This window comes from Osmerus mordax, chromosome 9, assembly GCF_038355195.1.
Source record: "Osmerus mordax isolate fOsmMor3 chromosome 9, fOsmMor3.pri, whole genome shotgun sequence".
In the NCBI taxonomy this organism is placed as follows: Eukaryota; Metazoa; Chordata; class Actinopteri; order Osmeriformes; family Osmeridae; genus Osmerus; species Osmerus mordax.
This window is the reverse complement of record NC_090058.1, coordinates 7,302,066-7,446,244: the sequence shown is the minus strand read 5'-3', so window position 1 is coordinate 7,446,244 and position 144,179 is coordinate 7,302,066. Positions and strand designations below refer to the sequence as shown.

The 144,179-nt window shown below is 46.5% G+C and overlaps 2 protein-coding genes across 6 annotated transcripts; one reads left to right on the top strand and one right to left on the bottom strand.

Moving 5' to 3' along the window:
* Window positions 1–52,663: 52,663 nt before the first annotated feature.
* Window positions 52,664–139,803, top strand: ralgapa2 (Ral GTPase activating protein catalytic subunit alpha 2). Of its 5 annotated transcripts, none has more exons than XM_067242520.1 (41): window positions 52,664–52,817; window positions 68,277–68,387; window positions 69,898–69,947; window positions 78,965–79,022; window positions 80,431–80,474; window positions 80,688–80,868; window positions 81,057–81,172; window positions 81,421–81,559; window positions 82,410–82,612; window positions 82,862–83,122; window positions 83,464–83,646; window positions 83,881–84,021; window positions 84,238–84,386; window positions 84,565–84,676; window positions 85,075–85,312; window positions 85,490–85,678; window positions 88,821–88,943; window positions 89,243–89,328; window positions 89,702–89,792; window positions 89,955–90,137; window positions 90,968–91,150; window positions 91,668–91,861; window positions 91,966–92,064; window positions 92,295–92,450; window positions 97,464–97,592; window positions 98,008–98,142; window positions 98,284–98,342; window positions 98,812–98,920; window positions 100,314–100,424; window positions 100,593–100,661; window positions 100,966–101,103; window positions 103,614–103,797; window positions 105,824–106,658; window positions 107,203–107,274; window positions 108,181–108,304; window positions 108,442–108,597; window positions 111,829–111,987; window positions 113,333–113,460; window positions 131,565–131,689; window positions 134,837–134,877; window positions 136,929–137,063. In XM_067242520.1, the coding sequence occupies exons 1-40, from the start codon at window positions 52,712–52,714 to the stop codon at window positions 134,839–134,841; spliced, it is 5,934 nt and encodes a 1,977-aa protein (XP_067098621.1). In that variant the 5' UTR covers window positions 52,664–52,711; the 3' UTR covers window positions 134,842–134,877; window positions 136,929–137,063. The 5 variants fall into 5 exon arrangements, with proteins under 5 accessions (XP_067098621.1, XP_067098622.1, XP_067098620.1 ...); XM_067242521.1 differs by lacking the exon at window positions 136,929–137,063 and adding an exon at window positions 135,351–136,922; XM_067242519.1 differs by lacking the exon at window positions 134,837–134,877 and having other exon boundaries at window positions 83,884–84,021; window positions 136,929–139,803.
* Window positions 139,804–142,018: 2,215 nt separating this feature from the next.
* On the bottom strand, window positions 142,019–143,437 carry insm1b (insulinoma-associated 1b). Its single transcript, XM_067243770.1, has one exon. It carries the CDS (start codon window positions 143,435–143,437, stop codon window positions 142,019–142,021), a length of 1,419 nt encoding a protein of 472 aa, XP_067099871.1.
* Window positions 143,438–144,179: the final 742 nt, after the last annotated feature.

Here is a 144,179-nt window from a genome sequence, read left to right as displayed (position 1 = left end):
CAGGGAAGGCCATGTCCGCCTTTATCTGATCGTGTGTGCTTCCGTCAATCAATAGCTATTGATTGAGCTACACAAACCGGGCTCTTAGAAAAAGTCTAAGAAGTCAACCTTATTAGTTTTCATATATTTTACGCAATCTAGAAGTTATGAGTCAAACAAGATGTGTACTTGTGTTTGGATTATGCTGCAATAAGTGAGTGATCTTGACCTCACTCAATAGTCTGACCTAAGCATTCACACAGCTCAGATAAAGGGACATACATTTGTTTCAGTTGTACAAATTAAAACCGATTTGCAGTGATGAATCGACACAAAAAGGTAAATTGCCTGCTGCGCGGTGATTTGAATAGGCCACTTTATTTGTGTGTGCATCTGTAATGTTCTTGTGACAATTTTCATTCAAGCTGGCAAAGTTGTGCGCTCACCCTTGGCTTTTATTTACATGGTAGTATGTCTGCTGCTTGCCGGGAGAGCATAGCCCACAGTAGATAAGTCCTTTCAGCCTCGCACAATTGGTTGCCTCGGCAGCGTTTTGTTGCTGTACCTACCTCTTTCTTCTCCACATTCCAAATATCTGTGGTTCGAACCTGGTGGCCTTGATGGGACAAGGTTCTATGGAATCAATCGTCCGCTTACCTCAGAAGATTTGATCTTGCTTTAATGTTGGCCTTGTTTGGTTGTCCTTTTGAGACATAAACCTCATGCGACAGGCATCTGAGATCCAAGTTTCTTTTCAATGCCATCTCTTGTGTAATGCTGGAAGTGAGAGATGCCTCCCTGGAATGGGAAATACAGCAAAAGAGACCCAGAGACATAGCAAACAGAGGCATCTTGCACACATTTATATCTCTAAGTTTTTTAATTATCAAATGAATAAAAAAATATGAATGCACTTGAGATGTGCAGTACAATAGCAGAAGGTTATTTCATCTGGTTCTTTAATACATTTAGAATATATTATCAATTCTTACTTAATTTTGTAGTATTTTCATTACATAGTTAACCAGGCTTTACAACAATGCAGATATAATTTGCCATACTATGTGGGAAATGTATGCTGCAATGCCAACAAGGCATATATTATTTTAACAATATTGAAACTAATCAAATAAATTCTTCAAACAAAGGATATGTAAAAGAAATACTGCATATTGCACAGTTTTTTTTAAAGGTGTTTCCCTTGAATTTGAAAGATACACCTGTCAAAATGAGTTTGTCTCATTCAAGACAGGAACTGCTGTTAGCTAAACAGACAGCAAGTTGCATCATGCATATATGCAAAGTGCCCAAAAGTGTTGTACAATCTCCATCTTTCTCTCTCACTCTCTCAGTAAAACAGCAACATCTGCTTTCAGTTTTTATAGCTGACAACATATGTCCCTTCTTTGGCGACAAAACTGGCCATGGCTCTCACGCGGGTCCTTTTCCCTAGTCCAAACATACATCTTTAGATACCTGTCAGCCTTTATTGTGCTGTCCTCTGTCGACACAGATAAGGGAAGTTAAAGTTTAATGAAATGCAGCCTGGCTACAGAGGCCCGCCTTTCATAATTTGTCACAGGCCGGGAGCTAGGAGCTCACTGCTATGTAAACACGGCCTCCGTGTTCACAGCCATTAGTTCTAAATGACGGCACATGGACGGTGCAGCAGAAATGTCACTCCGACCACCATTTCTCTGTTGCTCCTACACCACACACGCTGCAATCTGGCATCAACGGACAAAGAACACACGCAGAATAATGCAGAAACATTAATAACCGTTAACTGTCAAATAGAAAAATTTAAGAGTGAATGTGGCTCGATTTATTTCACTATCCATTTATCCATCCATCCATTTATCTCAATACAAAATGTATTTATACTTCTACTGTTAATAACCGTGACTGTTAAGATGTGGTGCACATAAATACCCCTCACAGATTTAGGGGAGATAAGTACGAGAGCTTCTGGGCTCAAGTCTCAGTCTGTTTGCAGAGGGTAAAGGTAAACTTCAGCCCACAGCTCGGGCCTGGGGTGGAACTTGGAAGACCCACCCCACTTGCTCTCTCAAGCACAAGATCCAGAGGACTGCTTATTTCATGACCACCCTGCTGTAACCTTGATGGGCAGATGAGTTCTGGGGTTCAAGGAGAAACAGTGATCAAGGAGTAGTTTATCAACATACAACATTTCTCTATATCTAGAGAAATGTAGATATAGTGTATCTACTAGTTTCTGATATAGGTTGTAATGTTTTTTCCCCAAGACTAATCATAAAAGCAAATCTTGTAATATTGTATACATTTTAAATGGTTATTAAATATATATCAGAAATACAAACAATTAAGACACATTTTGATCTTGATTGCTCTTTACAGGTTTGTTCTGCACTAGAATAAACTCTGGGAAGCAGCTTGTTGGAGCACTTCAATTTTGAGCTCCATTTTAGCCAAGTCTGCAGTCTGGCTGAGAGTAGGAGTCTGCACACCCAACACACACACATACATACTGCAGCAGTTGATGTCTTAATACAGCGGAAATCTAATTTTCCTGATCCTCTGACACTTATCCTTTAGGTAAGCGTAAGGCCTCCCGCCTGTCCCCATGGCCCCAGTGCCAACAAAACTGCACTGGCTGCTTTTCAAAACAGTACAATTGTTAGTCAAATTGTGGTTCTGAAAGATGTTCCTCTTTTTAGAATAATTTAAAAATAGAAATAAAGGCTAAGCGTATTCTTTTAGCTTTCACATAGAAATAGAAAATAACATTTGAAGTAAAACACACATGCTCACAGTCAGGAAATAGACACACTGACAAAGAAATTGAAGACACACACTCAAATAAAGAAGCACGTGCACACATACTGTGCCATCTGTGTGTGTGTGTGTGCACATGTTCATGCAAGCATGCTTGTGAGAGTGTATGTGCTTGCACACAGTGTGGTCTGTGTGTGTGTCAGTGTGGCGGTGGCTGTGTGTGCTGGCCCCGGCTATAATCAGTAGCTCTGTGACAGGAGGGGGGGGGGGGTGGCTGGCGGGAGGGACAGAGGGACAGGAGTGATAACAGATTGAGAGACTCTGATAAACTCTCCTCTAATGGCTCTGCCTGTCCCTCTCCCTTTTTTTCTACAGCACCTATTTAGTGGAGTCTTTCACTGGTGGGGGATTAGCAACCTGGATAAGGAGAGGTAAACACTGGCAGCTTCTCTGAGCAAGCAACAGAGAAAGGAAGGCAGAGGGAGATAGAGAGAAAGAGGGTAGGCAAGAGGAGAGGAGGAGTAAGTAGAGAGATGAGGAGAAAGAGGGAGAGTGAGGATAGTAGACAGAGAGGAAATTCAAGGAGTGGCACTTACAATGCCCATCCAGCCCTTTTCCCTCTACTATTTCTAGCCACTTTCTCCTTTTTCTATGTTATTTTGGGATTTCTATCCCTTGCCATTGGTGGGTATATATAACTGTTTACCGGATATGTGCTCTGTGTGGTGTGAGTCAATGATGGGTTCAAGTGGCAGGTTGCAGGTGGTGTCAAACACAGCCTAATTCTGTGTGGTTAAAGGCTAGACGTGACACACCCAGGACAGTGTAAACATGGATTAGGTTGACGTCTCAATCACAGTGTGGCAGGCTGACAGACAGTCATGCAGGCAGGCTGACTGGTCTGACAGTGACAGCTGCATAGGAAATAGTGGATGGGGTTCACAGGGGAGTTTGAAGAAGTATTTCAGGCTTCAGACACATACTCAAATAAATACATGAATGAATTTTTTAAGCAAGCAATGGGTCAAGTTTTGATTCCAACATACAGGAACTGATGAATACTAGCACAATTATTATGTTCTTAGTATTCAAAGATGCTACAGTGCTATGCAGTGAATGTGTTACATTAGTTTGTTGCAGACAAACAGTACAGATACAAGGGATACCATGAATAACGATACACTCGCAGCAATTATTTTGAGCAGCATCTTTGTCAAGCCCCTCTCTACTTGTGCAACCAAGACAATGTCATTGCGCTGAGGGCCGGCAAGCAGCTTCACTCAGCCGAACGCTGCTGTGTCAAGTGCTGCAAACAATATGCACTCACTAGAAGCACTGCTCGACTCCTAAGGCGACATGCTCCAGTGACTGTGCCAGTACAACTATTTTTATTTATTTATAAAAGCCATGTTATTGACCATTCAGTTGACATCACTTCTTACAAGTTGACATCTCAGAACACCTCAGTTCGAGGACAAACTATATGAGCAGTAAATAAGGTCCGCCTATGGTTCTTAGGAAGTGTTTCACTATCAAAGCGAAAAACTGTAATTCTATGAGAAAACTTGAGGCTGAACTAATCCAACAAATAAAGATGAAATTTAGATTCAGACTTTAACCAGATTTAAAATCTGGTCTCATAGCACACCAGGAGGCTTGGAACACACTAGCATAATGACTGTAAAGCAACCATGAAGAAGGAAATACTACGCTAGCTCTGGAACAGCTGAGCCTGCTAGAGTAAGAACACCACAGCTTGTGTGTGCTGACAAAACATGTAGAATCATTTCTTAACCAGTAAATTAGTTTGACTAGAAATGCCAAACTGTAGTAATTAGCTTTAGGGGAAGTTATGTGAAAGCGTATATAAGTAGGCTACCTGCACAATTAACACAACTATCCAGAACAATGCAGTTTTGTACTTGAATTAATCTACAGTACTATCATACCCATATACTGAACAAAGAGAAGGCTGGTTATTGGAATAACTAACTAGGGAGCTAGCTAAACATGTCACTAACAATGTCCAAATTCCCAATCTGTCTCTATTAATTAAACCATTTAATCATCCACTGGTCTAATTGCGTAATTAAATCACTGCCTCCTGGGTGCTACTGATGTTTGGTTGGCAATCTGGTGCAAAAATACTACTCTCTAATAATGTGGAATGGTTGATGTTGCTAATGGGTTGGCTAAGGCCAAAAGCTTTCCTTTCCAAGGACGTCTACACAGTACACTTTAACAAACTATAATTGGATTTATACAGTGAAATATACAGTAACAACATAAAACCTACAAATAATAGTAGGCGACTTTATACCACTGAAATAAATAGGTGGTAGAATTATATAAAAATATTGCATTTGTCAAATTTGTGTATTGTATAGAGCCTAGGCTATTACTAAGAGACAGCTACTGTTGTTTAAGCCTCATCTTTGACTCTCTATTCTAATGTGTGACCATGTAAAGTGTAATTTTGAAGAATAATACATAATTCTTCAGAGTTATAGAAGTGGTATAAGCCTGACCAGCAAGTGCACTTCATCTTAATCAATTTGAGACTGTTCTTCTTTGGTTCAGATTGCAAATGCAATTGGGTGAATGCTATTGCTACTTGTAACATTGCAGATAATCAATTTGAAGTTGTGGTGCAGCTAAAAATATAAAGAATGCAGTCTGTAGTGATGAACATATACCCTGTGAAAAACACTTCAGTTTATACAAGGTCTGTTCTATCAGTTTTTTTCATCAAAAACCCTCCAACACAGAAACTAAAATTATTGCACCATGGAAAGATCTTCCACATTTTGAAATGTGAACAAACCACAGTGTATACTGCAAGGGATTGATACCAAGCTGTGAGTATCAATTAACTGATTATATTATATGAGAAAGATTATATAAGAACTGATAAGCCATAAGTAAGTTAGTATGAAAACCCTTGGAAACACAGGATTTATATTAACATAGAGACATTCTATTGTTTTCCACAACATACTGGCTAAGCTCATCCTAACATCACTGAGCTGTAACCAACCCCTTCAATTTAGCCCAATTTTAGTCAGCCGACATGAGTATGGCCAGCAACAACACCTTGTGTGTTGGCATGGTAGGCATGTGTCTGTCTGCCTCAGCACGAGACGGCCGCTCCAGCCAAGTGTTTAAATTCCTGAAGAGCCTCCAGAAGAAATTAGTATGTAATGACCACACTCCGCAAGAAGAAAGGCCCATTATGGCTCCCACTGACTGTACTTGGCTTTCATTTGCAAGCTAAATGGATGCGCGAGAAGGTGAGAGTTCACTAGCCATTCAAGTATTTGGCTTTAACAGGCTCCAGCACTCTTGCTTTAATTCAAGCAGAAGGACAAGTATGAATAATCTCTCTGGATAAGACTCATCAAAACCAACAGTGGCACAGTCGCTTGGTGTGTGGGTTTCTCTCCAGCACCACTGCTTCCATCAACATCCCTTTTCCTCAAAATGGCTGCTGAGATTTAATGACCAAATACAATTTAAATCATGCCTTATAATTTGTTATTAGCGGGCATTTGTCACAGCAATCGTATTTCGGTGTGCTATTGCGTACTGCATTATTTTGATTCAAATTGTTCTAATTTCATGTTTGTTTGTGAAGGTTACAAAAAAGAGTGGGGGAGAAATCAAATAGCTCAAATCAGCATAAAAACAGAACACAAGTGTGCAGTGATTTCACATCCATACTGAACCCTGGCAATGTTGACAGGTTTTGGAGGTTTAGGATTTGATGTCCTTGTGCAGAGACAAAGAGACCACACCCAGATGACATTGTGTGGCCAATTTGTAAAGCACTGCGGTTGGGGAGAAATTTCTCTTTGTGGGCTCGTAATAACCAAGGAGTGAATGGTTTATTTAGATACACGAGGGTGCATGGCCAAAACTGCTAATACGAGGCCCCAAGGGTGTTCATTTCATGTAATATATGCACAGGCTAATTTATTACACTGTGACTAATTTCCATTTCTTGTGCTGGGAGATGCCTCGCTAATTATGGGATGTTTTTTTTTCTTTTAACCATTTTTTCCCGATTTCATAATTACGTTTCTGCATTCAGGAGAAGCGTCATTGCAAATGAGATGGGCCTCGCCATTTGGCATTCATGGACCCCCACAACTCAGGTGAACCCATACCCCAGACAGAGCACAGAGCCCCCCTATCTCTGCCCCCACCCCCCACCTACTCTACCCCCCCCCCCACCCTTATCCTACCCCCCCCCCCTCCCACATTCTCAAAATAACACCCACCCTCCCAATCACAGAGGTTTGGATCTTTGATCCGTCACAGGCCTGACTCTCCCTGTCCGCTCAGAAAAATCAGATAGGCCGGCGTGTAATTAGACTTGGGACTTTAATTAGGAAAAGTTAACTGTCACATGAAAGCTGTCACATCTGTGATACGTACTGCTGGTTCAGTGCCTAGCTCCCAGGGGGTCTGCATCAAAAGGCCCTTCCCTGCTGAGCTGGCCCACTCTAGCATGTTCTCATGCGCCAAATCAGACCCTCGGAGTGGCTGCCGACGTGAGGGGATGGAAAACAGAGGCACAAACATGAGTTAACTGCAAAAGAGAGAAGAGAAAGGAGAAGAAGGACACGAGGGAGGGAGGCAGAGAGAGAGAGACCTGTGAGCCGCTCTGCTGCTTTCTTCTCTCTCGTTAAACGGAGAACGCCTGCGCAGACACAAAGGGATCTGAGAGAAAACAATGTTGCTTAACAAGACATCATTGGGTCATCATTAGCAATTTGTTGTTGGCATAATTTCCCCCCTGCCCTTGCATACTAGGTGCCCAGGGATGTTGTGAAAGATGCCAGGGCACTTTTGTGCGCCTTCATTTGGCTATTTATTTACTTGGCTTGTGTTACAAAAGAGATATCCCCCACCTAGAGCGAAAGCCAAGATAACACTGTTATGGCTCTGTATCACAGCCCTATTAATAAAAAAGGGCTGTCTTTAATTGACTCCCCTAGCTCATCCTCTGTCCCAGAGTTGATGTCCTGATCTAACACACCCAGTAAGGAGCCTACACACCATTATCTGAAGCTGAGTAAACTCAGTTAATTGCAGAAACTTTGATTAAAGCTTCTGGCAAACTTGTAGTGTCTGTCGTAACTTCTCAGGGCCTTGTTATGGCTACATGCTCTTTCTTTATGCTTCCGTGTCGAGTTGTAAGCTGCTAAAGGAAGAGTTATTCTGCATTTTGATGGCACCTTACAGAGGGGGCTGTGTTTCCCCCTCTTTCTCACACTCCCTCTCTTTAGTATAGAAAATGCAACAGCTGCCTGCTGTTGTATAGTTGTGTTACATATGCTGAAACGGCAAGACGGATATCAACGCCATTAATCAAAGAGTGCAGAGGAAAAAGGCCTTATAATTCTGTTGTGTTTCCTGTTTACCCATCCTCACAGATGGTACTGACAGTGTTCTATGGACGAGGCTTCACACTCTCCGCATGCTCCATCACCGAGGCTTTCTGAGACCTCTTTTGTGACGATACAGACATTGAGCTCTCCTTTACGGTCAACAGACACATACATCCATCAGCATAGATGGATGGGCCTGTTCCTCACTACAATGATGCAATGTGGAAAAACTACCGTCAGTCGATCTGAACAAGTTGATTGTTAGGAGCTGAACATTGAGTGATTGTCACAATCATAATAAGGGCCATGAAGCACATATGACTTTACTGTCTTGAACAGATTTTCCCTGTTTCTTCCAGAACTCTAGATCACACTTTGTGTTGTATATATATATATATAATTTTCTTTTCATATATTTTTCCAAGTGAATATTCTGTCAAACTACTTATATCTGACCTTGGTCACTACTGCTAGCCTCCACCTGGGTAGATCGTAATGACTAATCCAATCGACACTTCTTCCCATTTATTCCTTTACCTTGAAATGTAAGCCAGAGCATCACTGTCTTTAATGTATTCTCCTCTTAGCATAGCTGGAATTTGCATGAATTTGTTAGGGCTTAACAAAGCAAGCCTGAGTCCCAGTCCTTCATTGTGAGTATGTTAAATGTACAGACATGCACACCACCAGCGTGTGGACACTGACATTGAGCGCTACTGCAGCGAGGCCAAATTGGAAGATTGTGAAATCGATTTCCACATTGTATTTCACACTCTTTCATCAGGGCCGGCCCTCGTCGCTGGAATGCTTGTGATTTCAAAAGCACTTAACATACGCCAGCCCCTTTGTTCAAGAAGCAAACTACTTCTGAGGACACATCGATGCAAATAAAACCAACTAGCGAAGTGGGGAGGCAAACTCGAGCTGAAGAACAACCAAATTATCTGTAGTTAATACGTCTTCATTACAATTTTCTTCTGCCAAACACCAAAGACCCTCTGCACTAATGATGTTCCCCTGTAATAAAGGAGCAGTTGCTGCTGTCATTTTGAATATGAAACAGGAAAACAGATTATTGCAGAGATTTCCTACACACCCCGCTGTGAACAGCCGAATGATACTTAAAATATAATGATGTTCTTAACCACACTCATTAACCAAACTGCGTTGCGCCGGAGAAAACAATACTTTCTCCCAGCAAAGCCAAACAGATTTCAAATTAGAGCATAATGCAGACAGGCAATCAGTTTGGGGAGGATGTTGAAGATGGAGACAAAGACGTGAGTATGGTGATATGGGTTTTTTCTCATGGACAAGGACAAGTGCAGGCTGCATTCAAAACTTAGCTTGAGCTTTTGGTTTGGTTTGTTAAGCAGCTTAACCAATTAACATAGTGTTGTTTCTTTGTTTTTATCCATATATAGATCATCCAGATAAAAAAATAACACATCATCCTCAACTCAAATTCAGTTTTTTGCATACATTCACGTGTGTAACTTGCTGTAACAGCTGTGCTTCAAACCCAATGTTTTTCATATGCCTTGATCTTTATGCCAGATATATGGTTTGATACAGAATATGAGACAACATGCTGGATATGCTAATACAATGGAAATACAGAGAAAAGTAGTCTTTCTCCATAATATATGGCCTATGCCTATTCTGGACTGGAATCCTTAACATGACAAGTAGCGACACTGTCGAATTGTTGTGTTCCAGCAAAGCCTAAACGATTATTTGTCACACAGACATAAATAACATAGGGTTGATTGTTCTGTCCAAGTTAATCTGAAGGTTTGGGAAGCAGTCATTTATCTAATGACAGAGTTTCTATGACAACAATCGATGCCTCGAGCAAGCAGAGAAGAAAACAGATGCTACTGAAAAGGCCAAACATTTACTCTATTTCTGTTCGAGGCATTCACTGAACACAAGAAACATTCAGTCAGGCATTGTCAGACATCCCGGACTATCAACTGTCAAGCTTTGCATTGATTAATATTGAGGATATTTACTCAGGTTCAAAATCAACATTTTCAAAGCCTTCCATGATTTAAGGCTCTAAATATGTTCAATTGTGGTTTGGTTCCTTTGGAACTAATGGGATCAGCTATCCATTCAGGTGGTCTTCTACAAGAATGTTTTCCTTCTCATTCATCAAATTCAAATTAATTGATTTTAGTTCCTCTTCTAAAATGAACTCCTCAATGCCAGAACACAAAATGGATTGTTTTATACAGATGGGTGGGGTCGGATAATGGGAAAGTCACAGCAATGGGTTGTGGAATTTGTTTACGTAACAGTAATATTTCAGTACTCAACTTTAAATAGAAAAGTCACCGTACTTGTGGGACCCTCAAAAACATGAAGTTAAACGCTGCAACTCTCTCTCTCTCTCTCTTTGCTTCTTGCTGCAACACGAAGGTCAATTTTATTATTGCTGTGTGCTCTCAGTACCACGGAACAATGGCTCAGTGGGAAAGGAGAGAGGACACTGAAGCTTCCCTTCTAAAATGGCCTTGGAAGACTATGCCATTAAAAAGTCACATTTGATATTAATTCCTCTCCCCCATATGAGTCTCCACCTAAGTCTTATCACTTGTCCCCAAGGAAAATTAATGGCAGCTAGAGAAAGAATGTCTGCTTGTTTCTGTAATGTGTTCTTCCCTGATAACTGCATGCACTAGCTATGGATGGGATGCTAAATACTGTTAACAATGTAAATATGTTGTATGTTTTGTTGGATTATTTTCTATCCTTATAATAAGGATTTTTGTGGGAAGTACAATGTAGAATACTGGATGACAGATTGATGGGTTGCTGTCAAAAAAAACCCCTGCATGATTTGTTTGGTGGTTGTGTGTTTTAAGAAACTAGTGCAGTCTGTGCATGTGACTGATTGCTAGTTCTAGTTGTAAACAGACAGAATTTGCTTTATCTTGTACATTTCCCTATTACTAGTCAAATAACAATTATGTTAGCTAAATAACCTTGTCAGTTAGATACTACCAGTTTGTATAGGCTACTGTACAAACAGTTAGTCATGTGAGTAGCTAGCTAGCTAATGTTAGCTGCTGAAAGCATATTGTTTTGTAACTCCCATGTGGTGATGGATAAATTATAACCCACAAAAGCAGATTTTTTTTTTGACAAAGTAAAGCCTGTGTTGCCCAGTTAGTTTCTTGTGAAATCCGTTCCGTATGAGTCTTAGATTCCTGGATTAATAGTGAAATAGCTGTTGTTTAAGGACATTATACACACATTTAGCTGTAAAGCAGGCTATATCTCAATTCAAATGAAAATAATTATCAAAAATTCTGTTCATGTCTTGTTTAGCTTTTTTTCTAAATGAGAAAAGTGAGAAGTGACACATTGCTATATCAGGGTCTGATTCAGCCAGCATCCAGGAATCCTGATAGCCTGACAGGAATGTTTCAACTAGGCTACGTGCTAAGAAAGGCAGAGGGAGGGGAAAAGACACAGGGTAGAACCTTGAAAAATATCATTCCTAACATTAAAATGGACCCCATTGTCATTACGGACAGAGAGATTAAATTCACCTCATCAGACGTGAGTATGACAGGTGCCTCAATAGGCCGATGCCAAGCGGCGAGCCAAGAAGATTAGTAGGGCACTGATATCATTATTTCCGCCTATCAGGGATGCAGCAGGGAGGCAATTGTAATTTCTAGGCTTATTAGTCCACACTCGGAGGAGAAAAACCCTGTGATAAAGCTGCCTCTGACAGGCGGACATTCCAGCACCAAGTGCTGTCACCGTGACACTTACCAAATGCCAGCGTGCCTCTGTCCCTGTAATCCTGCGTAATAGAGGTTAACACACAATACAAAGAGGTCCTCATCAATGATCACAACAATCCACACATTTGCATTTTTAAGTTATAAGCTGTTAAAACGAGAAAAATTGGGGAGGCGGATAGTTTTGAAGATGGTGGAGGAGAGTGGGTGAGGGTGAGAGACAAAGATGCTGCTCATGCGTCATAAGGTGTATACATACTACACAAATGCACACACACACTTAACTATCAACAGAAACGCACATACGCACATTCACAGATATTCATAAACCAGTGTGTTTTGAAATTTCTATAGAGAGAAGGCGGATGCTCCCGTCTGTGCATGGCAGACAGCTGTCCCTCTGTCAGGCCAGCCTGTGCCAGCATTGCCCCCCTGAGAGAGCCCTGTTCTCAGCACACTAAGCCCAGAAGTGTTTGTCAAGCCTAATAAATATTGCACAGCGCTTCTTCTTAATCTCATTAATGTTTGTGCATGTCTGTTGGTCGATCTCGATGTAAACAACGGATGAGAAATAAGCCCTTTAAAAAGACGCCTGTTATCGACGCCCATCCCTCCTCTTGTATGTAAAAGTCTGCAAGGAAGACTTTAAGCCACTGAGGTGCAGACTAGAAGGAAAAACTAAAGCTCATAGGCAATACTATCTGAGCCCTAAACACCTGAGTTTCCTTTCTGGTCAGACGGATTTGATTAGTAAACCATGCATGGTAAAAGCCTGGGTAGCTATTGCAGTATGTGTCCTGTGTAGGCCAAATTAAGATATCTCAGGCTTTATTTGGCAATGTGTCATCTTAATTATGTCTCATTTGTAGACCAAACAGAAGCTTATCGTCACACTTTCTCTGACAGTTTAATAATCTCCTACCTTGGGCCAGCGGAAGCGTGACTATGACAATAATATGATTTGGTGTGTTTTGGTTTGTTATGGTTTAACAGTTTTATGTGCAGGCCTACTGATAACTATCGGATTATTAGGGGGGTACATATTTGCAATTTTTTCATCCTCAAAGGAAAACATTGGTAAGATTGAGTATATTACCATGATGGCGTTAATCAGGCTCCCTAGGGACCCATGGTGGATTAGGGTTCTGTATGTAGCAGCTGACATTTCTGTTTCATGTCACATTTTCTTTTTGTGCTGAAACACTATCAGAATAACATCAAGAAAACAAGACTGTGGAAAGCATGAAGTATTTAAGTGAGACACCATAATTTGTAAATGCCTTATCTGGTGTTAATATCAATATGAACCGTTTTACTGTTCACTCAGAAAAGTGAAATGTTCCTAAAAAACAATATCAATATGAATTTGAGGATGCTTTGAGTCAGCAATTGAAAGAGCTGCTAAATGCTTACAAATTGGACGTCTATCATGTATTTCATTGTAATAAATTCAAAATGTCATCCACACAGAAACTAAACTGTGGTTGCAGTAAATGTATAAAAGAAAATACTTTATTATCCGTAACTTCCCAGGAAGGACTTGGTCCCTTGCACTCTCTATAGACATGGCTCAACTGCTCCAGCAACACTTAACACCTGGCAGAGACCCACACATAATGTCATATTAAAGGGGAACAAAAAAAATCACAATGCAAATGAAAGCGGGAGTAGGACCCACTCAGTATGCAGATTTCCTGTCAAGTACACTTTCTGACCCCCTGAATGCTGTTCTTGCCGGAACTCTGTACTTCTTTAAATCACCGATGATCTCTTGTCATGAGCTCCTATATGCCTGTCTGGTTGTTCCTGTGATACGCTGTTCTGTCTCTGTGGGACACAAAAATTCTCAATTCCTCGCCTATTATTACAAGAGTTTGTCCGTGAACTGAGGAGAATGCATCTCCTACCTCTTTTTGTACACTGTATTAATGGAAATGGTGATAAATACCTAGTGGCCGTGAAGCACTTGTTTTGTGGGGGCTGTTGTGCGGCACACAACAGCACAAGAGAGATAATTATGGGGAGGATGCGCTGGGTTGACGAGCAGGATGGGCACTATACTTATTTGCCTCTCATTCTTTCCATTGTATGAAGATATTACTTCTGGGACGGAACATTATTGTTGTGTGTATGTTTCTGTGTGTGTGTCTGTGTGTGTGTGTACGTGGGTTGGTGTCTTTGTGTGTGTGTATCTGTTTCGTGGATGGAGCAAAGTACAATGTTCTAGCAGGAGGGAGCCACTGAATGCATCTGCTCTGTTAGTGCAAACAGATAAGTGCTTATCATATTCTTATAGCCAGGAGGTCATATCCAATATAGCCTGTCAATTCCTTCAGCATACTTCCCTGAGTTGAATTTGCAATCTTAAACAGTAGGGGAGGTCCCTGCTATTGTGCACTCAGTGAAGCCTGGATACAGTATTCTCTCTGGCCTACCTTTTCTCTCTTTCTCTATCTCAGTCTCTCTCTTTCCCTCTCACTCAATCTCTTTGTCACTCTCTCTCCTTAACTATCTTTCTATCTTTCTCTCTCTTTCAATGTGACAAGCACACACTATTCTGGGAACAATTTGTCTTGCTAAATGGGGTCATGTGTTACATGTTAGATATCTGATATTAGATAGCCATTATTATATGTACTATGTACTGGTGTAGTAGTAGTACGTGGCCAGTATTACCCCATAACACCACCATTATTGTAACATGTATCCTCAATGTTCCTCTTTCCTACCCAACAAAAATAATCAAAGTTGTGGCAACCTAAACCAGACAATAATATTATTCAGGACACCAAATATTAATGGTATAATACAGATGTTCTGTAAAATGACATTTTGTTATCGATATGAATCAATTTTTATAGTTTATTGGGTGTGCTTTGCCTTCGGCAAGGGCGCAACCTTTGCTCTCTCACATATATATTATTATTGGGTGTGCTTTGCCTTCGGCAAGGGCACAACCTTTGTTCTCTCACATATATATTATTATTTTTATTTCTTTTTGCCCCCCTAAAACTCAGTCAATATTTGGCCTACATACACAACCTAGGTGTCAAAAGTTTCGTCTTGGTAGCCATTGAGTTGCTTCTATTGGGATTTACGTTCCGTTGCATGGTTTAGGCTCAAGTTAAGTTTTTGTGGCGAAAAGTGAAGCTAACGGTGGCTAATTTGCTAGCCACAGTCACTGACGTTACTAACGTCACTTCGTCACTAACGTCACTACGTCACTAACATCACGAAAACACGCGTGACTACCTTTGGCAGAACATTCGTTTCGCATCTGTTAACTTGGGGGATAGCTAGGCTAACTATAGCTTTACTGCAAGGCAGCTTCTCCACACAGGGCTGTATCGCATTTTGCATTGTTACTGACAATGATCGCTACCAGCGAGCTTTTTATGAATGAGCGATTTTCCACTAAATAAATGTCAAGCTTATTTACGTTTTGGGGGGCATATTTTCAGTTAGCAGATGGTACTGTTTGAATCGCGATTCCATCTTCTACCTGCCGGTAACGTCGTAGAACAATCTTCAAAGGGGCTAATGAATGAATGCAATATGAGTAGCTAGGATAAATGCCTGAAAATATCACGAGAAGGGAAAACTTAAATGGACGTTTAAGTCATAGAGATTAGGTCAATTTTTACACCGGTCTGCTAAATGTATTCGTTTTGATTCAGCTATGAGGCTGCCTCTTGCAGGGGAAATGAGAAGATATCGTATTTCATTCTACACTTAACTCGTATTTTGAGTTGTAGGCTAAATGAGCAGCAAAAAAAAGATGCTTTTAAATCTATGTAATCTTTATAAATAATAAGTAGGCCCTATGCATTTTTATATAAAATATACAGAAATATCAGTTGTAAAAATGTCATAAAAAAACGGACCCCTGTGCAACCGACGCAAGCAAGCACACCCTACAATTTCCCCAGAAATTGTACCCTCTCTAATTTTTATTGTATTATATATATATTTTTTCTAACAGCATTTTCAGGCCAGGTTACAATTTCATGTGTATTTCTTTAAACTGATCAATAAAATGAAAGGTTCCTTCCTGGCATGGCATCTTTATCACAAAGACATTTCATCATCACAGAGCAATAGAATGAGCTGTTATCTAATTAGCCCTTAGCTAATACCCTCGTCAAACAGAACTTTACACAAGGATAACATTAGTCACACCCACTGATCTTCTTCCCCCCCCCTCTCTCCCCCTCCCTCTCCCTCTCTTTCTCTCACTCTGTCACCATCTTTACTCTCTCTCACTCTTTTTTTTCCGCAGCACCTCAGTGGACATTTGTGAATTTGTTTTAGGTCAATGATTATGATGTGAACTCATTATTGGAAAGGTCAGGTCCATACATAAATGTATTACAGGCTGGTGTGAGTGTGTAAGTGTGTAAGTGTGTGTGTTTGTGTGTGTGTGTGTGTGTGTGTGTGTGTGTGTATGTAAGGGACTTTCTGGGCTTAGAGGAGGATCTCAGGGTGCTTAGAGGGCCCAGCCCTGGGAAGAGAGATGGCTAGACCTCACAGGAGGTTCACAGGACCCTAACCGTCAATCAAACCAGCAAACCAATCACCTCCCAAGGATTGCTGATTATGCGCATACTTCCCAGGCTGCAATGGGAATACTCCACAGGGAGTGGGAGGTGGAAGGGGAGGGGAAAGCAGTGTTTTATGTGGTGGGGTATCTAAATAATGATGTTAAAGCCATGACCGAGGGAGCCTGCTATTCCCTCTGGAGTTGGGCTTGGTGGCCTGTGCGGTGTGGTGTTAGCTGGGTCTCGACGCACTAACGACCCATGTCAAAGTACACCCTGCAGTGGCATAATGATATATCACACTTCATCACATGGAAGCCACAGCCACAATTATAATCATATATGGGGCTCCGCTGCTCTATTGACACTGACTCAGTCTTAAGGGACTAAGGGGGCGGGCTGGTGTTGGACTGGGCAGTGTGGAAGGAATGGGGACAAGGCGGAAGGAGACGTCAGAGCACACAAGACCTCCATGAGGGATGGATGGCCACACCTAGTGAGGAAACTGTGTATCAATGTTCCTACACAGAGCTTCATTCTTGGCAGGGGATATTGTCCATTCACACCCTTGGCCCTTAAAGAGTCATATCCTGCCCTGTTTGGCTAAAGAACACTTTCAGTCTGTATGGGCCCTGTCACTCCCCTCTCATTGGTCACAATGGGGACTTTAAGCTGCCATGCTAGCTGTGTAAAAGCAGAGCACTCAGAGGGGGCTGGAGAGAGGACCACCAGCACACTCAGCCCCAGCAGCCCATGATGGTCCCCAAACAAAAGCGCATTGAGATTCACCCCACACCACCACCCCCACCCCTGTTGTATCGTGACCTCTAGGTACCAACACCCACAAGGCACTGGGCCTACTTCCTGCATCTCCCTTTGCTGTACTTTTTATTACCCCGCTCTGGGTAACAACACATCCTTTACTCGACGAGATGGATGTTAGCAGAATGAGTTAACCTTGCACCATTGAGTTATTGGTGGTCAAAGTCTTTGAGCCCATTTCTGGACAATGGGGTGTTTTGTTCTTAGTTTTTCTGCATGTAATTTTTGCTGTCATTTTTTTTTTTCCTTGATCCCAATATCGTTTCCTGAAACGAATGAGCACTACTGTCAAGGACTGTGATTCAACATCCAAATTCAACACAGTACACACACTTACACACAAACACACATCTACACAGTACTGCACCATGTCTGTCCTGAGAGTATCTCTCCTTGCACCAACCCCAAATTCAGCTGCATCTCTGCAGCATCCCCAACGTAACCCCTACCTTCACCCCAGCCCTCGTCTCTACATTCAGCTCCCCTACCATGCCCCAGCCTCTGCCAGAACCCAGCCCAGACTGCTGCAGATTTAGCCTTTGTTGGTTGGCGTTAATAGGATTAAAATGGGTTACTAGCTCTATCACAGAGAGCTCCAAACCATCCCTAAAAGTAAGTATCTCATGGGGGTTTGGGGGTATTGTGGCTCTATCTTTCCCTCCCTCACGGCCTCGCTGGTTGGGGCCAAACCCCAGGCCCAACAAGGGGGGGGGGGGGGGGGGGGGTGCGGGGGTCGGTCTCCAGGAAAATCCCAGGATTATGTCAGCACTCATTACAATGTACACAAAGGCCATAGGATCAGTGGGAGCACAAACGGAGCAGTTAAGTCAAATAGGGTGGGCCAGAGGATTGTGGGTTCCAACCCCAGCAATGATTAGCCTTTGTGCTCCTCGACTCCCCACATTCAGACCAGCACGGCTGGGTTAAGGATATGCTGAGCGGAGAGTCAATGTTGCAATGAACCAATGTTGTGCAGTTGGTCCTCTGCATACATAGACTGGTAGGGTCATGTTAGCTTTCCTATCTTCACTTGAATTTAGTGGCCATGAATTGTAATTATACTTGGATAAAAGTATTCAACACAGATTTGTATTCAACATCAGCATACACTGTCAGAGACATTGATATAGTGTTAAAAGCCCTTATGGACTATAACACAGTCAAATCTAATCTGAACAGGCAGAGTGGACACACTTAGTACCCTCCATACTGTCCCCCGCCTCACACACATGATTAGACAGTAGATGACAACTGTGACAGGATCTATTGTGATAATGTCCGAGGTCACTCCGCACTCGAAAATCGGTGATAATGACCATATCCAATGAAGTTGTGTCCATTAGTCCCAGTGAAGTGTTAGGCGCTACATTCACACAACCCTGAGACTGGCGCCTCAGCACAAGCACTCCTCATTTACATACCGCTTAAACAAAAGCAAATCAAAACACAGAGATGGGATTAATATTCCGCCCGTCATTAGGATGGCACAGATGCACCCTGGGAGGAGCGCGTGTGTGACCACTACAGTGTGACCCTCCAAGGCTGGCAACATGAGGGGCCAGCCGCTGATTGATGTTTGTGTTCATTTCAATAGGTACTCAGTGCTACACCCCCCCCCCCCTTTTTCTCCACACACACACACACACACTTGTACACTCTGATACACGCAAACAGATTTCATACACAGACACACACCTCTTCACACTGTGTGAAGCACTGCCCTATGTCCTCATTGGTGTTAAGCAATGCAAAACGGCCACGGACGCTATTCAGCACTAGTGCTACTGCATGCTAAACAGGGATAATGTTCCAGCAGCGTAGCTTCTACCATGTTGACAACTCTGCCAAGACATACCTAGAAGACCATGCAATTGCTGTGGCAACTAGGAAGAAACATGGATTTCATTTTGTTGACAAGCAACCAGAGGCATAAAATAACATTATTTTCATGCACCTCACTTTCAATTCATATCATGAAAACAGATGTTGCCCAGTATATCATATTCAAACATCCTAAATTATTGTAGTGGAAGAAACTACATTTCAACCTATTGTTTCTGATTCAGCAACGGATATAATATTATAAAACAGTAGGCCTATGTGTCGATTCATTGGCTTCTCTTCCTGTTAAAGTAGCTTCTCAAAAATAATTTCATGAGGACTTTTAAGAATATGATTTTCCCCCTGAAATATTTCTGTTTATTTATTTATCCAGATTATATCATAAAATCATGAAATTACTATAAAATTGCTTTCGAGAATGCATATACTATATATGTTTCTTCACCCTTCCTTTCCTCTCCTGTCAGCGTATTCATAAATGTTGCTAGAGAATTTCTTATTTTAGCAATCCCCTAGATAGGCAGTCCCCATTTCCATAGCTTTAAATAATGTCAATCTGGGCAGACCCTGGATTGAAGCCCCTGAGCCGGAAGGCACTATTTCTCCTTTTCCTACAGTCTGATAATTTTCGGAGCTATTGGCAACTTGGGAATTTCTCAGCCTTATCACGGGGGCTCAGCAAAGTTCACTGCCTCTAATCGCAGCCCGGGATCACTCATTCAAGGATTGCACCATCATTTTTTTTTTGCCTCAGCAGTGACAGCTGTCTGCCTGGGCATTAGCAATGCAGATGAGCCAGCCTAATAGGTTAATGCGGAACACACGAAAATTAGGTTTAATCCCCCAGCGAAATAATCTAACATTTTCAAATTCCTTGATGTGGGAAAAGAGACATTGCCTGCGACTCAATTAGGTGCAATGCAGATCAAAGTAAATGTACCTAGAGCATGTGTCTTGTGTGTGTGTGTGTGTGTGTGTTTATGTGTGTGGGCGTGCGTGCATGTGTGTGTGTCTGCGTGTGTGTGTGACATTGAGGAACGTGGCAATGTGCCTTTCCCCCTGTAATGCCGCAGGCGAACCCAGGGTAGCAATAACATCAACCTGACAGGACCTCTGTCTGCCTATTTATTCCCTTTACTTACCCCACTGGTCACATAACATCAACAAACACACACACAAACGAGCACATACATATACAGACACACACATACATTCACACATTCACACAGACACACACACACAGTCACTCTAACACGTTCCCATTTGAAAATGAATAGAGACAGCAGTGAAACCTGCAGAGAGCTGATAACTAAGACAGTGTGAGCGGCCTCAGTGGCACAGTGGTAGTTTGCTGCAGCCTAATTGGAGCTAAGTAGCAGACGCATGTGGGAGCAAATATATGGGCCGATTCATATGCATGTGGTCAGATTTGTACCCATCTCTTATTCAAATATAAATTGAATGGGGACTGCTTGAATCCAGTCCAAATGTGGCCGCTAATGTTACATTCTGTCCTGCATCGTGTGCCATGATTACTATTAATAATCCCCTGCCATGTGTATGTTGGAGACTGTACAGTGCCCTGGTTTGTTTGTGTGTGCGTGTCTGTGTGTGCTTGTGTGTATCATTAATGACCATGCTGGGTCTGGGTGCAGCTGGTCATTATGGGTCTATGGGTGGTTGCTGTGCTACTCTTCTCCTCACTGTCTTCCTGTCTGTTATTCTCTAATATGTCACTCTGACCACCGCCACTTTGTTAGAGGACAAAAACATTTCCTCCTCATGGCTTCCCACAGAGGAGTATGTGAGAGAGGAGGTCGAGCTTCCTTTCTCCGAGCAGGTAGCGCAGTAATGAAAGACACACTTTAAACCTCGACGAATTGGCAATCGAGATAGGAGTGAAGACTTCAAAAACAAGCACTGTTTGGGGACAGGCGACGATGAACGCACCAATTACTCCCAGTCAAGCCCCCCCCCATTTCCTTCCCTTCCGTACCCCCCCCCCCCCCCCCATACACACACAAAATGAAATCAATGAAGACACAAACGGAACAATCAGCTGCAGTTAGGTATCAACGCTAGAGTGGAATATGCAAAAATGGCAATTAAATGCGTTAGCATACGCACACTTTTTCATGATATCGGAGCATCTGTGGCATTACTGGCGGCTCTCTTTATCCAAAATGAAGGCAGGGAAATGAATACGCAATCTACCACTGTGTTTTCGTCATTAGCAGTCTCGGTCTCCTGCTCCAGCTCCTGCTTCACATCGGCTGCCTTGGAGCTGCCTGAGTGGGGAGGGAGAGGAACATTTGTGTGCCCTCGCTTGCCAAATTAATTCTTGTCTTGACATCTTAATTCTCAGTTCTTGTGTGTGGTCAAATCAGCCTACTATAGAAAAGCAATCAAGCAATTATTCCCAAATTATATTTGCCCAACACACACTGATTGGTTATTCTTTTCTTATTGGGTAAGCTCATTAATTCTGAGCAGCTTGCTTGTTATGCCTCTACCATTACTCCTTTCCCCTCTCTTCCTCCCCTCTCTTCTTCCCCTCTTCTCTCTCTTCTTCATGCACACTCACTCCGCCAGCTCTCTCTCTCTCTCTCATTCTCTCACTCGCTCTCTCCTCTGCCCTCTCTCTTTTTTCTCTCGCCCCCTCCTCTATTCTTTTTTCTCTCCCCCCTTCTCTACCTTCTTCTTTTCTCTCACTCGTCACAGGCCCAGCCTATCTGTCAGCACCAGCCCTGCCCATGTTTTGAGATGACACACACTACAAAAGCCCCCATGATCTATAGCATTGTCTAGTCCGCCAATTACTATTCACATCTCTGATTAACTTTGATGTGAAACCTAATGAGATAAGGCCGGTTATCAAGGCAGTCGCTGATAGTGCTCTCATTTGTTCCTGCGCCAGGCACCCGGCAAGTGACAAAAACTAATGAGGAGGAGTCTGCCAGTAAGCTCTGGGTTTAAGGGAGGAGAGAGAATGGTAGATCTACGGTTCACCAACCCCTGTCTGGAAAAAGGCCGGTATAGGCTTCAGCAGCACGGAGACACTCCACATAACAGCACATATGCTGGCTGTAAAAAAAAAATCAACCAAGTTTGGTGGAGATAAGGAGGTATATGTCTCTCTCTTTCTCTTTGTCTCTCTTTTATTTAATCTCTCTCTTTCTCACTCTTACTATTTATCTCTCTTCCCGCAGTGTCTCTCTCCTCTCTTGACAGCTCCTCCCAGGGTTTAATGGTGATACTAATAACTGGGGTTGTTTTGGTGTGGATGCTATAGAGACGCCCTTTTCCTTGTCTAGGGACATTAAATCCTTTATGCAGTACATCTGGCTGTGGTGGAAAACCTACAGCTACACGGCAGAGCCAGGAGAGAACATCTGCCTACCACTAGGTCCTAGTCACCCGACTGGATGGGTGGATACTAGATGGGTTCTATATGGAAGGTATGAACCAGTCTCATTAAGCTATTGTTTCAACATTTTAGGTTTCTATGTGCTTGTATTTAAATTTGAACAAATAATTTAGCAAAATGTTACAGTCAATCAAAAATAACATTATTATAATATCTTTTTTAAATGGTGTCACAAATCTTGCATTTGTTTAACAATAAATATACAGGATATGTTGTGTAGTATATCTACATAGTCTCTAAATAGTTTCCACAAAATGTGTTTCTGTGCTTTCAACAATAAAATGTACATAAAACAAGAAAATATTACTCAAAAGCAAAACACAAAAAATTTAACAATTAATTATCCTGCACTGGTTATGTTCCCAGAGTAGTGGAAAGAGTGTGCCTTTTGATTTGAAGTATAAAAGTAAATAATATTTGTACATCTAACACATACTCGAAGTGAATGAGCAGCCAGTGAATGTGTTTCTATGAGCGAGTGGAGAGCTCTACAGACTTTAAAGCCCAAGCCCAATTAAGCCTTGCCTCATCCGGGGAGAGGAGCTGAAAGCTGAATACATAAGATAATGCTGCTGCGTAAAGAGGCCGACTAGTGCAGTGTAGAACTAGAGTGGACTGAAACATCTTGATAAAGAAGGGGGAAAGTGACAGACTGTAGTGGGAGAAGGGAAAAATAACTTCCTTTGGGCCAAAATCCTTTGAAACCGGTAAACCAAGCATAGCTATTCATATTCGGCACAATTAATAGTGTCCCTTTCTTGTTCTGACGGCACATCGCATATGGGGAGTGGGGACGTAAGGGAAGATTATGTATTTCCGTCTTCAAATTGTAACCATACTGAGGACAAAGCAGTGCCCTCCAACTCCCCAGGATAGGAGTCGCTGGCATAAAGAGATACTGACTGGCTACATCACAATCTCTTTCAAGGACACAATTTACAAATACTAATCACAATCTGCAGATGTTGCCCACTGATACACAGGCTGTTTTATTTAGTTTAAATCATGTCTGTGTCCACTGGAAAATGGTGTGAAATCTAAAACAAAGGAGCTACGCTCATTCTTTGGAGGCACTGTAGGCATAATATGCAGAGTTTGAGACAAGCCCAGCTCTATCTTTATGAAGGTCTGGCTATAGAAGTTAATCTGTGCACACACACAGACACACACAAGCGCACACACACACACACACACACACACACTGTCCCTCTCCATTTTTACTCAGGCTCTTTTAGAGTACCTCAGATGTGTCATCAGACGCTGGTTTCCATCTGAACTTGAGGGAAAAAAAGAAATACTTGACAGAAAGGTACATGAAGAGAGGGCTCTCTGGATTTCTGTCATTCTTTACAGTGCTGCTTAAAAAATGAAAAGTGAGGAGCAAGGAGAGGCCAGGTAAAGCAACGGCTCCGGTTTTTACAGGTTTGATTGTTTATTTATTACCTTTCCTCTTTTTTTATTTTTTGAGTGAAATTGAGGCAGCCTCAAGGTTACAACGAGGGTCTTCAATCCTTGATCTAAACTGCATGGAACAGCCAAACAGACACGAACTGTGTAACTTTATTTGGTGATTGGGTCTTTTTGAAACAGCTCATATTGTTAGCTTGGCTTTATTTATTGAATGAGGAGGAAAGGAAAGAAGAAATACACTTTTTATCTAGATTTTAACATTTAAAATATCACTTCTAAATTATTCAAAGCATTTCTTTAAATTGACTAGTTGGAAATATGACTAATTGCTACATTTCAATTACAATATTACTTTAAATACATTAAGTTAATTTTGTTGATTTGTTTCAACTGTTATGGTTACGGTTTATTGAATTTCCACAAATACCCAACACTGTTTTGCATGTGATCAGAACACCCATTTATCTCCTAATGAGCACACTTCTATCTTTCCATAGGGGATCCTTTAAATACCCAATAAATCAAGCAGGTACAGACCATAGCACCACATTAACAGGGTAACCTATGTAAGTGACTGTGATCAATACACCCCCCTCTCTCCGCTGATTGATTACTTTAGTTTGGGGGGATAATCACACATCTACACTCCTCTGCATATGATCAGTCCTCCTGATGACTGCCACTTTGACACACAGGAATCCATTTAGGCTTCACACTCTCTATTACTTCCCTAAGCACCAACATCAGCGTTTCATTAAAGTAGCAAATCCCACAAAGGAAAGGACCACGGCTCGTTTGTTATTCGAACATAGGAAATAAATATTCTATAGAGGTTTGCTATATTTCATGTTGGCTTGGAAAGGCTGTTTCTCACTTTCTTTGAAGATGTTTCTGTCCGTTTCCTGAGCTCCTGTTGGCTCCTTTCTCTCTTTGTTGACTCTGTCCTGCTTCTATCCAACAAACGATCCTCGTGGCTCATACAATGCCCAGTTCTGTTTGAAACAATCAGGGCTCGTGCCCCCTCTCCAGCGTGCCAGGCCAATCAGAGCAGGCCAAAGACAACCAGGCCTGTGCAGCTGTCCTCCTCTCTCACAACAGAATGAATCACTTCCGGGGCCAGAGGAGGGCTAGGGAGTTCGGAACACCTTAAACGAGCCATTGTTCCTCCCTTGGAAAAATCGAAAGGATCACACAGCACTCAATTGTGGGCAAACAAAAAAGTGTTTTTGGCCCCCGTTCTTTGCACTGGCTGCAAGCAGGCCAACCTTGGTTGTGGTCTTATGGGGGAGGGGGGGGGGGGGGGTGGAGGGGGGGGGCAGAGGGGAGAAGAGGCCCACCCTGGTGGAAAAAGGGGGGAATGGCTTCCAGCCTGGGTTTTACCCAATCAGGGAGGGAGGTCTGGGTGAGACAGACTTCCTGGTTATCTGTCTGGCCGCCAAAAGCACTCGACATGCCACAGCAGTCAGACAGGGGTCTGAAAGCGGGTTCCCATTTTAATATTCAGTGCGCCAATTCATTAACATTCTATTCTGGCCCACAAAGGCGACTGAAGAAGCTTCAACCCCCGATTCTCTGATCAAGGTCAGTAACTAGGAAAATAAAATATGCATTCTAGCCCAACACATTAGGCACACAATAGCATGTCTCTCGCTCTTGGTGTATTCACCAAAGAAACAAAAAAAAATTCCCTCCTTGATGATGAATGCATTCATCATGTTCTCAATGGGACCACTTGGAGGACAAGAAAAGACTTTTAAAGTAAAATAATTATTTTGATCTTATAGTATTAAAGCCAATTTACTCTTAAGGACAACTGTTTTGTATAGTGCTTCTGCTGCCATGAAGGGGCCTCTGTAAATTGTGGAATTGTTAAAGGACAAGCCTCTTTCTACAGACCAACAGAAAGGGGTGTGTTCTTATATGTACTTGTTTGTGTGAGTGTACTATACTGAATGTGTGTGCCTGTATGTGTGTGTGTGTGTGTGTGTTTGAGGGGGGTGGAGGGGGAAGGACACACAAGCATTTGCAGTTCACCCCTATAGCTGTCTGGTTTACATGGCAACCAAGCCATGAAAAGTTCCCCAAAAGCCTCCCTTACAATGTACGTCTCATGGACACACACACAGACCAGGGAATAAATCCATTGGACAGGTCGATTATGTGACTGGGTCCCTGTAGACAAAGGGTGAGCATGTTGCTAACACGTCCCTTGTCTGCACCATATAGCCCTCTGTGGGCAGGCACAAAGCCTAATTAAAATACATTCACAGCCAGCAGCTCTGGTGGGTGGGAATGATGCTCCATCAAGATGTCGTTACAACAAGCCCGTCTCCACCCACTAGCATGTTTTTCCCTGCCACTGTCTCCACCTCCTAGACCCCTACCCCCCAGCCCTTTCCTCGAAGAGCACAATAGACGTGTCCTTTATTGCCTGTGTAACCTACCAGCTCCGGGGTCAGTCCCTAATCCGTGGGGAGTTCTCACATTGTGTTTTGGGGAACCAGGGTCAAACTGTTTGAAACAAGGGGGTTTAGTTAAACATCTATTAGCAGCGCCTGGTGACGTGTTGTGTGGTTGATTTATGTGGAGGCTGTTGTGCTCAGCTGGGGAGATACTCCCATATGCTTACCGTATGGGCCTGTATACTGATGGAACCTTATGGCACTGTGAAGAAAAAGCCAACAGCATATGCAAGACCGTTTAGTCTATAAATAAACATCAATTTCCTGGTAACCTTCACAACCATTCAGACCTTGTTGGAGAAAGAAAAAATGAATTGTTTCTGTTTTCCGTGAACAGAAAGGACAGTATTAGAAGGCATCTTACATGCTGAAAGTCCTCTTGGCCACCGAGAGGCGCTATGCTCTCCAACGCTTAGATGAAGAAAATGAAAAAAAATGAAACTAAAGGTTTGAAAGAGTAACATGTGTTGTGTAGGATTGTGTGCAGGCTGCCTGTTAGCAGAGCTGACATTCAAAGAGAGAGGAACGGTGGACAACAATCCCACAACCCCCTGCCAAGAGAAGACATTTTTTGTGGGGGGCGAGGGCTTTGATATGGCTCTTGTGATCCTTGTTAGTGTATCTTTGAGGAGGTGCACACACACATACACATTCACACATATACACAGAAACACACACACACATTCACACAGACACATTGCCCTGTGCAGCACTGGTAAAACACGGGTAAAATATGTTGTTTTTCACATATTGCTAAATCTCTTGTTTTTTTCCCTTTAATTATTCAACAACAAACTAAACTGTGTGAAAATTATGCTACTATTCACAGGTTACATCACTAACAAATTCCACTGACAGCATGATACACACCAAACAAGTTATGCAGTATAACTCCCTAAAACCCACACCAAACAACCTGTGAATTATCACAAGAAATGCCCTTATTTTTCTGCCTGCCTCACAAAACTGTCTCATCTACATAACAGAGGAATTAGACTGACAGCCACGGCAGGCCTATGAATCCTTAGCAGCCTCTCACAAACAGAGGTAAACAAGCTCCACTAATTACAGTAGTACTATACAGTCATTTCAACAGCACGGACAGGCAACGCTACCCTCGCCTATTACTTCACTCCCAGTACCAAATGCTTAAGATAATGACCAGTTACTAATTGGTGCTTATACCTTATATCAGTTTGTGCAGAATATAATTGCAGCTATTATGGTTATAAATAATCCTTGAAATTAGCATCTTTTAGCCCCCCCAAAAAAAGCCTTAATAGGTGTATGGAGGATTTTACGGAGGGAGGTCTCGGTGTCGATACTCTGTCGGTTGATTTGTCATTAGCTGGAGGGTTCGGGGCAGAGGGAATGCCTTTCATATCCTAGAGCTGTTTCAAGGCATCTTCTGTGTTCAGCATTAATGGAGGTGCTAATGTAAAGTGCCAGTGTGTATGTGTCCGTTTGTGTGTTATTCGTGTTTGTGACTGTGTCTTTGCATGTGTAGGCGCACATTATATATACTATATACTGCAAAGATATGCATTTGTGTGTGTGTAATTGCCTGTGAGCGAGTGTGTGTGTGTGAGGGTGTGAGTGGGTAAGGACAGGAGATGATGATGAGAGGGGTTAGAAAGGGTGTGTGTGTGTGTGTGTGTGTAAGGGAGGTGGTAGTATATAATATGCAGATCACGCTTCCTAGGGCTTCAGCAGTGCGTCTTTTGTGTTGGCTCTTCCGTCAGCTGTTGACTTCCTAAGTGTCCCAGACAGCCGTGTGTCTGTCTGCGCCTCTGTCCACTGGCTTGTCCTGCTCACATTTCTGAAGTCCGCTGACTGCTAATGGCCGTGTCCAGACAAAGAGCCCACTCTGTGGCCACTCTGCAGGCCTGGGCCGGGCGCCAGGAAGAACCAAGGGATGGGGGCCCCAGGAGGGGGGAGCTCCCAGAGCTGGCTGTGGGAAGAGGGAGGGCCGAAGCTGGGGAGAGCACCCGGCACTGTGTACCTCTCTGTACCCATGTCACGCTTGTGTGACAACCACTCCTCTGTGCTTGTTTGAACTGTCCCTCCCAATTAGCGCTAATTAGTGACTCTATAAGGATGAGCAAACATAATGTATCCAACCGCCCCCCCCATGCAACACATACCCCCATACCCCCATGTGCACACACACATGCTGTACACAACACACCAACCCCTACAACTACACACACACACACGCTTACCAGCCCATGAAAATCCCAGGAGCACAACCTCACTAATAGAGCCAGAAAACCAAACGCATCTTCTTCCGAGCAAACAAGTGCTGGTAAAGAGGCAAATTAATGACAAGTCATTTGAAGGGTTTGCCTGAGAATGATTTTACTCCCTCGTCTTGCCACTGAAGGATTGATTAGACCACCGCTCGATCAAAGTGCCTGAATCAATAGAGAGGCAAGGAGCAGAGCAGGCCGGCCACAGCCCAATTTATTCACCACCCTGTTCTCATATCTCAGAGAGAGAGAGAGAGAGAGAGAGAGAGAGAGAGAGAGAGACTCCTATTCTGTCAGGTGGAAATCGGAAGACCGAAAGAAAGAGGGCTAATGATGACTACTGGGAGACAGGTGAAGCTAGGTTAATGCTTAATGTATTTCTGTTGGTTTTGACCCTGTTGTCAATCACTTTGCTACTCTGCGTACCAAAGACAGGACTTTGTCATGTGACGAGTATAACATTTTACACAGTATAGGGAGCAAAGAGCTACTCAGCATGTGTTACAAAAAGAAGACGTTGGTTTTTGGTACATTATGCAAAGTTCTTCAGACACTCAAAACATTGTTCTGCGAAAGACAAGTAAAGAACTCTGGAACATTGTCCTCTTATATTTTGGGAAAGCAGCGACGGGTAGAATTAGTCACACTCCATTGCCCTCATCTTGTTTATTGTTTTTTGCTTGTTTTTGTCATGCAGAAAAGCATAGAGGAGGTATTAAAGACAGAGTTCACTCCTTATTTCAAAATGTGGCGCCTAAGATTAGAGAGCTTGCCAAAATGCTGTGGCAACACTTAATTGATTTTCCTTTTTGGTCTGTTTACCTCAAGCTATTGTAGCCCTGCTAGCGGCCGGCCACTAGCTTGCGGTAGCTAGCGACTGCAGCAGCTCGCGGCAGCCCTGGCCCCTCTGACGCCAACACAGGCCTGCCAAGTGCCTCATTTGTATTCCCAGCAGTGGCATTTGCCAGCCTGAGCGTTGCCGTGGTGATGCTGCCCACACAAGTGATGATAAATGGTGCTTTCAGGCTCTTTCTCTCTCCCATGGAGCAGAGCAGGGAGCTGAGGAGTCCCTGGCCGGGCCCCAGGCCCCCTGACTGGGACTGAGGATGAGGCTCTAGGACAGACTTCATCCTTCGGCAGGGTGCCGGGCACACATGTCTGGCTGGCTCCAAAGGGAGTTGGGTGGAAGGGGAGTAGTGTGTGCGTGAGAGTAAGAGTGCGAGAGTAAAAGAGAAAAAATACTGTTTATTTTATCATTTGATCTGTGCGATTTATATTGAGTTTATATTATCAAGGGCTTGTACTGACCGTAACATATGTATTTGTTGTTGCCAATAATTCAGTTTAACATCACAGACAATATATATAGTTCTTTTTTACAGCGAATAATATCAGTGATTATGTCTTTCACAAATAAAATGTTTACTACAATAACATTCTGGAAAAAGAAATGAAAACACAATGTTTGGTGTCACGAGAGACTCATTTCTTTAGTATGGTTATGTTTCTGTGCATTCTATCTACAGTAGTAGAAATAAATCACCCAAATATGGATGGTTTATTCTCCTTCTTTGTTTTTGTCAACATTGTAGGTGTCACCCAGAGGTGTGAGAGATCTTAGGAATCAGATGAGACCAACCTGAAGGTTAAGATAGCAGGTTCATTAGCCTTCCCCTGGGCCCACATGTATAGAAAAAGGGTGGGGGTGGGGGTTGGGGGGAAGGGGTTCGGGGGTTGGGGGGGAGGGAGTATCTTCCCCACACTGGAAATCCTTCTGATCCTAGTCAAACACAGAACACTGCATTATTCTCACATTAGAGTGCACAGCTACGCTGGGCATTAAAAGCCTGGCTCAGTAGAGATGTCAGTCTTAAAGGGAATGGGTACACAGACAATATTCTCTCCAAGGAGAACAAGCTCTTTATTAGCTGGATACTGTACAAGTATTTGGCAGCCCAAAGAAATGGCCATTATTTATATGGGGATCTGGGGTTTGTTTACTGATACATGTCTGCGTATGTTTGTGCTGTGTGTGCGATCATTCAATGCTATCATTATTTTTTCACAACTCACCTACCTCCAAAATACTTTACAACCTGACAAGAAATGTGGTCAACCCTGAGATTATTCCTTTGAAAATGACATTCTCAGTAGATGAGAGAGAACTCTGAAGCTGTTGGAACAATAGCAGTGAAGCCAATATTTATTTCTATGACACATACTGGTGCATTGTGCGCTGCTCAAGGCTCTAGCCTTATAGTGGAATAAATGGCAGAGTTGGAGTAATCTCACAGTGTCACAGCTGAATGCACATCCACAAGTAAATATGCTTCCCTTACGATTTATTCATAGCAGACAATTTGCAAAAGCCAATTATAAAATCTCAAGTAATTATGAAGCAAGAGAGAGGCGCACTCACAACCCCTCTACAATATTCATGCAAAACCAAACAAGAAAACCTCTTATCATTTGTTTTATTGGAGAGGGAGGGGGCAAAATAATCCAAACCATGAGAGAATCATTTGTAATAACAGTCTCCCTGACAGCCGAACCCAACTCCAACACCAACCCAACCCTGAACTCAACCCTCTTTCTGCATTCCGAACTTGAGGATCATGGCCCCTTTAAAAGATGATCTGACCTCACAAATCAAGCCTGATTACCCTTCACTAGGACACTGAGAAGCGACCGACTTCAAACAGTCCAGAGACAATCGACGTGGGTTCTGAATCTCAGCCCTGCCCACCCCCCCCACCCCCCCCCTGCCCACCCCCCACCCCTCCAAGGACCCCCCTTCCTCTCCCGGTCTTGACTAGAGCTGGTGCCCCAGTCATGGGGGGCCATGACTATTAAAAGATAAATGTATTTCTCTTCTGATCCATTATTCATGATGGAGTAAGTGGGGGAGTCGGAGGGTGGGGGGTGGGGGGAGTCAGAGGCTTATAGCGCAGCAGTGGATCCCTTTTTCAGCCCTGCCTGAGATAGAACAGCCCAGACACACACACACACACACACACACACACTACTAACCGCACTCGACCAACACCTGGTGGAGGGAGGGAGGAGAGAAGAGAGAGGGAATGGGTGACAGCTGTGGGTAGGGACAGAGAGGGGCAGAGGTAGAGAAGGATAGAGAAAGAGAGAGAGATAGTGTTTTCTACATTTGGTACAATTGCAAATAATCCCAGTCATTGTTTATGTTGTCACATGGACGCTGTAATCTACATACAAATACCTTTCTTTCTATTTGCCTTTCTCTTCATCTCTCTCTTCTCCATTTCTATCTCTCTGTCACACACACACACACAAACACACACACACTGACCCACACACAGACCAGCCAGACCAGCCCTGAAGAGAAGTTCAGGCCGTGCGACTGCATAACCTCTCAGCCACTGATTGAGTGAAGGGTTTCAGCAAACATTTTATAGAAACACAGGACTGGGGGAGCAAATGGAAAACAGTTTTTTTTTTTTTTACTCAAAACAAATTATATAAGGGGACCTATGTCTTTGTGCTCAGTGATTTGGAGTTCAGTCATAGGCCAGATCAGTCCAATCAGAGTGTCCTGAATGACAAGCAGCTTGCCTCCCATGCTGCTGGACAGTCTGGTAAAATTACCTATCTGGTATACAATGGACAAGAATTAGGGGTATTTTACAGCAATACTGGTCTGAAATCAAATGTAGGCCTATATTTAAAAAAAGAATAAAGGTATTTTATTTTTTGATAACATAAATATAGAAAAGATATACAAATATTGTATTTATATAAATACATTTATGAATACATCTAATGTTATAATACATATAACTATGTAAAGGCATTTCACATTAACAAAAAAATATGACATCCATTTTTATCAGTATAATATAACAGTACAGGAGGTGATGGAAATGTGAGGTTAACATTTACAGGGTGTTACAGTACCTTATTTGAGATTCAAAGTATTATTTCCGCACAGATTAGCCGTTTGTTAATTCTGCTTCATGAATGCACAAGAATGAAACTGATACGCTGTTTTTGTCCAAAAAAACATTTATCTCACATGGCTTATGATCAGAGAAAGTACCTGTTCGTGGTCTAATCAAATGCTTCCCAAATTGTCTCATAATTGCATATAATTGAACACATACTGTGCAATTTTGATGTTTCATGCCAATACCTATTTACTGCGACTGTTAAAATGATGCTCCCATTATGCTGGTTGAAACCAGACAAACATGCCATCTACTTCCATTCATTCTCCTACAATGGCAAATTCCCGTAATTGTATTTCACAAGGACTAATAAAAAAGATACAACATTTTCCCTTGAGAGCAGGAAAAACAACCCCAAAGGAATTCAATGACATTTTAAAATACCACAAACCAAGAAAGCATGAATGTATAAAAAAATTCTGCCTTATTATTATATCTGAAACCTTTCAGACAGAATTTTCAAAGCCATAGCATGCCAGTGTAGCAGTCTCGTCCATTAAAGAGTTCTTCTTTCTTGGCAGAAGTGTTCACCATGCCCTATATAAAAAAAATCTGCGATACCTAAGTTAGTAAGGAGATAGTAAGAGTCTGGGAGGAGGACGGTCTTGTATCTGGAGGACACCAGGGTGAGGTATGAAAATGGGAAGTGGTGAAGTGTGTGGGTGTGTGTGTGTGTGGTATCTCAGTGTTTGTGTGTGGTTGTTTATATGGGTGAGTATCCATGTTTCCCCACTTTAAGCATCCTGGGCTCAAATGAAACAGAAGAGACAAAAGGCCTCATATTTGTGCTTGCATGTCAAGGATTACTTGTTCCATTGAATGTGTCTCCCATTATCTGCTTATCACTCTCCCTGCTCTTTACACTCTTCCTTGTCTCTGCTCAATGGCTTCCTCTCACTGTCTCCCCCATCACAAACATAGCCTTTCTCTCCCTCTATCTTTTAACACTTGCAAATCTGAAAAGGCCCGGCCTGGTCCAGGCCACCTGGAAGCAGCAATGGAGCTTTCTCCCAGGCCTGGCTCCCTGCCAGTGGCCAGCTGTAGCATTGTGGGCGCCTCCATCTCAGTTAATTCCATGCATCGCAATTGTTGCCAGTTCTGTTTACAACCAGCTCCTGCTCCTCCTGGGACCCTCTCCGATTGTCCCGGGCCTCCCTTGTTTAATACTGTTTTGCAAGTTATTAAGCCCTGGAAGTCCATTAATCACAGTTCACGGGCCGTGTAAGCCCACACAGCGCCGCAGGGGGAGGGGGATGGAGAGACACACTCGCCGCCCTGAATGGGCTTAGACGGTGGTCCATTCAGGTCCCTAACGAGATCATTACCGCTAACTAAATACAAACCTGACCCCGCGACCTGCTGGGAAATTACGTAGGAGCAGCCCCCCTTCCCCTAACCCCCCCCCCCCCCCTACATACACACACACACACACCCCTCCTCTTTCTCTCACCGGTGCAAGACATTCATATCCCCCATGTGGCTTCCCACCTCCAAACCCCGAGCCAGAACCCCTTCTTCTTCACAACGCCACACCCACCACCTCACACTCACACACTTCTCCTGCCCATTTTCTTGCACGGCTGCACCACAAATGTTGACCCACCCCCAAAGTATCCTTCTATCCACCCCCCTTCACCCTGACCTACCCTACCCCCCAACCCCAGACCCACCACCCCCCCCAACCCTTTACATTCTCACTTTCTTGCCAATGGACAGAGAAACTAAACCTGTCATCAAAAGAGGCCTAATCAGTGCTGTGATTGTGGTAAACCAAGCCTGACAGACATTTCACTGAGGCCTCAATGGCCACATCAGTGCCACGTCCCTGGGCCAACCCTCCTCTCTTTCACCAGCCGGCCCTCGGCCAATGGGCTGCGGCGAACACCCGGGGGCTTTTCAGATTACTTGACACACTGTGTCCACTTTCCACGGAGACCACCTGGTAAGCTCATTTTAATACAAAACCCAGTTCAGCCCTTCCCTCTCTTTTTTCCTCTTCTCTAAGTCTGCCTCCCAAGCCAAGTTACCACCGTGAATTCTGTCTAATCCATTGACCCCCGTAGAACATTCCTGGTTTTACACTCCTCGGAAGAGGCTGGATTTGGGCGGATTACATGTTTCTAGTTCTGTTTGGAGACACCTGCAACTGGGAACGCCGGAGAGGGGACAATGAGGTCCGTCCACAGTGGTCGGTTGGTTGGTTGATCAGTTGGATGGATGGATGGTGGTGGGAGTCTCTAAACCTCTCCCCCCAACCTTTCACTGTGCTCTCCCACTTCATGGACAGTGAGAGAAATATCATTCACTTACTCTGTACGTGCAACTTTGCCATAGTCCAGGAAGGGGTAGGGTGTCCTTGGAACCAATGGAAGATCTGCTGTGTTGTGACTGGGGTGTGTGTGTGTGTGTGGGGGGGGGGGGTTGCGGGTTTAGAAGAATGGCAGGGGCTGTGGGTTTGTGTGTCCAGCGTTGACTTCCAGTGCCCCCCCCCCCCTCCCCCTTCTAGGCTTGAGCAAAGATGTTGTCACTTTCAGCATCTCAAGTGTCTCCACTTCAGAAGCCCGGAGTTAAGTTAGGGGGTTGCTTGAGGGAAAGAGGGGGGCTCTTTCCCTCAAGCAACCCCCTAACTTAACTCATTGGTGTAGGGTCAGAAGAGGGGGGTGGAGTAATCTGGGAAGAGCTCCACGATAAACAAACACAAGTCTTTCACACCAGTCACCTGGCGACCATAACTCTTTCCCATTTCATCATTCACCCCAACTTCCTGTCCTCCCTCTCTCTTCTCCTTCCACACTTTCTCTCCCTCTCCCACACTCCATGTTCCTCAAGGACTCTCAAAGTGAATGCTTCATTCTGATGGCTTGTTGAATTGCCTTCACTAACTTGATATATTCCATCTCACTTCCTTTTCAGTTATATGTACAAGGAGGCTTAATTGTTTCTTTTTACCCTGAATATCATGCTTAATACCAAAGTATGTTTAAGCTTTGCCTGCTAGGTAGATATGCATATTTTAAATTAGGGGTAATATCTCCTCTAATCCATGATAAGATCTCAATTGTTCCGTGATTGTGAAAATGAGATACAGCTCCACTGAGGACTGAATGGAATATAAATCTTAATTTACCTGGATATTATCTTCCTGTGAAACAAAATGACTTTGCTTGATAACTCAGAACGCCAGCATATTCTTATAATTAACTCTTACAAATTGTCACTGAAGACATGGTTTCAAAACACAAATTCTGTGTCTGTTGATAACAAGGTTATGCGCCCGCCGTATATACTTCGTCTGAAATGTAAGCACACACACAAGACACACACACAAAACATTATCCACTCCCTTCTCCGGATAGCCACAGTAACATAATAGCAACCGAATTATGAAACCCCCCACACACCAGAATAGTGGAGTGTCTACCCATGGATGTGTTGATTGTTTCTCAACACTGACCAATTGTAATCTCATAATGATGATCTCTGGCTTGACAAGTGATTTTAACCTGCCTGTGGGCCTCCCCCGCACCATGTCATGGAGCACAGATCAGCCGCCCGAGGTAAACAAAAACATTAGGAGAGCGTTCCCTTTTTAAGAGCATGCTAATTACAGTCATTCCCATCTGAAGTACTTTTTCCCGCAATTTGCTCTGATCACCAAACCTCCAATCCCCCTCTCTCGCAAACAAACTCTCACACAACAAAGAGATTAAGCAAATTATAAAACACACACACTATCGAAACTCGCTAGGGGCACTGTGTCTGAAGTATGCTTTAAATAGTATCATGCTACTGCCTCCAGTGCAGTGGGAGGCTGAGCGCTGTCTCTCCTCAGTGGAGAGGAGTCATGAGAGTGACTGGTGTTTTGATCAAAACAAATATCTGATTAACATTACAATGGCAGAGTGGATACAGGAGTACAGTTTGGAGAGAAACTGGAAAGTACAGCAGAGGTTTAAAATGCTGTCTCTGTGTTTCTCTTCAACAAAACTCGTCAAAGAGTCCCTGTGAATACATGACATCACATTTATTTAGCAAAAGCTTTTATTCTAAGTGATGTACAATAATACATACAAGTTACATAATAGTGCATCAAGAAAGTACAGCAGAAAATTGAGGATCAGAATTGTATAGCTGTACAGTATATCAGTAGTCAGAGTCAAGGAACAATCTGAACTCATAACTCATAACATCTTGAGTACAGTAGCCAGCTAATTACAGTACTACATGGTGAACAACAAAACACAATTCTACAGCACAAACAGAAGCACACAGATACAGCGTGCACATAGAAACACACGCACGCACACACACATGCAAACACACACACACCTTCTGTGGCCTGCACACTCCATTTTACCTCGTCAAAAGAATACTCTTCTCTGTGTCCAGAGCAGGTGAGACATGGTTTATGTATGTCTCATTTGAAAGGAGGCCAGCAGGTGGAAATGAAACAATGCAACGGTGGAATCCTGATACCCCAACACATTTACCTCACTATACAGGGGTTGAGGTAACATCTCATGTTGAACTCATGACCCCTCCTTCCCTTACTTGAATGCACCCTCTCACCTTTGCCCACTGGGACACAGTGGGGCAACCCAATCCACTGGGAGCAGAGAGGGGGGAGGAGGCAAGAGTTTGGAGGAGACGGCAATCAGAGCAACACGAAGCTCAGCGCCTCTCCAGGTGAGTGTATCTCTCTGTTCAAAGAGGAAATGAAGCGGAAATGATGGAGTGTTTGTTTTCTGACATTTTTTTCCCCCTCTCCCCCGATCTCATCAGGGCTGAGGCTTGCAGACGTCAAGTGTTCATTTAGCACTCCCACAGAGCAGGCGGTTGTCAACAGTGAGCCGAGAGAAGGGAGGTGAGCTCTTGCAGAAAATGACCCTTATGGTCTGATTGTCTTTTGGCCCCCAGACTGGCACTGAGAGGAAAAACAAAGACAGAGAGAGAGAGAGAGAGAGAGAGAGAGAGAGAGAGAGAGAGAGAGAGAGAGAGAGAGAGAGAGAGAGAGAGAGAGAGAGAGAGAGAGAGAGAGAGAGAGAGAGAGAGAGAGAGAGAGAGAGAGAGAGAGAGAAATAAAGAAAAAGAGAGAGAGAGGGAGAGAAAGAAAGAAAGACAGATGTGGCTGAGAGCTAATGCACCTCCTGGCAATTAAAGAGGCTTACCGTACTGCATGCACATAGTGCAAACACACATACTCATGCAAACAAACACACACAAGAGCATGGGCACACACACACAAAGAGGCTCGAAAAAAGGCTAAAGAAGTTACACACTTGGTGAACAGTGTCCAAATTCAAGTGATGAAAGGAAACACATACTCACATACAGACTGTTGTCTGATTCTGACCTCCGAAATGCTGTACAACTTCTGACCCTTGATCTACTACTGTACTTTCCACAAGCACTAGTTGTCCTTCGCTTTGGATAAAAGTGTCTGCTGAAACGGATAAAATGTATGAAAAGGAACCCACAAACACTCAGAGACTCTCAGAAGGAAAGGCACATCCCTCTTGAATTGACTTCCTATGTGTGTGTGTGTGTGTGTCTCTCTCTCACCCACACACACACACATACACACACAATCAATCTTAACTATCACACTTAGTTACCTGTGCCCAAATCCCAGAGGACGCCCTGCCCCCACCTTTCAGCCCCGGTGCTTAATTGGACTGAGCTAAGATAGTTCAACCCCTTTATTCTGTGAAACTTAAACAAAAAGACAGGGCTCTCAAAAGATTACAGCAGTGCATTAACCACAGAATGAACCATGAAATTGCTTTTTCCCCTCCCGCAGTGTTCAAGCTCTATCGTGGTCACTGCCAGTCATGGGGAATGTGCACGGACATTAGTGTTACATCACTGACACATAACAAAAACAACCCATTGAGGCGGGGCCTCAATGGGTTAGGCCACAAATGCATGTCAGCTGACCAGCTTAGACCACTAACAGATGACATGCAGGTGTTGAAAGTCCAATGCTTGCACCAACTTTGGACAAGCTGTAGATAATGTGTGTAGTCTTACACTGGTGTAGAATTAGGGTCGTCGGTAGAGACCAGGACATCAAATTAATTCCAATAAAAGAGGGCTTTGAAGATTGTGACGGGTAGAATGTAAGGTTAATGCCACAATTATTTCAATACTAGAAATAAATAATATACTTTTGCAGTTTCCATCGTTTCTCTGATTCATTTTTAAATTAATTTTCTTTTCTTACTGAATCCAATTCAATCACTTGAGGTCATCTGTCTGTGTTATGCAAATCTGAGCACCAGAGATTGAACCCATCTGAATACTTGGTTCAAAATATGAACCAGGTATTCAGGAGAGAAATGGGGTGGGCAGGCATGGGGAAAAAAGGAAAAGGAATTTTAACATGGCTCCTTTTTTTTGCCAATCGCAGAGCATCAAGGCTGCTTTTTCAATTGTTACTCTTACTTTTTTGTTCTCTCTTTTTCACAATGCTCATCAGTGAATAGGCAGAAGGGAAGCTCTTTTTCTGTGGCCTGTCTCTCCAGAGAGTCAGCCATGGTAACACAAGTAGAGGGATCAGGGATCATGCTTTCCCGTCATGGATGTTGGGGAGAGAAAGCAACACTGCAAGATAAAACTGATAAAGAGATTAGAGGGTTCAGTTTGTCCTTCCTGACAGCCTGGGGACCACCCTTGATACTCTACTTTATGTAACCCCTTTTACACAGCCTGTTCAAGTTGGGGAAAGTTGCACCCTTATGCCGCCTCGCAGCTCTGTACAAAAGGTACCAACACGGAGGGGTGGGTGGGGGGGGTCATTGCAATGTTGCAGTATTTCTGATTAAAAAAGGGCGTGTGTGTGTTTAAGTGCGTTTGTGTGTAAGTGTGTGTTTGTGCTGGCGTGTGCATGTGTGTGTTATAAGGGAGTATAAAGCCTGGGACCACCCCACTAATAATCACAAACTACTATTCATCATGATGAAAATAGCTCCTTATTGCTCAATCACTGTCTATTGTGATCTGGTAATCCAGGTCTACAAATATCGACAGCAGAGAGATGATAACACCCTTAATCTGTGCTCATTTACCACAACAAAACGAATCAGATGGGTGATCTTGATCTTTCTTGTTTCATTTTGATGGTAGCATATCAACAACAAAAACCCACAAACACAGACTTTACTTGATATATAAAATGATTACAGCCTTTATAAAAACTGCAATCTGCTTCTTTGTAACATACACCGAGCCCTGACAAATGACAGGCAGCACAGCCACTACAGGCTACTGGAAAAGACCAGTGCCGGCTGCATGTCTCGCTACGTAATGCTGTTTTATTTCTTCTCGGGGGCTAAAAGATTGTGATTGACAGGCATTCCCTGAGCCTGGGGACGGCTTTGGTCCAGTGTCTGGGAGGCATGCGTAAGGCTATTATCCAAGCCTGTCCCTGGGAATAAGTCCAGGCAGGCCCCGGGCCCCAGCGGGGAGCTAATAGACTGGGCCAGAGAAGGCCCCCTGAAGCTGGGGGCCATTGTGTCAGGGTCTTGTCTACTTCACACACATTAGGAATCACAAGCCACAATTTCACACTGCAGTAGGGGGTGGGGGCAGCAGGGCCAGGCCCCGGCCCTCATGGGGCCCTGGTGTAGAAGGTGTTGACAGTTACAAGCAGGGTAGCAAGTGTGCAGCGCTGAGGGCAAAGTTGACAACCAGTCTAGTTAACAATCCTATCATGGATTAAATGAAGATTCCAAGCATCATGACTTACACTGAAGCTCCTTGGTATCACACAAATCAACAATAATAAAACAATGTCACATTATTGACAATGAGGATTCTATTTGAATCTGGATGGAGAGAGTTTTGATGGCTACATTTTGATTTAATGTAATATTGTAAAACTTGATCAAATCAGAAAAGATCAGAAAACCTGCTTTTGGATGCAGAAAAGGTGAGGTGTTTCCCAAACAAGCTTGATCAACAGCAAAATCTACTGGGTTGTCCATGACTAAACAAGTGAGTATGCATTTTTCAGGAGGGGATAAATCTGTTGTCAAACAAGCAGGGTCCTGTAGGAGTGATTTTTTTCCATATGCCACTTCAGGTTGAAGACGTGTCCACTGTCATTTTCCTCCAGTACTTCAATGTAATTCTTTTTTTCTCTCCCATCCATTTTTCTCTGCGACTGCAGAATGAGGCAGTCTGAATTGTGTGTTATTACCCAGCTGGAGACAATATCATTACCACATATTTGCTGTCAAGTGTCTGCAAAGAACGGTGCAGTCTTGGGGCTGGGTGATCTAACAAGCTCACACAGGGAACCTGGATTACCCACTTCTGACTGGGGGAAGTCAAATGCTACCAGCTAGAGAGAAGGAAAGGAACAAAAGACAGATCTCTCTCTCTCCTCCCCCCTCGATCTCTCCTACCCACTTTCTCTGTACTTCTCTCTATTTCCTCCTTTCTCTCCTGCTCGCTTTTTATCTCTCTCTCATTTCTGTGAAAAAGGATGAGGTCATTCCACCATCGCCTAAACACTAGGACACAGCACTACACTTCTCTTGTACTTCAATGGAAATCACTCAAGGGCTGAACGGTAGAAGATTGTAGGACATGGAGACCATATAGATGACGTCAAGCACTTCATACTCATGTGAAGGAGAACAAATATATATACACGGTTAAATTGTTGAAGAAATTGTACCTCAAAGTCTTACTGCAACTGCTATCAGGAATGTTGTTTGGAGACAGAAGATAGATTTGGTTACCCAACATACATGCACAGTTTTAGACAATCTCAATAACTATGGCACTGCAAACAAAACTTTTCCTGACAGTGAACAAAACACAAGTTTATAGTTTTACCTTTTACCAGACTTTGAATTGACAGGGGTCTCATATTTAGATTGTGTTTTTAGAAACCACATGGAATATACAAATTCTGTGTGAAAATAACTTCAGGACAATTTTGCAATTTTTCATACATAACTTCACACTTTGTAAAAGTGCCTTTTACATAAAATAAATGGAATTGCTATAATTTCCATTTGTGGACAGCATACATCATATATAAACAAATAGTTTATGCATACAGAGTGAGCAGTTTCATTGCAGGGAAAAAACAGAAGACATGGACCCAGGTAATTGAGCAGCAAATGGAGAGAACATTCTAGACTTCCTTCCTTTGTCATCTTCAGCCGTTTATGCAGCTGCAATAGAAACCGTTGATTGCACTTCTGAATATTTCCTCAAGCTTAAAGCGAACCAAACCCCATTGCATAAGATGATACAGCGACAATACATGAGCCACAATACAGAGTGGGTTAGACTCCATACAGGAACCCATCATTAAACATCTCAAAGGAACAATCCAGAAAACAATATCAAGGCCAAACAAAGGAAGTCCTTTAAGAGATTCTTCTTCCTCTGTTCTGAAGATGAATACAAAGACACTTATTTAAGCTTCGCTGTGGTTGTGCATCCTTGAAACATACAGTACACCTCCGGTGTTGAGCCAGGAGGAGGCCCTTTACAGACCCAAGAGTTCTTGATTTGTCAGAACAATAGGGTGCACAGCTCTTGAGAGAGCCATTCATATTAATGAATTAGACATCTATCATGGAAATTATGAGTACAGGACCGTACTGTCATCCTTCAGAAAGGAGGGTGCATCTGGGGAGATTAGCTTATAAAGTGTTTATTAAAATCAAATCATGTGGGATGTATCTGAGCACAAATAAACAAGGAGACTCTTGGAATAAATGACCAGGTGTCAGAGATTCTCTGTACAACTGCACACAATACTATTCCTTTATAAAATGTGTTGACAATGAAAATGACTGTTTAATAAAGAATAAAAAGCACAATGTAATATTATGGACGCCTACTGTATAGCTTAGCTTCAACACAGATATGTACAATAATGAAACGGCAAAGTACTGTATCAGATCATATTCCTATTCTACATCTAAACCCTACAAACAGAGAACACTCAAAGACATTAGCAGATATGCTGATATGAAGAGGTTTTTGAAATCGTTGCCACCTAATTAACCTAATTCTGTTAGGATTGGAGGTAGATAACATGACAAATTACCGTTTTCTTTTCAAAACGATACATTAAATGGAAAGTGCTACAAATTGAATTCCATTTCCCGTACTTTTTTTTGGTAATTCAAGATGAACCGATTATCCGCATTTATATTCACTATCTTGTCACATCCTGAAATTATTGGAGAGGATATGATTCTCTGAACAATGGCATGAGAAGACTCACTGTGGACGCTATCCAGGGTTTGTGACAAAGGGACTGCAGCAGTGCAGTGTGGGATAGATAGCCAGCCAGGAAGGAGGCAGACAGGAAGCCAACAGAATGAGTGCTTGTATCTTGGATTTTGATGTCCCACAGTGGGGTTAAGAGTCCACCAGTTAACCATAGAACCCATGCCCACCGGTGCAAGGACCCATTCACACCATCGTTACCATTTCATTATTGTTTATCGGGGCCATTTAGGAAAGGGGAGGGATACAGTCCTGAGCCAATGGTGATGAGGAACTCCAGGGCTCAGTGTTTTGGACTGGTTAAATGCACCATTAAGCCTTTTAAAATGAGCTCCACCCGTCAAGACCGGAAAACAAACGTGGCTTTCTAGCCATCAATGGGCACCACTTAGCAGAAACAATGTCTGTCGAGGCCCACCAGTTTCCTCATCAATGAACAGCAAAGATGAATGAGCCCCGGGGCTGACAGCTTTGTTTTGACTTCGATACCCACAAAGCCCTGCTCAATATCATCCTGGGCTGCTCCTCTGTGCTTTCCCAAACAGGTGCTACCGAGCCCTCAATGCACCATTTGAGGGGACATGAGGAGGGGTGGTGGTGGTGGCGGGGGTTGGGGTTGAGGTGGGGGCTGTCTGCATCCGCCTTAATCCATCACACTATAAAACACTTTGAAAAACAAACATTTGTTTGGGCAAAGTCAAAGCCCCTGGAGCCTAGGAGGATCGTCCGTCTGTCTGGGACTGCTTTCTACTCTTTCTTACAGGGCCTTTTGTCAGAGCTCGGCCCCTTTCCCTGCTCAGTGCAAAAATACATTAAATGAGGCCCAAGAGGATCTGACTCTCAGCCAATTCCCAGATGAGGAACATACAGTAACAACAGCCAATAGTCTCGATAATCGGAACACCAGTGCCTGAAGAAGGGAGAGAGAGAGAGAGAGAGAGAGAGAGAGAGAGAGGCGGCAAAAACATGAAGTCATTTTGAGAATTAGATAAAGAAATATAGAGAGAAATAGAAAAATAGTCCAACAAGACGTTTGAGGGGCATAAAAAGACAATATTAATATAACCGAAACAGGCTCAAACCTAATTATCATTCGAGAATATTATTGAGATAGGGGGCATTAGAGAGGTTAATTTCCTAAACACTTTCCGTAGCAAGTAACTGTGCGGGCAAAGCAGTGATAGGGCCCCTACTACTCTACAAGAGATTAGAAGGCTTCCACTCAGGGATAGAAAGGCATTCAGCTTGGATATAGAGAGGGAGAGAGAGAGAGAGCTAGAGCATTTTAATCTAGGAGTCGAGGAGATAAGATGCAATGGCAGATCAATATGTGCTCTATGGTGGCAGGTCCCTGAGACCTTGTCTCTCTGTATGCTGAGTGTCATCACGGACGAGGAAGACTCCACCTTACCCGGCCCTGTGGGTTCATCTCTCTTTCCATACTGCCACTATCTGCATTGCAGTCTTTCACCTCGAGGCATGCACATACATGCATTCACACTTATACCCCCCCCCCCCCACACACACACACACACACATCAAAATTACACATTAACCTTATACAGACACACACACACCGGAAAAAAATAAAAATCACAGAGGAATTATCTAAATTGGATCCTCTGAAAATGTTCTAAGATAAATCTCCAGGAAACTCCAGTGTAAAATCTCACATCCATCCCCAGCTCAGGGGGAGGTGAGACAAGAATGATAACATATTCATAGGGGTGATTAGATTAAAAAAATCAAAATAATTTTTGATTATGGGAGATGCATAGTAATGGTATTTGCACTTAGTCATGGCTGTGCAACTGACACTAGGCTGTCAGGTCTAGATAATTTATCCAGTTCAGTATCTTTGCAAAGACATTCCATCAATTCAACATTATCAGCTGAACGGTCTAAGACAAATGTCTATTAAAAACACAAAACATATGAATCCCAGCAATTGGGCATTCTAACAGTGTGAAAAGTGAGCCACCTTGACCTCTATTAGTTTACAGTCAGATAAATTATTGCAAAATGTGTTTTAAGGAGACACAAGAGACATTTTCCCTTACACCCACTCATAGACACTGAGTGGGTTATGGCTTTTCCTTTTTGAACAGGATGTCTTTGCAACCCACATGTCTGTTTGTATCCCTTGTGTCCTTCACATTTCATCAGCTCTGACGCTTTGGACCTGGCTGTGTCTTCACAAAATCAAATAATTAGAAGGAAAAACATGATATATTGTTTCGGTTTTCATTCCGGGCAACAGTTCAGACAGAGAGAAGGCCCTGGGCCAACTAATCTCTGATGAATTCTTCATAAAGGACTGTGAAATAGACCAGTGAATATATACACATATATACACATGCAGTACCTGGGAGTGTGTGTGTATCTAAGAGTGTGTGTGCATGTGAATGAACGTGTTTGAGTGCAAGAGTCTGTGTGTGTATGTGCCAGTGATTGTCTGTGTGTGTGTATATCTGTGTGATTTAGTGTGTGTGTGTGTGTGTGTGTGTGTGTGTGTGTATAGAGCACAGGGGGTGGGGAGTGACAGCAGAGCTCGCCGAGGAGGACTAGCAATCACTCTATTCAGCATCTGCTGCCAAACAGCTCATATTGTCAGTTCCCAGTTAAAAGAAACCTTGAGCAGCTTCAAAGATCTTTTCAAAGCCTTAATCCTAATAGGTCGTGGTTTGTTCTGTCACATCAAAAGGGGAGGGAGGTGGAGGGAGGGAGGTGGAGGGAGTAATGCGTCGGGGGCTGGCAGAGATTCTTAAGGGTGGAAGATTGGCAGAGGATTTGCGGAGCAGGGAGGACTGAAATCTGAAATATCGCTCTGCAGAATGCCTGCTGTAATAGATATGAAATAGGTCTTCTCAACAGCATGAAAGGCTGACATTTCCAGAAAGTTTGTCATGAGAAGCCCCTTTATTCCTGCCCGTCTATCTGTGTTTGTACTGCCACCTTGTCCAAAGCAGAAATTCGCAAGTGTCACTCTCACCGGCTAGAGCAGGATTGGACATTTACAAAAAATGTGAAAAATTTGAATTTTCTGAAAGAGTCAATTGAGTCAGGGCCATTTTTTTTAATACTTGCTTTTGGCGTTGCACTCATGTTAGGAATCCACATTCAGTACCTGTTTCCTTAAATGCTTCACAACCACCATTAACATGACATCTGGATACCAATATCTTACCAGGCTTCTTCACCACTTAATTTTGCATTGTAAAAATAAATACTTATACCTTACTTTTACTTTCCTTTTATATATTGTCAGAAGTACTCATATTGTTCAAATTACCCTGCCTGCTGTATGTTTGATTATTTGTAAGTGAGACAAATGGAAAGAAAAGCACCACAATATCTTAAATTGAAACTACGACTCATTAATATAAACTCCAAATGAAACATGTAGAAGCATATAGTGGGCGGGAGGCATGCGTAGGTGGAGGATGAGTGTCGCTCACAAGTGTCACTTGTGTGCTTACTCCTCACCTCGCTGACCCTTTATCAGGGGTTGGGGTGTCTCTCATGCATTTCACCTGATAGAATCAGGGGGACAAAGACACTGGGCCCATGTCCCAACACGGCCACAAGTGCTCTGCTAATTAGCTGCTCATGGGAAAGCAGCCATTGATTTTCCTGTCTGTGCATCCATCCCCAAAAAGAAACACGGCTGTTTGTCTTTGCAATGAAGCACCGTCGTGCCACAGATAACAGCGATAAAACAGGTTTCTTTCGACAGGGATGTCAAACAGCAGACAAACAAACAGGCTACATGCCCAGTTACCCCCGTGGGAACAGACATATCAAGTCTCTAATTGTCTGGCATTTTTAAGAAATAGATTCTTTAAATGTAGGAGAGTAGTAAGTAGTAAACAAAATTCACTACATTTAACAACTTGTCAAACACCGATATAAATAGGCTACTGTACGGAGGCTGCTTAGGGCAGTGAAGGCTAATGGTTGATGTTTGTGCACAGGCTTGAAGCTGGTTATTTCACACCCCTGTGGATAGAAACAGTCCACAGAAGCTCAGTAAACTCACACAAGAGGAGAATTCAACTAATGATCCCTCAATTCGATCTGTACACACACAAATGTACACACACACATTAACACTTTACATATCCGACTCCGACAACCTTTGCAAGTAAATATCAGTTATACAACTATGATTTGTCTGAGATACACCAAATGATTACAATACTGCTTTATACAACATAATACACTCAGCCCTAACATGTATTAATAAAAAAAAGCTTTTCCCTACTGCAAAAACACACAGAGTGGATGAACGCCATACAGAGAATAACATCCAATAATCATATTTGGGATGCAACAAAAAGTAGACCATCCTATTTACACAATATTCAATTGCTATTTGGAAACAGGAATGTTTTAGTGTCATTTCAGAAAGAGTGCCAAGCACATGCTGTTCCGTCTCACCGTGTGGGCCGTGCTGGGTGGCAGAGGGCACTTGGCTACTGTAAACATGGCCATTCACTCTGCCAATGAACCAATCAGAGAGATGGAGAGGTTCCATGCTGCTGTGGTGGGGTCATGCTAGGGTTGGTGGGTCAGCTGGGGAGGTGGGATGGCTTAGAATGGTGATGGGCTCTCCCGTAGTTTAGATGGCACAGACGAAGAGGAGGAATGTGGACCAACTGCCCAGGGACCAAGTTTAAGGCTGTAAGTGCAGTTAAACATCCATGATCAGGTAAAGGGTGACCAACAACCCCTGTTAGACTGTTATTAGGCTAAATGTCTGCATTCTCACCTGCAAAGTACTTCTGAAGACTGGACACCTACTGTTATTATGCATAAAGCCTATTTTTTTACACATCTTTTTACAAGACATGATAGTCTGCATTGTGATGGATACAGTGATACTGTGTTACCATGATGGTCAGGGTCTGATGAAATAATTTTGGAAGGAGCATTGCCAAACCAAAGGAGCTCTTGGATCCAGTGACTGACACTTACAGGAGCATGTTTCATTATCAGATAGTTTTTCAGTTGCTAGAAGTGAAAGCCATTTGTCAGATAAATGCCCATCTTTAAGATACGGTATGAGGCCATAGATTGAATGATGAGTCTTTAACTGCTGTTGTGGAATGAATGTTCTTCTGTCACTACACACTGTGTATACATGTGTACATGAATAAAGGCCCTATTTTACCATCTTAACTGATGAACTGTTTGATGGAAGCTTTTGTGTGAGGACCTTGAAAGATGAGAGATTGTCATTCAGGATGGAATTTTACATCTAAACAAATCCAATTAAAGCATGGTCATTTCAATTAAAGTCTCTGTCTCACAACCATGGTGTCAGAGCACAAGTGAAATTTGAATCAGATTGTTGTGGAAAACAGTCTTTCAGTACATGGATAATGCATTTAAGACAGAGAGTCCTGCCTTGCAAAAAGTAAGGACGATTATTAATTTCACACAAGATTATATCGGTAGATACAAGATACTGTCAGCGTACAGTTTTAATTAAGTGTTGGCTATGTTTCTGTGAGTATGTAATGTAGAACTGTGCCTTATAAAGCTCTTAGTTTAATTACTCCAGAGTGTACCTTATTAACCTTGCTGAATCATGTGCTCAAAAGTATGCATTACACACACTAGAGACATTACTGCTACCCAGATACCGCGTTTCACGATAATAGTTCAATTGTAATCACATACAGTACAACATTGAGGGTAGTGCAACTAAATTGTAACATTGAAAAACGCACTTCACTGTATTTTCTCCAGTTTTGGACTCCTTAAGTTACATGACCTATGATCATACACACGAATTGTAAATGCGAAAATATTTATCGTTGTGTTTGACACTATTGTAAATGTGTGAATGCTTCTGCAAATTTAAGTTAGGAGAAAGCGTCAATCGCCCAGATAGATAACCTTGGCACCTGGGCGCACTATGACGACCCCTGGTGGGGTGACGGTCTCTTCAACGTGATTAATCTGAATCACGCTATTACTATTGGCGCATCCCACTGTAAACTGGTGAAACAAAATATGGTGATACTCAGGAGTCGTGACAAGCTCTAAAAAGTTGGATTCACGCAATCAACTTAATCTATTTTAAATGTATCAACACACCAACCTTTACCGATTGGCTGATTATGGGGTATACAATACTCAATTAGGCTACTATAAATTTCAGCTTCAATATTTTATTAAGAGGCCAAGTTGTCGTATAATCTTTTTATGCGTAAAGAGGTTTTCAATAATTAAATGAGCACCCAAAAAGAGCACCCAACACAGAGATGATTGTGCTCCTTGTTCGTGGACACGTCAAGTTTAATTGAAAGCAGTTGTGTGGGTGGTCTCGCTCGGCAAGAATGTCCTTAAAGAATGTCTATATGGCAAACCCCTTTACACCTTTCGGTTTAATCTTTCCCATCATGAAGTTTTTAAATGGTAAAGTAGGTTGAGCTATGAATTTCAAGAATGTCATAAATGTAGGCCTAGGCTGTTTCTATTCAAAAGGACTGTGTAGATTAATAATTGTGCCACCGACCTTCTCAACACTTTAATGTGGATTAATGGGATACATTGGCTTGTAATGGCACTTACTTGTACAGAAAAGGAAATCCATAACCATACAAGGAGAAAAGTCAAGCATTTCCAAGCTCTTTATAAGAACAATTTAGAGCAGACAAGTACCTTTCAAACCTTGGATTGGATTCAGTCGTCTGTCCATGAGATGAGTAGAGTATGTGTGGGGCTGCAGTGCCACCCTCAGGTCAGAATGTTACCTGCACTTCAATTAATTTTGCTGACAAGGATGGCCTCGAATCAATGTCATGCTTCTGAAAGTCATTTTAACTATGAATCAAGACAAGATTCTGGTCTTTCTTATTAACATATTTGTATATTAAAATGCATTAACCAATGCCTATTTTTATGATCTAATGTAGCATGAAGCTATACCAATAAACTTATAGAGCTTATTGGTATCTAGCGCTATTATCACCGTTTTTTTCTAAATCAGTCAGAAATCTGGCTCAAGTAGCAGCTGTGAACTGTAAGTAAATCACTCTCAGTCATTATTGTTAAGGTATTGTAGATGCTATCCCACAGGCAAGGATAGAAGATGAGCAATAACCTGCACTTCAAGAACACTGGAAGATTGCCAAGAAAGCATGGTAATCACGATTAATTAGAAAGGCTTTTGACAAATGTGTGTATGTAGGTGTGTTTGTGTGTACGTGTCACTGTGTGTGTGGGCATGTTTTCCTGCTTGCTTACTTTATTCAATTATCCGTTCCAAACAACCCGTTTTGTAATCAACATCTGTTGTGACAGATGACCTCTACTTTTCTCAGAATGGCCCACTTCAAATAATGAGTGTCATACCCAACTGTTAGGCTGATTTCACTCCTCCAGTTTGACCTCAACACTTGCTGACTGTTGTTTGCTCTGTTGTCATTACTGGCTGAACAAGATGAAACCTTAAGAGACCGTCTCAAATACATCTCAAATACATTTTCTGTTTGCTAGGAAGTGATCCTCAATGGCTGTGCCATAGGGGAACAAAGACTAGTAGCCGACATAGCCGACAACTGAATGTCAGCCAATACAATTGGTTTACAATGATCCTTTTAAGGTACACTCTGTACTCTACAGATAAAGTAGATCAGGTATGTGCAAAATGTTATGGTGTTTTGGTGATAGTAGTTTGAGCAAAATATATTACATGGCAGCTTATACTATACAATGCACATGAACAAAAACTGAAATAAAAAAAATGTGCAATGAGTAAGGGCTATTAAATCACCCTGGATTGATACTATATAAAAATGTGGCCTAACATTTTGACAGCTGCTTTGACAGCTATGTGATTTTTCACTGCTGTGCTACATCACTATACAAATAAATCATGTGTTTTCAGTGTGATAAGACATTTTTATGCCTGCACTCTCGTGTTCTTAAGAAAGACATGTGACTACATTCCTTCTTTGACATTCCCCAATTTCCTCTTTGATTTACTGTAATAACATACTTCCTTAGGTTCTGCTGAGTTTCACTGAGATTTTTATTTTCTGTAAAAGTGTTTTGGTCTAAATATCTTTACAGTTTTGAAATGCAAATCCGCTTAGATCGTGGTGTGTATGTGTGTGTGTGTTTGTGAACTTTTCTTCTCTTTGGCAAGGTTTTTTTCAGCAATAGGGATTACTCATGCCTCCAATTGACAAACATTTGTGTTTTAGGCGCCCCCTCATGGTGATTAAGGTAGTGTTACTTGTCCAATCTCAATTTGATTTACAGTATATGCACACTTAATATACAAAATATCAGTTTGCAACAACACTACCTGTATTACAAACTTTAAGATCATCAGTAACTGGACTCTGGTACTTTGATCTTTCTTCTGCAAGAGACCTGTCCTCCATAAAACAATGTTTCTTCACAGGTCAGTAAAAGTATTCTATTGACAAACTGAACGAATAGCAGGGCTGTAGAATGTCTGAGAAAGCTATGTTTATGTGCCATTCATGCTTTACTCAAAACACATCTCCAATGAAGACCATCTCCATTTTTTATTGTACAGATTCTGCAAAATGTGTGAGAAAATAACCCAGGAATTAGCCTATTCATATTTAATATGAGTTTGTTGGTTTAGGATCTAATCTGTATATTTATTAAAACATATATTTGTGTATTCATGTGTAATAACTCAAGAAATCTGTGTGTGTGTGTCTCAAAGCAATTTGATTTAAAATTAAATCTCAAATTCAGCTGTAACTAACGCAATGAGATGTACCAGATTAACCAAATCAAATAACACATTTTAATCCAATGGGATAATCTCTTGAAGAAATGTGCCAAAATAGGTGAGTCGTTTTCAAACAGTACCGTTTATTAGCACATGGTGTCACTTGGGGGTTACATAAATGTCGAACACTTTAGGTTCCTTTTTTCTTGATTTGTACTTGCTTTGGACCACTTTGAAATTGATCAATCATTTTTAGGAAACGAATGAAACATCTACAATTATTCAGCATAGCTACCATAAAGTTGGAGCTGGGCTAAATTTAGATACACATTTAGTCATTATAAAGATTATTAGAAAAATGTATATGAACAACACATTTCCAATTGCTACAATTGTGGCAGAAGGTGGATGAGTCTACTTATCCACTAAGATATAGGCTATATTATTGTCAATATTATTGTCACTTGTGATATTATTGCTCTCATTCATACTGATCCAATTGATGCACAGTCCCACAATAAATCCATGTTTGTCCTGTTTCCAACCAGTGAGTGATTTGAGATGGTGAGTAGTAACTACATGATGTTGCAACAGACACAACATTGAATGAAGGAAGGAAATAACTGTATCCTACATACACATTGCCAGCCACACTATTCTGAAACAAAATGATTGACATTACGGTTAATACATTACCCTAGGTTTGAATACCAGTGAATGCCTACAGAATAATCGGGCCGGTAAATTGCTCTTTTTATATATTTCCACAAAGTAAAAGGTTTTGTTTATTGCTTTTGACCCCGGTAACACCATTTTGGTTTTATATTCAATATCAGTATTGCTGTTCTATACCGCGGAATTAATAGTCATACCTAATCCGAACCGGCATTCCAGACCCGGCTGCATGGTAAGCCAAAACGTGTTTACCCAACCTCACGAGCTGGGCTTCCGTGTTTACACACCCACGAAGGAGGAGGAGACTAGATTCAACGTATGTTTACCGAGCAAGCATAGAGCGGTTGTGAGAAAGTGACAGTGTAACATAGAAGGCTCACTGTATGGTAAAGAAGGGGTAATTTTCATCTTCCAAGATTGCGTTTTACAGCGGAATGTTCACTCGAAGGGGCCATGGCGACGTCAAGAAATCTACACAGAAAGTTCTGGACCCAAAGAAGGATGTACTGACCCGACTAAAACACCTTCGGTCACTATTAGGTGAGTGAAATGTCACCGAGCTTTGATGCCGCACCGAGAAGCTGTTAGCCAGCTAGTTAGCTCTAGCTAGCTCGCTCTCGAGTCTCGTCTCAATAAGAGCATTGCTGGTGCTCATATCTTCCAGTTCTACCTCTGAAATAGCTACCAGGCTTGCTGTCAGCCGTTCATGTTGGTGACCAAATGCATACATTAACGTAACATTTTGTTTACATTGTATATTTAGATATCTATCCGTAATTTAAGGAAAATCCATCCTTTTTGGGTCTCGGCGCTCTTCAGCACCAGTGTTTCGATTGGACGATATGCTTAGATCGCTTGCTAGCTAGTAGTAGTCGGCTAAACGCTAGCTAGCTACACAGACTGACTAGCCTGCCAGGGATAAAATTGATCCAGGACAGCGAGTTACATGGCATTTATTTAGCAGGATATCCACTTTGTGCCAGCTAACAAAGCGTCTGAATTTCCTGTGAGATGCTGATTGCATGCTTAGTTAATTGTCTGCATTACCTGCCACATTAGCATGCAACTGCTCCTGTCATTAGGAACACCAAATAAAAGGAAGCTAACGTTCATCGAGCAGTAAGTGCAATTTAGTTCAGTTGCTTCAGAAGCAATTGTTATTAAAGGATTATATCCTTCCCTAATGTTCTACTTAACAGAATACAATGTGTACCTTACAGATAACCTCCTGGATGTAGTGTATTCAGGCAAATAATGAGAGGAGAAAAAGGCTATAATACGAACCGTATTGATATGGAAGTGGGATGACGAACTCTGCTTTGGACCGCATTGCCAACTTCTTTCAAGTGAAAATGGGAGAATCAATCTGTCAAACGTGTGTTTTAAGTTCTCTAATGGTACCCTCTCTTAACTTTTATTTGTGATTGTTAAGTAGCTAATGGAAATGGTTTCTTGGCAAATAAGTAATAATTTATGACTCATAAATCTTGTTTCTCTCAAAGAAAATGTGCTTCTCCATTCATTTTCTGTTAACATAGATCTGCAATGGATGGAAGCATGCAAGTACCAGTCATTAACATTTTTCAACGCTATCATTACAGTATCATGGACCCTCTAGGTAGCTCTTGGCAAAGTTGTGTAGAACAAAGATTATGAGTAACTTCAGCCTCCACTTGCTGCATACTGGCCTACAGAACACTGTAGGGACAACTCTGGTATAAGCTCCTGTTGTGATCCTTTATTGAACTACTGTCAGGAAAGAGAACAAGAATCATTGTACAAGCTGTTTTAACAGTCCATGTATATTCTGTTACACATTTAAATTCATATGGCAGTAGACTTGCCTAGCTTGGTGCTATTACAAATTCAATGTCAAGAAGACTAGTGCAATCAAGACAGAGGTTGAAGTTGAGCTTGGCCAGTGTACTTTTTTTCTTGTCCTCATGTGTGGTTAAAGATAAGGTTGCCCTGTTTGTCCAGTTGTCTGATGATTGGGCCATTACACTGCTATCCCCCCCAGCTACCTAACCTCCTCCTACAGTGTTTTCAATAAACTAAGGATTTCCTCCTGTTGCTGTCTGGTTCCTGTGTGGAAAGACGTTGCAATGAGTGATGGGGTTCTGGACAGCAGGGGCACCAGGGATTGCGTTGGCCCTCTCTTATTGCTAACTGTTGTTTGGGTGGTCATAAATCATATCCATATCGTTTGTGCCCCATTGACAAAAGGACAGAGACTGCTATGAGACACAGAAATGTCAGAGTTATATAAACATGTCACCTATTGTCCTTCGCATTTAAAAATGTATGATCTATTAAATCTGTTTAGACTTATCTTAGCACAATATCAATAAGCATTAGGTTAAGACTGTCTTAAGTTCTAACCTACTTGAAAGGGCAAACTGCAGTCCAGGCTATTTTCAGAATAGCTTGTCTCTCTGTTGTTGCTTTTTCTGCTCAGTGAGCAGAACTGTGGGCTAGAGTGTGAGAGCTGCTGCATGTTAATTTGCTGGTCATGCCTGGCTAGACTTGGCTGAGTTTGTTAATTACAGGAGCCTGGCTGTACCACCTGATCACACACCTCTCTCTCTCTCTCTCTCTCTCTCTCTCTCTGTCTCTCTCTCTCTCTCTCTCTCTCTCTCTCTCTCTCTCTCTCTCTCTCTCTCTCTGTCTCTCTCTCTTCTCTTGGTTAATGCATGGTCCCTGTAATGCACACTCATCTGTTGGCCTTGGGCTCCTGACTCGAGCAAACACAATAATGTTCCCTTTGCTGGGAAAATGTAGCCTTTTTTATTTTTGCATTCTCTGGATAAATAACTGCAATTATGAAAGCTAAGTCTACTATCTAGAGGAAAAATAACCCCTCAATCGTTGTCGTGTTTTACGTATGACTTACGTATGAGTTTAAGAGAGCCATCACTTTGATAGCATGTAGGTAGGACTGATCTGTCTTTAAACAAGCTCCTGCACAAACAACAAAGGTACACTGAAAAAAGGCTTGCTTAGACTGAGACACTTCAAAGACAAATGATCCAAGTCTAATACTGTATATGAAGTTGTCAGACTTTCTGCTTTAAGAAACTGAGTGTAAAGTTCTTAGATCTTGTAAACAAGTTTGACTGACCCAAAGCTGCAGGTGGCCTGCATGGGAACAATGGAAAACAAATACCAGTGTTTTTGGTGATAAGTCAGGTGTGTGCAGTCAGGTGTGCTTTCCACGGTGGGGGGTGTAGCAATATGTGTGTGGTTGTGTGTGTGTACAAGGGAGATAGCCAGAGTAGAGGGCAAGTGGGTGTTAGAGGTTGAGTAAGTGGGCAACTTCATCCTCTTCTCTATCTCTATGGGTTTTTTGTGAATGACAAAGGGACCTGGGTCATACTGGAGGGTTGCTGTTGCAAGGAGAAATCACAAGCTGAAGCAGCTCTGTGGAAACAATGACTTCCACATCAGAAACCCACTCAAGGATTTTGTTTTCCTGGCTGAGTCCAGCTGAGATCTCTTGACATCTGCCCTCCCCCCACCTCCCCATTTTTTCAAAACTTCAACCTCTTATCTTTTATCCAGAAGTTCACTTTCTATCAACACTTGTCCAAACTCTCTTTATCATACTGAATGTCAGCTTATCACTGGGGATGGTATGTTACACGCTGCTTTGAGGCTCAGGAGGGAATTTCGCTCCTTCACACTTCTTTAATAGGCAGCCGAGCCATTACAGTTGCTTCAAGAAAAGTTGAAGCAATTTTCGGGAAATATAATGTAGGCTACTAGGTAGTTCAGTCCTTCCATGGTTAGTCTTTCTCTTTCAACTTGTCAGTACGAAGGCCAGTTCATCAGGAAACTGAGCCATTCTACATTTCCATATAATTTCCATGCAGGCCTATGTCTAGTGGTTTGCTTTTTTGACGCATATGATTGTTAAGGTGTATGGGGCGCACTCAGATTCTACTGTAAACAGAGCTTTCAAAAGACTCTCTGTTTTGGTAACAGAAAGCCTAGCCCCAGGGCACTTGGTTGTATCTAAATGAAGGCTTATGTTTTCTCAGGACAAGCTTTTTGTAAGCCTTGAGTAAGGTAAGTCCTATAATTGGATATTTACAGCAATTAAATAATGCTCAATTTAAGAATGCTTTCTGAACAAGTAGCCTTGTTTGGTAAATGGATGGGTTATGTTGTGGTTGGTCTAATATTTAGGTCTGCACCATGGCCTGTTGGCTGGATGTTTGCGTGGAATGCATAGTGTTCCTGAAGGCATGAAAGCTGGAGTTCCTGTCACTCCACAGTAAAGGATGGGTCAGGATTATGATTCGCTTCGACATCAGTGATATTGGAAACCAGATAGCCTAACCAATGAAAGCAATTGATGAAAAGCAATCCCATGGTTGTTCTGTCTCATGCAGGAAACCATTGGGCTCAGTTATTTAGAAAATCATAAAGCCTATCTTCTCCCCTAGTGCTCTGCTTTTAACTAGCATACTTCCTGTCATATGTTTCTTTTATGGTGCTTGAAGAACTGGATTTGCTTCAAGAAACTGAAACATTTACAATCAATGATAATCATCATTGTGTTTCTTCCCTCATGTGTCTGCGCAGGTAGGTCTCTGTCATATCAAGACCTTCGCCCACTGGTGGCCAGGGAACTGTGAGCTGTCAAACAGGTTATGTAGCTGGGGGGAAAAGCAGTGTAGCGGCCCAATCATCAGCAAACTGGACAAACAGGGCAACTTCATCTTTAACCACACACAAGGACAAGAAAAAAAGAGTATAGTGGCTAAGCTCAACTACAACCTCTGACTTGATTGCACTAGGTCGTTAGCAGGTTTATCAGCCTACTAGAGCTGCCCATTAAGATCTAAACTTATCATTACATTTCCATCACCCTGGTATGGTGATTCTTGGCTTCTTGTCGTTATTTACTGTTCTGTATCTAAACCTACATTCTAAACCAAATCTTCATGTTTAAGCTATACCAGCAGTACAAACGCAAAGAAAAACATGTTTTTAATATAGCAATAGACTATATGATTATTACTAATAGGCCTAATTCAATTGTTGGGAAGCTGTCTCAGGGTCACTGTAGTCCTCTCCTATTCCTGCCATTGATGCAGCATGGGTGTGACTTCCCCAGAGCCAGTGGCAGTGCCAAGATAAGCATCTGTCAGTGTAAAGGAACAGTGTTCCATGATATCCAAACTATTAGCATTACAAACAATAACCATGATAAAACTTAGCAGATAGCTAGCACTCAGCCCCTCCCTGTTAGCTTACATTCACAGATCCCCCTCGCTCAGCATTAGGATGATTCTTCTCTGCAAGAAGACTAGGTCAGTGTGTCTGAAATCATTCAATGAAGTACAGTAGAAATAAACAATGTTGTCAACAGGTTTTTTTTCAAAGCAGCAACTGATCCCCATCAGTTTACTGTTGTAACCCATTCCTGTAAACTACAATACTTCAATCAATAGTGACATATGGTTGTATCAATCCACATCGTATTTGTGGCATGAAGGGCAGGCAGGCTGGAAACTGATCAAAGCACGTTGTAGTCTAGAGGCAACATTTAAGACCATTTGCAAGTTTCCCCTTTGTGTACCTTGCAGTACACATCAGGCCTTTTAAATCATGTATGACCAGTGTCAGGAACGTTTCTGGAAACATCAAGAAAGGAGGCTTCCCTCTGATGGGCTGGAGCCTGGGAGGGAATCACGACACGTCACTCACTCCATCTCTCTTCAGCAAGACAAAACCATTAACGCAATACGCATAAAATCTTGACGAGGAATACACTGTCAAGTTCTGAGCCAAGAAAGTGGGTGAGCCAATAAAGTGTTGAAATGTGTTAAGACTCGACAGGTGTTTGAGAAGTAGCCAAGACAAAACTCACTCCTGACCTTTCTTGTGTGAATATCTCTCCAGGCGAAAGGCTAGTTCAGTTGAGTGGAGAGACAGTTGAATGTTTCAGTGGCAGGGCTCAACATTAAAAAATTTTCAAACCGGGCCATCGGGCCATCGTTATCGTCGAGCCCTGAGTGGCCTTTGATATATCTTCAGGATGAATCCTCAGGATATGTCACACATTGTTAGTCAAGTCTGGTCGAAATTCAAGGTTATTTTATCAAAAGTATTTTTGATAAAAGTCGCATTTATGTCAGCTTTCATTGATACCCAGACTTAGACGTGTAGGTCTACATAGTCTTGATCAGAATTCAACCCTAAAAACAAAACGCAGAACGCAGAAGTTGCGAAGCAACTTCTGCGTTCAAGCCTAAGCTGACAAGAAACAACATTGCACATTTCCAAGTGTGTTCTGGGTATAATGGACAATATTTAGGCTATTGTGTAACTTGCACAGTGCATGGCTGTCATCAGAACAAGTTGGTCAGGTCAGACTGGTTATTTATGAGGCAAGGTCAAATTATAGCCTACATCATATCCCATGAGTGTCCATGTAGATTTATTATTGTTCCTAGATCTGCTCGATTTCTCACCACCTTTGGTAATGTTACACATCATTAGGAATCCTTCTAGCATGACTGATAATTACATCGAATCAAACACAACTGATAAAGTCTGAATAAATCAAACCAGGCTACCTGCTAATTACCTAATGAGTCTTGCACCAGCTTCATTGTCGTCACTCTGTACACCTCTTGGGTTTTTGTGCGTCTCCACCTGTGTGGTAATGGCAATGGATGAAAGGCTGGTCTCAGTTGGGGCTAGCTAGTGCTATGCTCGCAGCTTGACATCCGTGCTTAATTACTGGAGGTATTTGAGGGCGACCTTAGGATGAAGAGTGGCAGTCTGCAGTTTATTGGCTTCCCAGCGCTAAGCTGCTAAGATTAGCTGCTGCCTGATTTTAGAGACAGAAGTCAGGCCACAGTCATGGCTACTGTGGGTGGCACATCCATGTCACACTTGGCCTGAAAAAGTATGATTGTCAATAGGACCTTCTTTTGCTGTGTAGGTTGAGTATGCCCAACACAGTCAAGGCTTTTTTGTTGACAAAATAACCAGCCTTGCCAGTGGCTATACTTAGTAGTAGTTGAGCTAAATACCAACAAAGCTCAAAGCTTGTTGTCGTATACAACAAATCTACATTCACCTTCTCTAAACAAAGCCTTACAAATATAAGGCTTACTTATAACATAATAAATAACCCTGAATGGGTGTGTGATTTACACCACATAGTAGCATGACATTCCCTGCAGTCTCCACACATTGTGGCTTTGTGAGTGTTACGTGCCTGCTAACAGTTCAGTGGAAGCGTGCTGTTATTTACAACAAGATGAGTAGACCCAAGTCATGTTATTGTGAGTTACAGCCTGCGTTAGACCTCTGTTCACTCACATGCAGAGAAACACAACTCAGACCCATAGCTTTAACCTGACAAGCTCTTCATCACACACTGGTTCACTGCAAAGAGAAGATGATGCATGGGCTGGGGGATGCTATCGATGTTCTCTACCTTTGGCTGTCTGTGTTACGGTCTTAAATCATCCGCGCAGTCAGCGAAGACGATCCCTTCCATCCAGAGCGACGAAAGGCAGTTAAACTGCAGCACTGCAGGTGGAGGGCTTTATCAACTCAACTGCCAATTCATCAGGGGACTCTATTAACCTGCCGATGATAGGAGCTCAGTGGACTGGCGTTAACCTCACGATAAGGGACAGTCATTTGGCCCAGTGTGTCTGGAATGATGACAACTATGGCAGCTGTTAAGTTGTGGGTGTCCCTTCGTTGTCTCCTCTATTGGTAGTGGTGATGTGCTGCTGAGACTCTGTATGAAGGGCCTGAGCATGAGGTAAGAACTACTACAGAGGGAGTCAGATGGCTGAGTGGTTAGGGAGTCTGGCTATTAATCAGAAGGTTGCCGGTTCGATTCCCGGCTAAGCTGAATGACGTGTCCTTGGGCAAGGCACTTCACCCTACTTGCGTCAGGGGGAGTGTCCCTGTACATACGGTCATTTAGCAGACGCTCTTATCCAGAGCGTCTGCTAAATGACTAAATGTTAATGTTCACCCGATGCAGCAGGAATCAACAGATTTATTAGTAAATCTCAAAAGAATCACCCATTTGAATGACACAACATTTCTCCAGGGGAGTGAAATGGCATCATGTGACCGGAAGCAGCCCAGTCCCTCCCCTCCCCCTCCTTGCCTGCAGTTGGTTGCCATGGATTGATCATTAACCTTCTGTCAGCATGGTCAGAAGTCCTCTCTCCTCTACATGAGCTGTGGAGAGCTGACTGGCTGGATCTGCAACAGCAACTGTTTTAAATCCGCTGTTTTTTCTCTGGTTCTTGGTACTCTGTTTTGAAATAGCTCGGCAGGCATCAGTGGCAAGATTAGGATTGATGAGCAGTTTGCAAACCCCAGGTGGTTGGCATCAGAGGAAGCGGAAAAGTGGTCCTAGTGTGCAGCAAACTCCCTGTGCTAGGCAATTGCAAAAAACTCAGTGTTCACACAGTGCTCTCTCTCTCTCTCTCTTGCTCTCTCTCTCCCTTTCGCACAGCCTACACACACGCACACAAATACACAGGCAGTCCCAAGGTGCCTTTAACTGAGAGAAAGTGACGGCGGCCCAATTGAACAGTCCTGGCTACCTGCCTCCCTCAACTTTCACTTTCATCTCCATTTGGCCTCGGGCCTAGAAAACACAGTAAACAAAATGTGCAGCGTCTTCCAAAAAAAGTTGTCAGAACTGATATTATCTGTCTCCATCCCTTATTACCAGTACCACGGTGTGGGAGCATTAGGGTGAAGTTACCTTGCATTCGTCCTGACAGCCTACACAAAAACTGCCTCCCACTGCAACTCTTTACCTCAGTTAACTTGCCCAAAGGGCCTTATTAAAAACGTCCGTGTGAAAGATTTACTTTGAGGATTTTACATTGCATGAGTTGTGTCAAATCCAACCATCACACACAGCTCCCTGTTTGAATCGCATTTACTCATTGTATGTCCATTTGATTTGTGTGGTACTTGTGTTGAGTAGTTATCCTGACTGAAATGAGTGTGTTGACAAAGATTTACCATTGTTTTCGTCAAATAAATAAACAATGGATATGCGTCTTCTGTGCCAAACAGTATCTCTCTTTCTGTTAACATTACTTTGCTACACATCTGCAGAACCACTGTTAGCTAGTCAGCTAGCCTGGAGCTAATGCTAATGCTAACAAGAGTCTGATGAAAGGCCTGATTAGACTGCCCTCATGCATGAGCATAACTGACATGGCACATAATTACTGACTAGCCCTACCCGGTGTGAAGGTGGCAGACATTTAGCTTAGTTCCCCCAGGGTATAAAGGCCGCTTGACACACTTTTGTACAGTAAATAGGACAAGTTCCTGACAAAACAAAGTGAAGTGTGCCAGGTCAGGAACTGTGACAGCCCGTTGATCTGGACGTTTGGTTTTGACTGTGCAAATATGCCATAGGCTTTAGATGCCTGGAGGGTGTCCTTCACCCATTCAACATGGTGAACAAACCTAAGACACACACACACACACCATGGCAGAACACTGCTTGCTAAGCAAACTCAGTTTAGCACAAGGCCAATTCATTTGACAAAACAAGCAGCTTGGTAACAGCTAGCTAGCCTAGCCTGAACAAGGCGTCCATTCCGTTTTTCATTCAGCGGATTAGGCTATGGTTGATTCAGGCCAAAAGGCACATAGTCACATTTCTTGCCGGTTGTCTATATTAGTGGTAGTCAAAAGGAAGCACATGTTAATTCCATGACTCCAGAGGTCACACAGACGTAGAGGGGTCGGCCAAGCTGACGTGATGTCAGCTGACACAACGAGACCTCCGTGTCAGCCTGGAAGGGAGGTCGAAGAATCACCCCACAAAGAATTATCCCGTCTGACGTTTTTAGGAGATTGTTTTCCTACGTTATCCCAGAAAGAGAAATATGGTGGGAATGAAAGGCAGCTCCAAGGATCTGTCTTGAGATGATGTTGTTATGAACACGCTGTGTTTTCCTTTCCCGACAAGCTCGCCCTGAATATTTCATATGGCCATCAGCTCTGTCTGGCTGCTGGTGATTACTTTCCAGCTGGTTTTTCCCACAAGGGGGGGTGGTGTGGGGGGGCAGCTGCAGCTGCTCTTCTCTGACAGTTATTCAGGAAACACCTTCTCGATCACACCAGGCTGTCACACTTCGCTCTAGGATCTCAGAGAGTCCGTCTCCGTTCTGAGCTCAGGGAAAATGGGATGCATAGTGACTCTTAATAGGACTTTAATGGACAACGTAACGATATTGCTGTGGATTATCTTGCTTTAATGTAGGCCCGCTAGGCATCAGGCTAGCACAATGCCAGGTCCCATTGACTTGAAGTGGTGGATTAGGGTCCGCCAGAGTGGTATTACTAACACATTGTTTGCAATAGCAATTGACCCTCAGGTCCACACGTTGTTGAACTTGGCCAGCCTCTCTTACCACTCAAACACCCCCCTCCTTCCTGTCTCCTCTGAGTTGAGGGAGAGAGAGTAGCTGTTGTGTGTGTGGGAATTGGATCATTGAGTGATGGCACTGTCATACACACCTCCACAAACAGACCTCTCTGAAAGCACAGTGCAGCACTATCACAGTCGACAGTTCCTCCCGCTCCAGTCAACAATGCAAAACACGCCAGATTTCCTCATTAATAAAATGGCTTGTGTGTGTGTGTGTGAAGATGTCATTCTCAACGGCTGGTGTCTGGTGATTCATCCTCCGGTAGTGTTCCTCCGGGCGGGCTGAAGAAGGCAGTTAGCGATGGCGGGGTGTGACGGAGGAGAGGCGCAGGTGTGGTGGGGGGTGTTCTACAGGATACAGTGTCATGCCCTGCATTCCTCAGTCCTGCACAACAGGTTCTGTGTCCGTGGGCCGGGCCACCTGAGAACTGAGGGGTCCATTGAGCAGTGTCCCACAGGGTTTAGCCTAGCCCACTTACAGAGCCTTGAAGAAAAATTTGAGGCCCGACTACTGTAACTAAAGCTGCCCCAATGCTTTGGCTTGAATTCAGTAGGCTAGGCAAAATCAGCAGACATACAGCACACAGTTCAACAACACAGTTGAACCCACTGGTCCAAAGCATTTTCACCAGCTTCCCTCTCCTGTTCGATTTCCACTCCCTTTCAGACTTCCTCTTTGCACTTGTTTTTTTAATGTATTTATTTTTTTCCCCTGAAGCGTCCTCCCTCCATCGCTCTGTCATGCTCCACAGCCTGGCTGGAGGAATGAGAGCAGATGGAGGCCAGTGAGTCGCTGATGTTGATGACGGCAAACAGAACTGATCCATCATACGCAGACAATCTCATGCACACACCTGTCATATCAGATATCCCACAAGACAAGCGAGGCATCAACATAGCGTTTTTAGATGACAGATTGACAGGCATATGGTAAATGGTAAATTCCCACTTTGGTTGACTGCTGGTTGACTTGTTGGACTACACAATCCTCTCTCTAACACATCCCACACGATTTCTTTCCAATTACAAAGCAAATAAATAATCAGCTGTATTACAGGAATATAGAGGGGAAGTGGAAGTGGGAGTTGATAGCCTTGCTATCTCTAAGCACACCAGTGTGCACAAACACACACTTCTGTGTAAGCGCTCACTCAGTTCTCTGTTTCCCCCCCCACACACACACACACACCCACACACACCCACACCCCCCACACACACACACACATACACTACAATCCCTTATGCACACACATTCCTGACCCCTCTGAGCCCTCCGGATTCCCTCCTTCCTTGAGGATGTAGCTGCTGCTGGACTCTGTTCTCTTTTCTCCCGCCCTCCTCTGTTCTCTCCTGCCCTCCCCTGTTCTCTCCTGCCCTCCCCTGTTCTCTCCCGCCCTCCCCTGTTCTCTCCTGCCCTCCCCTGTTCTCTCCCGCCCTCCCCTGTTCTCTCCTGCCCTCCCCTTTTCTATCCTGCCCTCCCCTGTTCTCACCCGCCCTCCCCTGTTCTCTCCTGCCCTCCCCTGTTCTCTCCCGCCCTCCCCTGTTCTCTCCCGCCCTCCCCTGTTCTCTCCCGCCCTCCCCTGTTCTCACCCGCCCTCCCCTGTTCTCACCCGCCCTCCCCTGTTCTCTCCTGCCCTCCCCTGTTCTCTCCCGCCCTCCCCTGTTCTCTCCCGCCCTCCCCTGTTCTCTCCCGCCCTCCCCTGTTCTCACCCGCCCTCCCCTGTTCTCTCCCGCCCTCCACTGTTCTCACCCGCCCTCCCCTGTTCTCTCCCGCCCTCCCCTGTTCTCTCCCGCCCTCCCCTGTTCTCACCCGCCCTCCCCTGTTCTCTCCTGCCCTCCCCTGTTCTCTCCTGCCCTCCCCTGTTCTCTCCTGCCCTCCCCTGTTCTCTCCCGCCCTCCCCTGTTCTCTCCCGCCCTCCCCTGTTCTCTCCTGCCCTCCCCTGTTCTCTCCTGCCCTCCCCTGTTCTCTCCTGCCCTCCCCTGTTCTCTCCTGCCCTCCCCTGTTCTGTCCTCTTCTCTCCTGTTCCCTTCTGTTCTCTCCTACTCTCATTATCTCTCCTCGCCTGTCCTCGGCCTGCCCTCTCTCCCTTCTACTCCTCTCCTCTCCTGTTTCTCCTCCCTGGGCCGGCCCAGAACTGCTGATGAGTCAACATGTTTTCCTGAGTGAGCGGCAGGCGGGCAGGAAGAGCTCCAACACAATGAGCTCTGCTGAAAAGTTGACCATGTGAGGTGCTGAGATAAGAGCCTCGCCCGGGCACCAGACCCCTCGTCCCCCTCCTCCCCTCCCTCTCTCCTCCTCCTGTGGTACTGTCCTACCGGCTCCCACCGGCCTTCAGTGGCCCCTAGACCGACAGCCTCCCTTACCGATGGTTTAGCCCTGTGTTCAGTGGGCAGGGCAGAACTCATACGGAGAGTGTCTTCGCCCCTGCTCATAAACCCTTGAATATTCACCTCCAGTTACTTAGCTAGACGTGGCGCTTTTGAGTCTCTCCCTCTGTGCACTGCTTAATAGCTCAGCTTTGGAAATTCTTTATGCCAGTATTGTTGGTAGATTTATGAAGCATACTACCATTTTGGCTATTGTTGGTTAAATGTTTGAACATTCTCTTGTGTTCCCTGTTGTGTGTGTGTGTGTGTGTTGACTGCAGACTATTTGTCGTTTGGCTCACAAAGACGATGAGGTTCACATTGACAGGCACAGTGTGTGTGAAGTGTGAATTGAAGAGATGTGATTGGTTGAGAGACTGGCTAAACCCTTCTCTCCAGCACAAGCGAGCCTGCAGCAAGGCAGATACTATCAAGAAGTGTGAAGGAAAGGAGAATTTAATGAAGTGTTACCTCCTTTGGGAACTGGAGACGAGAAAGACCGGATAAGAGTGTCGGGAGAGACGAGAGAGTTTGTGTGTGCATGTGCGTGTATTTATAAGTAGGTGTATATGTGCGTGTGTGTGTGAGTAAGTGGGCGGTTATTGTGTGGTTGTGGGTTTGTTTGTTTGTTCGTGGGGTTGGGCGTGCAGAGAAACAGAGATGAACTGCTCCATCCAGAGAAGCAGCCAGGTGTAATGCTTGGTGTTGCTGTGTTGAGCAGTGGAAGTGGAGTAGAAACTTGTTACAAGGTGACATGCCACACACACACACACAGAAAAGTCAATATTTGGTGTTGGAGCTTAAAAGGCCATTATGCACTCACTCTGACGCTAGGCTGGGTTGAAATTGGTTGGTTGGCTAGTTGGTTCACTAAATTGTCTTCAAGGGCCCACGCCTCTCACAGACAGACAATGAGAGGGAGAGTCCAGAGACAGACATGCAGCCAGCCAGCGAGAGACCACAAGACGGAGGTTCAAGCCTATAAAACATTAGCTACCATTACAAATCATTCATGTATGTAGTTGAATCATTCGGTTTAAGTGCTGATGTTTGCCAGTAAACCTATGCCTGAGAGGGTATTATGTCAGTTTGGGTGTTTAGTAGGGTATGAAGAGAATTTACCCCAGTATTTGACCCCTTTAATCCAGCACTATTAAGGGGATTTTCTGCTTGAGTTGGTCGACTTTCTGTTAAGGATACTAATCTTTGTTTGGGAGCTTAAAGCCATGTTGTGATGTTCAGTTACATTTTGGGGTTTTTCCTCTCTTCATTGTTTTTTTACTCATGGAGTTTTTGGACATAGTCTAACCAGTAGGACTGCCCAGGCTGTATTCCCTTACCCTGATTCAGTAGTTGAAACCTGTTTTGGTTGTATTTAGTTTATTTATTTTCTTCCCAAAAGTCCAGTCGAATGTGAATGCATCAAGTGTGTTTCCCCCTGTTCAGCTGCAATAAAAATCTTACCTCCATTCTCTAGGGAGCAGCTGTGTTGCTGTTCTGGCCTCACGGAGAGGAGTTCTGCAGCAGGAAGGATCCCCAAATGTACTGTAGCTCACTAGCTACCTCGTCTTTATATTTAGAATCAGGCTGCTTTGCATACAGGTCATTTCCCCCCTCTGCGTCTTTCAGAAGCTTCTGTAGATGAATCCTGTGATATCTCTTCATTATTCAATATTCCAATTCAGAGCCGTAACACAGTTACCCCGGGAACAAAAGCAGTTACGGCCCAGTGTGGCCTGTCGTTGTCAGGGGGCATCATGATTGAAGGCCAGAGCCATTCAATTGGGGAAGCTCAAATATGATATCAGAGGGGTCGTGGCCATCTTTCTTCATTGTGTATGCTTGAATCGCGGGCCAAACATAAATCATTGCTGCGCCATTGTCACACACGGGAAACGCTTACAAATGCCAGCACTCCCCCTGAGCCATTTAGCTAGCTTGCTAGCCTGGCTGTGTTTGGGAGGCATCCAATTTGGCGGGTGATCTGGGGAATATTGGCGGGAGGAGGGAGTGGGGGGTCCACAACAGAAGGTAAGCCTTTATTGCTCAATTGGCATGCCAAGCACCTTCCCGGTCTGATGGTTATAATGCGATAGTCTACTCTACATTGAACCAGTTCACAAATGATGCCTGTTCCACTGTAGGTGAGTGTGCGGGTGGATGTGTATGTAAAAGTGTCTGACCGACAGTAAAGCAAGAAAGGGTCCCCCACTGATGTGCCCTGAGAAAAACCACCCTTCACCTTGGCTGTGACCCCAACTGGGCCTAGCAGCAGATCTCCACCCATCTCAGTACACCAGATAATCCCACCCACAGCATCAGCGTGCACCACCCTGGCTGAGTGCTTTGCTATGCGCTCAGCAGTCAGCCCTCTTAGGCTAACAAGCCAACAGCTGCCTCTGAGTCTGAGAGGAGTGAGTGTGAACCAAGGTACTGTTCTGGAGATTAAAGAGAGGTAGGTTGTCGGAGGATGGCGGGATGTCCTAGATAATGAAAAGCAGGCACAGATGTGTCTGTGTGTGTGCGTGTGTGTCCCAAATTGGCAGATGTTGAATAGGATTCTGATTTTGTGCTGCACACATAATATGCACACACATTTCAGACTCACTCACGCACTACGCCAACTTGCACGTATGCGCACGCACACTCACAAAGATGGAGGTATGCCCACCCCCCACACAGTAACACACACGTACACACATGTACACACACACACACACTGTGTGCAGACTCCTTGGGGTTAGCAGTAGACAGCCACTGTGCATTAAAAGGCCCGTACACACCTTTCAGATGTGAAGGATTGAAAGTGTGATCATGGTGTTTCATGCAGGCTCACTCCTCCTCCGGTTGACTGTGACAACTCTTTTCAGGCAGTAGAACATATCAGGCTATTTTTAAACGCCTCTCTCCCTCCTCAGCGCTTGATGTGGTGTTGGATTCTTATGGCAGGGCTGGCGGGATGGCAGCCTAACGATTATGAGAACGTATGTTCAGCTGGAACACGAAGGCATTATTGCCTGGTCCAATTGGTTCACTTCTCAGATGCGTTTAATGGCCAATACATGTTTATGTAGCCTGTGTAATGTGACTGCTGTGTCTTGTGGCATCTGTGGCATGAAAGAATAAATCATTTGTTTACTGCTCTATGGATCTGACTCTGTTTCTTGTTTGGTTTGCAGATATCATTGAAAGGAGTGAACTGAAGACGTTCTTTGAGAGCAACTGCTCCCAGATTTATTTTATCTTCTATGAAAATTTCATAACACTGGAAAGCAACTTAAAGCAAAAAGGTAAGATACAATACAGTACCGTGAAATTGTTTTCCTATAACTTCTCTGGCAGCCAGCTAATTAACTTACTAATGGCATTATTAACTTGAGAATAGCAGGGTTTCAAGTTCGACACAAGTTTTAAGCCTCTCCCTTCCCACCCCTTCCCTTAGCTCCTCAAAGCCAATTACATAAACATTAATTCAGAAAGCTGGTGCAGAGAAAATACGATTTGATCCTCCAACCAATGACTCGTCAGCGATTTGGGACCATTAGAGGCAGGAGGAAAGAGCGAATTATAAAAAGCTTTTGCTCGAGCCCCCCCGAGTTTGCAGCACGTCAGCAAATGACTTTGCTTCGACTGTCGGGGTTGTAGGCTAATTATTTCAGCGTTGAATTTACAATAGTAAGTGTGACAACTGGGAGAGAAATAAGTGTGGGGTGGTTGCGGATGGACTACGATATGGTATTATGTGCTATGATGTTAAGGGCCTCTAGTTCAATAGCTTTTAGCAGTGAGAGTTGCGCTGGGGAAAGAGGTGCTGATGGAAGCTGCTGCATCCAAGACTCTTCTCTTAGGTTTCCTGTCTCCCTCTCTCTGGGAGGTCTACGTCCTGCACACCAGTCTTACACCACAGACCTGCTTCCCCTCCTCTCCACCTCCCCTCGGCGGTCTCCTTCCTCCACTCCTCTCCTCCGTCTGAGTGTGGAGCCTGTGGTTCTCCTCCTTGAGACGCATCACTGTGAACTCCTTAGAATAGAATGTGGAGAGGAGAGCCGAGTGCTGCTCTCTCTCTCTCTCTCCTTTCTTTCTCTCTCTCTCTCTCTCTCTCTCTCTCTCTCTCTCTCTCTCTCTCTCTCTCTCGCTCTCTCGCTCTCTCGCTCTCTCGCTCTCTCGCTCTCTCGCGCTCTCGCGCTCTCGCGCTCTCGCTCTCTCTCTCTCTCTCTCTCTCTCTCTACTCTCCTTTCTCTATACTCTCTACTCTCCTCTCTCTACTCTCCCCTCTCTACTCTCCCCTCTCTCTCGCTCTCTCTCTCTCTCTCTCTCTCTCTCTCTCTCTCTCTCTCTCTCTCTCATCTTGGTTAATGCATGGTCCCTGTAATGCACACTCATCTGTTGGCCTTCCCCACCTCCCTGGAGAGCCAGCAAAGCAAGAGAGAACCACCTGCGTGTCCGATGCTATCGTCATTACTCGCTAACGCTAAAACCTTCAGTAATGGAGGGCCTTCACTGCTCTCCACATGTTCTGTACTCTCAATAAATGTCTCCAAATGTCCTAAATGTGAAAGCTCAGTTCACTTCTATCCTCATTTCCTAGGACTACTCCACTGCTTTTGCAGTTTGCGGAGAATGAGGTCAGAGTCCTCAGCCCCCACATCCTCTGCCCCTGCATCCGTCTGGCTCTGACGGGTGGCCTGAAGGCTTCTGTTCGACATGCTGTGTGTACTACAGTAACAACAGTGGAAACTGTAGGTTTAATGGAAATGTCTGAAACTGACCATAGCTCCCCCCCCCTCTTGTCTCTTTCAGGGAACAAATCTCAGAGGGAGGAGCTGGACTCTATCCTCTTTATTTTTGAAGTAAGTGAATTTTCTACATTCTGGCTCCTTGTTTTCTTGCTGTGATGCTCTTGTCTATGATTCCTACTGACAGCCCCCTGCATCCATCCAGCCTGTTTACTGCAACACAGGGAAGGGGACCAAAGTTTCCATGGTGACGCACAGGCGTTCCAGCCACTTCCTGGATTTACTTAGAACTGGAAATGAATGGCAGAAAATAGACACCAGCCTCATTGTTTTTCACCCCAGGAGTTGGCGGATACCTTGCTGGGTTTGATTCTGTTTAGCCGTAGCTCAGCAGAGGGCGTGTGTTATGTATTTGTGTGTGTGTGTGTGTGTGTGGTTGACAACAGCACCCTGCCCCTCCTCTCATCTTCTCCATCCATGCTCACGTGCTTCTCCTGGAGGTTATGTCTCCCACCTTGTTTTCCCACCTGACTGCAGGGCCAGGCTCCGGTTTCCAATACAAACAGGCTGCTCTCGGGTTACATTTGCTCAGGGCAGGGCTGGCAGACCGCGAATCAGAGAGAGAGAGAGAGAGAGAGAGAGAGAGGGAGAGAAAGGGAATGACAGTCTGTAAGGACCTTTCAGTGGCTTTTATGTGTGAGGGGAGTGTTCTCACTGTGTCAACAGGTCATTGTGCCCAGGGAGGGATAGAGGGACGGGATCCCAGGGCTCGGATCCAATACTCTAGAGAAGCATCTTTCCTCACTTCCTTCAGGTAGCCTAGAAAGGTACAGGTAGGGTTGCATTTTAGAAGTATTGGAACGCCACCCTGCGCCACCCTGGTCTGGCTCCAGGCCTATGGACACATCCATCAGTCTAGACACCCGTGCATCCCTAATGTAGCCTGCCGGGGATTTACATATCATCATGTCACATCACAGCCTGCTTATCAGTGTCTGTCCGGGCAATTTCTGTCCTGCTTGTGATTGGTGACGCAGTCTCACAGGTGCCAGACACTGTAGGAACAAAGCAGGCTGGTTTGTCATGTTTTTATTTGGATAAAGGTAGATTAACACCGGTAGGCTGTTGTCTCTGCTTGGTTAGGATTCGTACTACAAACTTATCCTAAAGGGTGGGTTACAGAAAGTCTTTTAAGTGTTATCTAAGGAAAATGTTAAAAGAACTTTGATACCCCCCCACCCCCCCATCAAACTGAGATGCATTTTTGACAGTGTGTGCTCTCTGCCTAGTGATGTAGAATCAAGCTACAAGTCAGGCTCCTTCCCTACACACATACACACCAAATGCGCACAAACACACACATACAGAAACACACCAGATACACACTACCATCTGACCTCTAAATATAAACCCTGGATTCCACACCGTGTTACATGTTTATGGGGGGGGTATCCTTTCAAAAAAGAGAGCTAATATTCAAAGCAGCTTAACCCCTAGCATAGCCTCCTTTAGCTGCGGTTGATGGCTGGCATTCACACTGTGTCGAGCGGATAAGCTGGCGTTGAGTGGCGTGTACAGGACAGATACAGAGGGCTTTGATCCTCCGCCCGGGCTACATTGCGTCGACTTCACTTTGAGCCGTAAGATTAGAGGCGTTGGATCCTACTTTTGTTGTTTTGTACAGGCCGAACAGTAAACGTCCACATCCACCTGCTGGCACACAGTGGTGCTGCTCGTTAGCCCAGACTGACTCAGATGGGATTCATGTTGACGTGTGAGGGAATTGAGGTGCTAGGGGGGGGGGGGGGGAAATGAGCCGTGCTCAAAATGAGACGGTAGACAGGCCTGTGCACCTGCCAAGGGAGGGCATCTGTTTGTTGCTGTTGTTGTTGTGACACAAACACCCTCTCTCATCAGCTGTGTCTACTCTGGGTGGAATGTAGATTGAGTTCCAATAACGGGATGTGACCCACTGTGCTCCTGTTAGCGAGGGCATTTACGGTGAGTACATTTCATTAGCGTTAGTTAATATAATCGTTCAACCAGAAAATAAGCACAAGCCTCCACTAGACCTAGACGTCACAGACCTTCACAAATATCTGTTTGTGTGTGTGTGTGCACGCACGTGTGTTTTGATAGCTGTAGGGACAAAGCCATTACTTGGCACCCCCATGTTTCCTGACACACTTAATCCTTTATAAAAGACCCACTTTCCCTCCCTCCCACCTCCCATCTCTCTCTCTCTCTCTCTCTCTCTCTCTCTCTCTCTCTCTCTCTCTCTCTCTCTCTCTCTCTCCCTACCTCTATTCCTCCATCCCTCTCTACTTCCATCCCTATCTCTTTCCCTACCTCTACTCCACTATCCCTGTCTACTTCCAATCCCTCTCTCCCTTTTCCCTCCAGTGATATAAGATTTGTCAAAGCTACTGCCGTCTCCATTTTAGCCCACATTCATCCTCCCCCAGGAAGGTATAAAAGAAGGTTTCCCCGCCATGAGTTCCCCCCCCATTTGTCATTCTGACACATTATTTTCTCCATCACTCGCTCTTTCTCTCTTTGTCTCTCTATCTTTCTCTCTCTCCCTCCCTCTCTCTCTGTCTTTCTCTCCCTTTGTCATCGTCTTCCTCCCTCTCTGTCTTCCTCTTCTCAGATAGGTTATTGTTTAGAGGCGGCAGTAGGGATTACCTTAATGCCGTCGTCGTGTGGTATGTGACTCCCTTTCTCTGGATGGCTGGATGCCCCCCCCCCCCCAGCCTGCTGGAGGAACGGCCGTCTGTCTCTTTTGTTCTCTGTACCCCCCCCCCCCCCCCCGCCAACACCACCACACACCCGCCTACCACATCCCCACTCCTCTCTTTGTGTCTGCTTCCACCGAGATATACACACATACGCTCACACACACCAGTCAAACCAGCGTACGTGCTTTCAGGTGGTGACTGCTTATGTGTACACTATAGATATGTTGTGTGAGACGTAGTCGTGTGTGTTGCACCAGACCTCCAGATGCTCCTGTGCTAAGATGAATGCCTTTGTTCTTTCCCAGCACGCACACACACACACGGACACACACACCATAGCGGTGCTACCACAACACACCTTTCTAGTCACTCATCTGTGTACCGTTAAAGCATTCACTGAGAGGCAGGTCAATGCCAGGGAAGGAAACCAACTGATATATGAGCCATGGAAGCCTTCACAGAAGCCATCGCATCCCTTTGAAGCAAGCCTATCAGCGCCACAATCTATGTCTGCTTTCCTGCTAATCGTCTCACTGGACTGATCTCACCGGCCCTTAAGATTCCTCCCATCCCTCCTCATCTCAATGAGGGACAGTGGCATCATTGAGAAGGGGGCTGTCACATGTCGACCACATGAAAGGGCCAGTGATTGGGCGGTGTCGGCGAGGCGGCACGCCGCGTGTTTGCTAAGTCACGGCGTGAATGCCACCTCTGTTCGTCTTTGTTGTGGCCCGTCGTAAACACACTATAGCCTCTGTGCCCAGATGGGCACTGACTGGGCATCGTGGCTGCTTTTTTGCTGGCACTGTCACCTGGCTGTCACCTCTAGGCTTCACCTCCTGTCCTCACTGCCAAACAGGAGCAGGCTTACGGGCTGTGAGGTGACACATGAATACATGCACACACACACACACACACAGTGTCCTTGTTGCTCAGGGAAGCGGGGAGGGGCAGAGAGGCTTGATGGGGAGACAGGGAGATGGATTTGCATGCCACCTGAGTGAGCTTGTCACTGCTGTTTAAACGGTGTTGTTTCATTCCCTGAGGAGGCTGTAGCAAGGCACTGTTTCAGATGCAGCTTTCTGACCATGGCGTTTTGTGCTCAAGTTGGCTAATCAGTAACAAAGACCATTGTAAAAGTGCAGCTGCATAAAGACCCGGGGATCAGTCACACTGCTTGTTATTTTCAGTGTACCTGTGTTAGCTGCTGTATTTGTATTGTGCTTATGACTGATAGACATCTGCCGGCCTCCCACAGAGCTGTTTTACTCTCCCTGTAAAAAGACCATGTAGCCCACAAGTTATATTTGAACTGGCAATGAGCTAAATGCTTTTCAATCAGTTGCTGATTAGGTCTTTTTGCCGCCGAGCTGCTAAATTGGAGAGAATGCGAGTGGGTGGATGAGAAGTTCTATGAAGCTGTCGAGGAGTGACAGTAATTCTAGCGAGAGAGCCTTGGTGGAAATCACTCAACAGCAGCCTCTCACTGTAGGCTTGTGGACCGCCGCTGGAATTGACATGAAGCCTATGAAATTTGACTATACTCAGGACCTCGAGTTTGTTTATCAACCATTACAATGACCTTTAACCTCTGTTGTGGTTACATAGGCTATGGGACAGGTCGCCATGGCAGTGTGTTTGGACAGAGAGGGAAGTGTGTGTCGTGCACTTCCCCAGGACTTATGACCTCTCTGTGACCCCCGAGCTCTCTGTCATCCAGAAATGGATCAGCTCTGACGCCCACTGACACTGGGAAACCCCCAGTTTAGATCTAGAATGATGTGGTAGTTTATCTGGTGTTGGTACAGGGAGACAGAGAGACAGGGGGGAGAGAGAAAGAGAGGGGGGGAGAGAGAGAGGCGGGGAGGGAGGGAGAGAGAGAAAGAAAGAAAAAGAGAGAAGGAAAGAAAGAGAGAGAGTGAAGGATGCACTGTTCAAAGGCCACAGTTGGCTCATGGCAGTCTGACAATGGGCACTACGTCACTACATCCTGTATGTTCCTGTTGGATGTCCCTGCTGGTGGAGCTGAGATACTGCAGTGTGCCAGGTGCACAGACTGTCCCTTCAGTCTGACCACCCAAATACTGTTAGAACAATGCACATTTGATCCTTGATTTTCTACTGCATACTATATCACAAATAAAAGCGTCTGTTAGATGAAACATTTTACAGTAAATGTGTAATTTGTATTCCGGTTTAACACCAACTTAGCTTTTCTGCCGACTGTTTGATTACAGCCTTGTTACAGTCCGGGAAGGCTTAACGCTACAGCCAGGTATTTCACAATACCCCTGAATGGGCAACTTCTCACTGTACCTGGAATCAGTAAAGTAACGAGTTGTTTGAGGCAGGTTTTAAACATTAACATCACCGTATTATTTCCAGCCAGACACAATATGGTACTAGAGGGACTGCAGTGTTTAAGACTGAAGCATGATTGGATAGTTTCCGCAGCTCTCATTATTTACAGTGTTCCAGTCCCTGCTATCACTCACTGGGGGGTGGTGGGGGTGGGGGGGGGGGCAGACGATTGGCTGTGATTGATGTCCGTTTACGCGTCCGGGGGCAAAGACGGGCCATTAGAGAGCTGGCTATGTAAATGCTCCAAGTAGGTCATGAATAATAGAATGTAAACCTGCACCCTGGCCATCAGTAGGCTAGGATTCCTCTCCTCCATAGCTATCGGACAGTCGGTCTGTCTTCTCCCTCGCTCTTGCTCTCACGCTTGCTCTCTCTCTCGCTCTCTCTCTCTCTCTAACTCTCTCTCTAATGGCCTCAAATTCCCCTCAGTGCATATCCTTGGTACAGGAGCTGAATATCTAGGTTGTTCATCAGAAAGCCTCCATGCTGATGGAAGGGAATGTCTCGGATCCCCCATGTAGTTTAGGAAGGCAAACTGGTCATGAAGATATGATCGAGTCATGTGTGTGGACTGTCTTGGTAAAACTGGTCGTCCTCTTTGTTAGAAACGGTGAACATTTGCGATGGGACTTTGTTTAAATTCCCTCGCTGTACCCTGGCCTCCACGTAGCTGATCATATCATTAGATCAACCAGAGCGCAAAGGAATGCAGCAGACTGAAGTGAGATCAGGCACTGGTGATTAAGGCTCACTGCAAGCTACTGTGCTGTACATTTTGCAAATGCAGGCTATTTTGGTCTGGATTTATGGGCATTCATGGCAAACTGTCACTGGCTGTCCTCGTATAGGGATGCATGGCTGCAGTGACGGAGAGATGAACATGCCCCGTGAAACCTAAATCATGAGTCATAAAAAAGGGTAATTATTAGACTCATGGAGTTGCAGACTCAGCGAAACTAGATGATGTGCTGTTATAGGACCCGTGTGTTATCCCGGTCCACCACCGTCAGTGATCGGCGAGGATGAGTTGTGTGTTGTGTTGCTGCCCCCTTATGGTGAGACAGCAGGAAGGCTCGTCTTGTGAATTCAAAACCAGACATGAGTGTTGCCTGTCTGCACTTAGTAATAGAAAACAGTACCGTAAATTAGCCTGTGGTGTCTTCATTTAGCCTACTTTTACGAACCAAACTGTAATCGCTCTGGATAAGAGCGTCTGCTAAATGACTAAATGTAATATATCGCTGCTATCCTACTGTAGAATCAGGCCCTAGTGCTAAGACTACTTGTACAAATAGGCCAGAGTAGGTGATTACGTGTGCCTGTAAATAAGTTATCCAGTTTTAGAATATGACCGGGATCATACCAAGCTGCTAGAGTCTGTGCTGTCGGCCAGTGTGTTTAACCCAGGTAGGACGGCACATTCCAGTTTGTCAACAGTGAACTTTGAGCTGGTCTCTGGTTGTACAGCATGCTGTCACACTCGTACCTCTGGCTGTCACATGCCTGTCATGCGGTTCAATGATCAACCTTGCAGGGAATGTCAAAAAAGTCTGTCTGTCTGCCCACATGTCTTTGTCTGCCTCTCTCTCTCTCTCTCTCTCTCTCTCTCTCTCTCTCTCTCTCTCTCTCTCTCTCTCTCTCTCTCTCTCTCTCTCTCTCAGACAGACAGACAGACAGTCTGTCTGTCTGTCTGTCTGTCTGTCTGTCTGTCTGTCTGTCTGTCTGTCTGTCTGTCTGTCTGTCTGTCTGTCTGTCTGTCTGTCTGTCTGTCTGTCTGTCTGTCTGTCTGTCTGTCTGTCTGTCTGTCTGTCTCTCTATCTTTATTTATTTATTGATCTCTCTCTATAGCTGTCTGTTATTTCTCATACAGACCCATACTTGCATACACACATTATGTCCGTACAATATCCACTACCGACAATTCAGTACAATTTCCCTGTGAAGAGTCTATGGGGGCTGCATAGTGACGTCACACCCAACCGAACCAGTCAGGAAAGTCTGTAAAGTTTGTCTCAAGTGACGCGGAGTAGCAGGCTTCAGTATGCGCCCGGCGTGGTGAAAAGCCCTAGTGGGCCCGCCTCAGGGGGGAAGCGTATTCTCAGTCATGTCCGCCCTGCGACTGGAAACCTAAGTGTGGATCAGGGAAATGCAGTCGTGTTCAGAGGCGCACCGCGGTAATGCCCCCATCTCTATGCCTGGAGTAGGGCGCCAGATTAGAAGAACGCCACCGGCGGCCGCTACGCTCAGCCTCCTCGCCGGATGGCAAAGTCCCCGTTGCTGCCGAGGCCATCTCAGCTCCACAGGGAGCCTCCTCGCTTCTTCCACTCTGCTCGTTCCCTGTTCACTCCCTGGAGCTGCAAGGGGAGAGAAAAACAGGGAGGGAGGGCTGTTATCTAACTCCCACACGCAAACACGCACATACTGACACACACATAAACCTTCTTTCCTTGTTCCTCTGGAAGACTCCCACAGGCTTGGTCCCGCCCCCTGCTGTGTTCCCACCCTGTATAATGTGTCTGCCGCTCCAAGGAGAGAGCTGAGCAGGGGACGTGATGGAGACTCTAAGCCCAGACAGGGATCAATAGCTCCAGTAGCAATGGTACACGCATGTGTCATCACGCTCTGGATCAGTCAGAAGTCAACCACAGGGAAGGAAAGAGGACAGGAGAAGGGGAGGAAACAGGATGGGAGAGGAGAGGAGAGGGAGAGGAGAGAGGGAGGAGAAGAGATGGATAGGGGAGAGGGAGGAGGGAGGGAGAGGAGGTCCAAGTTGTCCAGGTGGCTTGACAGCCTGTCTGCATGTCTTGTCTGTCTGTCCATGCTTTCACTGAAATGGAGCGGGCTTCTGACAGGCAGTGAGTGAGGTTGGGAGGCAGGATGAGGGGACCTGATGGAGATGGAAACGTCGATGACGAGGACGGGCAGTTGTTGACAAACCAAGGCGAGCTGTACTCCAGACATGAGTTAGGAACACACACGTCGGGGGGCTGTCTGCATAATGTGTCATCCTGGCCAATCCTCTCTGGAGGCCGCTAAGCCTGGCTCTCTGGGCTCTCTGGGCTCTCTGGGCTCTCTGGTCTCTCTGGGCTCTCTGGGCTCTCTGGTCTCTCTGGGCTCTGAAGACGTGCCCTGCATGTGTGAAGCTTTGTCAGTCTCTCACTCTTATTCTCTCGAAAAACGGCCTCTCTCTCTCTCTACCTCTCTCTTTCGTATTCACTCTCTGTCTTTCTTCCTACTCTGTGGAGACGGAGCTATTTGTCATGCAGCCTAGGGACAGTTGGAGAGGTCACAAGCGTGTGTTAAACAGAAAGAAACAGGCTTGACCTCTAAATTGCAATCATGGAGTCTCATCGGGTCCATGATGGCCCAACAAGTGGAGAAACAAGTGCGGCATCAATTACCCAGTGGCAGTTAATGGTCTGATGCCACACACACACACACACACACACACTCAAACACACACACACACTCAAACCCATATATAGTCATTCCAGAGTGGTGCCCCCCCCCCACCCACAGCTCTCTCATTCCCCCAGAGAGACCCAGTTAACGCAAACCTTCCACACAGGAATAACGCTAAGCTGCTGAAAGGTCAGGCCTCTCTAATTGAGTTGTAACGTTGTGATTGGGGATGTGATGACATTTTTCGGCCCAGTGCCGTGTCACTGGGCCGGTGATCAAGTAAGATAAGATAGACTTTATTGTCCCAAAGGAAATGTGTCTGAGCCAGGAGCAGTGAAGGAAGACGCTACGTTCCTGGAGTAACACTTGTGTTTAGGGCTCTCACTAAGAGGCACGCCAACATACAAGGTTGGACAGTAGTTGCCGCGGTGACATTGGGGGTTGACTGGCCTTTTTTTTTTTTTTACCTTACAGCTGCTTGTCGTATAGCCGTTTTCATTGAGTTGTTAAGTCTTTTGATCGAGCATTCTTTTGTCCTTCAAACTGTCCTACCCCATCTCTCCTATCCTCTGGTTGTGGACTGTATCTCTTACTGAAGTGACACGTTTTGTCTCTTATTGTCTTTTCTAGAAAATTCTACAACTACTTCCGGAAAAAATCTACAGCCGATGGCAGTTCCACAGTATAGGTATGTATTCCAAAAGCAGCTATCTCTTACATCCTCCACACTCGTACAGTAGTTTCAATCCCCCATCTCTGTTAGTGGAAACATCCAAATAGCAAAAGAAACCTCTGAAAGCACAGATCATCTCCCCGGTCATGCTTAAACTGCCCGTGGAAAGGAGGAAAATAATGACTTGCGGGAGGGTGGCTGTGGTGAGGTAAATGAAAAATGCAAATGAGCGCCTCATTTGAAATGCAAATAGGTAATTGAATTATGCCCGGCTCGGTTTAAGCCCTAGCAGGCAGGAGGACCCTCACACCAAGCAATAACCTCAATTATAATCTGCCAGTTTGTCAGCTGTTTTTCGGCGGTAAAGTGACTACGAAGATGCTGAAGTACATGTTCCAACATGCCCACCATACTCCCAAGGTTTATTCCTCCACATACAGCCTTTAAGATGCCCGGCGCTCCGCTGGTCCTTCCACGCACAGACACACACACACACACACACATACAGAGACGCACACACACACACTCACACATACAAAGACACTTCCTACTGAGAGCAGATTCATGGGAGTCTCCAACAGAGGATGCTCTCCAGGTTGTATGCAGATTCTTCCTAGAATCCCCTCTCTCACCATAACAGCTGTGCAACTGTGACAGAAAAAGCTTATTTTTTTGCATTGAGCTAGAGAATTGAAGGTTTGCCAAAGACTCATGGTCAGAACCGATGAGAAGAAACAGAAATGTGTGCCACTGTACTCTTGCCTTTCATGCTGCTGTAAAGTGTAGGCTGGGTTGCAGATTCGCAAGGACATTTCGCAAGACCATTTCTAAGCTAAGAATCAATAAATATTTTTCTTTCAACTCTTTCTGTGTTCTGTCTGTCCTTCTCCCGGTATCTTTCTCTCTCTCTCTCTCACTCAATCTATCCCATCCGTCTCCACATTTCCAAGCTTTTGAAATGTAAGACTTTTTTTTCAATTTTCTCCTTAATTTTGCCAACACAGGGAATGTCATTGATTTAACCTGATAAGTGGAGAATCCCCTCCCTTTCACACACAAATGCACTCACACACACACACACACACACTGTCTCCTCTTGTTCATTGTTCCTTTTCCTCTGACGGCGTTTAGCAATCAGAGCAATGTCTCATTTGATTACAGCTGACCTGATTGGCTCCAGAAATGCACATCCCCGCCAATTGATTTTTTACTTTCATCAGGCAAACAAGCATCCATCCTCTAATTCCAGCTGATTTATCAGCCTGCCAAGGTCAATATGTATTGATGAAGATGACATGCTTGTCTTCTACAATTTGGTGTGTGTGTGTCTGTCTCTTAAATCACCAGGTGCAGGCCACTTCTGTTAGCTCCAGGGTTGTTAAATGTATTTGGTAATTGATGTATCCTCCTGTCATTGTTCCAGGTTCTATTCTGAAAAAGCTTTTGCACACTGGAAACTCGTTCAAGGTAAGAGTGAGAGTAGTAGACACACTCATTCACTTCTACTGATACACACACACACAAACACACAGCCACTTCTTAGTTTACAAGTGATGTGGAAAGTCCACACACCACAGCACGCACTCACACTCATTCACTATTACACACACACACACGGCCGCCATTTCTGAGTTCCGAGTGACGCAGGCGTTGCGGTGACGTGGTCCCCTGTGTGTGCAGATCCGCTGTGAGGGGATCCGTCTGTTCCTGCTGTGGCTGCAGGCCCTGAGGGACAGCTGTGCCGAGGAGCAGTTCCTCATCTTCGCCTGCCTGGTGCCGGGCTTCCCGGCTGTGCCCTCCACCAGGGGGCCCTGCACCTTGGACACCATCATCTATAACCCCTTCTCCAACCCACCCGATGGTGAGGGACATTCTCTCAGACACACACACACACACACACCGTCACACACACGCCTTCACATTCAAACACAGTCACAGCGTTGTCATCTGTGTCAGATATCTGATCACACTATAAGACACTCTTTCTACTCTCTCGTGCGTGTGTGTGTGTGTGTGTGTGTGTGTGTGCGCGTGCGCGTGTGTGAGCAGCCAAGGTGGTGCCTGAGGAGATCACACCGCTGGTGCCTGCTGTGCCAGGGGAGAAGGTGGCAGACGACCAGACCTGCTACATACTGCAAACCCTGCTCAAGTTCATGGTTGTCCAGGTGTGACGTCACATACAGTACATGCTCATCTGAGCTCTTACTTTGACATTTAGCAGCCCTTGTAAAGAATGTCTTCTTTAAAGTGGTACGCCACAATCCACAACCCTGTACTCCCAGCGGTGTGTCTGAAAGTCTAGTCTACCTGTGTCTCTTCCCAGTCTACCTGTGTCTCTTTCCAGTCTACCTGTGTCCAGTCTACCTGTGTATTGATCCAGTCTCTGTTCTCTGTTGGGGTCTTGTCTGATTAGGCGTCCAGCTTGGAGTGGAAGAACCGAGAGAACCAGGACTCTGGCTTCAGGTTCCTCTTCAGCCTCTTCAAGAAGTACTACCTTCCCCATCTCTTCCCCTCCTTCACTAAGCTCACCAACCTCTACAAGCCCTTATTAGGTAAGGGGTGGTGTGACTGGGTCTATTTGACAAACATCCCACTGTGGTGTATTTACCTAACTCAAAAGACGCCAATTGAGGTGAGTTTAATTTTGACAGCAAACAATTAATACACCTTGTTTTTCTAAGTAGATGGAGTGTCCTGTATATAAAAGCCTCTCAAATGTTTAACTGAGGTGGAAAATAGTCTTGATGTATTGAGCCGAGCCTGGCCAGAAGGGCTTCTTCCTGATAACTAGAAAAGTACAAATGCAGCTTGACCCGCAAATGAACTACTGCCAAGACTCAGATTCCTTAAACGGACCTTTTCCAATTTCATGTCATGATCCTGACTTTTCTTTGTCCTCTTTTGGCTTATATGCTGATCTCATTCACAGAACCGCTCGTTTCATTTAATTGGCAATTAGCTAAGAAACTCGCAGTTAGAAATGTGCCTAGTGAATCTCAGATAATGAAAAATCCATGAGATAATTGGCAGGCCTATGGGACTGTAGAGCTGGGAAATGGTGTGGGCCAGACAGGTCAATGCCTTTTATAGGCTCAGTGAAATGACCAATTTCAGCTGAAGAATTGACATTGAGACCATGAAGAGCAGCACACTGAAATCTCTCTCTCTCTCTCTCTCTCTCTCTCTCTCTCTCTCTCTCTCTCTCTCTCTCTCTCTCTCTCTCTCTCTCTCTCTCTCTCTCTCTCTCTCTCACTCCATTCTGTTCTTTATCTCCCCCTTCCCTGCCCACCTCTCCTCACCCCACCCCACACCACCCCCCCACCACACACACACTTGCACGTTCCTCTCTCTCTCCTTCTCTCTGTCTCTCTGTCTCTCTCCCTACTCCGTTCTCTCCCCCAGACCTCCCCCACCACCGGCCCAAGCCGCTGTACGTCCCGGTGACGAGGAACAACGAGAGCACCTTCTGCACCAGGGACCAGTACCTGGCCCCGCGCGTGGCCTTCATCACCTGGCTGGTCACCTTCTTCCTGGAGAAGAAGTACGTCAGCACGGCCCCTCCCAGCGCCAAGAACGGCACCGAGGTCATCCCCAAACTCATCCAGGTGAGAGAGTCATCCCCAAACTCATCCAGGTGAGAGAGTCATCCCAAAACTCATCCAGGTGAGAGAGTCATCCCCATGTAACTCACAAGGACTCTCTCTGTTAACCGTGCACTGTATGTTCATTTCCTAGTAACTAACTTGAGTAGCTGTTGGACCAAAGCCCTCACTTACACAGTTTCACATCTCTTTTCTACCTCTCACCACTCCGACAACGTGTGTGTGTGTGTCTGCGCCTCTGTGTGCGTCCAGACTGTCACTGCAGGCAGCAGCAGTCAGGAGAAGGACAAGGAGAAGGACCGAGAGAAGGAGAGGGGGTCGGAGGGGGAGCCCAGCGGCCCCGCCGAGCCTGAGAAGAGCCACTCCAACAGCAGCACGCTGTCGGACCGGCGCCCCAGCGACTCTAGCCTGTGCAGCATCGACGAGGAGCACCGCAGCGTCTACGACATGGTGCACACCATCCTGCTGTCCACGCGGGACAACGTCAACTTTGTCAACGAGGTCTTCCACCAGGTAGCTTGACGTCCCCCCTCCTCCTCCTGCGTCACTAGGAATCCGAAAACCGTTGGAGCAAGTCAGAAGCTCGACTTGTGTCGTCCCTGAAGGTTTAACAAAACAAATTTGATAGTGAGCGATTAAATCGGCAGTGTTCTTGCCACTATGTCATTCACGGACTGTCCAGTTAGTTGTGTTGCTCTGCCTTCTAGTGGCAGCCAATGGTACTCCATTAAAACAAAGTAACATTCTATATTCCAAAAGATATCGATCCTTGCATATACCATTTTAGCAAGCATGTCTTGAATGCCAATGTGAAGTCCTGCCCCAAAAGTAAACGTGCCCTTGCGCTCCTCAAGGCCTTCCTGTTGCCCTCCTGTGAGGCGTCGGCGACCCGGAAGGTGATCAAGGTGTACAGGAAGTGGATCCTGCAGGAGAAGCCCGCCTTCATGAGGGAGCCGGAGAAGAGCAGCCAGGAGGAGGAGGTGGAGGAGAGCCCGGAGGAGCTGCTGAAGACGGAGACCGACAGCGCTCTCGCACAGGTGACACACACACACGCACACATGCACACTCAATACAGAATACACACACATGAACAATGTACTATATACATGCCCACACACACAACATACTGTAAATACACACACACACATAGATGATGACTGGATATCCAGGGTCCGTATAAACCTATAAAAAGATGTTGAATGAACGGTAGGCGGTATAATGGTGCCATCATGAACACACACACACATGCTGACCATGCTGGTGCACATTAGCAGGTGCTGGAGAGTCACCCGGGCCACAGGCGCTCGTCTAGCTGGGGGAGGACCTACTCCTTCAGCAGCGCCATCAGCCGGGGCTGTCTCACTGAGGACCACAACAGGGACATCAAGGCTGGCATCCAGCCCACACTGCAGGTATCTGTGTGTGTGTGTGTATGCGTGTGTGTGTGTGTTTGGTGTGGGTAAGTGCATGTACATGCACGGGTCCCTTAATCATGGTGAATATGTGATTTACAGTTCCTACCATGGTTAATGTGTGTGTGTAAATCCCGAGAGTCCCTCACCAGACCGCCGTGAATGTGTGTGTTTTTGTGCTCCCAGTCCCTGACCACAGTGTGTGTGTGTGCCCAGGTGTTCCTGACCAACTCTGCCAACGTGTTCCTGCTGGAGCCGTGTCAGGACGTGCCCAAGCTGCTGGACAACCAGGTGGAGGTGTGCAAGGGGGTGCTGAGCATCTACCGCCACATGATCATGGAGCACCCCATGAACACACAGACCTGGTCAGTCTGCCCCTGAGACCCCCCCACTGCCACCAGTCACTGTGGAGCACCCGTTATGCATGTTTTAGCTGTCTCTGCCGTTGTTAAAATGAGAATAGTTTGACAGGCAGGACGTATTACGAAGGAAAGTGTCGATGGTGCTCATCCGCGTGGTGTGTTTTCTGGGTGTGTCCCTCAGGGAGCAGATGCTGCAGGTGCTGTTGAGGATCACGGAGGCGGTGATGAAGAGGCCTCAGGAGAACCAGAAGAAGGATCCCTTCGCCGAGAGCCTGGCAGCCATCCTGTTCAGGGTCAGTCTGGGCCTGCTCCTCACAGCCCTCCTCACTCACTGATCAGCAAGGCTACAGGGCTCCTGACTCTCACCCAGAGAGTCAGGGACAGAGATGGCATTAGAAGGTTGACTCAAAGTTGTTTGTCCCGATCGGTACACTTTATGAGTCAATAATGGGGTCTATCGAAAAAGAAAATCCTGGGATTCGCATGAAAAGTGCAGTGTGTTACTGTTAATATTGAAACCCCATTTCAGTCAATTCAGTTTCCTTCTGGCCTTCTATCTTTGTCTCTCCATGTGTTTGACCTGTGCGTCTCTCTCTCTCTCTCTCTCTCTCTCTCTCTCTCTCTCTCTCTCTCTCTGTGTACCCATTTCTCTCTGTCTGTCACCCTCTCTCTTTCCCCCCACGGACCCCAGACCATCATCGTGGCGTGGGTGCGGGCCAACCTGTGCGTGTTGATCTCGCGCGAGCTGTGGGACGAGCTTCTGAGCGTGCTGTCGTCCCTGACGGGCTGGGAGGAGCTGGTGACGGAGTGGGCCAGCATCATGGACTCCCTGACGGCCGTGCTGGCGCGCTCCGTCTACGGCCTGGACATGACCAACCTGCCGCTGGACAAGCTGAGCGAGCAGAAGGAGAAGAAGCAGAGAGGCCGGGGTGAGGAGGGGGGGAAGGGGAGGGGACCTCTCGGATCACGGGTGGAGGACGAGATTGCACGTTCACGCGCGTGGTCTCACGCCGTCTCTTTCTGCTCCCCATCCACCTCCTGCTCCTCCTTCTCTTCCTCCTCCAATCCCCCTCCTCCTCCGCCTGTCCCCCCCGCCCCCCACCCAGGAGTGCTCCAGGACTCCCAGAAGGCGGCGGCAGCGGCGGCGGTGGCGCGCTCCTTCTCCCTGAGCTGGAGGAACCAGGGGGAGCAGGGTGGGCAGGGCGTCCAGGAGCCCATGAGGTTCCGCAGCGCTACCACCTCTGGGGCCCCCGGCGTGGAGAAGGCCCGCAACAACGTCCGGCAGAAAGCCACCGGTGAGACACACATGTGTCTCTATTCTTAAGACACGCTTGATTTCATTTTATTACATAGGTGCACACTTTGTCATGTTTTTGGATTTAATTAAATGTTATATCATGTTGGATATACATACATACCTACCCTGGGATCATCTCAGTTCAGTTTTGAGAAGCTCTTAATGCATGATGAGAGGGTAACAAGTTAATTTAATGACAACTTTGTATACAAACCTTTTTCTTTGCAGAACTGAACTGTAAGTTCAAGAATATTCTCATTGCCCGCATAACGCTGGCCCAAATACATCCTCCTTTACGGTCGAGTAATGTTTGCATCTGTCTGAATACAGTATGGCCCATCCCTGATAGAGTATACATGTTCTTACATTGTGCGCTATGCCAGGTGTTGGGGAAAGGCTTAACACCGGACACAAAGAGGCCAGCAGATGGCCGCCATTGTCCCCACTACCCCCCCCCCCCCCCCCCCCCCCCCCCCAGCCATGTCACGGGCCAGTGTCAACATGTTTCCCTGTCAGTTCCATGGCACACACAGGCCCTCGGTGACACGTAAAAGACCAGCCATTGTCAGCGGTTCAATACATGCACAGTGCACAGCCACTTATCTGACCCGGGATCTGTCACTCAGGGGAGTGATGGCTTTAGTGCTGACGGTGTTCAGGACGAGGTCATCTGGGGCCGAGGAAGGGAGAAGACAGACCGGTCTGTTTGAAACGACGGCAGCCTTGGAGAGAGAGCCTCTTCCTCGCCGGCTCTCTCTCTGTCTCTCTCTCTCTCTCTGTCTCTCTCTCTCTCTGTCTCTCTGTCTCTCTCTCTCTCTGTCTCTGTCTGTCTCTCTCTCTGTCTCTCTCTCTGTCTCTCTCTCTGTCTCTCTCTCTCTGTCTTCCTCCGTCCACCGCCCCCTCTGTTCACTCTGATTCTATCTCGGCGCTCTGAAGAGCTTGTTGAGCTCCGAACAGATGCAGTTGAAGCTGAAGGAGGGACTCTCAAAGGCTGCATGCGCATTTCTGTGTGTGTGTGTGTGTGTGAGGGAGAGAGAGAGAAAGTGTGTGCGTGCGTGTATGTGTGAGATAGAAAGAGTGCGTGCGCGTGGGTGTGTACATTCGTTTGTTTGTATATCTGCGTGCAGCCAGAGAGGAACATGAAACACCACCGTCTCAAATTCTTCTCTTTCTCTTGCCTAATTGGATTTCTCACACATTGATCTTCAAACGTCCCGATTCCTCCCTTCCTCCCTCCTTCAGAATGGGAGAGGGTACCCACACATCAATTGGCGAGCCGTTTTTTATAGTTTCATTAAGAGTGTAATTAATGCTCATGAATATGCATAAAGGGCTAACAGTTAGCGGTCTGTAGCAGAGACGATGTTATCGCCTTATGAAAGGCTCTAATTAAAGTGCGCCGTGGGCCGAGAACAGAAAGCCTTCCTCTCCGCTCGTTCACTTTCAGATCAGACCTGAAGAGCCGTCCAGACACAATACCCAGGCCTTATCTGGAGGAACTGTCCTAACTTTGGATGCTCTCGTCTATGCAAATGCCTCCTTATTATCCTGGAGGGGGTGTTGTTCTGATGGGTTTGTTGTTCAGAGGGAGGTCTAAAAATACATCCGGATCTGTGATGACATACATAGAGATGAGGTGGACTAATATGGTAGGTTCATTAGTGGGGGGGGGGGGGGGGGGCTTTCCTGGTGCGATGCTCCGTTTGTAGACTAGAATATAAGCTTAAATAAGCTTGTATAATGTCAACGTACGGTTGTTGTGTTAAAGTGTTAGAACCCAACTTCAGACGACCCAGTGCAGGTCTTTGCACATTCGCATTTCAAGAGTACTCCGGAGAATATCATATGGTGAATTCAAGTTTTTGATCCATTTGTCTGCTTCCTATCTGCACTAGGCAGTCCACGCTCCTGTTCTGTATTCCTGCTGAGAAACGTTCTCTAAAGCTCCTCAGTCTCATGCTCTGGAGAACTAATTAAACTCCTCTTCCAAAACAAACGCAACCCAGCGCATAAATTAGTCGTAAATCTTTTTAAAGCAGATAGTCGCTCTTTTTTTTTTCTTTTTTTGGAAGACTGTTTGAAAAAAATGGGTGTATATTTTTTTAACAGCGCAAGAACGGCAGCAGGGTAGGGTGGGCTTTGTTTAGGTGAAGAGCCCTCAAGTGACAAATTGAAACAGGCAGCTTCAGCGATGCTCCTGTCCTCCACTCTGCTTTTCTTCATTTCCTGTCTCAGTGCCTCCACTCTGCCTTCTCGTCACAAACTTTCTTCAGAAACTCTCAGTTTAGAACTCGCCCATTCTTCAGGCTTGCTCACCGCCCAAAGAAAAAGCATTCGCACGCACACATTGTTGGATGATTTTGTTCTGCTGTGTCGTTCTAAGAACGACAGGTAGCCTACCTGGGACTTGATGTCCTTTTCAATGTTCTGCTCTCGTTGACTCCTCTCTTCTTTTTCCTCCCTCCCTCCCTTTCTTTCCCTCTCTGTCTCCTCTCTCCTCCCTCTGTGATGGAAGCTAAGCGGAGCCAGTCTATCAGCAACTGTGTCCATCTCTATGAGGCTTTGCCCGCTACTAAAAGTGTCCCTATGCTGCTTCATACTGTCAGCTCTCTCTTGCCTGGTATCTCTTCTGGCACTTCTGCTTGCTCTCACAGGCTTTCAGGTAAAGTGTGTTTCCGGAAAGCACCGTGCATGTGTGTGTGTGTGCGTGTGTGGGTGTGTGAGTGAGTGTGTGTGTGTCTCCCTCCACTTCCGGCCTCTCTAATCTGTGTGTCACCGCTCAACCTGTCTCCACCTCTCACTGTCCCCTGTCATGGTAACGCATCCGAGTGAAGGCAAGCGTAATACGACTGAGACCGTGTCCATGCTAGTTAGTGGTCATGTGATCGCTGTGTGGTTGAATCCCAGTGTGTTTGGTCTTCCACCGCATGTGTCCCTCTCACAGTCTGACTCATAAGCCATCCGAACAATGTCCAAACCATGTTACCACTCGCGCTCCTGAGTGTGTATGTGAGTGCGTGTTTCAGCCCGTGAGCGTACAGTGAGTGTGTGTGTGTGTGTGCAGCCTGGCGGAGGGTCGAGCCGCGTGGCATCCCTCTCTTGACGCCGTCTGTCCTCTCTCTCGTCTCTCGCCCGCTCAGACGTGGAGGAGGGGCAGCTGGCGGAGTGCGGAGGGGAGGAGGAGCTGGGGGGCGCCGACAGCCCCCTCCCGCGCAGCAGCAGCACCTCGGACATCACCCAGCAACTGGCTGACACCTTCCCTGGTACACACACACACGCACACACAGATGCATTTAAATGCCCTATTTTGGAAAGGGATGACCAATATAGGATTTTAGACTTCCTGGTTTTTCTAGAAACCAGGAAACACTGCTTTGTTTGTGTCTTGGTGTTGTGATCGCTGGTCAACATCTCATGGTTACAAAGCAAAGAGTGGAGGAGTAATGCAGAATATATACCATTTTACTGTTTCAATGCAGTTCATACTACAGTACAGTATGTGTTAACAGTCTTAGTTAACATGCAGCGACATTTTTCTTATCTTCCTGAATGTGTCCTCCAGGCCAGAAGAGGGAGTACTCCCCCACCTCCCTTGGCTCTGAAGGCAGGACGTCAGAGGGCCAAAGAGAGAGCTGCGAGCCTCCAGTGGTGAGAATCCCAAACCTCCACATGCATGCAACATGTTCTGGTTGGTCTGAGAAATCCAATAGTATGCACCAGTATTTTTGGACAGACCAGTAAGGCCTTTATTACTGATTATGACCAGAAAAAAAGGCAAGTGTGACACAGTGACCTGTGTGTGTGTGTGTGTGTGTGTGTGTGTGTGTGTGTGTGTGTGTGTGTGTGTGTGTGTGTGTGTGTGTGTGTGTGTGTGTGTGTGTGTGTGTGTGTGTGTGTGTGTGTGTGTGTGTGTGTGTGTGTGTGTGTGTGTGTGTGTGTGTGTGTGTGTGTGTGTGTGTGTGTGTGTGTGTGTGTGTGTGTGTGTGTGTGTGTGTGTGTGTGTGTGTGTGTGTGTGTTTAGATCCTGATCCGGCGGAGCAGCAGTCCAGTGGAGATGGACTACCCTGCTGATGGACCGCTCACCTACAGCAGACCCAAGCTCCGTGAGAAAAGTGAGGGCCCACTTTTAACATGACCAACCTCCTCCTGCTCTGGACGCCTGGCTGACGGAAGCAGCTAGCAAGCTGCACCGCTAACAACTGTCCTGGAACTCTCAAACCAGAATTCCCTGTGTTGACCTTTGACCCCTCCCTGTCCCGTGCCCTCCTCCACAGGTGAGAGTGTGAGCAGTGAGACGTCCAACGGCTACCTCAACGACACCGACGTCAGCATGATGGCCTGGCAGGCCTTCGAGGAGGAGGCCGACACTCAGTCCACCCAGTCGGCCCACATCGACGTGACGACCGACCCCCACAACCAGAGGAACCTTCTGCTGAGCCACAACGAGGCCCTGGCAGGTACTGTCCTGGACCATACCATGTCTGCTTCCGAGGGAGGGGGGTGGAGGAAAGTGACCTTGGGGGTTGGGACGCTTTGGAGTGTGAAAGTGAGGGAGACCTGAATGCAGGGCTCTTTGGGCAGGCTTCTAGAAGTTGTGCGAGTCGACGTAGGTGGTGAATTGAAATGCGGATCTAATCAGTCCTGTGTCGACCATATTGAAGTGGGATCGCTCCCAGCAGCACTAGGAGTTTACAGAGTCCATCTGACCTGTGTGTCCTCATGTCGCAGACTCCAGCCTTAGCAACCGCTGACCTTTCCAGGGATTAGCCTGGGCCTATGTAATGCAAACCTGATCCGGGAGGCAGTATCTCCTTTCTCTCCCCTTAGACCCAGCTCTGTCACCTCCTGTCACAGCCCAGGGCACAGGTTACCTCCTGGCTGCTGGGGATGGGCCTTATGTTAGGAAGGTGTGTGACACCCTCAGCTTGTCGTGGTTAAAGATCAAGGCGAGGTGAAGTGTCAGGTTTTTAAAAAATTCATAAAAACTCGTTAAGAATTGTCCAATGGAAAGATCTCTACAGAACCCAGTCCCAGCTTGTGTAGTGTTTTCGTGTGTTTGTGTGGTGTTTGTGTAATGTGTGTGTATAATACATAAGTTCATTGTGAGCCTGTAGTGTTTGTGTCATTTGTGTGCAGTATTTCTGTGTGCGATACATCAGTTCACCGTGAGCTTGCGGGGACCCGTCCCTGTCACCTTCCTCTGACCCCTCCACCCTCCACCTTGTGCCCCTGTGCTCCCTCAAGCCTGACTGTGTTCCCCTCCCCGCCTCCCCCCTTGCTGTTGTAGATCCTGAATGTGTCCTCCCTCCCCACTCTGCATACCACCACCACCACCATCACTACCACTACCCCCAGCACCCCCCAGCCTCGCCAGCCCTGCTGGTGCACCCAGAGTGCCCCAGCCAGGACTGCCACCAGCTGCTGGACGACACCATGCACAGCTCTGTGTTGCGCATGCCAGAAGACCTGGGTATACCACTCCTCCTGTCCACTCACACACACACACCTGTCACATCCCCATGCATCCTCAATGTATTACTCTTTCTATCCCCTTACACACACACACACACGCTCACACTGCCCGTTCTCAGTGTCACTCTCTTTTCTACACTCTTCACACACTCCTCCCCACACCCTTGCCACCTGTTGTGTGCTGTAGTTGTGTTGGTGTGTCTGCCCCCCCCCCCCCCCACACACACACACACACTCTACCTGGAGAGCTCAGTTTTCAGAGGGACCCTGGGTTAGTTGTCATTCCTTTGATGGGGAGACAGTAGATTGTAGAAATCTGAAGATAAAGATTGACATTATTCCAAAAGAATGTCTGGATGAACTTTGTATTATTATAGTATATATACGTGTGGCTTAATCTGCTCCTCTGCAGTACTATGACCATGCTACAACATATTGCATCTCTATTTTCCTCTCTCTTTCCCCCTCCCTCCCCCTCCCTCTCCTTCCCTTCCTTCTTTCCATGGGCATTGCAGACAGCAGCGAGTGCCTATCTGATGACATCAGCATCATCGCCGGGGGCAGCCTGACGGGTTGGCACGCCGACTCTGCGTTCGTGCTGTGGCGGAGGATCCTGGGCATCCTCGGGGACGTCAACAGCATCCGCTGCCCCCGCATCCACGCCAAGGTGTTCAGCTACCTCTACGAGCTCTGGCACAAGCTGGCCAAGGTAGGACACACACACACAGACATTCACCCACAGACACGCATTCCATACAAAGCACATATCCAGACAGACTTGGCTGTGTAATAACATCTCTGTGTGTGATCCAGATCAGGGACAACCTGGGCATCAGTGTGGATAACCAGTCCTCCCCCCCCCGGCCCATCTTCACCCCTCCTCTCCGCATGCTGGCCTCCTGGCTCTTCAGGGTGAGTCCACTGAACACGCACTCACACCTGCTAGTCTAACACTGTATGTCCAAACCAATGTGGAGGTGAGAATGCATTGCGAGAATAAGAAGGACCCATAAGAAGGTCATTATTATGGCATATTATTTCTGGTATGGACTCATTCTACTATACTGTCCTCCCACCCCTCCCCCCCACCACACACACACACACACACACACACACACACACACACACACACACACACCCAGGCCACCATGCTGCCGGCGGAGTACAAGCTGGGGAAGCTTCAGGCCTACAAGCTGATCTGTGAGATGATGACCAAGCATCAGGACGTGCTTCCCAACAGCGACTTTCTGGTGCACCTCTACCACGTCATGCACAAGGGCTTCGTCAGCGAGGACCAGGTGAGGCCACCAGGGGGCGCCACAACCTCACACACGCACGCTAAAGGGCTCTGCTCGGACTCACAACTCCATACGTGGCGGCTCGTGGCGGCCCCGTTCCACTAGATGGCGCTGAATTCAAAGACCTCGGAGCTTTTCCGGCCCAGCGCTCACTGGATGTTGATGAGTGTGATGATGAGCTGGGGTACGCCAGTACACAGTCTGCCCCTCACTGTTATTGTGTTGTATTGTAAGATGTTCGATTAAAACCTGATGTGAAGCTGCTTGCTTCTTCATGCCTGCTGGTATACTCACAGCCTAAGTTTGTCGCGGCAGGTCTGGTCTCGTTAACGTCAGTGTGAGTCCCATGCGTAAGGGTGGATGAGGCCCATGGTTAAGGACGGTTGTCAGGGTCGTCTGGGTTCACCACACCTTGGTCCTCCATTGGTCTGTGGTTAATGGTTTATGGTTACTGATGGTGGTGTAGGGACCCGGTCTTCCTGCCAAACGATGGTGATGGTGATGGCATCTAGCCCCTCCTCCTCTGGGCCCGGACACACCCTGGCTCCTCCCTTCTCCTGGCCCCGCTCCACCTGCACCAGCCTCAGTGCTGGAGCCCCCCAAAACAAAGAGAGGGAGAGATAGATGGAGTCAGGGGGAGAGGATGGGAGGAGAGGGGGAGTCAGGAGAGAGAGAGGGGGAGTCTGGGTGAGATGGGGTCAGGGGGAGATGGAGAGAGATTGAGGGTGTCAGGGGGAGATGGAGGGGGAGATAGAGGGAGAGAGGGGCAGTCGGGGGTAGAAGAAAGGGAAGGAAGGGAGATGGAAGAGTGGACTGTGATTACATTTCTTTGTTTTGGACGTGTGTGAGTGTGTTTGTCTCTGTCCTCAGCCCAGGTTTTTTCCTATCAGGCCTTTGGCAGGACGACAAGCTTATTAGAATGTTTTCCGTGTCGTTAAATAATGTTCGAGCCCCCCGCTGTGTCTCCGTGATTAATTAAGGACTGACGTCTGCCGTGCTCCCTTAGACTGACGCGCACGGCAGGGCCGGCCCCAACCTTAGGGTGAGTGTACATGCATGTTTGTGTGTGTGTGCCTGAGCACATGCATACCTGTGTGTGTGGTTGTGTGTGTGTGTGGTTGTGCGAGGGTGTGTGTGTGTGTGTATGAGAGCACAAGCATGTGTGCGAGCGTGTGTGTGTGTGAGAGCGCGTGCAAGCGTGCGTCTGGAAGAAAGTGTAGAGAAATGAAGTGGGCCTCAGAGGGAGCAGCAGCCTTTGTTGTGTCTCAGTAGAAGCCAGGGAGCCGGGCTGGCCAGGACAGCTCACTGGAGCGTGCTCTAATTGGCCGGAGAAAGAGTCCTCACGCCACACAATAGAGGGACAGCCGCACGCCTGCTTAACATAAGAAAGTGGCTCTTACTCCCACTCCACCCCCCTCCCCCTCTCCTTACTCTCTCTGCTCAACACCCTCCCTCGTGTTCTGTGTCCTCTCCCGCCAGGCAGCCTCAATATCCAGATCCCCCCCCAGCCCGCAAAAAAGTCCCTCTCATCTTTCGCCTTCCTCTCTCTTCCTCTCTCGATCCTCTCTTCCTCTCTCGATCCTCTCTTCCTCTCTCTTCCTCTCGATCCTCTCTTCCTCTCTCTTCCTCTCTCTTCCTCTCTCTTCCTCTCTTCCTCTCTGCCTCTCTCTTCCTCTCTTTCTCTCTCTTCCTCTCCCTCTCTCTTTCTCTCTCTTCCTCTCGATCCTCTCTCTTGCTCTCTCGATCCTCTCTTCCTCTCTCTTCCTCCCTTCCTCTCTCTTCCCCTCTCTTCCTCTCTTCCTCCCTTCTTCTCTCTTCCTCCCTTCCTCTTTCTGTCCCCTCCTTACTACTGCCTTACTATGTCCCCCTTTTCATCTCGTTTCATCTTGGCGTGCTTCTGAGTGATGAAGCCTGCCTTCTTTCACAGTGCTGTGTTTGGGTACCGTGGAAACCCCTCCTCTTTGGTTCTCTGCTGAACCCGCCTGTTGAGCTCTGGAGCGCCCGCTCTTCATTCTCCCAGATTTCACAGCTAATATTTGACTTGGAAATAAACATGGCTTTTTTCCTGCCTGCTCCAGAGATGATTATGGTCTGCCATCCCGCTTCCCTCCCTGCTTGGCTGTCGCCTGGTGAGTTCCCAGCAGGCTGTGCAGGGCGAGGGACTGGTAGGGTTCTTCTCTCCCTGGCAACAGCTAAGGTCAGTGCTATTGTCCGGACTGGCTGGCTCAGTGTGTGGAGCCTGGAGAGACATGACCTCAGGACAATAGCAGTAATCTATCTAATCACACTGATGGTGTCACGCACATGAGCCCAGTGACGGGCTGCAACGCCATGTGGGGTTTGCGTCTGCGTGATCACTTTTTCGTTTTGAAGTGGCTCACTTGAGACATCTTTGTACCGTTCACCTTGAGGAAACACCAGAGGGCAAGGGCGAGGGAGTGTGAGCGACAGTGCGCCGCTCGCCCATGTGAGACGACCGTCATGTCTGGAAGGGCTCTCGGTTTAGACAAAAGAGAAAGCCTGCATCACTTGGATGGGCATGAGCCAGCCGGACTGTTCTACACCAGTCTCTCCCTCCCTCCCCCCCTCTCACACACACACATCACATCACACAAACACACCTCCTTCCTGCCTCTATCTTTCGTTCTGCCTCTATCCCTCCTTCCCTCTCTCTCTCTCTCTCTCTCTCTCTCTCTCTCTCTCTCTCTCTCTGTCTCTCTCTCTCCCCCTCTCTCACTCCTGTCTACCCCCAACCCCATCTTATCAGCGGAAAGAAGAAAGAAAACACTCACACAGCTGCCCCCCCCCACACACCCCCCAACCGATGCCTGCAGAGTGGGGCCGATGGGGGAAGTCTGACGGTTGATGATTCCACGAGCCACATGAGGAATGAGCGTCCTGGTGGATGATTAAACACCTTGCCACATAGTCATACAGGTGGGCCACATCTCTCAGCAGGCCTGGCCCTCAATGGGAAGTCCCTCAGCCTGTTACCATGACACGACCTGGGGGCGGGAACGGGACTCTGATCCCTGCTGAAGTGGAAGAGATGGACTGTGTTGGGAGGCTTTGTAGCAGACTGTACTGACGAGCATTGGGGGGAAATTCCAATGTTGTCAACGACTCCAACTTCCTTAATGACTCCAACTGATAGCACCTGATTGGACGTTGATCTCCTGACCCAGATGTCTCTTAATGGCATTTTTTTGTTCAACTGGAACTTTCCCACTGTCGGCAGAAAACGACCTGCTGAGCTCTGTTCCCGTCTGCGTCTCCCAGACCCTCCTCCACCCCCGCTGACACTCACAGACACTTACACACTCACTTACACACTCACTTACACACTCACCTACACAGTCACCTACGCACCCAATTACATGCTCACCTACACATTCACCTACACACCCAATTACACGCTCACTTTCACACTCACCTATACACACCCATGTACACACTCGCAGACACAAGCATCCATTGGAAGCAGGTTCTCCCTGCTTATGCACACAATAGCAACACTTTGTACACTCAGCGCTTCCTCTAAAACGCTCATTTCAGGCAATCAAGCGTGAGTTTGTCGCTAGCTAATTACCTCCGACTGCTCGGCGCATTACGCCCCAGAGGTCAATTACCGACAAAATGAGGGTAAAATGGGCCGGCGGGCCCACCACTCTCCCAGCCAATTTTCGGAGACTCGAGTTACAGAGTGTGTGTTTTAAGACTTCTTCCTTATTGCTCTGCCTGTTTGTTTTATCCCTCCTTTGTTCCCCTGCACTCCAGTGTTTACCAAAGCTTCATTTGAGGTGATTAATGTTGCAGGTTGGGAGGGGGTAGACTGAGTGAGGGTGGAGGGGTGTGTGTGCGCGCGCGTGTGTGTATTTACCAAGTGCACTCTGCTCCAGGCGCTTGGAGACACCAAGGCCAGTGTTTGAGCGTCCTGATTTGCCTGCTTTTACAGCCACCAGAAAGGCAGGTGTTTCTAGACGGGGCTTTGACATTGTAGACACACACACACAAATAAAAACGCTTCACACACACAAAAACGTCTAACACAAATGACAGGCATTCGGATCCCATGTTGGCACTTGACGGCAGCCCTGGCATTGTGGGCATCCGGTCTCTTTATGACCAATGAGGGACGTTTGCAGCAGTGCTTGTCTAAACACACAAACCAACAACATACACACATGCTTTCAATATGTAGATGACCTCTTGGATTTAGGAGTTTATTGATAGAGGCAGGCAGTAGCTGCCTAGGAGTTTGGAGTCTCCACAAAGCTGCAGCCAGAGCCCATGTTTGTGCAAATCCCTCTGCAATGCAACATATGTCAACACAGAGAGAACACCCATCTGCCTCTGGGCTGAGCCTACCTGAACAGTACCTGCACCCTGGCTTTAATTACAGGTGTGTGCGTGTGTGTGTGTGTGTGTGTGCGTGCACGGAGGAAACTTGAAGTCTTTTGTTCCAGAACCCACCCCCCCCCCCATCCTCCCTTGCTCTGTGAACAACCCATCTGCTACCTCTTTCTTTCTCTCCCTGCGTTTCCACCTTTTGCGATATTTTGTCTTGGGAGAGAGGAGGGCACTCAGCGGTCCATCTCCAGTGAGTGGAGCTACAGTAGTTCACCTGTCTAGAAAGAGCTTTCACATTACCATGCTTCTACCCAACCTCCAAAAAAACCTTTTATCTTTGCCCGTTTCTCCCTTTAGCCTTTCTTTAACGGTAGACCTGACTATGTGACAGCATTATGGTGTGGACTACTCGTACTGGTGATTGATAGCGTGTAGTTTATGATTTCCGTAGCTTTTTTTAAGTTAACAAGATGATTGTGGAACCATTTTGAAACCTATATTAAACAGGGCGGATTGGAGGATGATGTGCGTGTGCAAATGTAAAGTAGAACGATTTAACATATGTGTGTGTCTGTGTAATCTGTGTGTAATGTGTGTGTATGTAATGTGTGTGTAATGTGTGTGTAATATGTGTGTAATATGTGTGTGTGTGTGTGTGTGCAGGATGTGCTGAACACGGTGATCCGCTCCTGCTCCCCCCGCTTCTTCTTCCTGGGTCTGCCAGGCTTCACCATGCTGGTGGGGGACTTCATCACCGCCGCCGCACGCATCCTCAGCTCAGAGTCCTCCGAGGTACACACACACACACACACACACTCACGCATCCTCAGCTCAGAGTCCTCCGACGTACACACACACACACACTCACGCATCCTCAGCGCAGAGTCCTCCGAGATACACACACACACACACTCTCATGCAACCTCAGCGCCGAGTCGTCCGAGGTACACACACACGCCAACACTCGCGCAGAAACACAGTGTGCCCACGTATGGACACACACACAAGGGTAATATGGACATGGCTTGATGAGGCTCAATCAAGTTCCATCCACTTTCCCCGGAAGGGGAATGATTCACTCCACTTAACTGAGTGCTATAATAATGTGTGTATGTATGGCGTGCTGTGTGTGTGTGTTTTACGGGTGTGTACGTGTGTCTGTCTGTGTGAACCGTGCTGTGCGTGTGCGTGCGCGTGTGTCTCCCAGGCCCAGACCCCCAGGGTGGAGGCCCAGACAGTGTTGGGTTCCTTGGTGTGTTTCCCCAACATGTACCGTCAGATCCCCCTGCTGCAGACGGTCCCCGGCACCCAGGACATCGTGGTGGGAAACGAGGACATCAAGGTAGCACACACCTGCTCACACCGAGACCACGTCCCCGAGACGGGGGCCTCGCCGGTGGTGGTGGATGTGTTGGGGTTAGGATGCTGTGTGAGGTGATGCTGTGGTTCTGTGTGTGAGTGTGTGCTGTGCTGTTACCTCCAGGACTACCTGGTCAACATCCTGCTGAAGACGGCCAGGAATGAGCACTGTGAGGGGGCCAGGTACGCAGGGTCCAGGGGGGTGGAGAACAGAGCAAGAATACCCTTTTGGATGTTTGTTCTTGGAATGTTAGAGGGTGTGATAGCCTTCATTGCATGGGGATGTTACGTGGCTTGAAAACAAACAGTACATAAAAATGTTATGAATTGGATCTTTTTCATCATATATTTTTTATTGATCAAGTTATTAGTACTAAATGCCCCATTAAGTAAATACGTACATATTTTTAAAAGTTAGGCTATAGTTACAGTCGTTTTCACAAAAATGATATGGAAGTTTCCATGATTTCCGTTGTGTCGTCTCAAAACAATGTTGTGATTGCCTTTCACACTCCAGTTTACCATTCAGTCATATCAAGTGGAGTGACATCACTTCCTTCAAAAACAGGAAGTGTGAAAGTGTGCAGAGTGCAAATAGAGGATGTCAAGTGAGGCCCTAGAAGGTTCAAGAAGTGCCCGTGTCCACTCCCAGGTGTGTAGCTGTGTGCAGCCTGGGCCTGTGGGTGTGTGAGGAGCTCACCCAGAAGAACATCCACCACCAGGTGAAGGACGCCATCAACGTTCTGGGAGTGACACTAAAGGTGAGGAGGACACGGGGGGGAGGGGGGGGGGCGCTCCCCCCCATTTCTCCATTCAGCTCTCCATCCATAGCTGTGCATCCATTTGAAATGACTGCGGTGTACCTGGTAGCCACTTTCGCCGTAAACCACTTGGGTCTGTCCTACAGCCCTTCTTGTTTTACCAACAAACTGTGCTGTGCTGCACAGCTTTTAGATCCTGGAAAATGATAGTAGATTACATAAAAACCGACTGTAGAGCAATTCGGGGAGAGTGGGAGTGTGAGCACAACACTGTGTGTGTGTGAGCACGTATGTACCAATGAGCGTGTGTGTGTGATAACGTGCCTTGCAGCGCAACTACAAAAAGTGGTATATTTTCAAATAGCCCTCCGCCTCTCTTTTCCCCCTGGTGAGTGGAGAGATGCAGAGAGGTGGTATTTGGCTGTTTTTTTGGGGGGGACCGGGGTGCTTTGGGCTGTTGGCGTAATTTCCAGGCCCCACTCGCTCTCTTTTGGTTTTCGTCGTGGGCCCAATTTAAGCAGGCCCATCTCCCAGCTTCCTGCAATCCCCCCGCCTCACCCACCCCTCACCCACCCCTCACCCACCCTCTCTCTAATGGAGCGGTAATCACTCCCCCCGCACAACTTGACACACAGGCTCGTCCGGCCCAAAATAGAGGGTACGGAGGGCGTTGGGGGGAGGGGGGGGGGGGGTATTGGGTTAGGGGGCAGGGGAGTAGAATGCTGCACACAGTCCCTTTTTCTAAAAGCAGGTGCTGAACTCTCAGGGCCCCTTTTTGTGTTGGTCCATTTCTGCACTCACTACATTGTCTGCCCTTGTTACATGTTGAGAGGCATTCAGTCGGAAGAAAATGGGAAATGTCCATTTCTGTGCTCTGAATTCCAAATCACGAAAAAATAAAAACCAGCGCTGAAAGAATATTGTCAGCAACTCCAGCTCGTTCAGCCCCCAATGCCATTTTTTCAACATACAAACAAGCTGGTTTTGGAACGAATGAGTTTTGAACCACTTCTACACAGCCAATATATTTTTAAAAACGCATTATTTTCTTTTTTTCTATTTGTGGCAGCAGTGTTCACCCAGCTCGTACAACTCATTCCCAGGAAGCACAGGAAAAAAACAATTTACGCTTTCTAGCAGCACAATGAGAAGCTCTATGGCTGTAATGTATTGCCTGTCATGGGCTCTAGTTTGAAAGAACTGGATGTGGAACTTAATTTGCCACCAAGCAGAAGCCAGGGGGATAGACCTCCTCAAGCTCCAGCTCTGACCTGTACAGTGTCATTGCTGTCATATAATTTGTTTCCCTGTGTGTGTGTGTGTGTGTGTGTGTGTGTGTGTGTGTGTGTGTGTGTGTGTGTGTGTGTGTGTGTGTGTGTGTGTGTGTTTTTAGTTTGGGAACAAGGCAGTTGCCCAGGTAGCATGTGACCTGTTCCAGCTCCTCATCTCTCACTGGGAGCACCTACAGAGACTGGAACGCACCCTCCCCAAAAAGATCATCGAGGTAGGAGACAACACACACACACGCCACAACTACACTTCTACTGTAACACAAATCCTTTGTCACATCCACTGTCCCCTTGAGGGTGTCTTTGTGTCATTAAACTATCTCTCCCACCCCTCTCTCTCTCTGCCTCTCCCCCCGCCCCCACCTACTTTTTGTCCGACAAAGATCTTTGTTGCCACAATAGCTTTTCTGTTGCCAAGCGCAGAGCACTCAACAGTGGAGGCAGACAAAAAGGTATGGAGGAATATTGAAGGAACATGAAATGAATGGGAGGATCTGAAGGAACTCTTTGTCAGACATGCAGACCATTTACACAGGAATTTTTGCACTGGAGCCCATTTATGGTTGTGTTATCCTCCCTTCACCCAATCTCTGATATCCTCCACAGCTTGGATATTTATTGTGGCAGAGTCCTAGTTCAATCAAATGCAAAGGACGGGCTAATGGAAGGGTCTCTCTTTCTCCTTATCGCTCTGTTTCTCGCCCTGTATCTCTCGCTCTCTTTATCTCTCTCTCTTCCTCTCCCTCCTTCCATTAGCTGATGGTGTCTCTGCTGCTCTGTCTGCTGGACTGGTGCATGGCTGTTCCTCTCAGTCTGCTACTGGAGCCCATAACCATGCCCGTCCTGGATGACCCCACATCCAACAAGGCCCCTCTGCTGGATTACATCTACCGGGTGGGTATTCACAGGACAGACACACCCCTCGGATGGGCCTGACCCTTCGGAGGCTAAAAAGGTTGTCACTTTAATTTGTCTCACCTCGGAAACTGCTCCTCGTGAATATGCTATTTAGCATCGGAGGTGTGGCTAGGCTACGTACAGAAGGCTGCCTTGGGAATGTAGCGGTTAGTATCATGTCTGTTGTTGCAGGTACCCTCCAAACATGCATAGATATTAAACTACTTTGGACTGCATTCATTCAACACCAACACAGTTCCCTAAAATATTCATTTCATATTCCATTTCCTGACATTAGTTAGGTTTCAACCCCTTTTTTATGATCAAATGTAGAGCGTCAGGGACAAACAAATGAAGTGTTATTCATTGGCGTCTGGGCCAGCTGCGGTCAACGGACGACCTTTGTAAGGATGTCTCCTCTGATAAGAAATGGTCAAATTATTCAAACGGAGCCTTTGTCCACTCACTGCGCCCGGCCATAAAGGCTTGTCTGAGATATCTGAATTGAATATGTCTTAATATGAGAGAGGCAGCAGCTGCTAATGCAGGAAATGGGAGGAAAAAAAAAATGCGTGGCTGCTCAGCTATGCACATAGAACTTGGCCTCGTTTCTCATGGGTGAATATTCATAAACCTAACGTAATAATCCTGAGATTTGTTTAGAAAGGTCTCTGCTTCTTCTAATTATGATTATCTGTATTTTGCTTACACAAATCAACTTATATGTTTGTTTTGGCTGTCATCAGCCTTTCACGTACTTTACAATATGCCTAAAAAGAAACAACCCGTTTATGAAATGATTTAATATTTTGGATTGAAACACTTTATTCTTTGTCCACTTTGGAGTTGGGATGTTTTCCCCATCAATTCCTTCCTGAGCAGATTAGCATGATCCATTCACATGCTCATGAATAAAGATGGCTGCTCCGCTCCGATCTTGAACTTTGCCGTGTGCTGTGCTGTGTGTGGTGACCACCAGCATGAGGTGGGTGTGCTGTAAAAAGCAGGATTCAACTGGAGCTGCTCCACTCAGGGCTTCTCCATCTGCTCTCTCTCCGCCTGCCTCGCCAGCTGCACCACTGTGTGTGTGTGTGTGTGTGTTTATGTGTGGGTGTGGGTGTGGGGGGGGGGGGTGTGTGTGTGTGTGCGTGCGAGCGTATGGCTCTTATTCTTGCATATGTCTCTCTCTGCTTCCATTAGCTTTTGTTTTGAACCGTGTCAGTGTGTACTGTACATGATGTATGTACATGATGTATGTGTGTGTTTTCATGTCCAACCACGCTAGATCCCCGTGTGTTGTTCTCCTGGAACTGTTGCTATGTGAGGTGCAGCCACTTAGTCGTCAAGCAGCCAGCAGCTCTTCCTCCCTTATCCCCGCCCTCCACAGAGGAGGTGCTCTGGGGCCTTACTGTGGCAGCTGTTTGGTTTTGGTCTTTTCACCATCAGTTCTAATCCCTCCACCCCCCCAAGCCCACAGGACTGGGAGGCATCATAATCCACATACTATCTGCTTGTACATTGCCCCACCCAATACTGTTACAGATGACAGGACCTGCCTCCCTGCGCTGTCCCAGACGTAAGTGTGAGAGGTTGAGTGTGTGTGTGTGTGTGCGTGCGTGCGTGCGTGCGTGTGTGTGTGTGTGTGAATGAGAGTGTGTGAATGTAAGTGTGTGAATGTGTGTGTTGAATGGGATTAGCCTTGGCCATGGCCTCAATCCCAGAAAAAGGCCCCCATAGACATGTTTAGACAGCATCTTAAACCTGTCCCCTATACAGTACAATATATACAGGTGTGTGTCTTGTATCCACGTGTGTGTGTGTGTGTGTGTTCTTGCGCACAGCGGCAGAGGGATCAAGCCTTAATTAAATCAAACAAAGCAAACCTGTCCGATGTCGGTAATGAAGCGGCCCAGCGCGCAGCCTTATCTGCTCCTGCCAACGGATGGCTCGCCATCTGTTATGCAGATCGATACACTGGCACATCGCAGGAGAACTGGATTAGCGGTAATAAAGAGCCTCTACTCGCCCTCCTCGACTGGCTTACCGCGGTAAATATACCATCCAGCCCTCCTCCTTATGCTCCGGGCGCTCCGGAGCACCAGCCCCACCGCACACACACAGGGCCGCCGCCGCGTCAGAGATGATGGCGTGCTAGACCTTCTGAGAAGAGGCTGTCCTGGTTTAGATTTGGGTGGAGGCCTCTGGTTGGTGGAGGCTCTTGTGTTTTCTGGTTTGTACTGGAGACGTGACTGGACTGCATGATTGTGGCTGATGTTGAGCGACAAGATGAGCCACAACGCCGTCGTTTTGATTAGTCAGCGGGCCTCAACGTTTCAATCGTTCCAACGTCCGTTCGTCCCGAGCAAACAAGCGTCCCCCCAACCAAGTCTGCATATGTACCAGTTTAAGATGAGCGGCGTATCCCCATGCATCAGACGTCAACGCGGGGTGCCGTGAGCTGTGTGGGCGCTCACCCAGCTGTGTGTCCCTGTGTGTCCCCCCTGCAGGTGCTGCACTGCTGCGTGTCGGGTTCCAACCTGCACACCCAGCAGAGCCACTACCTCCTCAGCCTGTCCGACCTCTCCACTGACTACGACCCCTTCCTGCAGCTGGGTCAGGTCAGGAGCTCCGAGACCCCGCCCTCCCACCCCAACGCCGCTGACTTCGGGAACCTGCTCACCGTGGCGGAGGGTAAGTGAGTCCTCGGCTTGTCCCCGCACCAGCCGGAGGTCAGGAGGCGGGCAGATTTGTCTGTTTACTACCCGCTGTGTGGGAGATTGCCCTGGGGTGACAGATAAACAAGGCTGTAGTCTGTGTGTGACATAGAGGTGTTGGTGTCGCTGCATGTGTGTGTCTCTCTCCCTGTGTATCTCTCTTTCTGTGTATGTGTGTGTCTCTCTCCCTGTGTATCTCTCTTTCTGTGTATGTGTGTGTCTCTCTCCCTGTGTATCTCTGTGTGTGTGTGTGTGTGTGTGTGTGTGTGTGTGTGTGTGTCTCTCCCTGTGTATCTCTCTTTCTGTGTATGTGTGTGTCTTTCTCCCTGTGTATCTGTGTGTGTGTGTGTGTGTGTGTGTGTGTGTGTGTCTCTCCCTGTGTATCTCTCTGTGTATGTGTGTGTCTCTCTCCCTGTGTATCTCTCTTTCTGTGTATGTGTGTCTCTCTCCCTGTGTATATCTGTGTGTGTGTGTGTGTGTGTGTGTGTGTGTGTGTGTGTGTGTGTGTGTGTGTGTGTGTGTGTGTGTGTGTGTGTGTGTGTGTGCATGCTTGTGCGTGGAGGACCAAGAAATGCTTGTGAATGGTTGATATGAGTTGTCAGCCAACATGGATTTACCTACTGTAGATAATTGTAGTTTGTTCATGTGTTCACACTCTCTTGTGATCTCTCCAACAATCTCTGAGTACTACAGTCTTCCTGTACTACACCCTAGCATGTAGATGAGTTTACCAGAAGCAGGTTCAAGGCAAATGTAACCTGAGCATAGCCACCCTTTGGAAGTACTCCATTAAATGTCAATATCTTATTAAAAGTCTGAAAAATAAATCAAACCAGCACGGCAAAATGGAATCTGCACTTTAGTGCCGAGCCACAGAGAGAGCACCCATTATGGGATTTATTTTAAAAGATGGGAGGTAGTGGGTAGTGACCATGCAATGCCATTAGGTAATGTAATTTGCCCTCTTTTCCAACGGAGTGTCCTCGACTTTTCAGAAGTCCTTTTAGCCCCCAAAAATGAAAGTGCACATATACCCTCTGAAACAATGCAGAGCTTCTCTACCAGAAATATCCACCTTGCTCCATTTTGAGTTCAGCTGTACAAATCAAAGTCTCAAAATGGGAAAGAATAAAACGGCATCAAAAGACCAACTGAGAAGCGCTAGCTCGCTAAGGCTATATGCACCCTGCCCACCCCCCCCACCCCCCGACCCCTCCAACTCATATTGATTAAGTCACATCAAAGAACCGTGTATCTCTAATGCAGCTTGGCCCTGCTTCCCAAAGAGCTTTCTCCACTTTGATGAAGGGATGATGGTATTGATAGCAGTGTCACAATGCCGACGCTCGTCTTCTTGTTTTTCTCTGTCGGACTAAAGCACTGCATCCCTTTCACCTCACAAGCAAAACCTGGGCATTTACATAAAATCTGATTCAGTAAGTAGCCGGCTATTCACGGTGCCGCTAAAGATGGTGGGTCTCATTAGCACTTTGTCATTCTCTTCTCTGACCCATTGTAAAAGATTCAATGAGGCCCTTTTCAAAGTTGTATCCTGATGATTAGATGCTACCTACTTAGAGGTGTGTTACTGTAGCTAAACCATTGTGAGGAAATGAAAAAAGTAGCTCTATTAGCGCTTCTGAATCAGATATGTGGCTTTGTGGTGAAAAGGCGAGAGAAAGGAGAACATGTCTACACAGGATCTCAAGGTTTTTGAAAATAGCTGTTTTAAAAGTTGGGTGTGCATGATTTTTTTTTTTTTATAAATGAGAATTTGATGCTGTCCTGGCCTGAAAATGGATGACCTCTTACACTTGCACTTACATGATCTCATAATATTTATCTTATCAATCTCAACAAACATGAGGTTTCAGAAGTGGTTTAATTGATTGGACCTGATAATGAATACGTAATTTGTGTGTTCTTTGTACTGTCATATCTCTGCCTCCCTCTGCTCTCCCCTCTCTTCATCTCTCCTTCTCTTTCTCACCTTCTTCTTCCAGAGAAGAAACGGCGGAACATGGAGCTCATCCCCTTGACAGCACGGATGATCATGACACATCTGGTGAACCACCTGGGCCACCACCCCCTGAGCGGGGGGCCCGCCCTGCTGCACAGCCTGGTCAGTGAGAACCACGACAACCCCCACGTGGAGTCCTCCGAGCTCTCCTCCGAGGTCTTCAAGAGCCCCAACCTGCAGCTCTTCGTCTTCAACGACAGCACCCTGGTGTCCTACCTCCAGATCCCCTCGGAGCCCCCCACGGCCGGGCAGCCCCCGCACCCCGCCTCTCAGGTCCGCGTCATCGTGCGGGACATCTCCGGGAAGTACTCGTGGGACGGCGGCGTCCTGTACCGTACGGGCGAGGGCCCCGGAGTCCACGGCACCAGGGCCTCCCAAGACCCCAGCGAGGAGCGCTCCATACCCAGGCAGCGCTCCACCTCCCCAGGGCTCCCCAACCACATCTCCTCCCAGGGCTGGGACCCCCAGTCTCAGTCGGGTTGCTGTGACGACGAGGACGAGGATGAAGAGATGGACGTCCTGGACCAGTTGCTGGAGGAGCTGGGTCAAAGCAGCCCCGAATGCCTTCCCCAGCCCAGGCTGAGGCTCAACCAGCCGGCTCCCTCGCCCTGCGGCATGAACCTGGAGCAGGAGGGCTCCATCATGGAGGCCGTCCTGCGGCAGACGCGTCAGGAGGAGGAGCAGGTGAGGAAATGGAACGCCGATGTGAGCGTGCGAGCGGCGTGCCAGGGGGAGCCCACCCACCAGGAACCCAAAGCACCCTTCTACTTCTGCAGGCTGCTGCTCAACGACCTGGGCATGAACTCCTGGGACCGCAGGTACGCCACAACAGCCAGACGAGCCCTTTAGCATAGTGGTTTAATACCATCCAACTCGCTAGGCTAGACTGAGGCCTAAACACATTTGGACGGTTCCAAAGCCCTTAAGGTTTCTGCAGTTCGCCTTTAGAAACCCACTGAGCTTTGGATACTGGGAAAGAAAGAGTGACAGAGAAAGAAAAAGAAGGGAGGAAAATAAGAGGAAAGGAGGAAGAAAGGTTGTTAAAAGCTTGGTGGGATCTTGGGGCTGTTAATCTGCTCTCCACAGGGCAACACGAGCCCTAGCTGTTTTCACGCAGGTCCACCATTGTGGGCCACATCCTTGTCAAGTTGCCCTGTAAATTAAAAGCTCACACCTCTAATGGGCAAGTCGAAACACTCTCCAGGCACGGTCAGATGGGAGTTGGAGTTTTTTTTAACCTGTACCATGTTTGCCACCTTTTCAGTTGCGAATGCAAAGACAACATTTCTGTACATTTTCAAATTTGTCCTTTTTTTGTTTGCGTTTCTTAGTAGATATATCCTAACCTATAAACCCTTTCAGGAAGAGCTTTCATCTCCTTAAGAAGAACTCCAAGCTCTTGAGAGAACTGAAGAATCTGGATTCCAGACAGTGGTATGTTCCTGTGTATGAACCCCCAGTAACCTGCTGTAGTTCCACTCTAGACTTAATTTCTGTATAGTCTTGGTCGACCTCCGTACAGCTGTCTCCCAGCATGGAACTCTCTCCCTGTAGGTATACTAAACCTGCAGTATTACATCTGTCATTGTCCATCATTACTGGGCCCTGGAGCTCACTAATGAACTGGTCTGCAGATTAGCAGAGATCTCACTCTCAATGCAACGAGTCTCAGAACCACTCAAGGCGCTAGTCAGCCTCTCCTCCCCCTCCATCCATCCCTCCCTCCATCCATCCCACCATCCCCTCCTTAATAATCCACGCAATCTCCGGCTGATCACGACTCTAGAGCACTCACACACACACACACATGCATGCACACAAACGGACACATACACGGGGACACACAGAAACGCACACACATGGTGCGATCAATAGGAACTCCACACTGCTGATGACTGGGGCTTATAAAAGAATGCCCCCAGGATTGAGCTTTGCTTTCCCAGTCGGACATACCTTGGTCGCACATAGCAACCTCTGTCAAAGCGTGCAAAATGCCTCCAATTTACCAATCCGCCACGTGCTACCATGGCAACGTGGAAATCACGGGGGTGTCTTTCTTGGTTATTTAGTTTGTGACATGGGACAGTAAATACAACCAGTGTTAAGACACATTATCAGTTATTCAAACTCTGTTTGTTTGGAAATCCATGCTTAGAATATAAAGGTTCACTATTGACGAATTTCATATTTAGTGAAACAAATATTTTTTATTTAAACATTTCAACCAATGTAAAGCATCTTAACATGAACCAAACCCAGGACCCGGTGATGTTGGAGATACTTGCCTGTTGTGCCTTGTGGTTCCAGGATGGTGACATGTCCTTTGTGTATGTTCTGTAGCAGGGAGACTCACAAGATAGCTGTGTTCTACATCGGAGAGGGTCAGGAAGACAAGTGTTCCATCCTGTCTAACAGCGCAGGCAGCCAGGCGTATGAAGACTTTGTGTCTGGACTGGGATGGGAGGTACAGACTTCTACCCAGCTACACACACGCAGACCTTACTTTCACACAAAGCTAACTTTCTCAAGCTCAGGTCCTTTACACACACACACACACACACACATCTCTAAGCTGCCGTGTGTGTGCCCGCTGTCCCTCAGGTGGACCTGTCCACACACTGTGGCTTCATGGGCGGCCTGCAGAGGAACGGCAGCACGGGTCACACGGCTCCTTACTACGCTACCTCCAACGTGGAGGTCATCTTCCACGTCTCCACGCGCATGCCGTCCAACTCCGACGACTGCCTCACCAAAAAGGTAGCGGCCCGCCCAACACCGAATATCTCGACTCTCCGCCCTCCCACCCTCCTTCCCCCAAACACACACACACACCAACCTCAGTTAGCGAAAGGAACCAAGGACTTGAACAGACCTCGCCTTTATTGATTTGTCGGTGAAAGGGACTGGGATTCGTTTGCGTGTGTGTGCCCTCGTGTTCTTCAGTGTGACGGGAGGGCACAGATCAAAAGACCTTGGACAAAGATTGAGACAAACAGACCCAGTACACAGCATACATGGCTGGATAGCCTTGATCTGCCTGTGTGTTGTGTTGTCTGGGCCCTGGGCTCTGTGCTAAGCTGCCATCAGGTGGTGTGACTCCTGGGTGCAGCCATTGATTAGCATCCCTGGACAGGCCTGAAGTGAAGAGCGGAGCAGGCAAGTGAGGGAGGAGAGCAGGCCTGTGCCGCTGCTGTAATAATCATGATTCCTCCCACTCCCCCTCCTCCTCCTCTTCCCTCCTCATCTCGCCCCCCTCCCCGAGCGTTGTGACCAGGGCCCAGATTCAGCCATTAGCCCTCGCCGTCAGGGCAGGCGCCGGGCGGATGCCGGCAGGACCCTTTTATCCGCTTCCCGCGGTGGACTGCGAGAGCGATCGATGTGCTGCTCCAGCGGGGCCCCGGGCCCCTGTGCTCTCCCCGGCCACAGTTAGCATGGAGAAATGAGCCGCGAGGCCCCTGCCCGCGCCGCCAATCTTCTCATGCAGTATCCCGTCGAGAGACGAAATTCATCAGCCTCGTACACCCCCCCCCCCCCCCCCCCCATACACCCACCCACCCCTCTCTCTCTCTCTGTCTCTGTCTGTTGTCTCTTCAAAAACACTCTGCTCCATCCGGCACCATACTGAACCTGTGCTCAGCAGCCGAGGAAATTAGTTAGACCCATGCAGCAGATTCGATTCTGACTGGCCGGCGTGCACCATCGGAGGGGCGGGCCCCGGCCTTGACTGGAGTGTGCCGCCGGCCTGCTTCGATTCATTTGACCGGGAACCCCTGTAATTGCTCTCCTCACTCCTTTCCCCAGGTCCCAGCACTAGCCGCTGGCCCGGACAAGAAATTGGCAGCTTGGCAGCATGGGTGGAGGAGGGGGGGAGAGAGAGAGAGAGAAAGAGAGAGAGAGAGAGAGAGAGAGAGAGAGAGAGAGAGAGAGAGAGAGAGAGAGAGAGAGAGAGGGAAGGAGGGAGGGAAAGAGGGGATGAAAAAGAGGCTTTATCTGCGTCCAGGCAGGAAGTTTCTCTGTCTCTTTACAAAATGAAACTCCCAGCCACCCGCCCCTTTGCCTGCCTCCACAACCATAGACACACTTTGGAGAGGGGAGGTGGGGGGGTTCCACTGGGGCAGATTGTCTGTTGAAGGAGTGGAGGGGTGGGGGGGAGTAAAATAAGCCTCCAGCTAAACCGAAAAGAAAAGGAGAGAGGAAAAAACATGAATTCCTCCAATCCAATTGTGGGCTTCAGGGCAGTGCCTGGCCCAAGCTGTGGCAGCAGCTGGCTGTGGTAATGTGGTTATAGCAACGACCTTGGGGGGTGGGGGTCAGGCCATGTAGGGTCTTAATGTCAGTGTGTGTGTGTGTGTGAGAGAAATAGAGAGAGAGAGAGAGAGCCCCAACGGACACTCTCTCACACACACACACAAACCACCCCAAGGCAAGCTTTACTGGCCTGCTGCATGGTGTTTTTATAAGGGAGGACTTGTGCAGTGCAGACCCCTGCTATACATGTGCATGTGTGAGACGCCCATAGGCCTGCTGAGGGTCACAAAGGGCTAATTGGACAAGAGCCTTTGACTCAGGTCATGATACGTACTGCAACTGACTCCACACATAGCTACAGTACTTACTGTGTGGGTCTTGGTGAGACTGAGCTTAATGCAATAAGACTACGGTGGCGCGTCAGCATTCACGCCAGCCCAGTGGTTCAGTGCACCCAGTGCAGTATGCTAACTTTAATTAGCATTCCCACCATTCCTGGCACCCCCAAAAATGCATATTCAAAATGTTTGCCTAATTTGTCAGAGTGACTGACCTGCTGGGGAGCCATTGATCCTTGGACAGAAGAGCTGAACCCAGAGAGCGGCAGCACAATCAGCGTTGTTGTGGATTTGTTTAACATTATAACATTACCATAATTAAGGGCTTATAATAGAATGTGCTAATTGCATTTTTTGGTGGCGAGGGCATGTTTTCTTAATGGCTCATTAGGCCCTCCAGTACATTGGCAGATGTTTCCCTTTCTCTGAGTGAAGGCCCAGTCTAGGCTGCCACGATGCACAGTGACGGGCATAGGCAGCTCCAACACTTGTATGTGTGTGTGCGTGAGTGTGCGTGCGTGCTAGTGGTCTGCCCAGAGCTCTGTCCATACGGATCTGAGTGTATACCAGGGCCATGTGTTGAGTGAGCACGTGTGTGAAAGTGTTTGTCTCGCGGCCTTAGTGAGACCGCTGTAAACAATTGGACTATTTCAGACCAGCGTCTGTCAATTTCCTGTCATTTGTGTGTTTTTTTCGTCCTAGCTTCATTTGTGTTTGTGAATAGAATATGAAAATTGGTGGCAATTTGGTGTCTTGGTGGGAGGTTAATTGGATTTAAATGATTGCTTTTAAAAATGCCCAATTTTTTGTGCTTTACGGTTTGTTACTTGAATTTGTAATCATATTTCATATTATTCCAGAATTAAATGACTATAAATGCATACTAAAGCCTAGGCCACAGTAACATTTTATATTAAAGTAATTTTGTCTAACAACTCTTCTATTTGAATGATAACTGGCACTAGATTTGCACTCACCAGATTTTTTCTAATGCTTCTATCCTAGTCAGTGGTCTGTTCAGGATGGAAAAATATTTCTACACATCAACTGATCAACAATGTGTTTATTGGACTCATCATCCATATGGCCTCAACCTGTAATTTAGCTTGAAACATTTGACTTTTCGACCATTAAGCAGACACTTTTATCCGAAGCTACATAGGAATAGTGCAAATAGAAAGTACCGCAGAATACCAAGGATCAGAAGGGCATAGTACCACCTCTGTTTCAGTCGTCAGATTCAGGGAACGTTCTGGATTTTCTAGGCACAGTCCCCACATCTCAGCTACTAGCCATGGTGAACATCAATGACATCCCAACTCCAGTGTCTTGGTCTGTCAGCACTGTGTGTGACGGCTGTAGCAGTAAGAGCGGCGTCTAACCCCATGATGTGTCACCGCAGCTTCGTCACCTAGGCAACGACGAGGTGCACATGGTGTGGTCGGAGCACACGCGGGACTACCGGCGCGGAATCGTGCCCACGGACTTCGGAGACGTGCTCATCGTTGTGTACCCCATGAAGAACCACATGTACTTCATCCAGATCATGAAGAAACCACAGGTACTGACCGGACTCGCTCACATGTCGGAAAACTCCTGGTTCTGTGTGATGTTCTGTGTGTTGTATACATGCACTTTTATTATCATGTAGGCTACTCTTTTTTGTTTTGTTTTTGCATTCTATGTGATGCATTGGCATTTTATTGCTGCTGTTATTTTGGCAAGGTCTCCCTTGTAAAAGAGATCTAGCATCTCAATGGGACTTCCAGGTTAAATAAGATTAAATAAAAATACACAAAAAAAACATCTCTGGGTAAAATTGCCGCTGAGCTATGTATGAACCAAAACAGACAACTCGACACAACTGAAATTGAGGATAGAGAGAGAAGACATGGAGAGTGGAGTGGGGGCAGAGAGACCGGGACTGGAGAGTGATGACGGAATGAAAGAGGGCCGACTTGGAGAGAGAAAGAGGGAGGGCAGACAGAGTGATAGTAGAGAGAGAGAGAGAGAGAAGGATATGGAGTTGTGTCAGCCAAACAGGGGCTTAAGTGTGGCACAGCGTTGGCCAGGAGAATGCTAGGACACACAGGGCAGCCTTGGCGCTTTACCCACCTGCCAACACGACTCTGCCAACATAGAGATGATGGTGCCTGTACCCTTCTGCCAGGCCACTGCCTGCCACCGTGCATGCCCAGAGACAGACAGCATCTGAACCTTCATCTAGCAAACACTACACCTCTCAAATTCACACACACACACACACAAATCACACACTAGCTACTACAAGGGTGTTGTAAAAGTTCATTGTCCTGAGCTGACCCCAAGAAATTAGGCTTTATCTTTTATGTTCAGTATAAATTGTTTTGAATGGGCTTGCTGTCAGCACTTACTGTGTCCTGGTTATTAGAGTGCCGGGTGCGTTTGAATAATGAGTTGGACTGTGGAGAAACAGCAGGAGCTCTCTCTATCTAACTGTCTCGGAGGGCACACTGTCTTCAAATTTCAGGTCAACGATCATTCAGCCACAGTGATTTAGGAGCGCTTCCCAGATACATGAACAGACGTGTGTTCCCACACACACTGCTGCCTTCCGACGCAGACAATTCCTATTGTATTTGTTCAGGGATCTTTTCTTTGGTATCAATCAATATTCTGATCTTAGTTGCCTTAACATCGATGTGTGCTTTTGTCATGCTAAGTAAGATGTGATTTATTTGACAACGTTTAACCTTGTTGCTTTACTCCTGGCAGATAGGAAACAGACCACAACGGCAATATTACTTATTTGGATGCTTTTAAAGGAAAAAGAAAACACACACATTAACATTAGTTTTATTTGCCAAGTGAATACTCTGCTGTCCCCCCTCTCTTCATTTCTTTCTCCTTTTTCGTCGCTCTCTCAGGTTCCTTTCTTCGGTCCTCTGTTCAATGGAGCCATCGTGACGGGAGCGCTGCTGCCCAGCCTGGCACGGGCCACCTGCATCAACGCCAGCCGAGCTGTTAAGTCCCGTCTGACTCTCTACCAGAGCTTGTATCCTTTCTGCTGCTCCGCACTACTGTACCTTGGCTGGGTGTGGGTGTGTGTAAATAATCCGAGTCAAAGTGTGGGCACTCACAAAAGGAAGGTTTGCGTGAAAGTAATGGGGTAGGTGTGTGTCTGTGTTTGTATATCGTTTCCATGTATATCATAGGGATTCGTCAGGTAGGCTGGTGTTTGTGTGTGGGAGTTTGCATGTATGGGTGGAGTCACATGCATACCCATGGCTGAGCATGACACAGGATCTTTTGATTGACATGCGTGATTACCGCTCATGGTGTTGGGTAACCTGTGACGCGCATAGCAATAGTATTACATCATCGAGCCAAAAACGGATGTGGCATCTCTTCATTTCAAATGCCCGCAGAAATGGGACTGTCTACGCACACACATGCAGGCCAATCCCTGTGGCAGCGTGTGTCGGCAAGGGCCTGACTCCAGCTGTACTTGTCAGTTGGTTTAAAGGGAATGTAATCACTGATGGAGATGAATTAGCATGTGAATGGCAGGAGGAGGGAGAGAAGGATGGGGAGGAGGGGGGGGGGGGCAACATCTCTGAGCAGCCCCTGGGGGCGAAATCTGATCTCCCACAATGCCCTGCTCCTCAGGACAGGGTGTACGCTGTGGCCTGGCCCTGGTCGTCGTGCCAGTGCGCTGGTTGCCATAGAAACGTCTCCTGTTAAATCAAATGGGTCGTGTTTTGGGGCTTCTGTTCTGAGAGAAGAGGACAGTTTTGTAATAATGCGAACAGCTAACAACAAAGCCTTGTCTGCTTGCTCTCGTGTTTTCTGTGTGTGCAGGCATGTTTGTACACGTGTGTGTATGCACATTCACAACACGCCACCCCCCCACACACACCCTTGTATCTACCCTGTATCAGCCTCCGCCTGCGTCCCAGGGGCACAGTAGTCACAGCAGAGTAGTCACAGCAGAGTGACAGATGTCTGTTACCCGACGCCAAGTCAACTATCCCAGTGAAGGGGGGGGGGACTGCCAGTGAGGAGCCCTCCAACCTCCCCCGGCCCATCTCCCTGTCTCCTCCCTGCCATGGTGGACCAGACCCTGGCCAGGCCAGTGGGGCTCAGACCCCCCCCCCCCCCCAACCTGGCATTCCTTAGCAGCAGTAGCAACACTAAGGCCTGATCTCAGAGAGGAGATAACGATTGAGATGGGGATATGGAGACTTGGCTGGCCAAGGCAGCCTCAGAGCCAAGTCTGGATGGACAGTGAGCAGACAAACGGATGGTCCCAGCCAAGCCCACTGCCAACACTGCCTGGTGTCTGTGGACGGGCTGCGTGTCTACCACGGCTGGACGACTTTTTTAGGGGACGAGGGATTGTAGTGAAACAAAGGAATTCTTACAGACATCCGGAGGCTTGTTTTTATTAGACCTACTGCGTTGTACAACAACAACAAAAATAGCGTTTGTTCGTCAAAAAAGCCTGAAATTAAAAAATGTTTGGAATGAAGCAATCTAGAATGTCATTGTAGTTCTATTCCCTAGGGGAATAACAGGCATACCGTGACGATATGATTCATCAAGATTTGACCGCCCTATACCATCCTTCAATCCTCTGCTGTTGTCAGAGGACTGGCTGTTGTATTGTGCCAGGTGCTTCACATTCTCCCCCTTTCCATCTTAACCCTCCCTTCCCGCTGTCTTCTTCAGAAAATTTGGGTCATTTTTCCTTCGTTCTTTTTTTTTCCTTCTTTTTTTGTGTGCACAAAGTCGCAACAACGTACCCCGTCTCTTCCTGGAGATGGCTGTTTTTGTGCAAGAGATGAAATCCCCATCAAGAGCGTCCCTCCTTCACAATGGCCTCGGCAATCCGCAATCTGCTGCCCGCTAGCCCTGCCGCTCTCCAAGGTAATTAGTTGAATATTTCTTCAAAGAGAAGCCATATGACCCCTGTGCGTCCACATGAAAGGGGAGCGCGGCGCTGGGGCCCTCTCTTCCCACCCCACCACCGCGGGACTGGAGAGGCGTGCGCTGGCCCGCCGCTCTGCCGCTGGTTCACTCGGGCTAATTGGATTTGATATTGAGAAATGACCACAACCAGCCTCATGGCTGCAAAAAAACACACACACACTGACACACACATAAAAAAGCCTACTGACAGAGTTAATGAAGTGGTGTACGAGGGTGTGGTTGAATGTGTGAGTATGTTTACGTGTGTGTGTGTGTGTTGATGTGTGTGTGCCCATTGGCCGCAGGTGTTTTTGATCCAAGTCTAACCAAGGGTTTGTGTTCTGCTATCTTCACTCGTGCATCAGGTCAACATGCTTATTTAATCAACAATGCAGCGATATCATTTTCTTGCCCGGGGGGCACCGTATTTAAGAGACACTGCTGTCTCACACCCAATAGAGAAATCTTTCATAATGTGTCATTTATTATTGATACTAAACTCATAAACAAGGCAGCTGTCTGACCAACAGACTGTCTCTTCCTATTGAGAGAAGCTGGACAGAAAAGTGGAATTGACAAAATGTGTTCTATTACACTACACACTGTACTTCTTATTACACTACCAGTAGTTGTTGTTTTTTTCCCAACCTCCTTTTTCCTGAATGTGTCGACTATGGCCTACTGATAAGCGTGACACTGATATATTGACATGCTGTGTACTGACTAAAACGTCGGTACAGGAAGATGATGTGGCAAAAGCAGGAGGTCCTCTGGTGGGTCATCACCGCTGCCACGCGTCCTCCTGCCCCTCCCCCTTATGGCTGGAGTCTTTTCACCAACAGACACTACATGTTACTCTTGAACAAGCTCTACTTCAATGGTTTTATGTGCTCTTCATCCCTCCTTGTAAGGGCATTCTTTGTACACAGGGTGGTAAGGTGTGTTGGGAGGTGTGTGTGTTTAGGCTGCTGAAGACTCTAATAGGTGAGACGGAGGAAAGCTGACCTTCATTCTGAAACCCAGCTTCCCTACCGGTCAGAATCAATAGCTTGTGCACACTGCCCCTCGCTCCTCTCCCCTGGTACACATGCACACGCAGACACACACAGACACACACACAGACACACATCCATCTCCGGGCAGCGATCAATAGCCATAATCTGTTCCTGCCCATGGCTGGTCATGCGAGCCGGGCTTTTAGGTGGCATTGTGAGGAGTGTGTAGGGGGAGGAGGTGAGCCATCTCCCCAGACAGAGCTTCTCATGGTGCCCCTCCACCAAACACTGGGGTCGTGCCTCCCTGTGTTGAAACATGTCAGGCTCATGAGACAGGCTGTATAGGGTTAGTCCTGTGAAATCTACTGTTACGTTGTTCACAAGGTACATCAACTTTTGTTATGCCGATAGTTATTAAGCAGAGTTGACACTCCTTTCTCAAAGCATTTCAACCTTGTTCATCTCTTGGTTGACTAACAAAGGTGGGGGCTTTTCTCCCATTGAGAGAAAGATTATTTACCAAGTGGAGATGAAAGCATGTCTCTAATATGTGTGCGTGTGTGTGTGCGCGCGGGAGTACGTTATGAATAGATACTGCCATGTTAGTGTTAGTCACAAATGCATTATTTAGCAGTCCTGATGGGCCTAATTTGCCAGCTGTTGTGCCTACCCTCGTCAAGAGTCTTGTGTATGTGTAATACCCAGCGGGCTGAATCCATGTGAACGCAGTGCTCGGCTGGGCACAGTCTGGAGTCTGCCCTGCCGCACTCTGATTGGCTGGGGACTGGAGTGTGGATAACTAGCCCACTTCCTGCCAATGGCTCCGCCCCTCAGGGAGAAGTGGAGTGTGAACCTGGAAGCCAAACACGACTCAGAGTTGACTGTACCTTGAGAGAGTCTCGTTGGTTCTGGGGGAGTTTGAGGTCATAACAGCCAGTCTCCGTTGTTTATCAGCCTGTTAGTGGAGAGTCTCAGGTGCCTCGGTCACCAAGGCGCTGCCCAACTTAGTTTCTAGCACCCAGAGATCATCCAGCAGGGGTAGACTCACTGTACCCGCCCTGGAGTTGGATGTGCTGTTCAGGGTGGGGTTGATGGGGTCAGGCTGGGTGGGTGGGGGGCTTGTCAGGGGGTAGTCGGGTGCACTTTATGCAGTGGAAAAGAGGAAGGGTGGGGGGGGTGCGATCCTGAGTTCCCCTGCTGAATGTTTTAACCTAATCCCATTATCAGTGTAGCGCACTGCCTCTCTCTCTAACCTCCGCTCCCACCCCTACACCCCAACCCCCCCCGCTCCTACCCACACCCCCACACCTCTCTCCAGCTGACCAGCTGTTCCCGGGGCTTGCGACAATGTCCAATGTGTTCAGATCACTGAGTCTCTCCCTTACACACCCACCCACCCTCCTACACACACCCACTCCTTTACACACACACACTTCCACACTGGCCCCCCAGAGCTGCAGACAGCTCAGCCACTAGGGTCTAGTTGGGGGGGGGGGGGGGGGGGGGCTACTAGGAAGAGGAGGGGTAATAGAAGGGGGGGGGGGGCAAGCACAGGCCTGTCAAACCCAGTAGCCCTGACTCAGGAGGCAGGCAGGCCCAGGCCTCCGGATGGCATATGGCGTCTAGCTTCATACAACATGCAAAAGTATTCTCCCCCTTGCCTCCTCTCCACCCCCATCCCACCCTCCCCTGCTGCTAATGCAGAATGACTCATAGCATTTCTCTTTTTTCTTCTTCTGCCTGGCTTTCCCCCTCTTCTCCTCCTCATCCTCCTCCCCCCTCCTACCAAACCCCAGGCCTATAACAAAAGGCATCCCCCCTGGTGCACCCACACAGGGAAAGCCCTGGGGGCCCAGGGGCCGAGGACTGAGGGAGAGAGAGGGCTCTTAAACACAGGTAGAGCAGGCGTGGAAACAGACGGACGACAGCAGGGATCCAGGGCCTGATGACAGTCAGCCCCGCCTGGGAGGGGACACACACACACAGTCACACGTACACACACACACACACACACACAGTCACACGTACATACACACACACACACACAGTCACACACACGCACAAACAGTCACACATACACAGTTGGTGTTAGTTGTGGACTGGTGTTTTTGTGGGAGCACCAGTGATGGGGGATAAGAGGAACGCAGAGGGTTATCTAGCTGCAGTCTGTTTGTGTTCAAAGATGTGACGTGCTGCTGCTTTGCTGCATTTAATATTTCTGCAAAACTCCCTAGACTGAATTAAATCTAATTAGGGAATTAAGGACATGTTGTCCATATGCTGAATTTTACATGTGATAACAGCCAACAGTGTAACACTGTCATTCTCTTTTAAGTGATATAAGGACAGTGTTATTAAAACTATCTAGCTTGGCACTCTGAATGTACAGTAGTTTCTTACTATAATTTCAATATAGCAGTACGTGTTCGGTTCACTATTACTGATGAGACCCAACCCATACACTGTTGCCTTTTGTATTGCTGACATAGCACAGCATAATGTTACTGGAAGAATGTCATGCTTCGAGTATTCTTAAACTTGAACCCCCTCCCCCCCCGACCCCACTCCACCCCACCTCTCCTCTCTCTCCGTCTGCTACGCTTTCATGCCTGACATCTGTCCGTTTGAGGGGCCAAGAAATGAGCGGCAGCCAGGATGCCAGTTATTTTGCGTGGGATCTCCCTTTCTTTCCCATCCCCAGTGGGGAGGTGTGAGGTGTCAGGTAGCATTACCTAGTCCCAGTCCATACCATTATCAACCTGTCAGGGGTGGACCGTGGAGGCGTTTGGTACTTAACCCTAGCCAAGCCCTACAAATAACTCCAGAGGCTGTCTTTGTTACCAACAGTGTCAGATCCTTTGGTATTTTCCTGTACTTGTTCACAATATTTATACATAGAAAATTACATTAAATCTTTGATTATGATTATTATTTGTGACGAACCCTAACCCCAAGAGGAATATATAACATATATATGTTGTTAATACTTTCTCAGTGTTTCTATTAATTTTAGAAGTCTGGTACTGTATGTGAATGTAACTGTCCCCATAGCCCAGGCTGTCCTTTTGTGTGTACATTTGATTGTTTATTGTTTTTTTGGAGTTGAGGCTAGCTTCTTTAATACAAGCTCATCCTCGCTGTCCATCCTTCAGACTCTCGCAGTGCGTTGCTGTTAAGAGTCCATGTTAATTGTGATTGATGTGTGTGTGCCTGGCTCTACCCAGGGTGTAAAACTCTGGGTCTGTCTGCTCTAAGTGATTAGCATCCAGCTAGCCATTCCATCTGTTCCCCTAGCCTTGTTTAATTAATGAACTTTCTTTCTCCGCCCCTAGCCAGCCAGTGCAGCACTAAAGGAAAGCTGTTAGCCCTCTCAGGTTATCCAAATGGATGCCTGTTCTTGTTTTCCCCACAATGGGTGCATTCTCATTGATTAGTTGTGTTTTGTTTCCCCCTCTTTTGTCTCTGGGTTCTTGAGGGAGGGTTAATGAGGTTTTCTGGCAACCGCCAGCACTAGGAATCTGCGGATAAATGGGAATCTTTTTTTTTTTTTTTTTTTTTTTTTTTTTTTACGCACTTGGCAGAAGTGCAAAAAAACCTCAATGTTTTTGTCTGAGCGTGAGCATGCTTCTACACACTTGTTTGTCTGCGCACACACAAACACTTGTCAGCATGTGAGTGCCTGCATGTGTGTCAAATATGTGGTTCTCCTCTTTGGATTCGTGTCAGTGGGCTCTGGGAGGTGTTGCCAACTATTTTTGGAAACCTCTGTCCCTCTTTCTCTAGTTAAATTGTAGTCTTCCTCCCTCACTCCTTCCTTCCTTCCCCTGTTTCCTTCCAACTCTCTCATTACATGGAGGCACCGGACAGTCTTTGTCCCCAGACAGCTCCCCCCTCCTTTGTGCACAGACTCACTCATCGACATGGTCGTGTGCCCGTGTTGGAGCCCATATTTCACGCTCAGCTCGCCTTTGTTTGACGCCCGCCCAGATAAGGATCCCAATTCTAGGGGCCTCTCTGATATTGAAATCCGACAGCGGCGCACTGAGAGCTTTCAATCATCCATTATCTGGGCTCGAGTGATTACCATTCAATCTCCCAGGGCCCGTTCGGTGTTCGCGGCCAACGCTCAGCAGCCAGAGTCGTATCCCCTCTGCAAGACCAGGAACCAGCCAGGCACCATGTCACGTTCAGGCATATCCGTAGATATTTCCGAGGCGGACTTGAGACGCATCCGTGTTCGCCTCTGTGGGGGAAATGTCAGCAAAATGTCAGTCATGACCATCCCCTGGAATCTCTCACTCTGTGATGTGGCCCCAGGGTTTAGGGGCTCTTTTGTGAAGACACTGCTGGCTTCGTTGACATTATTCCATTTTCTCTCTTCTTTTTTTTTGTTCCATAAATGGACTTTAGCTTTTCAATTCCCTTTTATCATAATTAGGCCTGGCCTTGAATTGTGCAGGTTTTATTTATTTATTTAAAAAAGACATTGTATTTTTTCTTTCCTTTTTGGGGGGGGGGGGGGGACGGTGTGCCTGCCCACGTTGTGTTTAATGTCACAGACTTAATTGGTTATTCTAAAAAGAGGAATTAGTTGATTATTTATAAGTTGCACATAAATGCCTCTTTAAACAGTTCAAAGGCAGCGCCTGCTCCTTCACTTGCCTGTGTCCATTGTTCTCCATTAGAGGATGTCCTTGTCCTGCAGCATTTCCATTTTTGCACTAAATGGAATTTATTTCCTACATAGAGACAAGCAACGGCAAACAAAGCAGTAACAAAAACAGAACATTAAAGTCGTCCATCGTGCTTTGTTTGCCCCTTCTTAGGGAAAGCACTCTTTGATGTGGTAATGCCCAGAGACTGTACGTTGACAAGTGGCAGGCCATACTGGGACTAGCACCAGGTCTTCCTGTGTTTGCTAGAGTTTTGGAGTGTGTGTATGCGTGTCTGCACGCGTGTGTTCTTTTGTGGTTGAGGCTTGCGACAAAGAGAGAGCTTTATCAGTATTAGCACTAGTGAGAACTCCTGAGGTATTTCCACAGATCGCTTCATAAGCAGCTCAGGATGCATAACCCTCTTAGCTGAGACTTCATTGTCTCCTCTTCTCTAAATACCAGGCTTGGGACAACAACAACATCAGATAACACCGTGGTGTTCGCATGCTCCTCTCCCAGGTTTCGCAGTACATAACGTTGATGGGAAAAATCCCGTATTTGCCAGATCTTCACACTCACAGCACAGCTTTGTACTGAGAAACAAAAGCGCCCAGCACTTCAGCTGTAGGTGCTGCGTGCTGGGCACATCTTCATTAGTTATGTATAGCCGCTAATTACTATTGATGAGATTCAGGCAGATTTGGGTACAAATCTATAGCCATTGTGATTCTAATGAGAGTTATTTACTCTCAGATCTGCTAGCCATGGGGGATATGGGATGGAGATGCTGGGCTTTGTGGAGCCAGATATAGCCTGGACCAGCACGGCCCATTCTAAAGCCTCCTACATCCACTTGTTTTTGTATCTGCTGACTCCCCCGCCCCCCCCCCCCCCCCCCCCCCTTCCCAAACCCCCCCTCCCCCAGTATTGTCACCGTCTGCTGGGATGTATAGCACTTCCCGCTCCCCCATCTGTTTTTGTCCGCCATGAAAAGGTCCCATTATAATCCGTCCGACCGCGGCTGCCGGGGACATGTAGCCATGAGCGGGCCGGGACTCCCAGAGGCCCTGGCGTCGCTGCTCCTACAGTACTCCACAGTTTGAACCATCTAGACTACCCCACCCCCCTCTTGAAGATCTTCACTTGGGGCCCTAGACAGCTCTGCATGCCGCCCCCCCCCAACACACACTCACACATGCGTACACACACATACTCACACTTTTGGAGCCTGTTGAATAGGGGGGCATGCAGAGCTCCTATACGCCAAGGCAGTGTTCCTATTAACCCTTGAGTGACTGGGTAATGTCATTGAAGGAGGGCCACCTGGCTATGAGACAGTACAGTCAGCTGCCTGCTTGCCACTGAAGGGCCACAGAGGAGTAGAGAAGGACCAGGTGTTGGGCCCTAGAACCCCCTAATTGTTGCCATGTAATAGCCTCGCTTGACTGCACACTGTAGCCCGGGGGCAAGGATTAGGGGAAAAGCTGTTGCCAACACAGAAGTCCATTTTATTTTCAAACATTTTTTTGCTTGTGTATATTTTCTCTCTTGAAGAGGGGGGATATATCCAGCTCTTTGATTATTCCATCCAGGTTGGAGTCTGGGCCCCCCTCCCTCTCGTTCTGCCTTCTTCATCCCCCTCTTTCTCTTCCTCGTCATTCATCTCCGGCCTGGTACACATAAAAGGTTGCTTTAGGCCAGGAGGATGCTGGCTGTAAGAAGGCAGAACAAACACGTATACACATGAAAGAAAAGGCTGAGGGAAGGAAATGGGAGGATTGGTTTCAGACCTGGGTGTGCCTCAACATAAGCTGCTATGTATTCCAGAACATTCCTGGCAGGTGAACAGCCATATAGCAACAGTTGAGGTTCATTGGCTTCCACCTGCGAGCTTCCACTGGAGCACTCCCACTCCAGAGAGCCTTCCCTCCATCAGTCGGTGTCTTTCTTGTTTTGCACTTCTTTGACTCCCCAACCTGAAGCTTCTCTCGGCCCTGTTATTATTCTAATGGTCTGCCCACAGTGGAAACGATCCAGAGAGAAGAGAAAATTGTCCAGCGGCATTGTCTGTCTCTGTGTACGTGTCACTTTTTGATAAAGAGCTCCCAACCCCAATACAACCACAATGGCATTGATTGAAATTATGTCAGTAATGCCAAAATGAGGGCAACCGAATTCACTCTTGTCCCCGTAACTAACCCTTCCCCTCTCTGCGCCTCCGTGTTAACTGCGATCACACGCCGCCCCTGCCACTAATCATTAGCATTCCCGCTAAATGCCTGCCGTTTTGTATGAGGCCAGACGGCTCAATTTGCCCGATGAACCTTTCACAGCATGGGGGCAAAGCGGAAACGGGAGTATGCAGCGATGAATGGAAGCACGTCCTGAATGCGCCTCGCCAGTAGCAGGCGCGGGCTGAGTGGCGCTAACGCATCACAACCATTCCCCCGCACATGCCGCCAGCATCATTAACATTGCAGAGGCCCCAGTCTGTATGGTTAATATTTCATTACCACTGGTTGGAAAAGTGCTTGTGTTATCGTAGGGTTAAACCAGTGTTTGGCATGGCACGGCTTCATCGAGCACCTTTGGAAACCGAGCCGTCTGGGGGTCTCTGTGAGCCATGGAAAGGCATCTCGCAGTATATCCAGCTGTTGCTGTTGGCTTAAGAGCATGTTACAGTGTGTGTGTGTGTGTGTGCGTGCGTGTGCGCGTGTGTGTGTTTGAGCGAACAGGCTTGTGTGCGTGTGTTCCCACATGGTTAGGCTCCTCTGTTCTCCTCTGTCATTTTCTGTCTTGATATTCTTCAACATCCACATCCAGCCCTAATTGTCTCATTATTTCCAACTGTCCCACAACATTCCCATAATACTGTAACTCTCGTCTTAATCTCCCCTTTCAGAATCATCTTTATATGACTTTCCGTTAATGCATCACAGCCCTGTAATCTGTCTGTATTTGATTAATCAGGTCTGCCCATTGTACTTCACTTCTAAGGCCAGTCCTTTAGCCATCATCAATGGAGACCAGGGCCCTTTGAAAAGGAGATTAGTTACACAGAGCTCATCTGAATACACAAGCAACCATGTTCTCTTTTCAGAGGAAATTATCTTGTTGTGTTAACTAACCTACTGATAGTATGGTAGATTTGTTAGAATCTGCAGATCATGAAAGAGATCCTGTTTTCTGATGGTTAAAAGTGAAGCCAGACAGTGATAAGTCAAGAAAGAAAAAAATAAATAAGAAAAGGTAAAAGTAAGGACTGAGGAAGATGATTGAAGAGTGATGACATGATGCTTCTCATGACACCCAATCTCCTTTGTCGGAGCAACGTTCATTCACACTACACTGTGATCGTCCTCGTCACTTTAACTGTGTTGAATGGCATAGCTTTCCAGGTGGCCATATGCATATCGGAAGACTAACTGTCTGGCCCCTTGATTTGTTATCAAGTGCTAATCGATTTATCGTGCGTCACGGGGGAACAGTGGGGCGCAGAGGGCGTGGCATGCCTGAGGAAGTGGGCGACTGCTTGGTCCATCCCTGCCATAAATAACCAGCCGTGCCTGCAACCAGACACCTCGCCAGGTTTACACCAGAGGTAAAACTGTTGATGTTGCTGGCTCGCACTGATGATGTCACAGGTTAGGAATGATGTCACTGCCATAACTCCCTGTCCCCTTGTCTTGACTCTGAGACGGACGGTGGAGAGGTGTGGAGGTCTGGGCCCTGGAAACTGACGCCGGGGGAGATGAAGCCCCCTGGAGGTGTCATTAGCCCGGGCATACGCTGTGACCTCCTCCCCTCTCTTCTTCTGGGAGTCTGGGACTCTTGCAACACTGCTAATTAAGCTACCTGTTAAAGCTCTCTCAACCGGCCATTACATTAGACAGCACTCCATTCATTGTAGCATCTTAACGCGCACACACACGCACAAAAAAGCTACAATGTACACACACTGTTAGCACTCAGTGCCTTGCCTTCTTTCCCTCACACACCTCCTCTCTTGACTCTCCAGGAAAAAGCTGTTTAATGAGACACCAGGGTCTGAGTAGCTGCCCATGCATAATGGGATGGCGGGGCACACACAGACACACACATTCACACTCTCCCTTCTGGGTAGTATCTGTCATTCCCTCTCGGACTTTATCCCTCTCGCTTAGTTGTTTCTTCCTTTCACTCGATCACGTGTTGTCAAGCCCAAGTCATCTCTTTCGCTCCACCTCTCCCTGTCTCTCCCCTCCTGTTCCTCTCTCTCTCCCTCTGCCCTCCTGTTCCTCTCTCTCTCCCTCTCCCCTCCTGTTCCTCTCTCTCCCTCTCCCCTCCTGTTCCTCTCTCTCTCCCTCTCCCCTCCTGTTCCTCTCTCTCTCCCTCTCCCCTCCTGTTTCCCATAATCACCTCACACCTCTGGGGTCTTCCACTGGGACGAGCTTCTCACCTCAGCCAGCGCTGTGACAACAGGTACCACAGGTACTCACTCACCCAGCTTCTCTTCAATCAACACCTGCTCCACTCCTCTACTCTCTCCCCCTCTCTCTCCCTCTCTCTCTCTCTCTCTCTCTCTCTCTCTCTCTCTCTCCGTCTCTCTCTCTCTGTCTCTCTATCTGCTCTTCTCCTTGCCTCCCTCTGTCTGTCCCTCACTCTCTCTATTTATTTCCTTCTACCCCTCTCGCCCTCCCTCTCTCCCTCATCTTCCCTGTATCTGTCCCGCACTCTCTCTCCCCCCCGTTCTCCTTCTGTTTCCCCATTTCTTTCTTCCTCCTCTTTCTACACATCCCTCTGCTCTCTCCATCTGCTTCACCACTCCACCTTGACAGATCTCTCTTCAGTTTTTCTACACCATTGCATCTAGGAGATGACATTGTGACGCTCTGATAACTTAACCACAAAGCAGGGATCTTGTGCAGGGATTGTGACTGCATTAAAATGACTCATGATCACAGACCCTGGCCCACATTGCTAAACCATACCTTCCACGTCTAACATTCATGTAGGTAAAGTATATTTGTGTACAATGGGAAAAGGGAGGACAAGAAATTGGACTTTCACAAATCTCTTCCCACACTCCTGCTTCTACTTCACTTGCCCACCCTCCCCTGCCCATCCATTCAAACACCCGGGACCTTCTCCCCCTTCACACACACACACACCCCTTAACGGCCCAATTATGTGACTGCTGAGAGTCAATGGTACTGTGGCGGGCCACTCCTAGTCTCTCCTCCTCAGGAAGGTCAAGCTGATTGGCAGAGGTTAATGGGCAGACGTGGGCAAGAGAGGGGGTCAAGCATCTCTGGGCCCCCTCCACCACCACTTTCCAAGCCCCCCTCCCCTTCTCCACTTCCAGAGGGCCTCTTAGCAGGAGGACCTTTGAAAACAGGATTAACCTTGGCTTCTAGCTCTTTGGTGGTGGGTGGTATGTCTCTGTCATTTGAGCAGAATACTGCATTTGGACGTAATTTATTATCCATTATGACCAATGAGCGACCTCTCACTGCATGGATATCATGATGACTCATCGTGAATTGAGAGCCGTAATGGCTTACCCTATAAAGCATACATGTTACCTACACTGCAGTGTGTGAGAAGATGGGAGCCCCTACGCTCATAGACTCTGTACGCAACGGCTGGAAGCAGTCGGCTAGCAGCAGCTTGTTAAGTTGAATCCCATGAGCCAAGTTACCACAGTAACCCAAAGAAAAGCCTCCTCAGAGCTGAGAGGACATGCCTGCACTCAGACTAAAGACCCTTCCCATTTGAGAGGGGCCGAGGCCTGAGGCTTTGTTCAAGATCATGACCTTCACCCCTGGCCTCCCATCCCACACACACATCCCCCTCCTCCTAGTGTCCCCAACCCTGAGGACTCCCATCCCACACACACATCCCCCTCCCCCCAGTGTCCCCTACCCTGAGGCCTCGGACGTCTTTAAATATATATTTGATCGATGCCCAATGAGGGGTCCCTGGCCGATCCAGAGTCCTAGCTCTACGGAACCCTTGGAGGTCTTTGACCTCTGTTTGTCACGGTCAGAGGAGGTCATGCTCACATGTCATGGTCAGAGGGGGGGGTCCTCTCATGATGGGGCATCCAAGTCCCAGATACTCTCTCTGCTGGCGTCTCATTGAGCACTGCAGAAACCCCGACCGTGAGGTTCATCTGGTCTGAATGGCACGTTAACCTCTGTGCTAGGTTTGAGGGTGTGTCCCTTGTGTGTGTTTACGTATCACTTAGAAACACACCGTTTTGGCTAAGTCTGTGGCATCAGGCCAGTGACATGCATGCTTGTCACAGTGCTCTTCGCGGCTGTCTGGGCAGTCTTGGTTGAGCGATGCGGCGTGAGGTTCAGAGGTCAGTGGTGGGGTGAGGCCTGCTGTCAGGGAGGTGCTAGTGGACACAAAGGGAGTGGGCGGCAGGACTGCTCCTCTCCCTCTTTCTCACTCTCTCTGTTTGGAGAGGAGGGGGGGTGTAGGGGTGGTCTGAGTTTGAGATAAGACCCCGTTGAGAGGGAAGGAGTGTATGTGGGGTCTGTGTGTGAAATGGAAAGTGACGGTGTGTGCGTGTGTATTTGTGCACACACTTTTCAGTTTATTTTACGTGTGGTATTCCAGGTCACAGAACGGGTCCCTCTGGACAGGACTGGGGGTGAAAGGGGGGGGGGGGGGGCATTTTGAGGAGCGGTCCCCTCAGAGAGAGGTGCGGGGAGGGTCCGGCGGGGCCGGGGCAGCCTGCTAATGATGAGCCATCTGAGGCCTCCATTCACCTTGAACATGGGCTGCTGCTGCCTGACCTTGGCTTTGATCCACAAAGACTCTTGACCCCCACCATTCCCTTTTGGACAACACCCCTGCCATCTGGACAATGCACACGCACTCATGCATGCATATGCATGCATGGATGCACACACACGCAACCTCATGCGCACACACGTGCACACACAGGGGCATCATTGTTTGTCCTTCCTTTTTGATTTCAGAAATTTTGCTGAAACAAACACACGGAATGGTATGTTGATGCGTGTGTGTGTGTGTGTGTGTGAGTATGAGCCACAAACAGACGTCTCACGCCACAGACAAACGCCAGTTTTAAGCATGCTGTGACTCACTGCTGTCATCTCTAGCACTGTGGGCCAAAGGAAGAGAGGGGCAGGGTGTGTGGACTGTGGAGGGCAGAAAAGGACTTTTATCTGCCAAATGTGTAAATGGACCATTGTTGAGTGGATTTGAATCACACTTTGAATCACACTTTTTCTTGGTGTTATCTGGCCAAATCGTTTTTTCTCTTCTCCCCCGTGTTCGATTTAAAATGGCCTTTTTCTCCAGTCAGGTAAAACCTAAGTTTTACCTTGCTAGTAGTTTTGAAGATAGTCAGACGAAAGAATGCGTCAAAAATACAGATATATTTTATTTTGGGGTTTATCATCTAGCTTTTAACACGCTTCATCGCAGTTACATTCCCGTGCCTCTCTCCTCTATAATAGGAATGTGCAGCGGGTCGGAACGCTTGGGATTCGTTGGAAATTCCCAAAGTGGTGCAGCACCCCAGCCGTTTCCTTGATCAGGCTTGCAGCAGTCAGCTGGAAGGTGGCTGTTATCCACAGCGACACGGGTGACTTGCGTTGGGAGACGCTTGGGAAGGAAGCGCGTCTCTGTGCTTCCCCGTTCTCTCTCTGTTTCACATCATCTCCAACTACCTGTGACCGGATTGTCTGAGCAACGCCAGAGTCGATAGTGAAAGGCAATGTCAGAAGACATTACCTGACGCCACAGCCTAACAATCTAATAATCGGCTCAATCACGTCCCAGGTTTAGGGGTAAATTCCAGACTGTACAAGCAAGCGTTTCAGCTTTTCACCTGCGGAACAGCTATTGGAATATGCATTTTCTTGCAGGCTTTGAACTCTCATGACAAATAAATCTAAATTTAAATGAATATGGATCCATGACTACCAATGAGAGTCCCTGACAAGTCCCTTAGTCGGTGGGCGGGTGGACACGACATGAGATATTGTCTTTGCGTCAAAGCCCCCGTTGCCATGAGCATGTCCCTTAATTGAGTAGAGTGGAGCGCCATCCAGAAGCAGCCCAGTCTCTGAGCAGGAGAACGCGCTGTACCCATGGTGGAGTAATTACAGACAAACATCGGGAGAGAGGGATGAGAGGAGAGAAGAGGAGAGGACAAGATTACCCCTCACTGTGCATTAGGCCTTATTGTCTGCCGCAATTCGTTCTTTTTTTTTTACGCGCCGATAGCATCGCACTTTTACTTAAATGACCTGATTGGAGCTTTTACTGGTGCTTATCTCTTTTCTCTCTCTCTTTTCTCTCTCACCCCCCTTTCTCTTTATCTCTCTATTCGCTCTGTGCCCTTAGTCTTTTTGTCTCACCATGTCTCTCTATCTCCATCTCCTCCTTTACTATCGCTCTCTGTATTTGTTTGTTTCACTCTTGTTCTTCATGATTTGTTTTCAGACTCCCTCTCCCTCACTCCCAGTAGCTGGGATAGAAACAGGGGCAGCGACAAAGCACAGGGTTGGGCTACTTGTGTGTGAGAAGAGAGAGAGTGTGTGAGTGAATGTCAACTGGTTCCAGCTGGAGTCAATATTTGCTTTTGGAATCTCAATAACAGGGCAGGTTTGAGTCATCTGCATCTCTGATAATGGACACCCATATGGCTCTGTTGACCCACTGGCCCAGGGCTGTAGTTGTCTCTATCTCTCTGTCTCTCTCTCTCTCTCGTCTATTCTTCCATTTCTCTCTCTCTCCTACTCTCTCTCTTGTTCAATTCTGACTTGAACAGATTTCCTCGTATTTGTCTAATGCTTTCTGTCCATCTCTCATTTCTCTCTCTCTCTTCCTTGCTCCATCTTTGACCCTCGCTCCCCCTCTTTCTCCTTCTCATCCATAAAACCCTGGGTATGACCAAGCACACCGAGCTGTGACCAAGGTTGCCATGGCAGCTAAGCCAGCAATGTTCTGGCGGTGTCTGGTGGTCAAGACTGCCGAGTCGTGAAACACCAAGAAATGATGACCATGCGCCAGAGGAAAGCGGAGGCGTACCGTAAGATCAGAGCTCCGGAGCGGTAAGAGTGTCACAAGGAGGAGTCAGGTGGCTGAGCGGTGAGGGACTCGGGCTAGTAATCCGAAGGTTGCCAGTTCGATTCCCAGCCGCGCCAAAATGACGTTGTGTCCTTGGGCAAGGCACTTCACCCTACTTACCTCGGGGGAATGTCCCTGTACTTACTGTAAGTCGCTCTGGATAAGAGCGTCTGCTAAATGACTAAATGTAAATGTAAGGCTCCCGGAGCCTGATCCTGGACAGGCTGTCCTGACTCCCTGTCTCTCCGTAGAAGCTTGAGAGGCTCTGGAACCACTCTGTCTGCTTTGTCTCCTGACAGCCAACACACTTCACACATAGCACAAATACACACTCACACACACGCGTACACATAAATACACTCTCTCTCCTACACGCACACACATAAATACACAAAGACGCACCGTCAGACACACACGAATAGACACACATTCCCTGATTCTCCTCGATTCTTTTTCTCTCTCATTGTCTCTCTGCACCTCTGTTTCTCTCCTGCCGTCCCTCCCTCCCTCCCTGTCTCTGTGTCAGCATGGTGAGCAGATTGTCTGCAGCCGTCTCCAGTGTGTCCAGGGCCTCAGGCTCAGGTGCCTGTCAGACCCACTTTGCTACGGTTCCCTTTAGACGTTGGTCACGCCTGCCTCTAACCCGGCTGTGCCGACACGTACCCAGCCCAGCCAGTCCTGACAAACCTCAGCCTAGCCTAAACTACTCCTGTTGAAAGCTGGTTTAGCCTGACCGGCTCCAGCCAAACCTTAGCCTTAGCCTAAACTAGTACAAGTCCAGGCCTGGCCTGACTACTCTAGCCTAGGTTAGCATAGCATAGCCTGGCATAGAGACAATTGAGCCGTAGTGTAACCTAGTTCAGTCTCTCCACGGGACTGAGAGCAGTGAGGTGCTGGCAGCAGCCCTCTAATGAGCTGGGCATGGCACCAGTGGCTGCCTCACAGAGGAGGGACAGAGTTTGGCAGGCAATTTGTCAGGCTCCGGCCATCAACAAGGCATGGCCAAAGCAGACAGGCGTGAGGACCATTAGAGACACATTCTAGCACACACACTGTACCACATTCTCACACTCACACACACATACACTCTCACAATTTAATGTGGCCCATTCTTTTCTACTGTATAGGGTTGTGTTGTGATCATGATATCTTTGGCTTGTGTAATACAAAACAGACTGTATTTTTGGGTTGTGGGAAGAGAGATGGGGGACTGAGGTAGGGTTAGAGGGATGGTGAAGATGAAGGATCTCTGTCATGCATGTGATTATTGGATCTGGTCAATGCTTTCCCATTTGGACAGTATGCGTATCTTTCTCTTGTTATTTGTTTCACACTTTAAGTTATGCGCAGAGAGGTTTCAGCTAGGTGTGAACGGTGTGCAGTCTTCCTTCTGTATTGTGTGTGTGTGTGTGTGTCGTGGTTTTACCTTGACCGTAGTCTTTCAGCTATGAAGAGCGTGCTCTCTACCTGGAGGCCATCGTGCAGAACCACCGAGAGGTCATGACCTTCGAGGACTTTGCGTCCCAGGTGTTCTCCCCCTCCCCCAGCTATTACCCAATGAGCGGGACAGGTAAGAGAGCTGAACACACCTGCCACAGCCCATCTCTCCTCCTCTGCACCGCTCTCTCTCTCCCTCTCTTACTCCCTCTCCTCCTTCTCCATGGCACACCTGTTTCCTCTCCTCCTCGCATCCCTCTGTCTCCCTCTCCTCCTTCCACAGCCACGCAGGGTGATGAATATCAAACAGCCCTCCACACCTTCTGAGTAGGAGCAGCATCAAAGACTCTACAAGTTTTCTCTGTCTCTCGCCCAATCTCTCTCTCTTTCTCTCCTCTCCTGTTTCATCTTTCCCTTCCTATCATTAATACACACAACCACACCTTTCATGCAATTATCGCCATTCAAATATACATGCCACTTTGTTGAATGGAGGTCAAAGCTGTGTGTGTTTGTGTGTATCCATCCCTCTGTATCACACACCTACAGCACAGGAACACAGTGCCAGTTAAGCCCAGCATTGTAGCCAACTGTGTGGCGGTTCTAGGAAAGTAGGGTTAGGGTGTGTTTAATGTTTGCCTGATAGGATATATAGCCCTATCTACCATAGGTCCAAGACTATCTGCAACAAGGCTAACAGGAAATTAATACAATTACCCATTCTTTAGTTACTGAACACCTGGAAAGTTTGTCAATATTTTCTATAGAGAGGGAGACAAAGCCAGAGAGAAACAGAGAGACCAAGAGAGAGAGGAATTAATTAGTTTGAAAATGTGTATGAGTGCATGCATGTGTGTGCGTGCATGCCAGTGTGTGTACCGATCTCAGCAAGCAGTCCCAGAAGGCAGGACAGATAAGCAGACAAGCAGCTCCATTAACATAATTGTAGCTGGTTCTCCGGGAGGTGTAAAGAATCCTCACCCCGAACTACTCTGACCCTTGATAGAAAGGGGGGAAAGAGAGAGGAACAGAGAGGGTGAATAAACACAGTTCTAAAACAGGGAATGGAGGAAAGAGGTAGCTGTAAAGGAGAGGGAGAGAGTGATAAAAGGAAAGAGAAATTGGGAAGTGAATACAGTGGGAAGGAGAGAAAGGACTGAGCGGGACAGAGGGAAGGGAGAGAGGGCTGGGCAATTACCTGAGCCTGGGTATTCATGTTTTTTCTGTCTGCCAGGGTGGGCTGTGTGAGCGAGGGTGTCTTTGTAGCAAGGCCGAGGGAGATAGCTAGGCTACACTTGGAGAGAGGGGGCTGACAGGGAGGTAGTTTCTCTCGTTAGCCAAACCAGGAGTAGCTTCACAGAGTGATAGTTGCCCGAACTCTATACTCTATACTGGGTTTGGTATGTACAGTGCTATGTAATTTTGTGGGTGTGTGTGTGCGCACATCTGCAGCGTCCAGAACAAATCTTTCCCCTGCAGTGGGTTCACAGTCAGCTGGCCCTCCGTCACAGCTGTGTCTAGGCACCGCAGCATGGACATGCCGGGCTGTTCCACACATCACGCAGACTTCACCTGGCAATCTTCTAAACAAGGGGGAGGTTAAAGCCTACTCTCACACACACACACACACACACTATATCTCTCACACACACACTCTCTCACACACACACATAATGTGCAGGTGCACTTGGCTTTCTTCAGTGAGAGTTTTTCTTTTCTCTTTTTCTCTCCCCCTCTTACAGGAGTTGTTTGGCTCGCCTGTTTCTTTTCTCCCTCAGATGTTGTTTTCTGTGTACAGCAAAAGCAATGCCGACTGGACAGGCCTCGCTAGTAGAGGAATCCATTGAATGCAATTGCAATTGTTACCAGATTGTCGTCGTCCTCCTGTCTCTAGTATGTCCATGTCAGTGTGCCCTATGCTCTGGTGAAGTCACTGCAGGATTAAAAACAGCCATCCCCATCAGCGAATCTGCTTCATCATGTCCCTTTGAGCCTCACTCGGTCTGCAATGCCTGGCTTAAAATGCTGCTCTCCATCCTCACCCTTTTAACATGTGTGCCTTTCCCCCTTGGCCCATTCTTTGTGTGTGTGTGCGTGTGTCTGTATGTGTGTGCGTGTGTGTGCCCATATGCCACGCTTTGGCTCCCTGCTCCACTAACATGTCACCCATGACAGCGTGCAGGCGTTGGCCGGGGATGGTTTGGGACATGGAGTACCCCTGGGCCAAGCTGGACTGTAAGACTCTCTGCCTGCTTCCTCCTGTAGGCATGAAGCCCCACCGTGTTCTCCCACACACCCCCTGACCCTCTGGAGCCCACTGACCCCCCCCCCCCCCAAACTACATTTTGTAACATTTCGTAACCCCTTGTGTCCTGAATGCAGCCTCCACTCCTTAACTCCTTCAGCTGCCCGAAGCCCACTCTCTCTGCTTCCTGCATGAGCTGGGTGTCCAAACAGCAGTATTTTTCACTTCTGTTTTATCTGTGCACTCATTGTGTTGGGTTGTGTTTTGTTGAATGACATTTTGATGCTTGACCTATTTAGGTTAACCCACGGACTTTGACTAAATTCAGTTTTTGCTTCACTTGTCTTCAACTAAGGCAAGCGTGATGGAAAGTGTTTTGTTCATAATGATTTCTAACTAACAGAGATGGTCTCTTTTTCCTGAGTGGGGACTGCCATCTCTCATGCTGCCCTGTGATACTTGGCAAGCTCTGTTCTTTCACGTCTCAACTTTCTTTGTAGAATTTTCAGACTCATCAAGATCTTCTGGTCAGATTCACGCATAATTCAGATACAGGGACCTAACATTTCCACAACAATCTTGTCTAACAAATTCATACTGTATATCTCACAACTTTCAGTGTCCCACTGACTAACCCCAAGCGGAAAAAGAGTATACTTAAATCTAAATTACATAATCGAATAAGAGCTTTATATGTTTTCCATTATATTTATATTTGTACTCAAACGGTACTGATTGTGTATATTCACATACTTATTGACAACCTTTATATGTAAGTATGTTTGTACTTTGTAAGTATACTTTAAGTATAATATTTTTTCGCTTGAGACCACAACGCCACACAATCAGTCTGAATGTTCCACCTTACCCCCCTTCATCCCCTTCATCCCCTTCAACCCCTACCCCCATCCCCCTCACCCCCCACCCCCCCTAAACAGAGTGTTCTCTACAGCGCTGTGTTGTGTCGTGGTGTGACCCTGCCTTACGTGATGCTCTACTGTCTGTTTCTTTTTTGTTTCTTTGTTTCTTTTTTAGATTAAAATATATTAAAGGTCTCGTAAAGATATTTGAAGAAGGTAAGCCCCGAGATGGGACCAGAAGCCTGTGTGCAGCCCCTCCCTGCTTGTTGGAGCGAGGGGGCGCCCCACTCACTCTCTCTCTCCTTCTCTCGCTTGTTCACTCACCCTCGCTGGTTCCCTTTCCTTTATATTTGGTACTAACAAACTTTATTTACCCAACGCTCCATAAGAGTAAGGGGGGTGTAAATAGCGGGAGGCTGTGTCAAGGGTTTGGGCGGGGAGGGGGGGTGGTTCGGATGGGGAGGAGGTCCCGTTTGACGAGGGTTTGTTGATCGAGAGCAGTGCACGATGGGGACACTTAGCACCTGACTAAGTAGCAGCATGAACAATACAGTGCACACTTCTGGCTCGGCTTCTGCATGTGGTGTCGCTTTATCCTCCCCCGACAAACACTCCTCTCTTTTTGTTTTCGTCCCCTTTTTTTTCTTCTTTTCTTCCCGTTTCTCTCTCTCTCTGTTTGCCCGAGGCAGACTCTGACACCAGCACCTGCCGCACCGGAGAGAGAGAGAGCGTCTTTGTCATCCGACAACCTTGTTTGCACTGCTGCAGGGGGACGGGGGGGGAGGAAGAGACTCATTTAAAACTTCCTTTGTTGAGGGTTTTTTGTTTCTTCATCTTTTCTTTTTTTTCTCCAAAATTTACTTTTCTCTTTGTCTATCTTTCATTCTTGGTCACTCTCTCTGCATTCCTTTGTGTTTTCTCATATTTTTCTGAGACAGATTTATCAAAAACAGACAACGGTATTGATACAGACAGATTTACTTTCAATTAAATTATGGGGATTCTATTCATTGTTTTGTTTTCACTATTTCTGACGTGCAGTGAATCGTTTCTTTGTATGGCTTTAGAGTTAGCAGAGTATAAGGCCTTTGTAGTGCTTTGTATTTGAGAGAGGCTGACCCACCTCCACCCCCCTTCCACATCAGAGCTCCCTGACAGGGCCCTGGAGTACATGGTCAGGGTAGCTCTTCCTAGTGTAGGAATGGCCTACCTGGAGGGCACTGGAATGTGTGAGCGTGGCAGTTGGTCAGACTCACGTTAGAACCGCCTCCCAACCCCCCTGATCCCCTCCCTCTCTTCGTTTTTGATATGCGTAATGAGGATCTGCGGTACATATTCAGTCTATTGTACTAACCCCCCACCCAGTATAAGTCAGTGGGCCTGGTGTCCACGGCGCTGCCGAGTGTCTGTTACTCCAACCATCTGCCGTGCCTTTTAGATACAGCAACTTGAGATGCTTCAGGGAAAAAAAGAGGGGAGATGAAAAAGAGGGGCTAGGAAATAAAATAGTCCAGCAGATGCCATCTCTTTCACAAAGAGAGGGAAGTTGTTTAAACACGAGGCATTGTAATATGGGTGTTTGGGGAAAGGGACAGCAGAGTAGAGTGGACTGTCGTATGCAAATTAGTTGGTCCATTCTTCCTTGTTGCTCCCACTTATCACTGCTTGGGGTCTGTAATTGTAGGCTTGAATCTTTTTTTGTTTGTTTTTTCCTCTTCAGAATGGACAGTGTTTTATACGGGACACGTTTGTGATTGTCCATGTTAAATTGTGGAGATTTTCTCCTACGTGGTACACTCGCAACAAAAGCTCAATCTTTTTAAGCGTTCTTCTACCAAATCATGCAAGCATCTGGAGAAGTATACTTGTGTTTGGGAGTCAGACCGAGCATGTGAAGGGGGCCCCACGTTTATTTGCTATCAGACTGTCTATTTCAGGCTAATCGGTGCACCTGATTGTTTGTTTTTTTGGTGTGGTCAAATGAATCCGCTCCAAGATTGTGTAACATGGTGATTACCAGACATTGTGTTTTCTTATTTGACTTTCTTAATTTTACTCTTAAAAAGCAGTTGGGCGAGTCTGCTTTTTGGGTGCCCTGGGAAACATGCATGGCAGAGCATGCTGGAGTATGCCACATACTCAAGATCTCTGAGAACTAATGCCACATATCTGACCCATCTTTCTCTGCCCCATCTCTTTCTTTCTCTTCCCCAACCCACCCCCTCTCAATATCCGTCTCTCCTTTCTCCCGCTCTCCCTTTTTCCAGGCTCGTTAAGCGGCAGCACAAGTGCCGAGCTCAGTGTTGCCGTAGGAACAGACTCGGTGGACCAGGTCTCTCCTACGATGCCCCGTGCCACAAAGAACCGGGTTTCTGGAAAACTCCGTCGATCCGCCAGCGCCATAAGCAAATCCTCCAACTGAGCTCTTCACCCCACCTCCCATTCTGCCTTCAACTACTTATTACTCCCTTTAAAAGAAAACGCCTACCCCTTGTGACTGCAGTTTTGGGCCATTTGAATTATTATTGTTTGTTGTTGATGTTTTCTGTGTCATTTAAACATGTAACTGGAGCATATTGCAATTTATTTTAAATGGCAGTTAATTCTTTGATACATTTCCAGTTCAAACTGCGTAATTTAAGATGGACGTGAGATTAAGCTACTTAGGTTCATTCCAATGGAGAGTCCAGATTGTCACATTGTTTTGAAGTCGACCTGTAGTGAGAATTTCAGTCTGTTCTATGCCACAACTTTCAAGCCATAGCCCATCATCTGGTAGCTGACACTGTCGTAGAGAGAACTCTAAAGAGAGGGAGAGGACTGTGAGACTTGTGTTTCCCCAGGCTGCACTAACATGCAAAAACAAAACACTGAAACAGGACAGCCGCTAATGTAGTGATCATATGTAATCAAACTGTACAGGACTGAAAGTTCTGATCACCCGTACATTTTTATAAACAGTTTGTCTGCCTTTTGACCCCTCAATGGGTTTTATCATTGATCTCTCTTGCCCTTTTGAACCTACTGTGTAAAACACTGCAGAGCTCTCAATGCTGTTGATCGGGAGGATATTTAAGTGTGATGTCTTGTTTGTTTGGATCCTACGTTCATGTGTTTTTTGCCCACTCATCCTCTTATTGTGAAGAGGAGATGACTGTGTCATAGGAGATGCTGTTCTGGTGTACTCTGCAGACGCTCCATCTCTGTACGCCACATCCTGGTTACGGCGCACTGTGGAGCACGTGCAGTAGGAGGCTGTTTTTAATAGTTCCAAACCCAGAGTGGACAATCAATGACGTCATTCCAACAGGGCTAAATCGAAGATTTTCTTCTTTTTTTATCTCTAATTCCCTCTTTTAAATGGATTCCGATGGATTTTGTTGTTCTTTGATTAATGCAACTCTGCTGGAATGAGAAAAGACTGCATTTGTAATTATTTCATGATGTCGTTAACTCGGGCTCATAACCTATAATCAGATAAGTTCCTGTTGTCTCTTTCCTCCTCCTTCCTTCCCTGTCCTGTGAAGCTACCTAAATGACATTCCAGCGTTCCTATAGCCATGTCTTTTGCACTCACTGTCACAGAAAAGAAAACTAGAATTGAATGTGTCTCTGTTTGTTCTTGGATGTATATTGCTTTAATTTTATTTGATGAAATTTGTCTGTTCCGGGTGTACATACAGAGTAATATTTGATGAGTTATTTTGCTGTTGTGTTGAACTGTGTCATACATATGCTGTGTAGATGAGAATGCCGCAGGAGCCTCAGGTGAATCTTACTCCATGCACTGGTTTGTGTGTGTGTGTGTATGTTTGTGTGTGTCTGTGTGTTTGTGCGCGCCCCATGTGTTGTGCATGTGTGTGTGTTTGTGCGAGTGTGTGCATCCGTGTGTTTCTTTGTAGCGTGTGTGTTTGCTGAAGGAGCTCCTCCCAGTGCCTGTGTAACGTCTGTCCACCAGGGCCCTTCTCCCACACCCCTCTTCCTCCCCGCAACCTCCTTGCCACCTGATTACATTTATTTGGTTTATTTTCTTTGCTGTCAGAGGAGGCAGCAGACAGCTCACCCTGCCTTTCTGTCCTACTTTTCTTTTTTAACCGGGAGGAGGGACGGGGGTGGGTGTACGCTGCCATGTGATTGAACAGGTCAGCGTCTCTGCCTCCTTCACCCACTGACGGGGCTCCGGGCTGCTTTGTTTAGTCTTGATGTGAGGAGGTGCCCCCTTCTCTCCTTTTCTCTCTGAATCTGAATCGAATGGCACAGACTCCTCCTCTTTCCCATGATATGCCCTCAGTGGCCTCAAGGGACTAGAGGGGGAGGGGGGGGGGGGGTGGTGTAGATGGCATACCATTGCCGAGCCTAGTGGACCCTCCTAGCAACAGGAAGGCTGGCGCTGCCAATGCACCCTGCCCCCCTTGTTTGGGTTGCCACGGCTACAAGGTGTCCCCACCTACCCCGTGCCCACACCTAACCTGCAACACTATCCTAGTCAAGTCTGTTGCACTACTTTGCCTTACCTTTGTACATTTTCTCTTTCTATTATTAAATGTTCTTCTCCCTCTTGTTCTTTTTATTTTCTAATCCCTTCATTTCCCGAGCACTGATTAAATAGCAAAGGAGGCAGAAACTGGAGGTTTGTTCAGAATATAGTCCATTTTGTGCAGTTTAAGAATGTATGCAAATATGCTGACCTGAGTCAGAGCAACGCTCTCACCTTCCCCAGTAGTACCTGGAACCATCCGAATGGATTCTCCTAGGCGTTAAGGTTGTAGATAATAGATTAGATGTCGTGGATGGGGTTCCCTGTTCTATTCGGGAGTGTATATGGGCTGGAAAATGTTTTGACCATGACAAGGATTGTGTCTTATACTGGGTCTACTTATGTGAAGCAAGAATTTTAGTGTTAATTCAAGACTTTTGGGGTTAGGAATCCTGTACATTGTGTCAAATCGAGGGCTCCAGTCCTTTTCCTGAATATAAATATAATAATGCCTGTAATATAATATTTGTAAGAGGAAGAGGGAAAAGAGCTTGAAGATTTCATCATTACTTGTTAACATATCAAACTGTTTTTAATGACTGGAAGTCATGATATCTTTATTAGAAATGTGAAAATCGGAAAACATTTCATTAAATCAATTTGAAGTTCTACTCTTTTTGTGTGTGTATGTTTGTTGAAAGGATGTTCCACTTACATTGTGCATACTCTTATGGCTCATAAAACTGAAGGAGATCAGTGTATGTGGCGGGGCTCCTGGGATGATTCAGCAGAGGGTGGGGTGAAGGGGCCGGTGGGGGAAAAGATGGGGGCGGGGTTGAAGGATTGGGATGGGGTTGTAAGGGAAGCGGGTGGGTGGCTGACATGAGGGTACTATTGGATGGATGGGGACGGAAGGGGAGGGGGTTGGGTTGACCCTGGCCCAGCCCTAACAGCCCCAGCAGCAGCAGTGGTAACCTGACCCCCTCCCATCTGTCCCCCTGCTGCTCAGGCCAGAGGAGGGGGTACCGGTGAGGGGAGGGGGGTGATGTAGCCCCCTCCATGACGTACAGGTGCTCTCTACAATTAGTCCTACCTTGTTCTTCCTTCCCTGGGAGCCAGGCTCAACATTTTATTATAATTGGAGGCTCAAAGCCCTCTGTGAAAGAGAGAAACAGAGCAAGGAATCCGAGAGACTTTGTAAATGTCATTGATGCTGAAAAATACATCTGGTAGTTTTAACCTGTACAATGAAATAGTGAAATAGGACCAACATGTGTCTGTCTACATCACCAGGGAACCACTGATGTGGTTTATGATGTTTCAAAACAGATTTTTGTATTAGGCGTATTGAGACGATGTTGACATGGACATCGCAGTCTCAAGTTTTCTCTGAGCTAGATGAACAGCAGTCTGAACCACAATGAGCTTTGTAACTACATCCTCTGTCCTCTTGTCATGTTGTGACTTGAAATTATGTGAATTTATGATTGTTCTTTAAGTGCTCTCTTTTTTGTAGTGACAGGACCCCTTTGAGCCTCTGTAGAATGATTTAGTATGACTCTGATATCAGACTGATAAATTGCCAATCAATAGACCAGGCGACCTGCTAAGGGTTTGTCGGTGTTGTATTACATGGTACACCTCGTTCAGTGAAACATTGCCTGAGGTTGATCCGGAATGGCACTGGAATGTTACCAGAGATTTGCATAGGATGTAGACTAGGCTACCTCACTCTGGGAATGCCTTCATTGAAGTTCCAAACTCCTACAAACGGTTTCAACGGTATTGTTAAGAGCCCTATGCGCATATCCTCTCTTACGTCACGCTTTTGGCTAACAGGCGTAGTTGGAGTTTTTTGACATTTTGGCCTACACAGCTTATCATATTGAAAGTTTAGGCTTACCTAGAACTGGTAGCCTACTAAACAGAAACATTCGAGTGCTTGTTTTGAAAATATTTTTATTTTATTTTATGATAGACGACAACGATGTACACATACAATCAAAGCGCTATAAAAGCCAACATTTAACAACATAACATGTCCATAGAAAAAGATTGCATCTAAGTTAAGAGCTCTACGTTTAACAAGAGCTGTGGAGATTGAATTTAAACCGACCCACGACAACTATCACAACTCAAAATTTTGACAAAACATTTGGCTACGACATGTAAACTGCCAGAACGATTCACAGAATAATCACACAACACAATTATAATTTACATAAAATAATTGCAGAATAAATAAATAAATAAAATTATGATGAAAATATTGCAACAATTATACTTAACAATAAAATATGTGCCAGCATTCAAAATGAAAACAATCTTTATATTATGTTGACTTTTTAAGGCAGTTGTACAGCGGAGTTTCCATTAGGCTATATTCTAAAGGCAATTGTGGTACTACTAAAAGGGAATGTTCCAGTCGTTTTATCATTTCAAGACAAAGTTGATAAGTGTGTCTTGTCATTCATAAACTAGCATAAAGCTACAGTGATACAGCAATTCACAGTCGGTGAATTAAAAGGCTCTGATGAGGAACAAATATCCATGGTGAATAAACATTTCTTAGGTCTAGAAGCTATTACTTGAGCACGTGTGCAGCTGTCCTAGAAAAATACCCTTTAACAGTCAAACTACGCTTTGTTTTATTTTGATAAACTAATTTGAGAGAAATCTCAAAATATAGGCCTATTTTATTCAAGATATAGATAAGCATTCAACAACCACTGATTGGCATGAATAAGACACACCATTGAACACACCATCTAAACATCAAGTTGCCCGGTCATTCATACAGTCGGGCCGTGAACATCACAGAAACCTTTTCTTTATTCAATGCCACGTTGTTTCCTGTCCAAAGGCACGCATTTTCTTATATTAGCACGCGGGGCGCACGGGCATTTGAAGAAGGATCACCTGCCTGTTTTCAGATGGGTGGCATTTGTTGATGTGCCTCGTGAGTCCCGGTGAGCTGTAGAAAGTGGCAGGGCAGTACTTGCAGGGATAAACCTGGGATGAGTGCATGAGACGCAGATGTCTCTCTTGGTTGGCCCTGTTGGGGAAATTCTCCCCACACACTGGACACAGAAGGCAGTCCACGGGGCTCAGATTCAGGGGACTTTGGTTTGGGTGCTGCTCTTCTGAGGACGAGGATACTTGAACCTGCTCTTCTACTCTGTCGCTGTGTTGAAATCCGTGGTCCTCGAAGATTTTATTTTGCAAGGCTTGATGTCCAAGAATATGTTTTCTTAGGTATGCTTGACGCTTAAACCTTTTCCCACAAAGTTGGCAGTCGTATAACCCATCTTCTGAGCCGGACTCGGACAGACCGGGACTCGGGGTGTCTCTGTCGCTCAGCATCTCAGGTCTTGTGTCTTTGGCTTCCTCGGGGATGGACTTGACAACGGGGGGTATTTTGGCGATGTCAGATTTCAAGTTCTGAGTGGGTGGCATTCCGGGTGCGCTTGGGACGCGCGGTTTGTGCCAGCGTCGGTGAGAGGCGAGGTTGGCCGGACAGCTGAACATCTTGTCACATTCGGGACATCTGTACTCAACTCTAACTATCCTAGAACACTTGTGCTGGGCTAGAGAAAATGGGTCCGCGTATTCCTCCTTACACAATTGGCAGATGTACTCTCCTAAAGGCTTATTACCTCCCGATGTCTGCGCTCTTGGTTTGGAGTCGACCGGTCCCTCTTTGATTTTAAGACCAAGCACCGGTGAAGTCGTGACTTCGTCCTCAAAATTTAGTTTTCTTATGGCTTTGGGTTTCTTCGATGCAGGTTTCTTGCGCTCATTGTCGGATGCGGGCCTTTTAGTGCCGGTCCGGATGGCCGTGGCGGGGATGCTGCTGGTGATGCCACTGCGATTGCTGTTGCTGCTTCCTATTTTCAGGTCCACTGGGGCGAATAGAAGATGGTCTAAACTCGAGAGGGAGGCAGGTGTCGGGAATGACTCGGCAGAAATCGGTGACCCCAGATTGAAACTTCGCTCGAAATATCTCCTTTCGTGTTCCTTGCTGATGGGCCGAGTCGGACTGTACAGTGCTTGGTACACCGCCTCAGGGTTTCCAAATTGCACCGGTTTACTCTCCAGCCTGGGAACTGGTGCGTCTGCGGCGAGATCCGGCGATATAACTGCTCGGTCAGGACTGGATGCAACAGACACTGCCGGGGATGAGTCGACCTGGCTATGAAAGGTTGGGATATGATGCTCCTGTTCATTTTCATCGGGACGAGTCCTGTAGGAAACATGTGCAGATTTCCTGTTTCTTTTTACTAGGAATCCTTTGGGCATCTTTGCGAATGATGGTGGAAAGGCACTTTGGAAAGGAGGGCGAAGTCTATATTATGATCCAGGTTTGTAAAATTGCAGACACGCAGGAGCTTAAGATGACAAACTTATATTTTCGCTATCGATTCCTCTGTTGCTGAAATGTTTTCGCCTCCAATGCATAGCTGCACTCTTTTTATGCCGGAATGATGCTATTGTTCTCGCCCCTTGTTGCGGCGTCCCCGACCAATCAGACGAAACTAAGATCCCAGTGGATTTGGTTGTGGGAGGGTTCAAAGCCTGGCTTTGGTGGATTTCGTTGGAGGATGTGCAGATAGCTGGGCAGATGTACTTGCGGTTTATTACATTAATGTGTGCGCGCGGCCCCGCCCTGACAGAGGCACACGCCGGGTCCTCCTCTTTTTACGGTCTGATGGCTTTCTATACAAATGCACACGTGCCACGGCTTTGTGGCTCTCCTCCGGGGGCCACAGAGCTGCCAAAAGGAAATGTCCGTCACTGCCGCAATCATCAAAATGTAGAATTAAGACAGGGACTGGAGGGGAGTGGGATTCACAGCATTGAGCCTAGGCTATATGATATTGACAATCCTTGGTATTAAAATGTGTGCGCATAATGTGTGCGCACACAGGGCTTCAATAACCCAAACCTTAAGCATCTTTACATGTTTGTTTGATGGTGGACGTGTTGTTATGTTTTTGTTTATATATTTCTATGCGTAACACTTCACACATACAACATCGTA

What these genes read in the sequence shown, in the direction of transcription:
- insm1b (XM_067243770.1), bottom strand. Translation starts at nt 143,437, where the DNA reads ATGCCCAAAGGATTCCTAGTAAAAAGAAACAGGAAATCTGCACATGTT.
- ralgapa2 (XM_067242518.1), top strand. Translation starts at nt 52,712, where the DNA reads ATGTTCACTCGAAGGGGCCATGGCGACGTCAAGAAATCTACACAGAAA. An exon ending in CCACAACGAGGCCCTGGCAG is followed by an intron (nt 90,138 to 90,967) that starts GTACTGTCCTGG and finishes TTGCTGTTGTAG; the next exon opens with ATCCTGAATGTGTCCTCCCT. An exon ending in ACGACTGCCTCACCAAAAAG is followed by an intron (nt 108,598 to 111,828) that starts GTAGCGGCCCGC and finishes GTGTCACCGCAG; the next exon opens with CTTCGTCACCTAGGCAACGA.